Below are 144,179 nucleotides of genomic sequence, written 5' to 3' on the forward strand. Positions count from 1 at the left end.
TCCCAGGCTGGGGCTCAAATTGGAGCTGCAGCTACCAGCCTAACCCACAGCCACAACAATGCGGGATCCAAACCACGTCTGCAAACTACACCACAGCTCATGGCAACTCCGAATCCTTGACCCACTGAGCAAAGCCAGGGATTGAACCTGTGTCCTCATGGATACTAGTCAGATTCATTTCCCCTGAGCCACAACGGGAACTCCCTAGGTTCTTTTTAACAGCTGCCCGAATTGACAACTTTTCTTCTGCTATTTTATGCTCAAGTGATTGGGGGCTTGTGAATTAACTGACAGCAGATTAATAGGAGAAAAGGGAGTTGCTCTGTATTGAGTAACTCTCTGAATAGCCAGAGTAAAACTATATACACCAACTTAACCAAAGAAGAGGGGGTTAGGGCTCCAGGCTTCAAAGTATGAAAAGTTCTGTTGGGTTTTTCAATGCTAATAGGAACGAGCCAGATTCTTTTTTCAGGTTAAAGTTCAGTCATTTCCCATTCAGGCAACTCCCTCCTTGGGGTGGGAGGTAGGAGACAAAGGCAGCTATATTTTTCAGGAGGCTCTGCTTAAGTTTCTTTTTTAATGTTCTTTTTATGGCTACTGATCAGATATTTTTGGTTTAAAGTGATCTCCAACTTTGGTGGGCTATTCAAACCCTTTGGAACTCTAGTACGACCCTTCTATGACTCTTTATTCTATATGTTCTCTAGTACCACCAAGCCCCTCCTCATCTAGGCTTAAAATCTCTCCTCTGTTTCCCTCCCTAGTCTGTATAAATGGAATAACTCAGTACCATCTATTCCAGCTGCGGGACACTTTTAACATCTGTCCCCATCTGCAATGGTTTAGGAAGTTCCCCCCATACATACTCTCTACTGTAGCACCTTATATTATTTAGCACACATATCAGTACCTACAATTCTCTCCAGGAGAGCTTGGACTCTCTTTGTCACTGTACCCTCAAATCCCAGAACACTGACAAATGGTGGGTGCCCACATATTTGACTCTCTCCCTCTACTTCCATCACTCAAGTTCATGCCTCTTAGCTGAGGTCACTATTCTCACCATTGCCCAAACACCCTACAGAGTCCTCCTCGGAAAATCCTTGAGGCTCAGCTTGAATGCCAACTCCCTGACAATATTCTCTGTCCCAGAGAAGAGCTGAAATTCCACCCTCAGAAATTTCATAGCATAGGAGTTCCCGTCGTGGCTCAGTGGTTAACGAATCCGACTAGGAATGAAGAGGTTTCGGGTTCGATTCCTGGCCTTGCTCAGTGGGTTAAGTATCCAGCGTTGCCGTGAGCTGTAGTGTAGGCTGCAAACTCGGCTCGGATCCTGCGCTGCTGTGGCTGTGGTGTAGGCCAGTAGCTACAGCTCTGATTAGACCCCTAGCCTGGGACCCTCCATATGCCACGGGAGCAGCCCTAGAAAAGGCAAAAAGACAAGAACAACAACAACAAAAACTTTCATAGCATAAAGAGACATGACTTCTTTTAAAAGACATTACACATACCATTTAATATCTATTCATTCAATACAAATTTATTGGACCCTCCTTGTAACCAGGCACTGTGTTACATGAGAGCAAAACACCATCTGAGCTCTCAAAGAAGGGCTCTCCAGGAGAAAATGATTTTAAATGGGCAATTATAAATCAGAGGATTAAGTGAACCGTGGGAGGGGTAATGAACACCCTTGGTCTGATTTGGTTTTGGATCCTGCTTTTGACTACTTACTCTGTGACCTTGAGCACATGACTTAGCCTTACCAGTCTTGGTTGCTAATAACAGTACCTCACTCACTGCCTTGTGGGCAGGATTGAAGTGACACTTGTCAAGTGTTCCGCAGGATCTAGTATAATCATTCAGTAATATTAGTAAGTATTATACTGTCTAATTCAGCTTGGAGGTCTGGAAAGGCTTCCCCTGGAAAGCTGAAGAATGAGAAGACCTGAAGGGAGGGGGTGAGAGAGAAGGGCGAAAGGTCCCAAAGAGAAAGAGCAGTAGGTACAAAGGGCTCGAAGCTTGTTTTCTGTTTGGAACCTGAACAAAGAACAAAGTGTTCTGGTGTCCTTTGCAACCCCAGCCCTCCACTGACACTAAAACAGATTTCCCAGCTACATTTCATTTGGCCCTTGATGGCAGCCATTGGTCTGCTTTTACCTCTCTATCACTGAGCAAAGCCCCACATAAGAATCCCTCTGTCTTGTTGATGCAGGAAAGATAATACTGGAATCTGGGTTCTATTCACGGTGGTCGAAGAATGAACTCTGCGAACGCACAGGGAGCAAGCAAGCAAAGTTTTTATTAGAGGAAAGCAGATAGCTCCCAGGGTTCCTGGGAGGTGGGGAGAAGAGCCCCCTTTCTCTATTGTCCTATAGGGGTTTTTATTCCTTAAGGTTGGGGTACCAACGTGGGATCCGGAGAGATGTGGTCCTCTCCCATTGGCCTTATTCAGTTACCAATTGGCCTTAGTCCTTGTCCAGTAGGGTCCTGGGGTGGAATGTCCTGTAAATCTCATTGTTTCTTTGAACTTTTCCTCCCATAAACTGAGTCACAGGGGATTAGGATTAATAAACAAGGCCTGTGGGGATGTTACTCCCTGGAGCCCTTAAGCCACAAATGTTCATCAATGGCCCTATCAAAGAATGCATCCAAGCCCAGGCTCATACTCTGACTACCTGAGTTAATATTCCACCTCGCTGTTGTGGCGGTGGGGCGGTCGGGGGGCAGTGATGACCATGTGAGGGGCTCAGGCGCCTGCCTCCACACAAGGCTTTACTCTGACACCCCCTCCTCTGTTCCCTTCACTGCCTCCTTTCTACTGAACCCAGGAACCCTCCCCAACCCACCCCCGTTGCACAGTAAACAGACTCTGTGTTTTACCCTCCCAAGAACTCGGCCTTTGCTTCCTTACCCTAACTGAATCCTAGATTAATTATGTTAATTCTCCCAGCCTCGGGATGGAAGAGCAAGAAAGAAGGGACCACACCTTCCCAACTCCCTAATGCAGATTCAGAACCATTAACCCCCTGCTTTTGTGTAAAACATTCTTCCTCCCAATTTCATTCTATTCAAGGCTGCCTCTGAGACCTGACCCCAGCCTATTCATCTGACCCAAGTCACCCTGCCCCCTTGGCTCTGCACTTTTGGGCTACAGGGACATTCTTGCTCATCCTTTGACCCACAAGAAGGTTTCAGTTTAGGGCCTTTGATCTTGCTGTTCCTGTAAGCCTGGACGGCTCCTCTCTCAGAACTTGTTGCTGCAGCTCCTTCTCACCATTCAGGTCTTTGGCTCAAATATCAGTTTGCAGAGGCTTTCCTTGACACCCCTCTGTGCCTCCTGTCCCGTGATCCTGCATTCTTTTCTCCATAGCATTTACTAATCTGAAATTATTGACTTGACTGTTTTCCCAGCTAGAATTAAAAGCACTGAGAGTGACGAGATATTATCTGTCTTTATCAACAGCATGTAGAACAATGTTTTGCATATTAATTATCAACCATAAATAAAGGAATAAAATTTTTAAATGAAAGAGAGGCTCTAAAGTTTAGAGTCTAAAGTTGTGGTCAATGAGCTCAGCCCTTCAGAGGTAAAAGCAGCAGTCCCATAGGAAATCTTTGGGAATTTACATTTACCATGTCAGAGCCATAGCTGAAGGACCACGAGTAAGGGTTTCATAAGAATCTGGAAGATGTGTTTATTATTTACCAGGCTCCTGCTATGAGCCAAACACTGTACTCAGGAAAGGATCAAACAATGAGCAGAAATAGTCATGGTTCCTGCCTTCAAGAATTTGCAGTTTAGTCCTTTCTGAGTTCCCTTAGGTTTGTAGTAAACAGCGGTGTGCTAGAACCTGCTTTTAACCAGGTTGTTAAATTTTAAGGATTTTGCAACCAAATTATATAAACTTACAAGTTAAACACTGCCATCATCAAAAATGAAATTATTGGACAAAAACAAACAAAACAAAACAAAACAAATTATTGGAGTTCCCGTCGTGGCTCAGTGGTTAACAAATCCAACTAGGAACCATGAGGTTGTGGGTTTGATCCCTGGCCTCACTCAGTGGGTTAGGGATGTGGCATTGCCAGGAGCTGTGGTGTAGGTGGCAGACGTGGCTTGGATGGAGCATTGCTGTGGCTCTGGCATAGGCCGGCGGTTACAGTTCTGATTAGACCCCTAGCCTGGGACCCTCCATATGCCACAGGAGCAGCCTTAGAAAAGACCAAAAAAAAAAAAAAAAAAAAAAAAAAACCAAATTATATAAACTTACAAGTTAATTATATTAAAAACAAAGATGATATACACTCAAAACTTTATGCTTAATTATCTTACTATCACTTACTATTTTTTATGGTCTTGAAGTTGATTGTATATGTATGGTGGAAATACTATATAATGAGCACCTTTTCCCAACTCCATACTTAGTGACATCACAATGGTAACTTGAAATGGTAGTCATGGCCCTGACCCCATGTTCAGTGACATTGAAATTGTAGCTGTGGCAGAGTAGTTACAACATGGAAATCACTCAATGCAGTAATCAGGTCTTACCTACTCACCACCCCCCAGCCCCAGTACACACTCCCAGCAACCTATCAAGGGATAGAGTGTATGTCAGCAGCCACTGAATTAAAGAGACAGAATTTCTAGGTCCTCCTATGAAGGAAGAAGAAAAGCAGAACCAGCCGGTTTGGACCTGAGGAAGGGTCCTAGAGCCATGCTATAACTAGTACTAAAGTAAGTTTTAAAGTAAAATTCTAAAACAACTCATTCTTGGAGTTCCCATCGTGGCTCAGTGGAAGTGAGTCTGACTAGTATCCATGAGGATGAAGGTTCAATCCCTGGCCTTGCTCGGTGGGTTAAGGATCCGGCATTGCTGTGAGCTGTGGTGTAGGTGGCAGACATGGCTTGGACCCCAAGTTGCTGTGGCTGTGGTGAGTGGCTATAGCTCAGATTCAACCCCTAGCCTGGGAACCTCCATATACCGCAGGTGGGGCCCTAAAAAGACAAAAAATAAAAATAAACAACTAATTCTTTATGTAATTTCAGAATATTACCTTTAATGACTTATTTTGAAAATAAAAGCAGACCAGTGATTTGAACTTTGGGTTTTTATTTATTTATTTATTTATTTATTTTTGTCTTTTGTCTTTTTTGTCTTTTGCTGTTGTTGTTGTTGTTGCTATTTCTTGGGCCACTCCCGCGGCATATGGAGGTTCCCAGGCTAGGGGTTGAATCGGAGCTGTAGCCACGGCCTACGCCAGAGCCACAGCAACGCGGGATCCGAGCCGCGTCTGCAACCTACACCACAGCTCACGGCAACGCCGGATCGTTAACCCACTGAGCAAGGGCAGGGACCGAACCCGCAACCTCATGGTTCCTAGTCGGATTCGCTAACCACTGCGCCACGACGGGAACTCCTATTTATTTATTTTTTTTATTTTTTATTTTTGGTCGTCCCAGAAGCCTGTGGAAGTTCCCAGGCCAGGGTCTGAACCTGCATCACAGCAATGACCTGGGCCACTTCAAAGACAATGCCAGATCCTTAACCTGCTACAATCACAAGGCAACTTCTGAACTTTGTTTGTTTGTGTTTTTTTTGTTTGTTTTTTGGCCACCCCTCGTATATGGAGTTCCTGGGCCAGGGATCAGATCGGAGCCATCATTGTGACCTAAGCCACAACGCTGGATCCGTAACCCACTGTTAAGCTATGGCAACGCTGGATCCTTAACCCACTGTTTGGGCTGGGGATTGAACCTGTGTCCCAGTGCTCCCAAGAAGCCGTCAATTCTGTTGTGTCACAGCAGGAACTCCCTGAACTTCGGGTTTTTAAAAAATGAATTATAAGATCTTTCAAACATATGAAAGTAATACTAATTTTAATTTTTTTTTTTGTCTTTTTGCAATTTCTTTGGGCTGCTCCCGCAGCATATGGAGGTTCCCAGGCTAGGGGTCGAATCGGAGCTGTAGCCACTGGCCTATGCCAGAGCCACAGCAACTCAGGATCTGAGCTGCGTCTGCAACCTGCACCACAGCTCACGGCAACACTGGATCATTAACCCACTGAGCAAGGGCATGGACCAAACCCGCAACCTCATAGTTCCTAGTCGGATTCGTTAACCACTGCGCCAAGACGGGAACTCCTAATTTTAATTTTTAAATATAAGAGTAATGTAACAATCTACTATTCACTCCCCTGGTGCATAGCAATATGGAACAAGTAATTTACCTCTGAGTCAACTATAGGTGGTAAAAAAACCAGTCAAAGTGACATGCAGGATTAATATAATACTTTAGAAAAGTCAGTCTGGGGACCCCCAGGAGGTGCTCAAGAGCCAAGAAGTTTTTGCAGCAGTCCAGGAAAGCCTGAGGTACTCTGTGCCAGTATCAAAGTCAGAACACATTGTAAGGAAAAAAAGTTGGATGTGTGGATCAGCATGAAGAACATACCAAGATAATTCCTAGGATCTGCCCAAGTGTGACAGTCTCAGTAACAGTCAAGCTCTGGCCACACCTCTCACTGCTCTCTACACCCCCATCCTGGAGAGTCTGTTAAATCCTACGCTGCTGGTGCCCTACCCCCGGAGTTACTGAACCATTAAGTTTAGGGGTAGGGCTCAGAAATATGACAAGTATGCAAACGTTGACACTGCTGATCTAGAACCACACTTTCAGAACCACTGCCTTACAGTGATTCCCTGCTTCTTTTGCTAAGGCTTCAAAGACATCTCTTTGCTAAACCAGCAGGGGGAGACTGGTATAAAATTTATTCTCTAAAAATAAACAGCCTTATAATATCCTGAAGCTCCTTGGAGTTACGATGTTGCCATGGAGACTTCTGAAATATTTTGGAGAGCAGCATGTAAGTTGGCATCAGGTGAAAAAAAAATTTCAAGTGTTTATATAAGAATTTATTTTTGGGAGTTCTCGTCGTGGCGCAGTGGTTAACGAATCCGACTAGGAACCATGAGGTTGCTGGTTCGATCCCTGCCCTTGCTCAGTGGGTTAAGGATCCGGCGTTGCCGTGAGCTGTGGTGTAGGTTGCAGACGCGGCTCGGATCCTGCGTTGCTGTGGCTCTGGCGTAGGCTGGCGGCTACAGCTCTGATTAGACCCCTAGCCTGGGAACCTCCATATGCCATGGGAGCGGCCCAAGAAATGGCAAAAAAAAAAAAAAAAAAGAAAGAATTTATTTTTGGTAGGTATGCAGGTCCTCCTGCAAGACGCTAATCATGGTTAAGATCTTGGAATCTGAAGTCACATAGCTCTACCACTTACAAGCTACAGTGACTTTGGGCAGGTAAATTATCTTCTCCAATGCTGTTTCTGTCTACTTATTTATTTACTTATTTGCCATACAGAGCACATGGAAGTTCCCAGGGCAGAGATGGAACCCCTGCTGCAGTTGCAGCCTGCACTACAGCTGTGGCAAGGTTGGATCCTTAACCTTCTGCGCTGGAAGGGAACTTCCCGGCCACTTATTTTTTGCTTTTTAGGGCCGCACTTGTTGCATCTGGAAATTCCCAGGCTACAGGTCCAATTGGAGCTGCAGCTGCTGGCCTATGCCCCAGCCACAGCAATGCAAGATCCTTAGTCCACTGAGCGAGGCCTGGGATTGAACCCTCATCCTCAGGGATGCTAGTCCGGTTGGTAACCTGCTGAGCCACAACGGGAAACTCCCCTGCCACTTAAAAATAGTCCATACTTGGAGTTCCCATTGTAGCTCAGCCAGGGTTAAAAACCCTACATAGGGAGTTCCCATCGTGGCCCAGTGGTTAAGAGTCCAACTGGGACCATGAGGTTGTGGGTTCTGTCCCTGGCCTTGTTCAGTGGGTTAAGGATCCGACGTTGCCGTGAGCTGTGGTGTAGGTTGCAGACGTGGTTCGGATCTGGCGTTGCTGTGGCTCTGGTGTGGGCCGGCGGCTGCGGCTCCGGTTCGACCCCTGGCCTGGGAACCTCCATATGCCGCAGGAAGCGGCCCTAGAAAAGGCAAAAAAATGGAAAAAACAAAAAACAAAAAAACCCTACATAGTGTCCTTGAGGATGCAGGTTTGATCCCTGGCCTCGCTCAGTGGGTTAAGGATCTGTCATTGCCACAAGCTGTGATGTGGGTCACAGATGTGGCTGGGATCGTTGTTGGCCAGGCCTGTAGCTGCAGCTCCAACTGAATCCTAATCCAAGAACTTCCATATGCTGCAGGTGCAGCCATAAAAAGAAAAAAAAAATAGTCCATACTTTGTGGAATTGTTAAGAGGGCTAAAAGTTCTTTGAAATTTCGTTGGTTATTATTATTAAAATATCATTATTATTATTATTAAAACTTTAGTCACTTTTAGCTCTTTAGCCTCCCCCAATTTAGAAGTCGTCCAGATATGTTGCCGTGTTCGGTTTTTAATAACCAGTGTTCCCAGTATTCAGGTAAAGAATTGAAAATGTCTAGAAGGTAATTTGTACATCCTAAACTTCCCACCCAAAATACCTAAAATAGGTTATTATTAACATGCCTGACCCAGAGATGTCTAATTTACACTGGACCTCCTAGCTTTCGACGCCCAAAGAGGGGATAAGCACGTTTCCTGGACTCTGAGCTCCGAGATGAAACCGAGTCTACGGACGCGAGCTTGGTCTCGGCAGGGCACTCACGCCAGTTCGGGCAAGGTCAAGCTCAGCCCAGCCAGCCCTGCGTTAGAATCGGCATCTGCCAAGCGTGCATTTGTGTGGAGCCCGTGCGAGAGTCGTGAAGCCCGAGCCTGCGTGTCGGTTCACTTGTTCCTCAGAGCTCGAGAATTTGCGGGGGACAGCCGCTTGCCGCCAAGGGACACACCTCTCCGTGACTGCACTCTTATTGGCCAGGCCCTGATCTTGGCCCTGTTGCGTCAGCGGCAGGGGCTTTTCCCTATCTGGAGAGCCGGGGCCAGAGTCCAGCGACCAGCGAGGGCGTGCAGGGCCGGGAGGAGCAGTGGGCGGGGCCTGCGGGAAGGTGTGCTGGGGGCTGGTTGGGGGCGAGGCGGCGGGGCCTGGGCGGGATCAGGCGGCGGTGACGTCACGGGGCGGGGCGGCGAGCGAGCGAGCCTCTAGGTAACCGCGGCGGGCTGCGGCTCTCACTTAATGCGCGGAGCCGCACGCCGCTCGTCATCCTTCTTTACGTCCTGCCCTTCGTATCATGTCCCTGAGGAGCAGCCTCTCGCGTCTCCTCCGGACGCAAGTGCATTCCGCCCCGAAGAAGTCCGTCCACTCCGTGGCTGTCATTGGAGCCCCATTCTCACGGGGGCAGGTGAGAACTGAGAACCGGGACCCAGTACCTTGGGGCGAGATCTCTTTCCCCTCCCCCAGTCTGGAGAAATCGAGCTGGTGGGAAGGATGGGGAGGCGAGGCGAGGATGGAGGGAGGACGAGGGGTGGAGTCCCGCGATTAGGCACCAGAAGAGCACGTGGAATTTCCCTTTGTACAAGATGGAGAAGGAGGGAGGGGATGGAGGGCTCTCTGCGATGCGGGCAGGGGGCAGCAGGCTGGTGTATTTCTTTGGCCTCCCCCCGAGGAGCGTGAGGTGGTGGGTTCCGCTTGGGGTGATGGACGAGAAGAAAGGTGGGAGAGGATTTTATTGAGGGTCTGGAGGAGGAGAAACCGACCAGATTCCCCTGTAGAAAATCTAGGGAGAAGAAGTTAAATAGAACGGCCGAGGATTTAAGGCTTCACGGTCCATTCTCAGAAAGAGCATTAATTGGAAAGGAAATTGGCGCTTGCCTCTCTAGCGGCGGGAAGACGGAAGGGGCTGTTTTGTTCTCCTTTCAGTGAAAGAAACCTACAGTCGTGGAGGGCTCACTGGTACAGGAGCCTGGCCTCTGGCCAGGACACACATACCCCCACCCCCAACAATCAGCTCTGGCTTGGTTTAGCCCATTCCTTTGACTGGATTCAGCTTGCCGGCACTTCCTACAAGGAAGAGCATGAAAGGTTGATTTGATTTTAGTGATTGTTGTTTCTCCTGCTTCCCTGCAAATGTTTGAAATGGCCAAACCTTAGGAAGGGTTGATGCTATCACAAGTTCTCAGAGAGATCTGCTGGGAACTAGGTATAACATTGCAGAGTTCTGTATTGTGAACTAAAGTGGTCTTATTTTCAGTCATCTTTCCTTATATCTAACCGTGTAGTTTATCTTACAGAAAAGAAAAGGAGTGGAATATGGTCCAGCTGCTGTAAGGGAAGCTGGCTTGATGAAAAGGCTCTCTGATTTGGGTAAGTGGCTGCGTTTTAGATGTCTGAGGGCTGGTAACAGAACAGTGAGTTGAAAGTTCTATTCTCTTATATCCAGGGACTGCACAGTGTCAGCTGTGTCCTTGGAAAGCATCTCCCATCCTCCCTTGGATTCCACATGCAACTTAAGATCTATGGAGGAGTCTTCAGGCAAAGTCTTGGTGCAATATTGTGTGGAAGGCAAGGAGGTGGAGTGAGGCAGGGCCAGGAACAAGCTGCTAGTGACTGCAAAGTGGTGGTGAGAATGCTGGCTCTCCCGCTCTACACACCCAACCTTTCCCCAAAATTCTAGCTTTCTTAACTCAGTCATGAGGTGCTTTATGATTCATCTGTCTAACCAGTTTCCTGTCTTGAAATCATTCGTTTCCTCGCTAGGTTTATGAACTCTCTGTATGTAAACAGAGCCTTAGATTGGTGTTTTTCAAACTTCCCTGATTGTGAAAATCACTTGGGTATCTTATGAAAAAGAGATTCCTGGGGTTCCCATTGTGACTCAGTGGAAATGAACCTGACTAGTGCACAAGAGGTTGAGGGTTTGATCCCTGGCCCCGCTGCTCAGTGGGTTAAAAGGATCCAGCATTGCCATGAGCTGCGGTGTAGGTCATAGATGAGGTTTGGATCCCACATGGCTGTGGTTGTGGTGTAAGCTGGCAGCTGCAGCTCAGATTCAACACCTGGCCTGAGAACTTCATAGCTGCAGGTGTGGCCCTTAAAAAAAAAAAGAAAGAAAGAAAAAGAGATTGCTAGGCTTCTCCATGGAAGAATCTGGTTCATTGGCTCTGAGGTTTGACCCAGACACATGCATTTTCACTAGCACCCCAGGTAAACAAAAGTAATGCGGCAGTCTTGTCATCAGGATGATACTCTGAATGTACAGAACTAGAAGTAAATCCCACCCAAAGATAAATGCCATTTGCGTTGTAATAGAAAACCCTTTTAGTAACAGGGCACCAAATTCCAGAAGCTTTATGGTAGGAAGGTCCTTATATCTAAGCCAAATGTTTCCAGATGCTATTCAAGGCCATTTCCTCCATTATATTGGGACCATTCACATATCTCCTCTGGAGCTATAAAGTTCAAAAGGCATGGCAATAGGGAACTTTAGGTCCCGGAGATAGTAGTAAAGCCAGGTGAACTACTATTCCCCTCCCTGCACGTGCTTTGAAAACTTCTCTGCTGATCATTGAGTCCCTTCCAGGGTTGGGTGGGTCATCTTCCTCTCAAAACACAGAGTAACAATTTAGTCACCAAAATCACTCATCTTGAGTTGAGGTGTCCTTCACACATCTCTGGCTACATACGGATTTGGTGGATTTGGTGTCTCGGTTTGAATATTCTCTGTTAATTAATAAAGAGAGCCTACTGAAGAAGGAACTGTAATTAAGCACTTGAATCCCTTTCCAAGTTCACCAGCAAAGATGAAAGTCTTCATGTGTCACAAGTTACCTCATGGGAGGAGGTTTCTCCCCACCCTCCACCCCCTGCCTTCGAAATGAGGACACTGTCTCTTTAAATTAGCTGCACACATCCTTTTGAACAGCATAATTTTACACTGAGGAGAGCAATTTCTGCTAATCACTATTTTTAAATCCTGGATAAACCTGCAGTCCATCTGATAAACTGAGCCTGGCATTGCTCAAATTGCCTTCTCATTGTTTGATTCTGCCTTAAGGGACTCTTGACAAGAATCAAATGCAGCCTCTTACCCAGGAGGGGTTCACAATATCCAGCAGAGGGTGCTGAATGAGGAGGAGGGGCGCATTTGTAGCAGCCTCTCTTACTCGAGCTTGGTAGACTTCCTTTCCTATCACAGCTTCTGGTATTTTTCCACTCCAACCTGGGGAAGCCATTCTCCCTAAAATTCTACTCCTTCAAATACTTCCTGTGTAAGTCTCCAACCAAGATGTAATGATGAAGTGATGATGAAGCTTCTGTCTATTGGGTACCACCCCCTTTAATTTTGTTCAAATATTTTTAGTTTTACGGTTTATATCTTGACCCTGCAGCTGATTGGTGGCCCAGTGCCACCAGCAGCCTGAAATAGAATCTCATTGCATATTAATAAGATCATGGCACTCAGCAGATTTCCAGCATGTGGTTTTGGCTAATCTCCAGGAATATGTTGGAGAAAAGTACCAAGAGAAGTTTCTGAAGCGGTACCAAAATAACTTCTAAGTCCTTTGGGCACTTTCAAATAAGCAGCATGGGTCAAATTTCAAGGGAGAGAAGATTCACAGAAAGGTAACTTGCACAAGTCCCTTTGTTCATCGCCTTCTGCTGTGATGTCACAGGCTGCTGGTGTTGCCATGGCATCAGTTAAATGTCCTGTTCTCTTGAATGAATCTATTTGACTTTGAGTTTGTTTTTCCCTCTCCCTGGGCTTAGTGAGGACTAAGCCCGGTTCCTCACTGGTTCCTCTCTCAGGTAACCACTTATTTTAGTATAGAGAGAGAGCCTGAGAGAAATGAAGAAGTAATTGTTCTGGCAAGGCTCCGATGCAGTGCTTCTGCTCCTGATTGCGATTAGCTCTTTCTTACTAGCGGTAGTTATATGCTTGCTCTTCTTCCTTCAGAAGTAGGATGAGTGTTTTGTAGGAAAGCTAGCTAGAAACAGACTAACAGTCTGAGGAGTCTATCATTGTGCTAATGGTGATTTGACCGAGCCATGCTACTGAAGTGGCGAGAGCTCTGGCACAGCTGTCTAAATGAACAAGGGTCCGAGGGCTCAGGAAGCCATTTGGGAGCTATTCTGATTCTCCTCAACTAGGCTGGGCATTCTAGTTGAGGAGAATGTTCCATTTGGTGTCAGAGAAGGAACCTCTTTGGATGAGACCCAAGAATCTGGCTGGCTTCAGCAAGAGCCGATAGAGTGCCTGAGATAATTTAAACCTAAGGATCAGGGGTATGAGAGCTGTTCATCTGGAACAGATTTTTATGTGCATTCAGGGGTCTGTCTTTGCTCTCAGTGTTTGGTGGAGACTATTAGCCATCACAAGTTTAGCTGAATGATGGTAATGCTGCAGCCTGGCTTGCATCCTATCATGCCACTGAAACTACCTTGAGCAAGCTCACTGACTTCGTCTTTATTTTGGGGGACCTCGCTACTGCATAGCTGGCCACCTTCTTCCTGAAACATTGTACTAGCCAAGACACGACTCTCTCCTGAGCCTCCTTCTCCATTGCCTCGGTCTGCCTGGGCTCCTTTGTGGGCTTGTCTTCTTCTTCCCAACCCTCAAATGTTGATGTTCCTCCAACTTGGTTTTAAGTAGCCTCATCTCGCTCTTGGATGTCTCAAACACAACAGGTTTGAGTCAAAGTTCATCATCTTCTCCCTTAAGTTTGCTTGTTCTGTCTTCCCATTGTCTGTTTCAAACTATCAGTCAATTATCTTAATTACTCAAGTCAGACTCAGAGACCATCACAATTCTTTTCTCTTCCCTTTTGATCCTTTCCTCTGATCAGAGTCTTGTTGATTTTCCCCCCTCCTAAATGATTAGAGTCCTTTCCTGTAGTGGCCCTACTCTAATCCTATCCTTCTCACAAGTGGAGCTAACTTTCCAATAGTGTCTCTTGTCCCATTTTGCCTTCCTTTGCTCACATTCTTTATGGCTACCAGAGTGACCTTTTTAAGACTGTATTTCTCCTTTGTGTAGTCTTTCCATGGCTTTTTACATGCATCCATGTTTCTCAGTCATGTATCATCTTTGCTAACTTGCCATATTATTTATTTTGGTGTTTTGTCTTTAAATTGGCTTTAAAACGTTATACTTTTTTTTTCCTTTTAAAGGCTGCACCTGGGGCATATGGATGTTCCCAGGCTAGGGCTCAAATAAGAGCTGCAGCTGCTGGCTTATGCCACAGCTGCAGCAATGCCCAGATCTGAGCCACATCTGCAACCTATACCACAGCTTATGGCAATGCTGGATCCTTAACCCACTGAGTGAGGCCAGGGATTGAACCCACATCCTTATGGACACTGTGTTGGGTTCTTAACCTACTGAGCCGCAATGGAATCTCTGAAGCTTTATACTTTCAAAATATAGCCTGCTCCTGCAATACACAGTGAAATCTCAGGCTTGCACCAGATGCATTTTTCTAATACAGTTTCATTTTAACAGTTTTACATTTTGATTATTTGACATTGAACCTCTATAGTGTATGTGTTCCGTGCTTAGCAACTACTAAGATAGATTCTCTATAATTGGCCCCTCATCAACCTCTTTAGATTTCTATCTACATTCTGCCTCATTTTGTTGCATGGAGCTGGGGTTGTGGGCACTTTACCTAGGCTCCACCAGCAGGAGTACCCATGCTAAACCTTGTTTTGATAGTCTGGAAGAAGGGGCAGTAAAGAATTCATTCTGTGACGGGTGATGATAGCAACAGTTCTAGCATAAGCTTCTGTCCAGGGCAGTCAGTGGGGGCAGCAATGCAGGTTGCAGGGCTTCTGTTCCTTAGTAGTGGAGGTGGAAGAAGCCAGTAGTATCTTCATTGGACCATCCTGCAATGTGACTTTTGGGGCCAAATTCCTGGCAATGTGACCTTTAAAGATGATTTTGGTCCTCATAAGATGATTCTGGGAATTACCCAAATTGAAAAAAAAAATTGCTTTCTTGAAATGAGCCGGAATAGGTTTCTGTTGCTTACAGCTTAAAGATCCTGACCGGTAAATCATTTTACAAATTCCAGTGAGAAACAAATTGCCACATGAACTGGAATACACAAAGCCCTTTCTCCCCAGGCCATTGATGATAAAGTCTTTCCTTTGTTTGCTCTCCTCCCCCCTTCCCCGGACTTGACACAATCTTTTTGTAAGTTAATATAACTCATTAGGTTACAGTTGCTTTGGTCTTTAGTTAATCTAGGACTCTATCTTAGTCCCTTTGGATTTGAGCAACTCCTTGTTCTCCTGGTGTTCTGATTTTTGAATCATCATATTCCTTAATACAATTTCTGAATAGCAGCCTAAAATTTTTTTTTTTTTTTGTCTTTTTGCAATTTCTTGGGCCACTCCCACGGCATATGGAGGTTCCCAGGCTAGGGGTCTAATCGAAGCTGTAGCTGCCGGCCTACATCAGGGCCACAGCAACACGGGATTCGAGCCATGTCTGTGACCTACACCACAGCTCACAGCAATGCCGGATCCTTAACCCACTGAGCAAGGCCAGGGATCGAACCCGCAACCTCATGGTTCCTAGTCGGATTCGTTAACCACTGCGCCATGACGGGAACTCCGCAGCCTAAAATTTTAATTAAAGGCATCTTCAAGTTCTGGGCATACCTGGCTATAGTAAATAGACCTACCTTAATGTGTTACTGTGATTTAATCTCATTTCCAATGGTCTATATCTTGAGCATGGTGGTGGTTAGAGGATTATATCTGTTGGCCAAAACTCATTGCATTTAGAATGTCAATATCAAGTATGCAGACATTAGTAAAACATAGAGTACCTCAGATATAATGAGTGCTATAGAGTAAATCAAGGGATCGGGGGACAGGGTAGGCAGGGAGGCCTCACTGAGAAGGGGGCATATGAGCAGACTTTTGGGAGGTAAGGAAAAGAGGCATGTGCATACCTGGAAGAAAAGTATTTTAGGCAGAGGGTAAGTAGAGTCAGTAAAGTGCAAAGATCCTGAGACAGAAAGGTGCCTGGAATGTTCAGGGAACAAAAAGCTATTTATTACCGAAGTCTGGAGTGGCTACCATGTGGTAAGGGGAGGACTTTGCTGTCCTCTTACCTCTTTTTTTTTTTTTTTTTTTCCTAAGAAAAAACATAAATCTCAGTTCTTGTGAGAGATTTAAGAAAAATGTGATATATCTATTAAATGGAGTATTACTGAGCCATTAAGAAGGAATGAATTGCTAATTCATACTACAACATGGATGAATTTGAAAGCATTATACTGATGGAAAGAAAGCGGATACAAAAGACCACGTTGTATGAATCCATTGATATGAAGTGTCCAGAATAGGCAAATCCATAGAGAAAGTAGATTAGTGGGCCCCCGGGTCTGGGGAGAGAGGGAATGGGGAGTGACTGCTAATGGGTCCTGGCTTCAATTTGGAGTGTGATAAAGCTCTTTTGGAATTAGTGATTTGCTAATGCCTTGACAAAAGCATACATAACTGATGAACTGGAATATAGGTGAATCTACTATAGATATTATTGGGATTTGGCAAATTTCAATATAACCATATTGTTCCTGCTTAGAAAAAGGCAGTGATGTTCCCTGGTGGCCTAGAGCTTAAGGATTCTGCATTGTCGCTGCTGTGGCTTGGGTTTGATCCCTGGCCCTGGAACTCCTGCGTGCTGCAGTCACGGCCAAAAAAAAGAAAAAGGCAGCAAATAATTTTAACTTATATCCTATGTTTCAATGTTTTTTTTTGGCTGTGCCCATGGCATGTGGAAGTTCCCAGGCCAGCGATCAAATCCATGCCACAGCAGTAACCAGAGCCACAGCAGAGACAATGCCAGGTCCTTAAGCTGCTGAGCCACCAGGGAGCTCTTATTAATGGGATTCTTTTTTTTTTTTTTTTTTTTTTTTTTGTCTTTTTGCCATTTTTTGGGCCGCTCCCGCGGCATATGGAGGTTCCCAGGCTAGGGGTCCAATCGGAGCTGTAACCACCAGTCTATGCCAGAGCCACAGCAACGCAGGATCTGAGCTGTGTCTGCAACCTACACCACAGCTCACGGCAACGCCGGATCCTTAACCCACTGAGCAAGGCCAGGGATCGAACCTGCAACCTCATGGTTCCTAGTCGGATTTGTTAACCACTGAGCCACGACGGGAACTCCAGGGATTCTTAATCTTAAAAGCAAATTATGACATCCATTAGGATGGTTAGCATCAAAAAAAAAAAAAAAAAACCCTCAAAATAACAAGTGCGAAGTTTGCTGATGGTCTAGCAGGTTGAGGCTCCTGCGTTCTCAACGCTGTGGCTCTGGTTGCTGCTGTGTGACGTAGGTTCAATCCCTGGCCCAAGAATTCCCACATACTGCCTGTGTGGCGAAAAAGAAAAAAAAAAAAAAAACCAAACCAAACCAAAAAAAAAAAAATACCCAAGAGAGAATATGAAATAAACGTTGCAACTCTCATTAAAAAAAAAAATCAATAAATAACAAGTGTTGGTGAGAATGGGGAGATATTGGAACCCAGCGCACTGTTGGTGGGAATGTAAAATCATACAGGTACTGTGGAAAACAGTGTGGGATTTCCTCAAAGTTAATAATCATTAATATATGATCTAGAAATTCTACTCCTAGCATGTATCCAAAAGAACTGAAGTTCTCTTGTGGAGTGGGAGGTTAAGGATCCAACATTGTCACTGTAGCAGCTTAGGTCACTCATGTGGCTGGCACAGGTTTGATCCTTGGCCTGGGTACTTCTGCATGCCATGGGCAAGGCAAAACAAACACACAATTTTAAGGTAAGGTTTCAAAGAGGTATTTGTACACCCATATTCATATATTCATATTCATAGCAGCATTATTTACAATAGGCAAAAGGTCAAAGCAACTGAAGCATCCATTGGTGGGTGAATGGATAAGAAAAATGTGACGCATATGTAACAGTGGAATAATGGTCTTAAAAAGGAAATTGACATATGCTATAACATGATGAACCATGATCATTATGTTAAGTGATAGAAGCTAGTTACAAAAAGACACACTGTACGATTCAACTTATGAGGTACCTAGAAGAGTCAAACAAAGCTGGAGGAAGAGGAGCTGGAGAGAGTTGGATGGTGGTGAGGATTACACAACACTGTGAATGTACTTAATATCACTTAAAATGAATTAAGATGGTTATTTTTACGTATTCTTATTTTTACCACAATTTAAAATTTAAAAAAAGAGAAATTTAAAAATAAGTTAGAATAAAATATGCAGGAGTTGCTGTTGTGGCTTAGCGGTAATGAACCCAACTAATATCCTTGAGGTTGCAGGTTCTATCCCTGGCCCCACTCAGTGAGTTGAGGATCCAGTGTTGCCGTGAGCTGTGGCATAGGCTGGGGGCTACAGCTTTGATTCAACCCCTAGCCTGGGAACTGCCATATACCTCAAGTGTGGCCCTAAAGACAAAAAAAAAAAATAAAAACCATTAAGAACAAGGAAAGTCATCTGATGTAGCTTCTTAGGGACATAATCAAGCTATATGCTTGGAAAAAAAAATGTCAACTTGTTATTTAGCAGTTTGTTCTATAAATAAAAGCTGAGAATGGAAAAAAGTTGACCTGAAGGTCTACAGTCAGCAGTAGAAGTGGTAAGAAGACACTCATTTCTTGTAGACATGACCTAGCTCCTTAACTGGTGCAGTCAGCTGCCTTTCTCAGCTCTTACCATGGCTGAAGAATCTGAGTGACATCATCAAAAATGCACAGTCTCCAACTTCTGCTAAAAATCCTGTGTTTCTCATGACGGCCATTTCAAATCTGAACCCATAATTATCCAGGCCCTGTTTTTCCAACTTGAGTCTGAATTCCTTAGCTTCCAGCTCTTCTCCCCATCATCCTCCAATTAGTTGTACTACACTCTTCATCAGAGGATGAGGTAGCCAGCCCTTCCTCTATTAGGTAAGTACAATTGCATGTGATAAGAGCTCAGAATACACAGTGGTTTAAGAAAAATAGTTCACTCTCCAGGAAATAAGAGTCTAAAGAGAAGTCCAAACTGGTTTGGAGGCCCAGTTCCTTGAAGGTTAGACCTAGATTCTTAACTTGCTGCACTACCAGCCAGGCCTCTATCTAATGGTCCCAGATGGTGGCAGCCACACTGGGAAGCAAAGGGAGAGCTTGTGCTTTTTCTTAAGCAAAATTCCCGAGAAGTTGCTTCAGGATACCTCAGCATATCCTTTTGGCCCTAAGGGGTCACATGACCACAGCCAGTTAGAAGGGAAGATGGAAATTTAGTCTCTATTCTAAGGGATTTCGCTCCCCCTAAAATCCTCCATGGAAGAAGGGAAGAGCAAATATTGGATGAGTAACTTTGAGCCACACCACCTCCCTGTGCTCCAGGTCTCGTCCCCTCCTCCCTCCTGAGGGTCCTTGTTGCAGCACTTATCCCTTCTCTCCATTCGTTTATTCCCGTCTCTCTACTAACCTGTCCCTTCGGAAATTAAATGTGCAGGAATTTGCCAGTAGCCTACTGTGACACAGGTTCAATCCCTGGCCTGGGAATTGGGCGTGGCCCAAAATAAAAATAAGTGTGCACGCCTTGCCCATCTCCCATCCCCCTCTGCAGAATGTAGCCTTCTAGTTCTTGTCCAGCTATCTTCTCTTCAGAGCCTCCATCCTGGCTTCCCTACTGCTTTTTCACACTTGAGCTTGCTGTCTAGGGTCCTGGGCAATCATTGCAGTGAAACTGGTTTTGCTGAGGTCTCTTACCTTCTACTTTCTCATACAGTGGACCCTGCAACGTTCACATTCAATGCTATCAACCATTTCCTCCTCGCTGAAACTGACACCGCTCCCTCTGGTTTTAACTCTTCAGGTTCCTTTGCTAGACCTTCTGCTGCCTACCCCTTACGTGTTGCTGTTCCTCAGGGGTCTGTCCTTGAACCTCTTGCTTTGTGCTGTCTTGGCTGGTAGTTTGTCCATTTCCATGGCCTTCCTTTAACCCGTTTGCTGATGCCTCCAGAGCTTAATCTCCAAACACTTATTTTCCCTTCTCTCCCAGCTCCAAACCTAAATACCAGCTGGCTTCTATGTATCTTTTTTTTTTTTATTTTTTTTTAACAGCTGTGTCCCCGGCATATGGAAGTTCCTGGGCTAGGGGTTCAATCAGCTGCAGCTGCAGGCCTACACCACAGCTATGGGCAATGCCGGATACAACCCACATCTGCAACCTACATGGCAATGCCAGATCCTTAACCCACTAAGTGAGGCCAGGGATCGAACCCGCATTCTGAGGGACACTGTATCAGGTTCTTAACCTGTTGAGCTACAACAGGAACTCCTTCCATTACCTTTTTATTTTGGGAGGTTTCACTTTATGTGAAAACTAGAGATGGTAACATAACAAATTTGATACATCTGTCACCTAGCATCAACCATCCATACCTGGCAGTGTTTTTCATTTCACCTCCATGTCTTTTGAAGCAAATCAGACTTCATATTGTTGCATGTGCAAATATTTCATTATACATCTTCAAAATACAAGAACACTTTAAAACTTAACTGCAGTACCATTATCACACCTAAAATAAGTTAATATCAAATACCTGGTGTTGGGAAAATACAATAACTTTTAAAAAATTCCAACTGAGAATCTATCCATAAAGGTGGTTAAGAAGAAAAACAGTTTATTATTATTATTATTGTTATTATTTTGTCTTTTTAGGGCCACACCCGCAGCATATGGAGGTCCCCCAGGCTAGGGGTCCAGTCGGAGCTGTCGCCGCCAGCCTATGCCACAGCCGCGGCAACGCTGGATCCAAGCTGCGTCTGCAACCTACACCACAGCTCATGGCAAGGCAACACTGGATCCTTAACCCACCGAGTGACACCAGAGATTGAACCCACATCTTCCTGGATGCTAGTCTGGTTCCTTAACCGCTGAGCCACGAGGGGAACTCCAAAAACAGTTTATTGTTGAATAAACATTAAATTGGGCAATCTGCTAAAAGATCGCAAGTGTACGTAAAGATTAAGATAAATCTTGAAGATTTATCTTAATCTTTTTTCTGAGGCCAAGTGGGTGCAACACAGTCCTTGTTTTCAAGGTTTAATAGCTAGCCCTCCAGCTAGAGGACTTTGACCATTGACTTTTTGTTACATGTAGCTCATCTTAACCTTATCTTGGAAATTGAAGTGGCTACCTATTAGCTGATTGGCTTTATCTGGAGGAGAAACAAACATCTCATAACTTAACATGGGAGGTAGTTTTTTGGTAATTTGAAGCAAGGGGCCCACCACCCATGGCCATAGAACTGGGAGGTGTGTGTTTGGGGGGGGGGAGGCGAAATGTTTGCATTTCAAAAAGGTGTCTCCTAGGGCCTTGAGGCAACATTCCTGGGCTGTGAGGCCTAGAGAGTCATTATAAAGATTACGTACACTTGAAAAGGAACGGACAGAAATTCTGAAACACCAGGGATGGGAGAAGTCTTTACCCTTATTTTCAATACGGATAAGTAAATCTATTTTTTCTTTCCTTCCCTCCTTCCTTTCTCCCTCCCTCCCTTTTTTCCTTGGAACTTCCTTTCTTTCCCGAACTGGTGGCACATGGAGGTTCCCAGGTCAGGGGTCGAATTGGAGCTGTAGCCTACGCCAGAGCCACAGCAACACAGGATTGGAGCTGCATCTGCAACCTACACCACAGCTCATGGCAACGCCAGATCCTTAACTCACTGAGAGAGGCCAAGGATCGAACCTGCATCCTCATGGATGCTAATTGGCTTCGTTAACCACTGAGCCACGACAGGAACTCCAGTAAGTCTATTTTCAATTTGTATCTGCCCTTACACCAGCTAATGTTCACATTGCCTGATTAATTCACACGTTTTGTGTTTATATTTTACAGTCTGAATTTGGATCCAAATAAGGTCTGTATTAGTACCTTGTGAGTTCTTTACAAGGTCCCTCCTGTTTTTCCCCCTCTTCCTTGCTGTTGAGCTGTAGAGGAAACTAGGTCTGTAGAATCCCTCAGCTTGGATCTTGCAGCGCTCATCCCTGTGGCATCTTCTGACTTGTTCTTTTGTCTGTTTCCTGTCTACCGATTACTGGATCTAGATCCTTGGTCAGATTCAGGTCCAGTTATTTTCCTGGCAGTTCTGCTTCATAGCTGGTGGTGTACACTTCCGTCAGAAGTTGGTGTATTCAGCCCTGGATGCTGCCTGGAACTGAGCCATTGGCTTGTTCCCAAGTGTCATCAGTAGAAAAGTCTCTAACACCCGGATGCCACCGTATCCTGAACTGAACTTACATCAGCTCCACTCCCTTCCCCTATGCTTTCTCATTGCTGGTGGTAGCAGAGCCAGAAAGCTGGAGGGCAAAGCCTTTCCCTCTCCTCCACATCCCTTGAAGTATTGCTGGAATCTTGTCCGTTCTCTCCCACTGCCTTGTCTTTACAGCCTCCCTGGGAGCTGCTCTTCAGGCCAGGCCATTTTCTGCAGGCCACCAGATCACTAGATCTCCAGTGCCGATATGATCTGTCACCTTCTGACTTGCACCTTAGTAGCTCCCTACTGCATCTAGGCTCCTGCCCCCTCTGCTGCCTCTCTCCATAGTCCTTCCCGAGTGAACTCAGGGCAGAGGGAACTGGGCATTGTCCTGTAGGGCTGAAGGTACTGTGTGCCTCTTCTGCTTGGCAAGCTTTCCCCATTCCTTTTAGTCCTGGCTAAAACCTTCGCGATTCAGATAGTGACTCTTTGGAGAAGTCCTCTTGGCTTATCCTGGGTCTGAGTCAGCGCCTTCCTCTGGTCCCATCACACCCTGTGCTCGGCTTTGTCGGAGCAGTTTGCACCGGCCCGTGCTTTCCCTGCCTGTCTTCTGCCTGGGATGTGAATTCCAGGCACACAGTTGGCTTTTGTTGAAGGGAGAAAAGGGCAGAGCATCCTAGCTTTCTCCTGGAACTTCATTCATATCTTGACGGATTTTTCCAGATCGCTATTTCCTTTCTCTCAAAACAGTTTGCTCCTCAGAAGCTACTTGGTTTCCCATAGTTTCAACACGTGTGACTCAGAGTTCCCTTCTGGCAAGCGGGTTAAGGATCTGGCATTGTTACTTTAGTGGCTTGGGTTGTTGCTAGTGTGTGGGTTCAATCCCTGGCCCAGGAACTTTCATATGCTATGGGCGCAGCCAAAATGAAAATAAAACTTTAAAAATGTATGACTCAACAAATAACTGTCATAGATCAAATTGTTTAGCTCTTATAAGCTACCAGTTGATAGCTGTACAAGGTACCATTTGGCTACCAGTTGATAATCAGGTAAAAGTTGGTAAGTGATGATGGCCAGTTTTTGCCTCCTTCTTCAAAACTTGTTTTTGAACCAGGACCTGAGTAGCTAATGATGGCTACTTCAAGTAAGGCTGACAGAGGTGGCATTGTTCCTTTTTTTTTTTTTCTTCTTATGTACTCAGGAAACATTTAATTTTGTAAACATTCATTCATATCAAACAAAAACAAACCTGTACAATATCATGAGACTATTTATATACTTATGGCAATTACAGATTTGAAACCAAGTCTCTCTTTCAAAGATCAGTGCATCTAAATTGTTTAACTTGGAGTTCCCGTCATGGAGCAGTGGTTAATGAATCCGACTAGGAACCATGAGGTTGCAGGTTCGATCCCTGGCCTTGCCCAGTGGATTAAGGATCTGGCGTTGCCGTGAGCTGTGGTGTAGGTTGCAGACACAGCTCGGATCCCACATTGCTGTGGCTGTGGTGTAGTCTGGTGGCTGCAGCTCCAATTTGAGCCCTAGCCTGGGAACCTCCAAATGCCACAGGAAGCAGCCCTAGAAAAGGAAAAAAAAAAAAAAAAAAAAAAAAGACAAAAAAAATTCTTATAAGATAAATTGTTTAAAAAAAACCTTGGGTTTTCTAGAGAGTCTTGTAGGAATATGGAGCTATAAAGATATACAGAGCTGAAGTATCTGGACTCATTTGGCTGCCTGGAGTCTTCAGAAAGATCACAAAGTGCTCAAAATTCTTTCACCTTTTCAACCAGATGGCTGTGTTTGTCTTTAAAGTTTTCATTAACATCCAGTATTAAGATAGGCACTTCTTGTAGATAATCAAAGTTGGTTTTTAGTGTTCTATGCAGGAACCAGCTTTCATGCGTATAGTGAAGCTTCTCCAAGTATTCACGAGGAATGCCTTGTTCTTCATTTCTTCCCCATAAATATATTCTATTCAAACATTTCTCTGGAGTGGCTCAAAGATAAATGATTCCATCCAGTTCAAGACTTTGAACAAACTGGTTATTAATCCAGTCATGCCAGTCTTGATAAATGGTCCATTCTGTTTCATTCATGCAGTCAGATTCATACAGATGAGATGCAAAAATAATACCTCAAATTCATCCTGAGTATTCTGAACTTTGCACCACCTGGCAACAGGTTTAGGAAATACTTCTCAATCCTCGAAGACTTGTTTAAGGTAATTCACAAATGTTGACTTCCCTGCAGTGATGTTCCCTTCAGTGGAAATTTTCTTGATGCAGGTCACCTCAGAGCTGGTTGGGGGAGATAGGCAGCACCTCTTGGGGGTGGGGTGGCTATGCCTCGCTGGTGGCCCCGAGGGTGTCCAGCAGGAGGGGCTGGGAGGTGCCGCAGGTGCATCCCAGGGCTCACGCTACGGTGGAGGCTCGCATTAACCTGCACGCAGAACCCTTGTCTCTTGCAGGCTCTCTGGCCAATAGGCCAGTCTTGTTCCTTTAATATTCAAAAATTGGACCATTCAGAAGTCTAGAATCTAAGGGATTACAGACTGGTTTAAATAATTTGATTCTTGAGTAAAGGTACTCGTCCCTCTCTATTAATGACCAAGCTCTCTTGGTAGTGAGGCTGTATTCCTCTGGTAGGTGTGGTAATGCTAAGATTTGAAAAGAAGAAAGATAGCATCTCCTTGGCTCCCTCCTCCACCCCAAGAGGCCGGAACCACACAAAAGGAAAAGAAGTAGAAAGTATCTTCCTGTGTGGCCCAAGAACTGAGTCACAGCAGGGTGTGGCATTGTGGTTAGATCTCTTTTGAGAACTGGCATTCCAAGGGACATTGGTTGTGCCTTTATATTCTTTTACAGGGAAGGTAGAAAACTTGGCGAGAGCTGGACTCATTAGGAGCCATTTCAGTGACAAATCAGTGGGCCTATGTTTGTTTGCTACTTCTCACCAAAAAACTCTTTCTCTTATCAAAGTGACAGTCGTATTACACACAGGTTATGGGAAGTCCTAGATTACACCATCTGTTGCAAGGAAAAGGGTAGGGTGCGGAGAAGAACCACAAAGCTGCCTCATCCAGTTGCACTAATAACGTAACCCTTAGCATGTGTTGGCTTTTCCCTGTTATCTCTAATCTTAATCCTTGTAATGACAAATTTAGAGACCGAACTTGTTTGGAGATCTTGATGCTTCTGACACATTAGGGGCCAAAGGACAGAGATTGTTTCCTTTGCATCAGTTGTGGCCACTTGTCCCACTGTGGCCAGCTCATCTTTCGTGCATAGCCCAGAGTGGTGTGGAATGTGGTCTGTCTGGCTTGCTGAGGTTCTTCGGGAACCTCAGCAGGATGGTAGCCCAGGTCTGGGGCAGCGAGCTACACATCTGGACTGTACATTGGCAGAGCTGTAGTCACTAGCTTGATGTGTCTGTCTCCCTTTCAGTCCTTTCTGGACCAAAGTGGAGCATCAAGAACTTGAAAAAGGGGAGTTCCCATTGTGGCTCAGTGGTAACGAATCCAGCTAATATCTATGAGGACACAGGTTCGATCCCTGGCCTCGCTCAGTGGGTTAAGCATCTTGGTGTTGCCATGAGCTGTGCTGTAGGTCGCAGACGCAGCTCGGATCTGGCATTGCTATGGCTGCGGCACAAGTCAGCAGCTACAGCTCTGATTTGACCCCTAGCCTGGCAACTTCATGTGCCGTGGGTATGGCCCTAAAAAAGTGACCAAAAAAAAACTCAAACAAACAAAAAAAACAAACACCTGGAAAAAGGAAAAAAGATTACTTATTCAGAAGAGCAGTATTTTATCCCCAGGAATTTTCTGTCACTTTCTCTTCCTGTGGTTAGATAACCAGAGTAGCTTGAAGTTTTGTCAGCATGTTAACAGCGGGTCTCTTTCTCAGAGAAGCTTAACAGTCTTGTTCTGAATGAGGAAAAATGGCTGTGTTGCAGTGACTTAAGAAGTCAAAGGTACCTTCCTCTTCTCCCTGCCTGTGCTGGCACCAGGCTGCCAGGGTTCTGTCAACTGATAGTCTGCACGAGAAAGCCTGAGCTGGCTCACCCTGGTCTAGAGGCGCTTGGAGGGCTGACATGAGTTAGGTTCAGAGGAGCTTCCATTACCAAGCCTGCCTTCAGCAGATGATACACTCTTCTCCTTGGTAAGAAGTACAGATGGAGCTGAAGAACCAATTATCAGGAAACATAAATAGTACTGCAAATCATCTTGGCTGTATGTCTTGAGCCAAACTTTCGAGCTTGTTTTATTTATTTTATTCTAATTAATTAATTAATTAATTTATTTATTTTGTACTCAACGATCACATTCATGCAGAGGCATCAATTAACACCATGTCTGTATCAGCTGATCTTGAGGTTAACTCTGGTGTGTTAGATCGACATCTTGGAAGGACCGGCCTGGATGCCCAGGGTCACCTTCTGTCTTTGAGTCCCCACTGCCCATCTCCCTGGTTTTCCTCTGCTGTGGTCTTCAGTGCCTCTGAGAACGCCTCCTGGTGAACATGAGGACAGAGTGGGGAGGAAGGAGATGTCAAGAGGGCTGGTGGGGAGTTCCCGTCGTGGTGCAGTGGTTAACGAATCCGATTAGGAACCATGAAGTTTCAGGTTCAATCCCTGCCCTTGCTCAGTGGGTTAACGATCCGGCGTTGCCGTGAGCTGTGGTGTAGGTCACAGACTCGGTTCGGATCCCGCATTGCTGTGGCTCTGGCGTAGGCCGGTGGCTACAGTTCTGATTAGACCCCTAGCCTGGGAACCTCCCATATGCTGCGGGAGCGGCCCAAGAAATGGCAAAAAGACAAATAAATAAATAAATAAATAAAAATAAAATGAGAGTGGGGAAAAAATAAAATTAAATTTTAAAAAAAAAAAGAGGGCTGGTGGGAGCAGTCTTCTGAGAGACTGAAGAAATGAACAAATAGGCATCCTTGCATATGATTTTTTTTCTTACCCTAAAGCACCAAACGTATTTTGGAGGCTGGGTCTATGGAGGCAAAGAGGGGATTCTTAGGTTGTATGGCCTCTGGGAGTTAAATGCACTGAATAAAATTCAGACTCCTGCATTTTATTGGTGGTAGCCAAATGAGTTTACTTTATCTAACAGTCTCTTCAAAGATTATTACCCAAACCACATTTTGGGGAGAAGAGAAATTCTGCTTACTTCAAATGGCCTGAATTAAGTAACTCTGGCATTCTTTTCCTAATTTAGACTTATAGTAACATTATAACTCTGTTTTCACTTAGCTGGTTTTCCAGATACAACTTCAAGGTTCTAAGAATTTGCTACCCCAGAGTAGACTGAAAGATTCTTTTTAAGCCAGAGAACTTCTTTATTGCTTCCCTCTTCCAGTGAAGTTCTGGAAAGTTAAGCTTATCTGCATCTTTTTCTCTATTCCGTATTTTTTTGGTCTTCTTTGGACGCACCTGTGGCATATGGAATTTCCCAGGCTAGGGGTCAAATTGGAGCTACAGCTGCCAGCCTACACCACAGCCATAGCAACATGGGATCCGAGCTGCGTCTGTGATCTACACCACTGTTCACGGCAACACTGGATCCTTAACTCACTGAGTGAACCCACGTCCTCATGATACTAGTCGGGTTCATTACCACTGAGCTACAAAGGGAACTCCAGCCGGTGAAGTCCTTTTAAAATACCAGGAGGAGTGCCTGCTGTGGTCCAGTGGGTTAAGGACCTGGTGTTGCCGCAGCTGTAGCATAGGTCACAGCTGTGGCTCAGATTTGATCCCTGGCTCAGGAACTTCCATATTCCATGGGTGTGGCCAAAAAGAAAAAACAAAACAGGAATTCCATTTGTTGGGGGTGAAATCTGCTAAGTTCCATATTTGAGTCTAGAATTTTAAGAGCCACCAGGTGTTCTCTCAGCACCAAAGGAGAACTCAGAGTCTTTGTTTTTCTGCACGTTTCACTGACTTATTCCAGACAAACCATAAACATTCCAATCTATTCAGGGACAGTTCTAAAAACACTGTACACAAATAGACCCATAGCTTTTCTCCAAGTCTACTGTTGTGCCCGTGGGCTACCTGTGGCTTGGAAGTCTTGCCTGTGTGTAAGCCCACTTCAAAACCCACCTCTCTTGACTTGCTGGGAGCCTTGAGGGCAGCTGAAGCTGTCTGTAAGTGCAAGTGAGAGCAGGAGAGAGGATGGGGTGCCCTTATGCTATTGAGATGTCTGCTCACTCCTAACATTCTTCTGTGAGTCTCCAACCACAGGAGGACTCAGGCTTGCTGCTCTAAACACTGGGAGCTCTTTAACTTTGAATTTCTTCCTCTGAAGTGTATGGATATTGATACCAGCAGAGGAAATGAGGATTCACAGCTGTCTATAAAGTGTCTGGCTGGCCCTGTGTGGTATGTGGAGGCAGACCATTTTGTTCCTTTTCCTTCTTTGCTGTCACTGGCTTCGTTCAGGGATTCACTGGTGATGAGGGCCCTGAAATAGAAGTGCTGTTCATAGACATTGCTAAGGTCAGGTAGGGCTGTTTAGATTTCTTCCGGTTGCATCATTCTGTTGATGCACTGGTGTTCTCTTTCCACTCCAGTGGAACCTGAGAGGTTTATCAAGGCCAAAGGTAACATCTGGGCCTAAAAGATCAGAGTAGGAGTCAGTGTATTTTTATTTCCAGCACTGGGGAGAGAAGCAGCAAGGCTGTGCCAGTGTATATACTGAGCTTGGCTTTTTCCCACTGCAGGTGAAAAATGAGCTGGTTTCAAGTTGGTCATAAACCTGTTTGTCATGATAGCTTCCTTGAAGTTAGAGATTCATTTCATCCTACAGTGCCTTTTAAGAGAGGTAAGAGCAGCATTGAAATATTGTCTCATCTGATCTGAACTTGCAGATGAGCTGACCTGAAACACAAAGAGTTTGAGGAAGGGATGGCCCCCTCCAGCATGAGAGAGTCATTCCATATTATAATATCTGCTCTTTCCACTATTATTCCAAGAGTGTCTAAAAATTAGAGCGTTTCTTGTGTCTTTTGTAAAAGAATGATTAGCCATAGCACCCTGATAAAGTAATAGCTTTATCACTACTAAATTGTTCGACTGTTTCCAACAAGGAATATACATTTCTTCTTTCAGGCCCTTATTTTCTCTTTAGAAACCAGTCTTGGGCTCTACCCTACTAGCCTTTCAGGTGTGACAGTGCTATCAGTACAGTAGGCATTAGAGGAGAAAGCTGCTGTTAGAAGCTACGTCAGGGGACTTCCTGTCATGGCTCAACAGTAACGAACATGACTAGTATCCATGAGGACGTGGGTTCGATCCCTGGCCTTGCTCAGTGGGTTAAGGATCCTGTGTTGCTGTGAGCTGTGGTGTAGGCCTACAGCTTTGATTTGACCCCTATCCTGGGAACAAGAATGTCTATATGCCTCAGGTGTGGCCCTGAAAAGAAAAAAAAAAGAAAAAAAACCAGCTACGTCTGGTTGGCATGGTCTATTTGCTGATTCAGCTCTGTAATGAATTGGAACAGTTATGATTACCAATAGTTAGGAACAGCAACATAAGTATTCATTTTTTGTTTGTTTTGTCTTTTTAGGGCCTCACTTGAAGCATATGGAAGTTCCTAGGCTAGGCGTCCAATCAGAGCTACAGCTGCTGGCCTGAGCCACAGCCATAGCAACACCAGATCTCAGCTGCATCTGTGACCTACACCTCAGCTCACAGCAATGCTGAGTCCTGAACCCACTGAGTGAGGCCAGGGGTCGAACCCACATCCTCATGGATACCAGCTGGGTTCATTACTGCTGAGCCCCAATGGGAACTTCTGTGGTACTAGAATTTAAAATTACTCATGGCACAGATTTAGCGGTGTGCCAAAATCCATTCTCATCCTCTTCTGGACTTAACTTAGACCTGCATTTGTTGGCCAGTGTCACATGAGGAGGAATGATGTGCCACTTCGAGGCCAGGTAAAGGCGTGCCTTCTCAATGGTTTCCCCCTTTCCTGCTGCCATGAACCTGGGGAAACCTAACCTTAGTCACATAGATGGCAAAGTCCTAGATGAGGCCATGTGCCAGAAGGAGCCTGGTCTCTGAATCGTGTGAAGAAAAAATCTGCTGCTAACCTAGAATATCCACCCTGAATGTTAAATGAACAAAGAAACCGATCTCTTTTGTTGGGGCCATTGTTTGGGGGTGGGCCCATTACAGCAGTTTAGCCTGCTCTAACAATCTTATTTGAAACAGTTATTGTGGATCATATTTATGTATAAAGGTATGCAAAGAAAGAGTAGTCAGGCCTGGGGAGTGGGATGTGGACTCTCACCATTAGGCACTTCCTTGTCGATTTTACCAAAAATTTCTACTGCCAATAAGGAAAGAGAACAACAGAAAATAGCAAAACTGTAGAGTTCCTGCTGTGGTGCAGTGGGTTAAGAATCTGATTGCAGCGACTCGGGTCTCTTCAGAGGTAGGTTCAGTCCCTGGCCTGATGGGTTAAAGGATCTGCCGTCGCCGCATCTGCCGTGTCGGTCACAGCAGTGCCTGGGATTCAATCCCTGACCCAGGAATTTTCATATATCGTGGGTGCGGCCATTTAAAAAAACAAAAAGAAAAAATAGCAAAGCGGGGCTGGTACAAACTTTACCTGTTGTAGGAGTAATTCCTTGGCTATCCTGATCCTCACTGAATCTCCTTTGACTCATTTAGCACTCACTGTCCTCACCTGGAAATCATTGTGGCAAGAGCAGAGTTGGAAGTGATGTAGGGTGGGCAACTCAGGCAGGGCCTTTCAAGGTATTGATCCCTTCAAGAAGTCTGGCCCTTAGCTGTATGGATCCAGGAACAGAAGGACTTTTAATTAATTAATTTATTTTTTGCATTTTAGGGCCACACTCTCGGCATATGGAGGTTCCCAGGCTAGAGATCGAATCGGAGCTACAGCTGCTGACCTATGCCAGAGCCACAGCAATGCCAGATCTGAGCCGCATCTGTGACCTACACTACAGCTCATGGCAATGCCAAATCCTTAACCCACTGAGCAAGGCCAGGGATCAAACCTGCATCCTCATGGATGCTAGTTAGTTTCGTCAGCTGCTGAGCACGCACAATGGGATCTCCAGAAGTACTTTAAAAATTATTTTTAAAATTGTAGTTGATTTACAATGTTGTGCCAATTTCTGCTGTACAGCAAAGTGACCCAGCCATATGTATTTATTCCCTTTCTTTTATTATCTTTAAAATCCAGCGACTGGATTTAGTTCCCTGTTTCATACAGTAGGAACTCACTGCGTATCCATTCTAAATGTAGTAGTTTACTAACACCAAACTCCCAGTCCATCCTACTTCTTCTCCCCTCCCTCTTGGCAACCACACGTCTTCTCTATGTCTATGATATCTAGTTCTGTTTTGTAGGTCGGTTCATTTGTACCATATTTTAGATTCCACATATAAGTTGTATCATATGATATTTGTCTTTCTCTGACTTACTTCACTTAGTATGATAATTTCTAGGTCCATCCATGTTGCTGCAAATGGGAGTATTTTGTTCTTTTTTATGGCTGAATAGTATTCCATTGTGCATATGCACCACATCTTTTTTTTTTTTTTTTTTTTTACTTTTTAGTCCCGTACCTGCAGCATATGAGGGTTCCCAGGCTAGGGTACAGCTGCCAGCCTACACCACAGCCATAGCAATGCAGGATCTGAGCCACATCTGCAACCTACACCACAGATCATGGCAACACCAGATTCCTAACCCATTGAGTGAGGCCAGGGATCGAACCTGCATCCTCATGGTTCCTAGTGAGATTTGTTTCTGCTGCACCACAACGGGAACTCCTGCACCACATCTTCTTAATCCATTCATCTGTCAATGAACACTTAGGTTGTTTCCATGTCTTAGCTATTTCATGTCTTATGAATAGTGCTGCTATGAACATATGGGTGTGTGTATCCATAATAATTGAAGAATCCATAATCATAATTTTTTAAAATTTTATTTTATTTTCCCAATAATTTTTGAATTACAGCTTTCTCTGGATCTATGCCCAAGAGTGGGATTGCTGGATATATGGTAACTGTATCCTGAGTTTCCAGGAACCTCCATACTGTTTTCCATTGTGGTTGTTCCAGCTTACATTCCCACCAACAGTGTAGGAGGGTTCCTTTTTCTTCACATCCTCTCCAGCATTTGTTGTTTTTAGACTTAATGATGGCCATTCTGACTGATGTAAGGTGGTACCTCATTGTAGTTTTGATTTGCATTTCTCTAATAATTAGTGATGTTGAGCATCTTTTCATATGCCAGTTGGCCATCTGTATGTTTTCTTTGGAGAAATGTCTATTCAGGTCTTCTGCCCATTTAAAAAAAAAAAAAACACCTTTTTTTTGGTTTTGATATTGGGTTGTATGAATTGTTTGTATATTTTGGAGATTAAGCCCTTGTTGGTTGCATGGTTTGCAACTATTTTGTCCCATTCTGTATGTTGTCTTTTCATTTTTTTTTTTTTAATTTTTTTGTCTTTTGTCCAGCATATGGAGGTTCCCACGCTAGGGGTTCAATCTGAGCTGTAGTCACTGGCCTACACCACAGCCACAGCAATGCCAGATCCGAGCTGTGTCTGTGACCTACACCACAGCTCACGGCAATGCTGGATCCTTAACCCACTGAGCGAGGCCAGGGATTGAACCTACAACCTCAAGGTTCCTAGTCAGATTCGTTTCTGCTGTGCCACAACTGGAACTCCTGTTGTCTTTTCATTTTGTTTATGGTTTCCTTTGCTGTGCAAAAGCCTGTAAGTTTGGTTAGATCCCATTTGTTTATTTTCATTTCTGACCTAAGAAAGTATGTTTGGTTTATGTCAGAGAATGTTTTGCCTATGTTGTCTTCTAGGAGTTTAACTGCGTCATGTGTTATGTTTTAAGTCTTTAAGCCATTCTGAGTTTATTTTTGTGCATGGTGTGAGGGTGTTTTCTAGTTTCACTGATTTACATGCAGCTGTCCAGTTTTCCTAGCACTACTTGCTGAAGAGACTGTCTTTTCCCCATTTTATATTCTTGCCTCCTTGGTCAAAGATGAATTGACTGTAGGTGTCTGGGTTTCTTTCTGGGCTCTCAATTCTGTTCCATTGATCCATATATCTGTTTTGGCACCAGTACCACACTGTCTTGATTATTATAGCTTTGTAATATTGCCTGAATCTGGGAGAGTTATGCCTCCTGCTTGGTTATTGTATTTCCTCAGGATGGCTTTGTAATTCTGGGTCTTTTATGGTTCCATATAATTTTTTGGATTATTTGCTCTAGTTCTGTGAAAATGTCCTGGGTAATTTGATAGAGATTGCATTAAATCTGTAGATTGCTTTGGGTAGTATGGCCATTTTAACAATATTAATTCTTCCACTCCAGGAGCATGGGATATCTTTCCATTTCTTTGAATCCTCTTTGATTTCCTTGATTAATGTTTTATAGTTCTTAACATATAAGTCTTTCACCTCCTTGGTCACGTTTATTCCTTTATTTTTTTGGGGGGAAGCTCATGATTTTAAAAGTTTTTTTATCTTTTTGTCTTTTTTTTTGTTGTTGTTGTTGTTGCTATTTCTTGGGCCGCTCCCGCGGCATATGGAGGTTCCCAGGCTAGGGGTTTAATCGGAGCTGTAGCCACCGGCCTACGCCAGAGCCACAGCAACACGGATCCGAGCCGCGTCTGCAACCTACACCACAGCTCACGGCAACGCCGGATCGTTAACCCACTGAGCAAGGGCAGGGACCGAACCCGCAACCTCATGGTTCCTAGTCGGATTTGTTAACCACTGCGCCATGACGGGAACTCCTAAAAGTTTTTTAAAATTTATTATTATTATTTTTTTGTCTTTTGTCCTTTCATGGCCATACCCATGGCATATGGAGGTTCCCAGGCTAGGGGTCTAATCAGAGCTGTAGCTGCCGGCCTGTGCCAGAGCCACAGCAATGCCAGATCCAAGCTGTGTCTGTGACCTACACTACAGCTCATGGCAATGCTAGATCCTTAACCCACTGAGCAAGGCCAGGGATCGAACATGCAACCTCATGGTTCCTAATTGGATTCATTTCCTCTGCACCATGATGGGAACTCCCCTTTTTTAAAATTTATTTATTTTTTAAAGTTTTTTTTTTTTTTGGAGTTCCTATCGTTGCACAGTGGTTAACAAATCTGACTAGGAACCATGAGGTTGCAGGTCTGATCCCTGGCCTCGCTCAGTGGGTTAAGGATCCGGTGTTGCCGTGAGCTGTGGTGTAGGTTGCAGACGTGGCTCAGACCCCGTGTTGCTGTGGCTCTGGCGTAGGCTGGTGGCTGCAGCTCCGATTAGACCCCTAGCCTGGGAACCTCCATATGCTGTGGGAGTGGCCCTAGAAAAGGCAAAAAGACAAAAAAAAATTTTTTTTAATATTCCTTTTCTAATAGCTCATTGTTAGTGTACAGAAATGCAACTGATTTCTAAATGTTAATCTTGTATCCTGCTACTTTGCTGAATTTGTTGATCACTTCTAGTAGTTTTTGTGTGGAGTTCTTAGGGTTTTCTATATATAGTATCATGTTATCTGCATATAGTGACAATTTTACCTCTTTTCCAATTTGGATACCTTTTATTTCTTTTGTCTGATTGCTGTGGCTGGGACTTCCCATACATGTTAGATAAAAGTGGTGAGAGTGGGCATCCTTGTATTGTTTCAGAATTTTTTTATGTGGGGAGGCTTTCGGCTTTTCTCTGTTGAGTATATATATATATATTTATTTTTTGTCTTTTGTCTTTTTGTTGTTGTTGTTGTTGCTATTTCTTGGGCCGCTCCCGCGGCATATGGAGGTTCCCAGGCTAGGGGTTGAATCGGAGCTGTAGCCACCAGCCTACGCCAGAGCCACAGCAACGCGGGATCCGAGCCGTGTCTGCAACCTACACCACAGCTCACGGCAACGCCGGATCCTTAACCCACTGAGCAAGGGGCAGGGACCGAACCCGCAACCTCATGGTTCCTAGTCGGATTTGTTAACCACTGCGCCACGACGGGAACTCCTCTGTTGAGTATATTTGCTGTGAGTTTGTTTGACTTTTATTATGTTGAGATATGTTCCCTTTATACTCACTTTGGTAAGAGTTTTAATCATGAATGAATGTTAGATTTTGTTAAATGCTTTTTCGGGGAATTCCATTGTGGCTCTGTGGTAACGAATCCAACTAGTGTCTGTGAGGATCCCAGTTCAATCCCTGGCCCCGCTCAGTGGGTTAAGGATTCAGCATTGCTATGAGCTAGGTTGCAGACATGGCTCGGATCTGGTGTTGCTGTGGCTGTGGTGTAGCCTGGCAGCTGCAGGTCTGATTGGACCCCTAACCTGGGAACTTCCATCTGCCATAGATCCAGCCCTAATAAGAAAAAAGCAAAAAAAAAACAAAAAAAAACAAGCCTTTTCTGCATCTATTGAGATGATCATGTGGTTTGTTGACTTTTGTTAACATTGTTTGTGTATGATAATGATTTGTGTTTGTTGAACCATCCTTGTGAACTTGGGATGAATCCGACTTGGTCATGGTGTATGATCCTTTTAAATGTGTTTGTTATTGGATTTGTTTGGCTAAAATTTGTTACGAATTTTTAAATTAATATTCATTGGAGAGAAGTCTTTTTTTTTTTTGTCTTTTTTGCCATTTCTTGGGCCGCTCCCATGGCATATGGAGGTTCCCAGGCTAGGGGTTGAATTGGAACTGTAGCCACCAGCCTATGCCAGAGCCACAGCAACGCAGGATCCGAGCCATGTCTGCAACCTACACCACAGCTCATGGCAACGCCAGATCCCTAACCCACTGAGCAAGGCCAGGGATCGAACCCGCAACCTCATGGTTCCTAGTCGGATTCGTTAACCACTGAGCCACGACGGGAACTCCTAGAAGTCTTTTTTTAAAAAAAAATTATAGTTGATTTACAATGTTGTTTTTCTGCTGTACAGCAAAGTGATTCAGATACACACATATATACTTTTAAAAATACTCTTTTCTATTATGGTTTATCATAGGACACTGAATATAGTTCTCTATGCTACACAGTAGGACCTTGTTTTTCCCCTTCATCTATAATAAATTTACTAACCCCAATCTCCCAATCCATCCCTCTCCCAACCCCCTCCCCCTTGGCAACCACAAGTCTGTTCTCCTTATCCCTGAATCTGTTTGTTTCATAGATAGCTTCATTTGTACCATATTTTAGATTCCACATATGGGTGATATCATATGGTATTTGGCTTTCTCTTTCTGACTTCACTTAGTATGAGAATCTCCATTTGCATTCATGTTGCTGTGAATGGCATTATTTTTTATGGCTGAATAATATTCCATTGCATATATGTACAGTATCTTCTTAATCTATATTCATCTGTTACTGGTCATTTAGGTTCTTTCCATGTCCTAGTGTGGAATGTGCTGCTATGAATGTGGGGTGTATGTACCTTTTTGAATTATAGTTTTGTCTGGATATATGCCCAGGAGTGGGATTGCAGGATCATATGGTAATTCTATGCTTAGTTTTCTGAGGAACCTCCATACTGTTCTCCATGGTGGCTGTTCCACTTTAATTTCCACCAACAATGTAGGAGGGTTCCCTTTTCTCCACACCCTCTCTAGCATTTTCAGGAACAGAAGTCGTGATGTGTGCAGAGCTTATCTGACTTTTAGACCCAGAAACTCATGCAAACCATGATGTATAAACCCAAATGTCCATGCATAGTTATGGCAAGCAACACTTCTTCTGGCATTCACTGTCAGGAAGCCCTCTTGGTGGTATGAAGGCAACTGGGCAACTAAGTGAATAACCAGTATGCTGTTTGGTGAGCAAGGAATCAGAACCCACCATCCAGGTTGTGAATTAATCTGGTGATTCACTCCAGAGTTACAGGTTTAATGACCAAAATCTTTTTATGAAATTCATTCTCTTCCACGGAGAATGTTGCTGTAAGACCAGCAAATTCTCTTAAGTTTCCCTTAGATGTTCTGCAGGTTTATTCTGATAAGTACATAATAGCCTAATTAATACTATTTTCTGTCACACTCATCTAAGTCTATATCCTAGATTCCATGATTGGACTTGAGTGTTCTCCAGGTTCTGTCACCCTAACCACCCTTTAATTCCAATGTGAGGATTAAATGAGTTAGTCTTCAAAATTTAAATTAACATTATTTAATTAGATTATAAACCTTTTCTATTTATACACCTAATATAAAACACCACTCAAGCCCTTATACCTAGAAATAGCCCATACACTTGAGGCTGTTCAAGGAGATGCTGAGGTAAACATGGATGTGGAATTAAAACATCAAAACATAGTTCTCTTGTCGCTCAGCAGGTTAAGGATCAGCATTGCCACTGCAGTAGCTAAAGTCCCTGCTGTGGCATGGGTTTGATGCCTGGCCTGGGAACTTCTGCAAGCCATGGGTGCAACCAAAAAAGAAAAGAAGAGGAAAAAAAAAAGCCCAACTATTGGCATTGCCATTCAGATCTATCCAGCCCGAGACTGTGTTGCAATAAGACCTAATACTGACTTGAAAGTTAAAGCTTCAGTTCCCTTAAATCTAAAGTATCCTTCTATAGTTTGAGATTTAGTAAAGTACATAATGATTTTTCTTTTTAAAAGATTTTTAAATGACTTTATAGATGTTTTATTTGGTTATTTTTCTTCTCTTGGTTCCCAGTGTCTTTGGCCTATTTTCATGTTCTTCTACCTTCTACACCTTTCCTTCTTAGTCATCCAGATCTTCTCTGGTTATGGGCCTTATGGTTATTTGTCTTTTTTAGGGCCACACCCGCAGCATATGGAGGTTACCAGGCTAGGGGTCTAATCAGAGCTATAGCACCACAGCTCACAACCACGCCGGATCCTTAACCCACTAAGCAAGGCCAGGGATCGAACCCACAACCTCATGGTTCCTAGTTGGATTTGTTTCTGCTGCGCCACAACAGGAACTCCACTTATGGTTATTTTTGCAAAATGCAATGAGGAGTTCCTGTCATGGTGCAGCAGAAACGAATCTGACTAGGAACCACAAGGCTGCGGGTTCAATTCCTGGCCTGACTCAGTGGGATAAGGATCAGGCCTTGCCATGAGCTGCAGGTACATCACAGATGCAGCCTGGATCCAGCGTTGCTGTGGCTGTGGTGTAGGCCAGCAGCAACAGCTCCGATTAGCCTCCTAGCTGGGAACCTCCATATGCTGTGGGTGTGGCCCTAAAAAGACAAAAGGCCAAAAAAAAAAAAAAAGCAATGATCAAAAGATGCATCTGCAGCTGGAATTCTCTATGTATCCCGCCTTTGAGAATAGGATAAGCTTTTCTGTTTTGCTTCTAGTATCCCTTTGGTGGTGGGCTTAGTTACAGGCCACTGTTGGACTTTTGTTCTAGGCCATTGCTTCTCAAATTTTTACATTTGCTCAGAAGTTTGGCTTTAGATTGAGTTTGGGTTCAAGAAGTAGAGCTCAAACTATACAATTTAATTTCAAGATTGGTCCATGCTAGTCCTAATGCAAATCTTTAACACAAATTTCTGCAAACATAAAGATGCCTATTCTGTGACCACTTGCCCCTCCCCTCAACATGCCTGGATTCCAGTTTGAGAAGCAGGCTCTAAAGAATACAATCTATGGTTAATTTTCCGTTCTGATTAGCTCATTTCCCCTGATTGGATTAGTCAGTCCTCACCCTAGGTCCAACCAATTTATTGATATAGATGGTTAACAATGAAACATTGGGTACTTAAAAGTTTAACATGTAGTGACTAGTGTCTGTTATAATTCACTGGTAGGTGAACCCTGGGTAGGAAAGTATTATTAGTGTCAGAATATATCACTAGTTCTTTTTTGTTCTTGTTTTTTTAAAGAGAAATCTGTGCCTTTACTGTCTGAACAGGGTACCCTGAACAGGGGGCTTAAAGAGGAGTGGGTGGCTCAGTGCTTCAGGGGCTTGTAGGTGACAGAGAACTTGCTCAGGCAGTGGTCAGTAATCTCGGGCTTGGTTTGCACTTGGGTTCTTGCCTGGCTGTAGCTGCCCACTATATGAGCAGGATAATCTCCAGCAGCCTGGCCTCTCTGTAGGCGGAGCCCCTCAGGTAGGCTGTGCGTAGGTGCTTTCGCCATGTGCAGGCAGCACATCCAGGGGCTGGTCTGTGTTCATCTCGGTGGGTGATCTTGCAGAAGGTCCGCTTCTGTTTCTGCTCTGCTTCTGCCATCTTGTCAGCTTGGTGGAGGACAGTGTCAGAATCAAGAGGGAGTCTTTGAGATACAAACTACATAGTCAAGAATGTACACTTTTGGGGGATTTCCTGGTGGCCTAGCAGTTAAGGATCTGGCGTTGTCACCGCTGTGGCTCAGGTCTGCTGTGGCATGGGAACTTTTGCATGCCACGGATGAGGACAGAAACATACACACACGCACGCACGCACGCACTCTGGGGAGGTGGCCTGAATTGGGATCCTGATTCAGGCACTTAGCAACTGTGTGACCTTAGGACCTTGTTTCAGTTAGTTCCTTCATCTATAGAATGGAGTACTTTATTTTTTTTAAATTTTTATTTATTTATTTTTTATTTTCCCACTGTACAGCAAGGGGGTCAGGTTATCCTTACATATATACATTACAATTACATTTTTTCCCCCACCCTTTCTTCTGTTGCAACATGAGTATCTAGACAAAGTTCTCATGCTATTCAGCAGGATCTCCTTGTAAGAATGGAGTACTTTAGTTGCCTAATAGGATTGCTTTGAGTCTTAAAATAAGAATTTCTGTTGAGCAGTTAGAACAGTGTTTGGGATTTTGTAATTACTGTTAAAGCATCCTAAAAGAAGTATTTAGGTTCTCAGGCTGGCTTTTTATTAAAAAACGTTTGTAAGGAGTTCCTTGTGGGGCAGCAGGTTAAGGAATCAACATTGTCACTGCAGTGGTGTGGGTCACTGCTGTGAAGCAGGTTTGATCTCTGGCCGTGGAACTTATATATGCTGTGGGCACAGGAAAAACAAAATACATTTATAATTTGAAGATTTCTATGTATGTTTCTTTGTCCTAAATTAACAGTACTTTAATTCCTGCCAATTCCTCTTGGTATTTTACTTCCACTCTTATAACTCAAATATCCGAGGTCTAATTGTTACCAATTTTGTGTTAGGTTAGTGAACATTTCTGGGCTTTACTTTTTTTCCCCTTAAGACTTACATTTTATTTATTTATTTATGCTTTTTAGGGCCACACCTGCGGCATTTGGAGGTTCCCAAACTAGGAGTCCAAGCAGAGCTACAGCTGCCCGCCTACACCACAGTCACAGCAACATCAGATCCGAGCTGCGTCTGGGACGTACAGCACAGCTCACAGCAATGTTGGATCCTTAACCCACTGCGCGAGGCTAGGGATCAACCCGCAACCTCGTGGGTCCTAGTTGGATTTGTTTCTGCTATGCCACAAAGGGAACTCCTTCTGGGCTTTCCTTTTAAAGCCCAGCTTCTTTTTTTCTTTCTTTTCAGTCTTTTTAGGGCCAAACCCATGGCATATAAAAGTTTCCAGGCCAGGGGTCAAATCGGAGCTGGAGCTGCTAGGCCTATGCCACAGCAATGCATCATCTAAGTCCCATCTGTGACCTACACAGATCCAGCAATGGTATATCTTTAACCCACTGAGTGAGGCCAGGGACTGAACCTGTGTTCTCATGGATACTGGTTGGGTTCGTTACTGCCAAGTCACAATGGGAACTCCAAGCCCAGCTTCTTTATCTGCAAGTGTTCCTAATAGGATATGCCCCACAGTTATTTTATCAGTGTACTTTATCATAGTTATTATTTACAGCCCAGGCCATTAAGAGTTGGGATAACATACAATTAATCTTGTCATCCCTCATTTGTTTCTAGGCTGCCACCTTAAAGACTTCGGAGATTTGAGTTTTACTCCAGTTCCCAAAGATGATCTCTACAACAACCTGATAGTGAATCCTCGCTCAGTGGGCCTCGCCAACCAGGAACTAGCAGAGGTCGTCAGTAGAGCGGTGTCAGGTGGCTATAGCTGTGTCACGGTGGGAGGAGACCACAGGTAAGCTGGGAGCCAGAGGTGGTGGAGGGGCTGGATTGCATGGTGCTTTGCGCTAATCAATGGGCCTCTTTGTCTGGTTTCCTCATTTAGAGTAAAATACCCTTCAGAATTTTTAGGGTACGATGTGCATACTTGGGTCATGAGCCACGGGAGGCATGTAGTTTCCTTTGTAGGTCATATAGTGTAAGGACAAGGTCAGAGGTAGACTAAGCAAAGTTTTTAGACAGTAGATGTTTCATACTAATTCCCTGGAAAACTTTCTTGAAGCTGTCTTTCATGTCAGTTATTCGGGAGAATTGGGAAGGATCCAGCGATAGGGTGAATTTGGTGCTTTTTTTAAAAAAAGCATTTCTGTTGATAGGTTTCTTAGAGATTCCCCACTTGCCATGTGAATACCTTCTGTCCCTTCACAGTAGGGACTGAGCATTGTTCTGATGTGTTCTCAAACAGTGTCAAGGATTAAGGGAAATGTGCCATCTATTAGGATTAGATGAAATAAATACACATGGAGTGAAGAAAATACTGAATTCTACATCTCAGAAGGAAGAGCTAGAGTCTGGGCTAGAGTCATCAGATTTCACAGGGGAGTGTGATTTGAGGTAAGTAAAGATTTTTGGTAGAAGAAAAAATGGCATGGAATATCAAGTACTTCCTTACAGAGTCTCAGTTAATCCTAAAAATAATGCCATGATGCAGATACAGTTTTATCTAATGTACCGCCGGGTACACTGAGGGACAGAGATTAGATAACTTACTCTGCATGGAGAGCCAGGAAGTAGCAGAGCTGGGATTCAAGTCCATTGTGACTGTTATGGGCAATTAAACTTTAAGATCCTATATAGCAGCTTTGCCTGAGGTGCATAGAGAACTTTTCAGATCATTTAACAGAACAGGAAAGGCAAATAGAATCTTCCTTAGGAAGAAAATTTTAGGGTGAAATAAAGTCCCAGCTGGAGTTCCCGTCGTGGCTCAGTGGTTAATGAATCTGACTAGGAACCATGAGCTTGCGGGTTTGATCCCTGCCCTTGCTCAGTGGGTTAAGGATCTGTCCTTGCCGTGAGCTGTCCTGTAGGTCACAGGTGTGGCTCGGATCTGGTGATATTGTGGCTGTGGTGTAGGCTGGTGGCTACAGCTCCGATTAGACCCCTAGCCTGGGGACCTCCATATGCCATGGGATCGGCCCTAGAAAAAGGCAAAAAGACAAAAAAAGAAAGAAAGTCCCAGCTGGAGAGAGGTGGGGGAGGGCTGTAGGAGAAGAAGGATGGAGGGAGGGGGAGGAAGAGTGAGGAAAGGGGTCTTTTAGGAGGCAACTTTCAAAGAGTTAGTTCTCTTGTTGCAAGTGGGTTAAGGATCCCTCGTCAATGCAGTGGCTTGGGTTCCATCCCTGGCCTAGGAACTTACACATACCTCAAGGCCAAGAAAAGAGAGGGGGTTTCTGTGTCCTGCCCTACAGGCTCCTGGGCTAACTTGTGCTGGGGTAGGTCTTGGGACCTGAGGTGACTCTAGTGTGGGTTCTTGGGCACAGAATCCCTTGAAAAATAAAAAATCAGCATCACTCAGGAGTGGTGAAATAAATTATGGCTCACCTGACCTAACATTAAGACATTTCACCAAGCCATTCATTCACTACACATTTCTGGTGCACTTGTTATGTGCCAGTCACTGGTTTAGATATTTGGGATAAATCAGTGAACAAAACAACATTACCTTTAAAAAAAAAAAAAAAAAAAAAAAAAAAAGTTAGTCCCAGGTTCTCTACTGAAATTGATTAAATAATCTGAGGTTGGGTCTCAGTGCTCTCTCAAAGTTCATTTGTTATCTTTCTTCTGGTTGGCGGCTTACTATTTGGGAACCATTGATTGATTACTATAATCCTCAAAATAGACTACAGCCCTATCACTGCTCCCTACTTCCTATTCAGTGCTAAAACCTAGGCTATCTGGAAGATTCTAGGAAGGAAAGGGGGATGTGTGTATAACCTGAACAGCTATGGAGTATTTTATTTTATTTTATTTTTATTTTCCCACTGTACAGCAAGGGGGTCAGGTTATCCTTACATGTATACATTACAATTACATTTTTTCCCCCACCGCTATGGAGTATTTTAAAGGAAGAGGTGTTTTTAGGGCACTCAACTCTTTTCACTAGTACAACCATATATGTATACTATTGTTTTAATCATCAAACCAACTCAGACTTAAATAGGTCAAGACTATTAGCCTTATGTTATAGAAAGGGAGACTGAAGTCTAGAGAAGTTAGATGACTTGTCCCATTTCACACAGCTCTTCCTGGAAAGACCCTCAGTATTCTGACTTAATCCAGTGCTTTTAGCACCAGACCATGCTATCCTTGAAAAGGTCCTGTTTAGGACATGGAGCTTAAAACACTGTCTCAGGCTGTATTGACTGTAGTTAGTTCCTAGGATTGCATAAGCTGCATTTCCCATCCATGTCAAATTCTTAGGTTCCTGGAAAACTTGGGCAGCTTTCCAACCACAGTTTCATCAGCTATATTCCTACATTTGAGACAAGACAACTGGCTAATGTAAACAGACCAAAGACAAAGAAGGTGAAAACCAGAAACACTTAATGATATTTGAATACTGTGCTAATATATATTCAAATATCATTAAGATAACATGCAGTTAAACTTGTGTTTTATTCAGCGATCTAATCAGATCTTTAATTGGGTTGTCCTGTTACTTACCATGTTTTTCTTGGAGTTCCCCATTGTGGCTCAGCAGTAATGAACCTAACTAGTATCCATGAGGACGTGGATTTGATCCCTGGCATCGCTCAGTGGGTTAAGGATCCTGCGATGCCATGAACTGTGGCATAAGTTGCAGACATGGCTTGGATCCTGCACTGCTGTGGCTGTGGTGTAGGCCAGCAGCTGCAGTTCCGATTTGACTTTTAGCCTGGGAACTTCCATATGCTACTGGTGCGGCCCTAAAAAAGAAAAGACCAAATCAAAAAAAATCTTTGACTTTCTGCTTTAGGAGTATCACCTAATCTTTTCAAAAAGTTCTAATACTAATTTTATCATTAAAAATTTAATAAAGTTATATAATTAGATCTCCTTGGTCTCTCAAGAAGTATTAAGTAGTAAGTATTAGAGTTGTTAAATATAGATCACATCATTTAGTAGGAGTTCATCTGTTGAACAAACATTTTAGGTCCTTTCCCAGGCCAAGGCTAATGGATCAAATTAAAGGGATTTGGGGGCAGCAATGACACCACACTATAGGGATAACCGGTCATCACTTTGGAATCTTTAGAACCTTCCATTTCTCTGTCTCTCTCACTCAAGGTTCTTCTTTGGGAGCAACAGCCCCAGGGACTCTGTCTCTTCCAAATCCAGGCTCAGTCTGGGGCCCTGACTTTGCCCTAAGGATAAAGTATGAGCTGTGTTGGCTGAGGATTTTTGTTAGTGGTGACATCTGCCAAGTGGAAGGCCTTTAAGATTATTTTATGTGTTCTTTGCAGCCTGGCAATTGGTACCATTAGTGGCCACGCCCGGCACTGCCCAGACCTTTGTGTGATCTGGGTTGATGCCCATGCTGACATCAATACACCCCTCACCACTTCATCTGGAAATCTCCATGGACAACCAGTTTCATTTCTCCTCAGAGAACTACAGGACAAGGTCAGTGGGCTGAAAGGAAGAGAAAATTGAACAGCTTGCAGAGGTTCTCCTGGGGCTCTGAGGGTCTAGTGCAATGAGACTTCTGTGAAGGATGGATTTGGGGTAGTGGTAGAAATGCTTACCATGCTCTCATTCGTTCATCAGGCAATATTTTGGACCAGGCAGTCTAGATGCCAGGGCTATAAAGATGACCAGGACATGGTCCCTGCTCTCAGTAGGGGTTCACATCCTCATAATAAAGGAACGTGGCCGTGGGTAGTTAACTAGTGATTTGATACATCTACAGCCTGAAGACCTCTTGGTTAGAAGCTCCCAGGCCTCACTCGGTTCCGTTGGTCCAGAAGACAAGCAAAACCATGATTACCTCTAGGTAGTATTTTCCCAGGCTGTTGAGAAGACATAGGAGACCACGTTAGGCACAGACTAGAGTCCGTATAGCCTTCCCCTCAGTGAGGGACCAAGTTAAACTAGGACAGCACAAAGGTTATTCCTTTAGGTAGAATGCATGTTTTGGCTCTTGGTGACCTGAGATGGCAACTGGGTTGTTTCAGGAACCAATCTGTAAACAATGCCATAATGTGCAATGAGGTGGAAAAGGGCTAATCAGCAGTATTTCTGCTATTTAGGTAAGTTAATGAGAAACCAAGGCCACCCTAAGAGAAGGTATTTTATTCTTCTTGAGCAATCTACATTGTGTTCTTCATCCGTCCTTCTGAGTCACTTCTATCAGTTCGCATTCCCAGGTCAAGTGTGTGTGTTGCTTTAAGCATATACAGTGCATGGGAGGAGAAAGTAGACTGCCTATGCTGGGGAGTACATGGTGATTGTCTTGGTGAGAACAAGAATCCTTGACCAATCTGGTTCATTTCCTCTCTTCGTAGGTACCACAACTCCCAGGATTTTCCTGGATCAAGCCTTGTATCTCTTCCCCAAGTATTGTGTATATTGGACTAAGAGACGTGGACCCTCCTGAACAGTAAGTTGCTACATTAGGGTTGAGCTTTGGGCCTGTCCTTGCCACTTGATGTTCTGTTTGATAGGTTGTTTCTTGCCTTAACCTGCTGTAGGTCACTATAAGGACAACACCCTCCCCCCGCCCCCCCCCCCCCACATTCACATTTGATTTAAAATAAGGCTCCCTTCCTTTATATCTCACCAGTTTTATTTTAAAGAATTACGATATCCAGTATTTCTCTATGAGAGACATAGATCGACTTGGTATCCAGAAGGTCATGGAACAGACGTTTGATCTGCTGATTGGCAAGTAAGTAACTACAATGGATGTGTACTTCCAGGTCCTAAAGGGAACAGGGCAGACTCTCAAAGGGCAGGACACTTCAGCCTGTCTCTTGAGGATAATGACCTTTCTTTTAAAATAAAAGCAAAACATATACCTATAAAAAAAAATTCAGAAAGGGAGAATATGAAACAGGTCATATTCTCCTGGGGTTGGGAGGGAAAAATCTCTCATGAATTTCTCCTTAGCTCCATTTTTAATGCTTATCTTTAGAGATGAGAAGCATTCATTGTTCCAACTGTCCTCTTTTTTTTTTGGTCTTTTTGACTTTTCTAGGGCCGCTCCTGTGGCATATGGAGGTTCCCAGGCTAAGGGTCTAATTGGAGCTGTAGCTGCCAGCCTACACCAAAGCCACAGCAATGCAGGATCCGAGCCACATCTGCGACCTACACCACAGCTCACAGCAACGCCAGATCCTTAACCCACTGAGCAAGGCCAGGGATTGAACCCGCAACCTCATGGTTCCTAGTCGGATTCGTTAACTACCGCGCCACAATGAGAACTCCTCAACTGTCCTCTTCTGGTTCCCAGCCTCATTACTACTACATCTGAAAGTTTTTTTTTTAGGGCTGCATCCAAGGTATATGGAGATTTCCAGGCTACAGGTCTAACTGGAGCTGCAGTTGCTGGCCTAAACCAATCCAAGTTGCATCTGTGCCCTATAGTACAGCTCACAGCAATGCTGGATCCTTAACCCACTGAGTGAGGCCAGGGATTGAACCCATGTCCTCATGGATACTAGTTAGGTTCGTTAACCACTGAGCCAAGACGGAAACTCCCTGAAAATTTTACATTAAGCAAATCTTGGTAGTATAGAGATATGGCAGATGAATACTCATCAAATGCTAGTTAAGAATATTTTCCCAGTGCAGAGTCTTCATTTCTGGGTGATTAACTGCCACCTTGGTAGTATGCTGGGGTTTTTTTGTTTTTGTCTTTTTAGGGCCACACCCAAGGCATATGGGGCTTCCCAGGCTAGGGATCCAATCAGAGCTGCAGCTGCCGGCCTATAACAGCAACGCCAGATCCTTAACCACTGGGCAAGGCCAGGGATCAAACCTGCATCCTCGTGGTTGCTAGTCAGATTTATTTCCACTGAGCCAGGACAGGAACTCTGGTAGTATGCCATTTCTTAAGCGCTTAAGAAATTTACGTAATTTAGCATACAGGTGTTTGGTGTATGTTGGCTTCTTCAGCCATTGAACTCTTGGGCTAAAGTGATTTTAGAATTGGCAGATGGTAAGACTGCAGACATAAAGTCAGTTAAATTCAGCTGCTGTTAGAGAATAACAGCAACTGTAACTTAGATCAGTCTCACTTAAACTAGAATCTGTCAGAACCAGTGTTGCATGGAAGTGAAGAATTCCTCCCTTTACTGATAGTTCTTAAAATTTAAGAGGCTAAAGGGTAAGTCAGAAATATACATTGCAGTTAGTCTGAGGCACTCAGAATAAAAAGCAAAATTATGAAAAGGTACATAAGAAGCTAATGTATTCAGTAACTTCCAGAACAGGAAATCTAGAAATATGCTGTATTAACAAAGGACTACGATTAACAAAATCAAGAAGTTGTAACTGTAGGAAGGATGAATGTCCAAACAACCCAAATGATTGTTTTCTTATTCTCCTTTTAAGAAGACAAAGGCCAATCCATCTGAGTTTTGATATTGATGCATTTGACCCTACCCTGGCTCCAGCCACAGGAACTCCTGTTGTAGGGGGACTAACCTATCGAGAAGGCATGTATATTACTGAGGAAATACACAATACAGGTAAGCAGTGATCAACCTGTTAACCACGTAAGTAAACATGCTGAAGCCTCTTGCCTACCAGGGGATCACCTCTACTATTATGTGTTACTGCAGACATTGCTTTTGTTTAAACGTCTATAGCTAAAAGTCATGTGGTCAAGATAAGGGTAGACATTTAGAGGCATTTTTGGACCTAGCTTATAACAAAATATGCCAAAGTAACACTGAATAAAAATCTTCTACTTAAACACTTAATAAGTACAAGAAAAAACTGCCAAAACAATGCAGTTCTTTGAATTTGGATTGTATAAAGTCAGATTAAGGTTAAAAGACAAGGCCAAATAGTTACAATTTTTATCCTGACACTAAGAGGCTGGTTCACTGGGAGTTGGGAATGTACAGTTAAAGCCTCTCTTGAAGCTATTTCAAAGCTGGACAATACCTTGAGTCCTTCCATGTAATATGAGTCTTATACTAGAGCTTGTTTGATAGGAACTGTTATATGGGGATATTACAAGATGAATGGCTGACAGAAACATTAATAAATGGAATGCTAGATCACCAGAAGTAGCTGTAAGAGGTTATTCTTCCGAAACTTATACCTCTTTGCAAATAGTTTCCATTTCTGTCAGAAAGCTATTGGTTTTTTGCTCTTTTGACTGCACCCATGGCATATAAAAGTTTCCAAGCCAAGGATCAAACCTGCATCACAGCAGTGACCTAAGTCAACAGGGAACTCCAGAAAGCTCTTGGTTTTAAAGGTACTTTAAATGCCCTTTCAAAATTTAAACAGCTACCATATGGTATTTCAATACCATCCTGTGGGGTCTAAATAGCCTAAAGACCCCAGACCAAAAGGTCCAGAACTATAGGAAACCCTTCACTAGCTGGGATAAATATGGAAATTGAGAGGGTCTGTCTCCCTGGCTCTGGAACCTTCTAGAACCTTAGGCACTACAGAAAGGGGAAGAATGCTTATCTTGCCCCTGCCAAATCTGACAGACAAGTCTTATTCTCAGACCCACAATTTCAAATGTTGTCAACTCTCATTAGCCAGTGAACCTGGAAGTTCAGTTCTCCACTCTGGTTCCCTGGAGATACCACTTAGAACAGGGGTTAGTAGCCTCTGGCACTTAGATGGGGCAGCAGTCATACCCTGTCCCTCCCCTGTTGCAATGTTACTCTGTTCCAAAAGGCTGGCTGTCTTGACACTGTCAACCAGAGATAAAGCAGTATGCTTGAACTGATTCATATGGTGGCAATAGCCTGGAACCATGGGTAATAGATATTTTTAACAGACTGAACCCTCTATTTACTTCTGGGCTTTGCAGAAGGTCCAAGGTTTAGTTGGTGGGAATCAGACACAAATCATGGGGCGCAGATACATGCACAGGAATTGGTGGAAATGCTACAGTAACATACCTGCTCACTGCAGTTTTGCACAGACACTGAACTATGCATAAGGGAAGGCACTCGGAGTGTACGCAATAGTACTGAACATAGTATATACTATTAAACACTGAACCAATTACTACATTATTATACTGTAATATCCATTAGATATATTCACCCATGTTCCCAGGCTTCATGGCCACCTTCAATATTTGCATACTTGTATTCTCTGATACTAGTTTCTTCAGATGACTCTTGAAGAGGTAGATTAACTTTACCCAGAATAATCAACTACAAGTAATTCTTCAGAAGTAGGTTGTATATATGTACTGTAGGGAGGAGCAGAGGATGGCTCTGGATAGGTTCTTTTCTACCTCAAATCTTTGGCCTAACTTCCCAAACCCCCACAGAAGGTATGACCAAGTCTTCCCTTGACCAAATGCAAGATACTGAGTCAGTCTGATGAGAGATCTAAAAGCTGTATCAGACAGGGAGCATGCCTTCAGACCTCTGACTTGCAGGGGTGAGAGGCGCATGTGGTGCCTTAAGAAAGAGCACCAAGTTCAAAAATGGGAACAGAGCTCTGGCTGGTGAGAGGAGAGCTCTCTTCACACAACTTGAGGCAGGTACCCGGGAGTTTCCTAGAAATGATACATTTTCCAAGTAGGTTGGAAACTCCTAGTACCACCTCCACCTGCTTCTCACCCTGATCCAGCTCTTATCCTATCCAGAAAGCTTGTCATGTTCATTCAACAGGGATAACTGATTTTATTACCTTAAAGGTTTCTTTCGATCCTATGCTGGTATACCACTGCTTTTAACTTAAATTCATGCCTGAGAGGATGCAGTATAAGGGGCTTCCCTGATAGTGGATAAATTGTACAGCAGAAAAATGACTTGAGGGAGTTCCCGTTGTGGCACAGCAGAAACAAACCCGACTAGGAACCATGAGGTTGCAGGTTTGATCTCTGGCCTTGCTCAGTGGGTGAAGATCCAGTGTTGCTGTGGCTGTGGTGTAGGCTGGCGGCTGCAGCTCCAATTAGACCCCTAGCCTGGGAACCTCCCTATGCTGCAGGTGTGGCCCTAGAAAAGGCAAAAAGACAAAAAAAAAAAAAGACTTGATTTTTACCTTGGCTTGCTCTACCCCGGTGAAACGACACTCACTGAAAGTAGCAGCTGGGAAGTTTTCTGAGGTTCTGTCATAAAACTTTTCTTTCAGGGTTGCTCTCAGCATTGGATCTTGTTGAAGTCAATCCTCGGCTGGCCGCTTCAGAGGAAGAGGCCAAGGCTACGGCCAGCCTGGCAGTGGATGTGATTGCTTCAAGTTTTGGGCAGACAAGGGAGGGAGGGCACATTGTCTATGACCACCTTCCTACTCCCAGTTCACCAGAGGAATCGGACAGTGAAGAACGTGTACGGATTTAGGAAACACTGGCTGCTGACACAATGAGCCTCCTCGAGTTGGGAGGCATGTGAGGTGACAGACCCTAAATGTTCGTCTGGGTCAGTACTGCCTTAATGAGAACATTTGTGCATTCTCACAACTGCAAAGTTTCCTTCCCCTTCACTTTGGTGACTGATAATACTGCTGTAAATGTATTTGGGGTTTTTTTTGAAGCTCACAGAGTATTAATATGGGGGAGTACTCTGTAAAAACGTAAAGAAGTCATAAACAGCATTTATTACCTTGGTATATCACACTTGTCTTATTGCTGTTCCTTCACATTTAAGTGGTTTTCCGTCGTGCCCCTTTCTCCCACAGTCTGGCTACACAGTGCCTTCTTGAACCATTAGCTCATAGCAGCGATATGATTTCTCCACACCTCTAACACCATTCATTCACAGAGTCCAAGTTCTGGTCCACAAAACCTTCCCTGTAGGAGGTTCACAGCCTGCGAAAGAATTTGTAATAAACCAGGCCTCCAAGGATGGCTAGCTCCAGTAAGATGACAATGGAAAGCAGCAGCTTGTTGGTTGTCACTCTACAAAGAGGAGCAAAGTGGGATGCAGTCAGAAGTCCAGACAACCTTCTTTCTTTTTTTTTTTTTTTTTTTTTTGGTCTTTTTAGGGCTGCAAAATCGTGGCATATGGAAGTTCCAGGCTAGGGGGCCAAGCAGAGCTATATAGCCCTCTGGCCTATGCCACAGCCATAGCCATGCCAGATCCGGTGAGCTGTGTCTGTGACCTATACCACAGGTCTTGGCAATGCTGGATCCTTAATCCATGAGTGAGGCCAGGGATTAAACCCATGTCCTCATGGATGCTAGTCGAGTTTGTTAACCACTGAGCCACAACAGCAACTCCCCATGCTATCTTTTGTTAACAAAAGATTCCAATCTCCGGGTCTCAGGTTTACTCTATTTATTTATTTATTTTTGGCTGTGCTCACCGCCATGTGGAAGTTCCCGGGCCAGGGACTGAACCCGCATCACAGCAGTGATAATCCTTAACTGCTAAGCCACCAGGGAATTCCTCATGTTCGCCCTAAACAATGTTTTCCCCTATTCCACAAGGAATTTACATTGTTTAGGAAAAGCTCACTATCCTGCTAGCTCCATGGCTCAGCTGCAGTTTTGTTTCATGCATACTACCTACACCCCCTTGCTCCAAATTCAGCCTCAGATGCAATATTTCGGTCCCTGGTTTTGTTGCTGTCAGCACTTACTTCAAGGGTTTTTTTAAAATTAAAAGTCATCTTCTTTCTTATTAATAAGAGAGAACTCTCAAATAAGGGGCTGATTCCCATGAAGGGCAAACAAAGCCAAAAGCAAGTACTAAGCAGTAGCAGTAAAAAGTTCTAATCAAGTTTTTACACATTTATTTCAAGGAATATGAAGTTCTGTTCCCAGTGCTACCTTCTCTAAGGAATGTAAATTGAGACGAAAAATCCTTCCAGTGGACAAATTTTCCACTGCTCCAAATCAGAGCAGTATATGTTTTAACAAAGGATTGTGTCCTGGTATATTTATAAATATATGATATTCTTTATTTCTTCTGCTTTATTAGGACCTTTTCAAGTTACTGTTTTAAAGATTTGACATTCTTAGTTGAAAGACATCAGAATTACAAGAAATTTATTTTTGACACTTACTTTCTGGGGGGGTTCCTGTTGTGGCGCAGAGGAAATGAATCTGACTAGTATCCATGAGGATGTGGGTTCAATCCCTGGCCTCGCTCAGCGGGTTAAGGATCTGGTGTTACCGTGAGCTGTGGTGTAGGTCACAGACGCATCTTGGCTCCCAAGTGGCTGTGGCTCTGGTGTAGGCCAGCAGCTGTGGCTCCAATCCAACCCCTAGTCTGGGAACTTCCACATGCCATGGGTTCAGCCCTAAAAAGCAAACAAACAAACAAACAAAGAAAAAGAAAAAAAACTTACTTTCTGGACATTGAACGGAGAATCTTCCGACTTTTGCTCAAGTTTTCACTGGTGTTTACCAGCTGAGAAGAGAAAAGAGCAATTATTTTCCCCTTCTTTCAAAAGTACACACTGTAGAAGTGAACACTCCTAAACTGACAGTGGGCATTAAGGTGTATAAGGTTGAAAAACTCCCAGAACTCAAACCAATTTAAACGACGGCCTCTGCATATAAGTGGAAGAAACTGGAAAGGACAAGATACTTGAGTACTCCTCATTATATCCCAAGGTTGCTGTGGGGAGGCTTCTGGGACTGAGCTAATCCTTCACCTTGCTACTCCAAACATAGTCTTCAAGTGCACCTTGCCAGTAACTCTGAGCAACTTAAGATCTGAATTTCATCAGCCAAACTCCAGGACAGCCTCTTGAGTTAATGTTTGTTTTTGTAGGCTGGCAGATTACCACTTTGGGGATCTGGTTATCCTCCCCCGCTCCCCTTTTTTAACCCCTTTAAGAGATACTTACATTGAATTGTGAAAGGAATTAAATCTTTTTATGCCTTTTTAAAATTCCCTTTTGGTTGCCTGTTACTAATCTATACAGCTACAGAATATTTCAACACATGGCACTTGCCATCTGTTCCTCTTCCCCACTGGCCTTGGTAAGTTGATCTCTCAGCTCATTCCTTAGCTTTTAAATTCAACTAATTCACCTGGTATATTCAAAAGTAAAAAAAAAAAAAACCCACACAATCCATAAATAAGTGGCCTTTTCTACAGCTTACCCTGAATTTAGGACTTTACTGGGAATTTTCATTGCAGAGGGAAGGGCATCATTCTGACTTAATTTTAAGATGGAGAATTATAGCCTCTAAGATGTATCAGAAAATCATCTAAAATCTCCACACTGAGCTATGACCTTCCCATCTAAGTCTTGCCAATGTATCTACTTTCCAGTTTGCCTTTGCCCCATGCTCTTAAGAATGCAGCATTCCATTGGCAAGTTGTACTACTTTTAAAATTCCTTTGCAGATGTATATGGGAAGGAAAAAATGAGTTATTTTCCAGAGCCTCTTAGAGCGCTAGCAGATTAGAGGCCCCAGTATAGTCATTATGTGGCCTAAGTATTTGTTTTCTTCTTACAATGACCCCCCCCCCCCCCGCCCCTTACCTCAGGTAACAGTAAAGAGTTAAGAGTCTGGGATCGAACCTTATCAGTACAACTATTTTATGACATGTGGAAAATAGCCCTAGCTTACCTAAAGGACAGGAAAGCTAGGGTCTTTTTATTTTTTTTTTTAATCTTTAATTTTTTTTTTTGGTCTTTTGTCTTTTTGTTGTTGTTGTTGCTATTTCTTGGGCCGCTCCCGCGGCATATGGAGGTTCCTAGGCTAGGGGTTGAATCAGAGCTGTAGCCACCAGCCTACGCCAGAGCCACAGCAACGCGGGATCCGAGCCGCGTCTGCAACCTACACCACAGCTCACGGCAACGCCGGATCCTTAACCCACTGAGCAAGGGCAGGGACCGAACCCGCAACCTCATGGTTCCTAGTCGGATTCGTTAACCACTGCGCCACGAGGGGAACTCCGCTAGGGTCTTTTTAAGTAGATGATGCTTTCATAAGAATAGCAGATATTCTACTAGATGTATGAGAAATAAAAATCTAATTCCTGCTGTTCCCATCGTGGCTCAGTGGTTAATGAATCTGATTAGGAACCATGAGGTTGTGGGTCTGATCCCTGGCCTCGCTCAGGGGGTTAAGGATCCGGCGTTGCCATGAGCTGTGGTCGCAGACAAGGCTTGGATCTGGCGTTGCTGTGGCTGTGGCGTAGGCTAGTGGCTACAGCGCCAATTAGACCCCTAGCCTGGGAACCTCCATATGCCATGGGTGCAGCCCTAGAAAAGACAAAAAAATAAATCTAATTCCTAATACAAGACCTAATAAAAGGACAATCTTTTTTGACAATCTTCAATAAATGTAGAAATTGGATTTCTGCAGTCTGCCCCACCCCCTCAATGACCTCTAAATCTTAGGATAAAATTACTTCCAAGGAATATCTTTCAGCCAAGCAAACTACAAACTGAGAAAAGCACAAAAACCTAAAAGGTCATAAGTCATACCCTGTGTCTAGAACTGCTGTGGCTCTGGCAGTAGCAAGGTATCAGGTGCAATACGCCCACCTATACTCTCTCCACTCTGGCCCCCTTGCCCTGTCCGCCCAGACTTACTCTACTCTTGGTACGTTCCAACTGGTCACGCTGCTCTCCCAGCTCTTCTATGATTTCTGAGCCAATCTGGTCAGTCTCCGCGGCAATCCGATGAGAACGCTCAATGCTCTGGGTGGCCCGGTTCAGGCTGTCAGTGCCTTGCAGAAGCAATACTCTTTGAGACTGTAGCCGATTCTGTCAGGAGAGTGGAAGGGAAGTATTAGACTTCTTTCATTATAAGTGAGTTTATAAAATGAAATATAATGTGCAATAATTTTCACTGCTTTTTAAGACAACCAAAGATGCTAATGAATCAGACTAAAAGAGAATCTGGGATTCAATCCAGACTCACAATACCTCCTAATCCACTGCTTGTTACACTAAAGTGAGGCAAGAAAAGCAGGAATAAACACAGGGCATTTTCCCTGTGCTCCTAATGAATTTGAACTAGTTCATGTGCTTTTTGGACAAGCAACTTCTGAGAGGCAATGGCCTAGATCTGGGATGCAGGAACTACCTGAAAATGACAGTGCAAGCCAACTAAACTCTACAGCCCTAGAAAGAGTTTAATTCACAAAAATTCCCACTTGCTGGTACTGAGAATTGAGGAACCATGAATAAGCTATTTGTTTTTAACACATATAGAAATCATTTAAAAGTGTGAGACACTATCAGATTCTGGGGAGGAAAAAAAAAAGTGGCTACACTCTTGGGAAGCCCCAAAGGAATTTCACCTCAGGCCGAACATAGAAAACAAAAACTGAAGCTGTTATACTGGTGATTTGCTTTCAGGGAAGGTAGTATCTGGGGCTAAATAAGCCACCCTCGCTGCCCTAATTTCCAAGTGCCCTATTTCTAAATCACCACCAAAGTTTTATTCCACCTATAATCCTAAGCACAGTAGGCATGAGGACAGAAGTAGCCTTTGTCAGGCTAGAAATAACCACAGACAGAAATGGATGCAGCGCTAAGTTCTCAGCTATTCAAAGCATGCGTGCACACACTCTCAGAAGACACCTGCTTCTATCAAGAAGCTAAAGGATGTGTTCCTGGATCAGAAGTAACAAGAAGGCTTTTTACTTCATATATGGATGAGGGGATGTGGAAACCACTGAATGAAGCTGAAATAAATCCCAGTCACACTGGCTTAAAGGCAGCAGAAAAAGGCTTAAAAAAAAAAAAAAAAAAATGAGGATTTTCAACTTGTTAGGCTTAAAAAAAGCAGGAAAAGACAGTAAGGTCACACAAATCAACCCCAGATGTGGGACAATAATTCTATTGAAGGTGGAAGGTGTATTTAAGTTGTTTTTATAAATTTCCAAAACTGATAATTTTAAAGCAACATTATCTAGAATAATCTCTCCACTTTTTGGTTTTTTTTTGGGCTTTTTGGGGTTGCAAATGACCAAAGTCACTCTACACTTGTCATCTCACTTTAATAAGCTCCCTTGCCTGCCTTTTCCCACTCTCCTTTCACAAGTAAATTTTGAAATTTTTACATCATCTCAAATACTCTAGTTTTGACATCAGGAATGTCAGTCCAGTATCATCTGAATATCTCTTAAACCATATTCAGGATACATCATGAAGTAGGATTTGCTTAAAACTGTACCATCAGCCTTTCCATGTCTGTGCAGTCAGCACTTGTGGGCTCCCTCCCACTTCTCTCCCATATTACTTGTCAGGTCATTTCTACCTTGTGCTGTGGAATAAAACCCCAAATGTAACACATGAAATTTAATCTTTATGACATTTTATCCTTTAACTATCTAGTTTCTCTAGATAGTTTGAAAACATTCGATTTAGTCTAATTTTATAAATCAGAATTTTGGCAGCTAGAGAGGCAGTCTGGCTCACTTTCCATCACAACAAAGTAAGATGTTAGCCCCCCGCTTTGAGAAGCATCTTGCCTTCTCTATCTGAGCTATTGGGCCATCTTGATATAAATGTAAGGGAAAGCATGGGTTAATTTTGTAAAAATACTGATATATTAAAAACCGAACTGAACTCTGGGGGCATGTGAGAAAGAAACTGGATCAATGGGTGAGACTACAGAGTCCCGGTGTAATGCAACGAGGCATTTGTATAACACCACTACACACCAAGCACTGTTTTATATATAAAGGATACATAGAAATCTAAAATGGTTTGGAACAATCTGCATTAAACACAGTGGTGGTGGGCACCCAAGGGGAGAAGGCGAATTGGATGCAGCACAGAGGATAAGGTGGGGAAAAAAAAGAGTCAAGTATGCACTGCTAACATGAACTGTAGTCTACAGTATGGTTCGTCACTGTACCAGAGACCCTAAGGGAAAAAACAGCTGGAGCTTACCATATGCTCATCCTCTACAGCGTATGTACCATATTTCATGTCTCCTCGGCCCCCAGGTGCGGCTGTCAAAGGTGTGCTTCTCACTTCCCGATGGAGCTTGGCAAGGTCCTTACGGTAGGTTCGAAGCTTAGACATCATAGGGTTACGAAAGGACAGGGGTGCATAACGTAGTTCCTCTTCCATCTCTGCCAGCTAGAAAGGCAGAAAGTGAGTAGGTGGCCTGGTTCTACTGTCTCTCATATGGGTATATGCCTAGTTTGGACTAATCAAAAGACAACCCCAAATAAATACTCAACCATATGGTCCAGGAGGACAGGGACCACATACGACATGTTTAGGTCATTACTCTGAGTGCCTGGTACAGTGACTAGCAACACACAGAACAGGCATTCAAAAAATACGTGACACATACCTTATAGCTTATCAAGCATTTTTATCTGCATTCTATCATTTAATCCTCACGACAAACAATAAAGTGGGAAATATGACTTCAACTTCATATATAACACTTGAAGAAACCTGCTCAAAACTTCAGGATTTAAAATCTTCAAATTCTCTTTGCAGTATACCAAGTTTTTAGCCTGTTATGGTTCAAGTACATCATGAAGTACTTTTGAGATCTACTGCACTAAAAATGACAGGGGTCTGGCCTACAGGTTCTTCCCTTTCTCCTTTTTCTGAAAGTCAATTGTTTGTCTCCACGTCAAAATAACCAGGGGTCCAAATCATCTCCATTTTTTTGGGATAAATAAACTGACACCTAGACCTGTTCATAAGGGGTCATAAATTATGTTTACCTACCTAGGATGGCCAGAGTAGGATTAATTTTTTTTTAAGTTCAGAGAATGTAAGTACCAAACAAATAAATTGGTATTAATTTAAAAAAATCTTTTTTTTTTTTGTTTTTGTCTTTTTTGCTATTTCTTGGGCCGCTTCTGCGGCATATGGAGGGTTCCCAGGCTAGGGGTCAAATCGGAGTTGTAGCTGCCAGCCTATGCCAGAGCCACAGCAACGCAGGATCCGAGCCGCGTCTGCAACCTACACCACAGCTCACGGCAACGCTGAGTGAGGCCAGGGATTGAACCTGCAACCTAATGGTTCCTAGTCGGATTTGTTTCCGCTGCACCACGACAGGAACTCCTAAAACTGTGATTTAAAAATTTCCCACAAACAGAAGTTCAGGACCAGATGGTTTCATAGGTGAATTCTATCAAACAACAGTCAAAGAAAAGTTAACACCTATTCTTCTGAAAATATTCCAAAAAACTGCAGAGGAAGGAATACTCCCAAATATTTTATGAGGTCATCATCACCCTGATAACAAAACCAGAAAAAGGTACCACAAGCAAAAATTATAGGCCAATATCACTGATGAATATAGATGCAAAAATTCTCAATAAAATACTAGCAAACTGAATCCAACAATACATTAAAAGGATCACAGAACATGATCAAATGCAATTTATCCCACGGCTGCAAGGATTTTTCAGTATCTGCAAATCAATCAGTGTAATATACTACATTAACAAATTGAAGAATTAAAAAACATGATCATCTCAATCAATGAAGAAAAATCTCTGGGCAAAATTCAATACCCATTTATGATAAAAAGGAACTCCAGAAAGCAGGCATAGAAGGAACCTACCTCAACATAACTAAGGCCATATATGACAAACCCATAGCTAACATACTCAATGGTGAAAAACTAAAAGATCAGGAATAAGACAAGGATGTCCACTCTCACCACTTTTATTCAACACAGTCTTGGAAGTCCTAGCCACAGCCATCCGAAAAAAAGAAATAAAAGGAATCCAAAATGGAAAAGCAAAACTATCAGTGTTTGCAAATGACACAACACTCTACCTAGAAAATGCTGAAGATGCTACCAGAAAACCTCAATGTTGCAGGATACAAAATTAATTCACAGAAATCTCTTTTATACCTATACACTAACAATGAAAGATCAGAAAGGGAAATTAGGGAAACAATCCCATTTAACAATACATCACAAAGGATAAAATACCTAGGAATAAACCTAAGGAGACAAAATTCCTGTACTCTAAAAACCGTAAGACACTGATGAAAGAAATCAAGGATGACACAGATAGAAAGATATACTACGTTCTTGGATTGCAGGAATCAGTACTGTCAAGATCACTATACTACCCAAGGCAAGTACAGATTCAATGTAATCCCTATCAAATTATCAAGGGCATTTTTCACAGAACTAAAACAAAAAATTTTAATATTTGTATGGAAACACATAAGATCCTAAATAGCCAAAGGAATCCTGATAAAGAAAAACAGAGCTGGAAGAATCAGGCTCCCTAACTTCAGACTGTATCAAGTATGGTACTGGCACGAAAAATGGAAATATAGATCAATGAAACAGGATAGAAAGCCCAGATATAAACACCGGCACCTATGGTCAATTAATCTATGACAAAGAGGCTAAAATATACAATGAAGAAAAGATAGTCTCTTAATTAAGTGATGCTAGGAAAACTGAACAGCTACATGTAAAAGAATGAAATCAACACCACAAAAATAAACTCAAATGGATTAAAGACCTAAACATAAGACTGAATATTACAAAACTCTTAAGAGGAAAACACAGGCAGAACACTCTTTGACATAAATCACAGCAAGAAATGAAAATAAAATAAAAAACAAACCAATGGGACCTAACTAAACTTAAAAGCTTTTGCACAGCAGAGGAAACCATAAAAATGAAAAGACAACCCACAGAATAGGAGAAAATATCTGCAAATGAGGCGAATGACAAGGGATTAATCTCCAAAATATACAAACAGCTCATACAGCTCTATATTAAAAAAATAAATGACCCAATCAAAAAATGATCAGAAGATTTAAATAGAAGACATACAGATGGCAAAAAAGCACATATAAAGATATTCAACATCACTAATTAATAGAAAAATGCAAATCAGAGTTCCTGTTTTACAGCTCAGTGGTAATGAACCTGACTAATATCCATGAGGAGGATGTGGGTTTGATCCCTAGCCTTGCTCAGTGGATTAAGGATCCAGTGCTGCCATGAGCTGTGGTGTAGGTTAGATGCGGCTCAGCTCTGGTGTTGCTGTGGCTGTGGCGCAGGCTGGCAGCTACAGCTCCAACTCGACCCCTAGCCTGGGAACCTCCATATACCATGGGTGTGGCCCTAAAAAGACAAAAAAGACAAAACAAAGATAAAAAAAAAAAAAAAAGGGATGGCCATCATCAAAAAGTCTACAAAAAATAAATGGAGGGTACAGAGAAAAGGGAACCCTCCTACACTGTTGGTAGGAATGTAAATTAGTATGGTCAGCAATATGGAAGTTCCTTCAAAGACTAAAAATAGAACTACCATATGATCCAGTAATCCCACTCCTGAGCATATATCCAGAGAAAACCACAATTCAAAAAGATACACACACTCCAATGATCACTATTGCACTATTTACAATAGCCAAGACATGGAAGCAACCTAAATGTCCATCAATAGAGGAATGGATAAAGAAAATGTGGTACACATACACAATGGAATATTACTCAGCCATAAAAAAGAATGAAATAATGCTATTTTCAGCAACATGGATGAAGCTAGAGATTATACTAAGTGAGGTAAAACAGAGAAAGATAAATGTTACACGACAGCACTTATAGGTGGAAGCTAATTTTAAAAAATGATACAAATGGGAGTTCCCGCCATGGTGCAGCAGAAACAAATCTGACTAGGAGCTGTGAGGCTGCGGGTTCGATCCCTGACCTCACGCAGTGGGTTAGGGATCTGGTGTTGCTGTGGTGTAGGCCGGCAGCTAAGCTCCAATTTGAACCCTAGCCTGGGACTCTCCATATGCCACAAGTGTGGCCCTAAAAAGCAAAAAAAAAAAAAAAAAAAAAAAAAGAAAAAAGAAAACAGACACAAATGAACTTATTTACAAAACAGAAACAGACTTACACACACACACACACACACACACACGTACTTTTTTTTTTTTTTTTTTTTAGGGCCATACCTCAGGCGAGGGGTCGAATCAGAGCTACAGCTATTGGCCTAGACCACAGCCACAGCAAAGCCAGATCCGTGCCACGTCTGCGACCTAGACCACAGCTATGGTAACGCTGGATCCTTAACCCATTGAACAAGGCCAGGGATCAAACTCGCAATCTCATGGTTCCTAATCGGATTTGTTCCCCCTGTGCCACAACAGGAACTCCCAGACTCACAGATTTTGAAAACAAACTTAATGTTTACCAAAGGGGAAGCATGGGGAGGAGGGATAAATTAGGAGTTTGGGATTAACACTATATATACCACTACATACAAAGTAGATAACCAATTGTATATATAGCACAGGGAACTCTAGTTAACATTCTGTAATAACCCATGTGGGAAAAGAATTTGAAAGGAAGGGGTATCATATATGTGTAACTGAATCACTGTGGTGTACACCTGATACTATCACAATATTATAAATCAATTGTAAGCCAACAGAATTTTAAAAATATATATATACATAAACCTTTATAAAGCAAAAAAAAATCAATAGTTTTATCTAGCAATAATTTTTTTTTTAATATTAGCAGTAACCACTCATTGGCGGGATTTTTTTATTTTTATTTATTTATTTATTTTTGTCTTTTTGCTATTTCTTTGGGCCGCACCCGTGGCATATGGAGGTTCCCAGGCTAGGGGTCGAATCAGAGCTGTAGCCACTGGCAGAGCCACAGCAACGCGGGATCCGAGCCGTGTCTGCAACCTACACCACAGCTCACGGCAACGCCAGATCGTTAACCCACGCCAGAGCCACAGCAACTCAGAATCTGAGCCGCGTCTGCAACCTACACCACAGCTCACGGCAACGCCGGATCCTTAACCCACTGAGCAAGGGCAGGGACCGAACCCGCAACCTCATGGTTCCTAGTCGGATTCGTTAACCACTGCGCCACGATGGGAACTCCAGCAAAATAATTTTTTAATATGAATTAGGTTGTTAACTTGCTGATATTTTGCACACAAAAATAAACATCATAATGAAAAAAAAACCCAGAAGGGCATCATTCTTTGTGATAGTAAGTTTAACAAAGGAGAATAACTGATCTTAACAGCCAGCTCTTAAAATGAGACTTTATTTTTTTGCTTTTTAGGGCCAAATCCGCAGCATATGGAGGTTCTCAGGCTAGGGGCAGAGTAACAGCTGCTGGCCTACACGACGGCCACAGCAAGGCAGGATCTGAGCCACATCTGTGACCTACACCATGGCTCACGGCAATGCCAGATCCTTAATCCACTGAGTGAGGCCAGGGATCGAACCCGCCACCTTTTAAAACAGTTACTAGTCTGATTTGTTTCCGCTGAGCCACAATGACAACTCCTAAAATGAGACTTAAAAAGATCACCCAGGTAAAGGCATGAGAATGTCCTTATTACATCAGCAATGTATTATAAATACTCATTTCAGGAGAGTCAAGTTTTACCCATTTGTGTTTGTCAAACCCCTTCAACACCCATCACCCATCCGCATAAACTGGCCTCATTCACACTTAATTAGAAATAATCAAAGGACAGAAACAGTTAATCTGTGAACAGGTCATAAACATTATCTGGAAAGACCAACAAGAAGAAAGAAGAAATAAAGACTCGTTCCTTGTTCTCACCGTTTCATTTGCTTCTTGTTGCTTTTCATCAAAATCTCTGATCAATTTCTTCTTCTCTTCTGGAAAAGACAGACAAGTTTTAAATGTTCAGTCCTGCTTCCATATATTTGTAGAGGCCACACCCCCTGCATAGAACACCCCATTCCTCTCCTGGGTGGATACTACTACAGTACTTAATCACCCCTAAAAGGCATTTAGAAATGTAGGGGAAATAGTTATCACAATCACTGGGGGGAGAGGAAGGAAGAGTATTACCACTGGCATCGAAGTGTGCAGAGAACAAGAATATCCATGCTAGGGACAGTCCTGCATAACAATAATGTGGCCCCAAAGGCAACAACATCCCTACTAAGAAACATTACAGGTCCAAGTTGATCACTGTTGATCTTTTCTCACCCATCCTAACAGAGGCACCAGGCTCACTTTCATCAATAAGAATGTTTAACAATACTAGTTCTGTAAAATCTGCCCCACTTTACTCCTATTGTAAATCACTTCTCTATCATTAACACTTTTTCACTGCTTTCTACAAAACAAATTCAAAACGCACCTGTTCTGCTCACTGGAGACACTGCAAGGTATACATGGCGATACCCTCTGGGAGTGATATGGGAAATGATATAAATACCACTGACTCACACAGGGAAAAAGTTGTTCTTTGTATGTATAATTCTTTGCATCATGTCATTTTAGTGCTAGTATGTCTATACTACCTAAAAATTACTAATCTCTCCCTTTAACAAAAACAAAACAGGCTTCAGCTTTAAATCAATAACATCTAACTAAAATAGCATTATTTTGCTTTCAATGTATTTTTTTCTAATCATTGAGATAGGTTCTACAGATTTTCCATTTAAGGTAGTGACACAAAATTTCCTTTTTGGGAGCTTCCTGATGGCTTAGTGATTAAGGATTTGGTTTTGTCACTGCTATGGCATGGGTTCAGTCTCTGGCCCAGGAATTTCTGCATTGCACAGGTGCAGCCCCCCCCCAAAATCTTTTTAAAGAAAAATATTTAAGTAAATGTATTTTTAAAGAAAAATATTTAAGTAAATGTATTTTACATGAAACATGGAGATAAAGAAAATGACAAATGGTAAAAATGGTGTTTAATCACAGCAAAAACAGTGGAGTATTGGCATGCTGTCACCAAGTAAACATCGGTATGGGGGGAACTGCCAGTAAGTAAAGGGACTAAGGTTCTGGTCCTAGCTTGGGCCTGACTCAACATGTAAGCTTGGATAATTCTCTTCATCTCTTTGGGACCTAACTTTTCCGTGTCCTCCACTTCTTGTTTGTAGGAAAGAGGCCTCATTCAGCCTCCATGACCTTCCCCAAGTTCCAAAGGGCAGTTCAAACAGTTGCTAATCAGGGAAGGGAAAGGATGCAGAGAAAAGGGTGGAACAGTCGAAAAATGACAGTGCAGACTTGGGACAGGGTCCTGGTTCCACCTCAAGGAATACACATGACCATATCTTTGAGTTCTGCAGAACTAAAATCCAACAAACTACTTGACGAAGCATTCTTCATTCCAGAAAGTCATGGAATGATAATCTCGAGGACCACCAGAACCAGTCCCGGGGCCACTAAACACCAGCTCTGAAGAAGAATGCAAGCTTATGTCTACGGTGATCCTTACCTGTGGCCCTATTTGCCACTTCCAAACTAAAAGACCACCTACTATTCTCTCCCAAAGGAGGGTATAGTCTTTAGGACATTAGCCTGCTGTGAAATCCTTTGCCTGGCAAAGCAATAGAAGTTACTCAGTTCTTTATCTCTTCATTTCTATTCAGCAGTGGTGGATAGAGGCTGAGTTCTGGCAACAGAGATAGGTCATACCTTCATACCTAAAATTTATGAGAAATTTATAGCCCTATTTATGAGGAGTGATTTTTTTTTTAAATGCATGCATGCAAATGTGTATACTTCCTGGAAATATACACATAATCTACTTATTGCTACAAAGTTATCATTATTTAAAATATTTTTTGAGCTCATCTTTTGGAATTACCTTCACAAGATAAGGATAGAGCTGTTTTTTTGAATCTGAGCCCCAGCTATGTCAACTTCCTTTAACCTACTGCGTGGGGCTGGGGATTGAACCAGTGCCTCCACAGCGACCCAAGTTGCTGCAGTCAGATTCGTAACCCATTGCACCACAGTGGGAACTCCAAGGTTTTTTTTTTTTTTTTTTTTTTTTTTTTTAATTGTGGTGAAATAGGAGTTCCCGTCGTGGCTCAGTGGTTAACAAATCCGACTGGAACCATGAGGTTGTGGGTTTGATTCCTGGCCTTGCTCAGTAAGTAAAGGATCCGGCGTTGCCACAAGCTGTGGTATAGGTCACAGACACAGCTCCGATCTCACGTTGCTGTGGCTGTGGTACAGGCCAGCGGCTACAGCTCTGCTTCGACCCCTAGCCTGGGAACCTCCATATGCTGCGGGTGCAGCCCTAGAAAAGGCAAAATGACCAAAAAAAAAAAAAAAATTTGTGGTGAAATACATATAACTGGAAATTTAGCAATTTGACTATTTCTAAGTATACAGTTAAGCGGCATTAACTACATTCACAATGTTGTGTAACCATCACTACTATTCATCTCCAGAAGCATTCCGTCATCCCAAACTGAAACTCCATACCATTCAACACGAACTCCATTTCTCCTCCCCCAGACTCTGGTAACCACCATTCCACTTTTTGTGTCTATGAGTCTAACTGCTCTAGGCACCTCATACAAAAAGAATCATACAATTGTCCTTTTGTGTTTCACTCATTTCACTTAGCATAATGTCTGCAAGCTTCATCCATATTGTAGCATATATAAATTACGACATGGTCTTTGAAAGCTATGTATTTTTTGGAACTCCTATTGTGGCTCAGTGGGCTAAGGACCTGACTTTGTCTCTGTGAGGATGTGGGTTCCATCCCTGGCATCACTCAGTGGGTTAAATCAGGTGCTGCCACAAGCTACAGCACAGAATGCAGATGTGGCTCGGATCCAGTATTGCCATGGCCATGGCATAGGCCCCAGCTGCAGCTTTGATTCGATTCCCAGCCCAAGAACTTCCAAATGCCACCGGTGCAGCCATAAGAAATATATATATAACAGTAAATAAATAAGTAGAGCTATGAAAATTTCACTTAATGTGACTTCTAAATACAAGCCAGGATTCCCATCAACTGAAGAAAGAGCAATCCTTTCCAATGCCAAGAAAACAGCTGAATTGGGCTTATGAAGGGATGGCACATGGATATTCAATAGATGTCCTAACATTTTCTTGAATAATTTTGTTTACCCTGATTTTCATCTCACACCTTGACTTCAAAACCCAATCTCAGGAGTTCCCGTCGTGGCGCAGTGGTTAACGAATCCGACCAGGAACCATGAGGTTGCGGGTTCGGTCCCTGCCCTTGCTCAGTGGGTTAACGATCCGATCCGGCGTTGCCGTGAGCTGTGGTGTAGGTTGCAGATGCAGCTCGGATCCCGCGTTGCTGTGGCTCTGGTGTAGGCTGGTGGCTACAGCTCCGACTGGACCCCTAGCCTGGGAACCTCCATATGCCACGGGAGCGGCCCAAGAAATAGCTAAAAAAAAAAACAAAAACAAAAAAACAAAACCCAATCTCATGTAAGATGTAACACCACTGTAATGCTTTATATTGATTTATATTTTGTTAATCACAACAGCATCTAGTATGTCAGCTGTCTTCTTTGTTTTTTGTCTTTTTGCCATTTGTTGGGCCGCTCCCATGGCATATGGAGGTTTCCAAGCTAGGGGTCCAATTGGAGCTGTTGCCGCCAGCCTATGCCAGAGCCACAGCAACTCAGGATCCGAGCCGCCTCTGTGACCCACACCACAGCTCATGGCAACATCGGATCCTTAACCCACTGAGCAAAGCCAGGGATCGAACCCGCAACCTCATGGTTCCTAGTCGGATCTGTTAACCACTGAGCCACAACAGGAACTCGTCAGCTGTCTTCTTAATAGATCATAAATCATTCTGGTTGTATTTTATATTTTCAACTTGACATCAAGCTCCTTCTGAATAAGGAAATTTACTTTTTCTTTTATACATCCCACAGCTTTTAGAACTCTACATCTGGTAGGGTGCTCCTTAGACCCTGCTATAGCCTACAAGAGCAAAGCCCTTTACTAAGCTGCATTTATTGTTATACAACATTCCCTGTTCCATCTGAACTATTTCTCACTACATACTGCTCACAAAGCCTAGGGTTGTTTAAAAAAAAAAAAAAAAAGAGAGAGAGAAGAAAGTTCAGCCATGGCAAATGGTCTGCATCTTGACTAGCTTAGTCTGTAACTGAAATAAGCCTCAAAGCAGCTGTTGTTATCCTTGAATGGTCTGTGTTTTCAGCTGCCAGCAGTAAAATAACATCTGTAGTCAAGAATGGCTACTTCCATGGACAGGTATCATGGGGTTTTGTAAGAAGCATTCACAAAGGTGCTGAGCATCATCACTCCTCTAAACAGGCACATCTCCAAACTCAAGCGCACTCACTTCTGATCCAAGCCAACAGTACAAAGTATTCTACATATAAGTGCATTCCCTTTCTGGATTTTCCTACATCTCTATTAATCATAAAGTGTCCTCCTTTATTCTTTCTTTGTTAAATGATATGCAAATCTGCATTCCTAAGAGGCAAATTTGGAGTTCCCATTGTGGCACAGTGGAAACCAATCCGACTGGGAACCAGGAGGTTGCGGGTTTGATCCGTGGCCTCGATTGGTGGGTTAAGGATCCGGTGTTGCCGTGAGCTGTGGTATAGGTCACAGATGCGGCTTGGATCTGGCCATTGCTGTGGCTATAGTGAAGGCCGGTGGCTGTAGCTCCAATTTGACCCCTAGCCTGGGAACCTCCATATGCCGTGGTTTCAGCCCTAAAAAGACAAAAGACAAAAAAAGAGGCAAATTCTACAATGATTCAAAAAAAGTGGCTCCACAAATAAGGGTACGTAGAAAAGAGGTAGCCCACAGAATCTTGATCCTTTTACTAACTTCCCTGCCTAATTCTGTTATTCTCTGGCTTTTTGGAATACTCTACTTTCTGCCTGATTTCTTAAGACATACATTCTCTTAGGAGTGCTCTACAGCTTACATACTTTTAAAGGTTCAAAGGATACTGAATCCCTACCCAACTAAAGCTTCTTTACACTTTAGACTCAGAATTGTAAAATCAATGAATGTTATACAGTTTATTTATTTATTTATTTATTTGTCTTTTTGCTTTTTCTAGGGCCACTCCTGCGGCATACGGAGGTTCCCAGGCTAGGGGTCTAATCGGAGCTACAGCTGCCGGCCTACGCCAGAGCCACAGCAACATGGGATGCAAGCTGTGACTGGAACCTACACCACAGCTCATGGCAACAACGGATCCTTAACCCACTGAGCAAGGCCAGGGATCGAACCCGCAACCTCACGGTTCCTAGTCAGATTTGTTAACCACTGCGCCACGACGGGAACTTCTGTTATATATAGTTTAGATGGACCTCACAGAGCATGTAATTTAACCTTCTCATTTTACAGTTGAGGAAACTAGGGCCTGGAGAAACTGCCTTCCCCAAGGCCGTAAGAGTAGATCTGTAGCAACCCTAGTTCCAGAATGCAGTCTCTGATTCCCAACCCAGTGCTTCTGTACATTACAGAACTGAGGGGGCACTTTTTGTGTTCCAGGGTATGCAAGTAAAATCTGTTCAGACCTCTTAAATGTTTAGGGAGTTAGAATTAACACTATAATCAACTACGAAACAGGACTGATATTGGGTAGAATGGACTCCAGAAACAAGGGTGAGCTACACTGAACATTATCCCTGACCCCACATGCCTTTTGAAACCATTCACATGTGACTGACTCACTATGAAGCTGAATGTTTGGTAAACTGGGTGGATAGCCATAGCAGGGCAATGTCCTGGATGTGGAATGAAATGAGAGCAGCTAGCTCTGAAAGTGCTAGAGGAAGCCTAGCTTCCTGTTCAACCAAGGTGGCAGCCTCTCTAATAGGTGGTGTGAACGACTAACCTTGGTCCACCAGAAGTGTGGAAATAGCTTCAGTTTCATCAGGAGCTTTAAAATTTGTGGTTAATACTTTTGGCGCCCCACTGTGGTATTTCCAGGACCTACATCCTCTTTGTAGACCACACATTTACCTATCTCATACCATATAGGAAATAAAAGCATCAGATCCTTCTAAGCCTCTTTCCTCTACTATAAATAAGAAACATAACATGGAGTTCCTGTCATGGCTCAGTGGAAATGAACCTGACTAGCATCCATGAGGACGCAAGTTCGATCCCTGGCCTCACTTAGTGGGTTAAGGATCCGGCATTGCCGTGAGCTGTGGTGTAGGTTGTGGACTTGGCTCAGATCTGGCATTGTTATGGCTGTGGTGTAGGCCAGTGGCTACAGCTCTGATTCGACCCCTAGCCTGGAAGCCTCCATATGCTGCAGGTGTGGCCCTAAAAAGACAAAAAAAAAAAAAAAAAAAAAAAAAAAAAAAAAAAAGGAAGAAAAAGAAATTTAACAGTACTGACCTTAAATAACTGTCTGGAAGAGTTAAAAGAGATAATACATATAACAAGCACTTCGCAAATTCCAGGCATATTACAGGTTCAATGAATAGTAACTACCACTGGTTTTTAAAGTAAATCCTTAGGTAAAGCAAAAACAAAACTCACCAAAAAACAAGGAAGGGTGTTGGAAAAACTAAAATTCTGTAGTCAGTGAATAATTAGCAATCTGCTACCTATGGTCCTTCACCGTGATTTTTTTTTTCCTAGTTTCCAAAACAATGCATGCAGGGGTGGGGGGGGTGGGGGGTATCTCATGTATTTGAAATTTAAGTGAAGTAAAATGAAAAACTTTCAATAATTTTACAAAGCTCATTAAGACATGCGGAGAGATGGCCTCAGGTCCCACAAAATAAAAACTAGAAATCATGACCATAGGTAACATTAACTAAAAATCTTTTTCTTTTTTTTTCCTTTTCTAGGGCTGCACCCATGGCATATGGAGGTTCCCAGGTTAGGGGTCTAATCGGAGCTGTAGCCACTGGCCTATGCCAGAGCCATAGCAACTGGGGATCTGAGCCGACTGCAACCTACACCACAGGTCACAGCAATGCTGGATCCTTGACCCACTGAGCAAGGCCAAGGATGGAACCCGAAACCTCATGGTTCCTAATCGGATTCGCTAACCACTGAGCAACAACGGGAACTCTGCTAATAATTATTATATATGCTAAGGGAGTGTCACTGCCATACAAACTTCCTCAAATGAGACACACTGTGTCTGGGGAGTTCTCATCGTGGCCCAGCAGAAACGAATCTGACTAGTGTCCAAGAGAATGCAGGTTCGATCCCTGGCCTTGCTCGGTGGGTTAAGGATCTGGCATTGCTGTGGCTGTTGCACAGGCCAGCAACTATACAGCTCCAATTCAACCCCTAGCCTGGGAACCTCCATGTGCTGTGGATGCGGCCCTAAAAAGACACAGTCTCTGTTAGCTTATCCTTGTTTTAACAGGTATATATAGGGACTTTAAAGGTGATGAAAATGTGGAAAACATGGTAGAATAGAAATAAAATCACTGTTTCAACACCCAGTCATATTACTATTTTCTTCCCAACAATTCACAGTATATAATAATCATTCAACAAATACTTATGCAGCACCTAGTAGTACTAGGCACTGTTCTAGGTGCTTAGGATACATAACAAAACAGACAAAATATAGAGCTTATGACAGAAAAGGAGGGAATACTTCCAAAGTCTTTCAAGAGGCCAGTACTACACTGACACCAAAACCAGGGAACATCACAAGAAAAGGAAAGTACAGGCCAATATCCCTGATGAACACATATGTAAAAATCCTCAACAAAGTATTAGCAAAATGAATGGCATTTTCCACAGAAATAGCACAAACGATCCAAAAATTTAGCCCAAGCAAAAGACCCCAATTAGCCCAAGCAATCTTGAAAATGAAGAACAAAGCTAGAGGCATCAGACTTTCTGATTTCAAACTACAGCTGACCACTGAACAAGGTTTGAATTGGACAGGTCCACTTCAACACAGATTTTTTTTTTTTTCCTGTGTAAATATTACAGTGTCATGACAACCTGTGGCTGGCTGAATCCACATATGCTAAGGAACCCCGGACGGGAGGACCAATAACTTACACTCAGATTTTCAGCTGCACAAAGGGTCAGTCAGTGCCCCAAGCTCCACGTTGCTCAAGTGTCAACTGTACATTACAAAGCTATAGCAATGAAGGCAGTAAGGAACTGGCATAAAAACAGACATGAAACTCAATGGAATGGAAAAGAGCCCAGAAATAAATCCACACATATACGGTCAATTAACTTACAGCAAAGGAGCCTGGAATACACAAGAGGGAATATATCAGGAGAACCCGGTCTTTCCCTCCATGTCTTTCTATCCTGTATAGGAAAAAACCCAGTCCTTTCTTCTGGGTGTTTCTTTCCCTGTGTCTCCTTTGCTACTCACTCCAAACACTTTACTTTTGTCCACCACATGTATGGCAGTTTCCCCACACTAAGCAATTCTAAGACAATACCTGGGTGTCCTATCATTCAACTCAATTCTGATGCTTTCTACATAGAGACAGCATCCAGTAAGGGCTCAGTCCCACAAGACTGGCTCCCCCCGCCCCCACCACCTCAGATGCCAACTACAAGCAGCAGGTCCCCAGGTTACCCAGAACTTCTGTCCAATTTGGCTATAAACTGGAGGTTCCCATGATCCCCTCCTCAGACTGAATTAACATGCTAGAGAGGCTCATACAAATCAGAGGAACACTTACTTAGGTTTACCAGTTTATTGAAGGACCTGATGGAGGATACAGCTGAACAGCCAGATGAAGAGATACACAGATAAGGGATGGGAGAGCCTCCTTCCTCTCCCCTTCTCTCCCACAGGACTGTCTGTCCCCGTGGGGTTGGGATGCATCACCCTCCCAGTGTGGATCTGTTCGACCACCTGGAAGCTCTCTGAATGAACCCCACACTATTGGGATTTTAGGGGGGCCTCCTCACATAGACGTAGTCAATTATTAATTCTATTTCCAGCCCCTCTCCCCTCTCCAGCAAAGTGGAGAGCAAGGGTGAAGCGTCTAATCATGGGTTGGTCTTTCTGGTGATCAGTTTCCAACCAGTAGTCCACCAATAGCAGCCTCAATGAATAAAAGATGTTCCCAAAATGTATGGATGGATGGATGGATGGAAGGGAGGAAGGAAGGGAGGGAGGGGAAAAGAAAGAATCCTCCCCCACTTTCTCTCTAGAAAAGGACAGTCTCTTCAATAAATGGTGCTAGGAAAATTTGACAGCCACATGTAAGAATGAAACAGGACCACTATCTTTACAATACAGACAAGAATTAACTCAAAAAGGATTAAAAACTTGAACTGTAAGACCTGAAGCCACAAAACTTCTAGAAAAAATATAGGGGTAATCTTGCCATAATCCTGATGAAGTTTTTTGGGCCTGGTACCCAAAGTAAAGGCAACAAAAGTGAAAACAAACAAGTGGGACTACATCAAACTAAAAAGCTTCTGGATGGCAAAGGAAATTATCAATAAAATGGAAAAAAAAAGCATTAAATGGAAAAAAATATTTGTAAATCACATATCCGATAAGGGGCTGAGATACAAAATATTTATAAAGAACTCACACAACTGAATAGCAAAAAAACCCACAAAAAATCCAATTAAAAAATGAGCAGACGGGAGTTCCTGTCTTGGCTCTGTGGTTAATGAATCCGATTAGGATCCACGAAGACTCGGGTTTGATCCCTGGCCTTGCTCAGTGGGTTAAGGATCCAGCATTGCCGTGAGCTATGGTGCAAGTGGCAGACGTGGCTTGGATCTGGTGTTGCTGTGGCTGTGGTATAGGCTGGCAGCTGTAGCTCCGATTCAACCCCTAGCCTGGGAACTTCCATAGGCCACGGGTGGGCCCTAAAAAGACAAAAGACCAAAAAAATAAATAAATAATGATCAGAAAGTCTGAATAAATGCTTTTCTAAAGCATAATATACAGATGGCCATGAAAAGGCGCTCAACTTGACTAATCATCAGGGAATGCCACAATGTACTATCATCAAAGCCACAATATAATATCACCTCACACCTGTTAGGATGGCTATTATCAAAAAGACAAGCGATATCAAGTGATGGCGAAAATGTGAAGAAAATACAGAGCTTACGTCCTAGCTCTGTGGCCTTCAAACCTGACATGCAGCAATCCCCCGGAAGGTTGTTCAAATAGACTATTAAAACAGTTAATGATTGGAGTTCCCGTGGTGGTGCAGTGGCAATGAATCTGACTAGCACCCATGAGGTTGCAGGTTCGATCCCTGACCTTGCTCAGTGGGTTAAGGATCCGGCGTTGCCGGGCTCTGGTGTAGGCTGGCAGCTACAGGTCCAATTAGACCCCTAGCTTAGGGACCTCCACAGGCCATGGGTGTGACCCTAAGAAACACACACAGTTAATGATTCAGTAAATCTTGTGTGGGAACCATGACTGTATTTCTTTTTTTTTTCCCCCCAAGACAGCATTTCTAATGAGATCCCAGATGATGCTGATGCTACTGTTCAGGGATCATACTTTCAAAACCACTGTTCTAGTGAAAGGGAGACAAATAATACACAAACATCACAAATTTAAAAATAAAAAAGAGGAGTTCCCGTCGTGGCGCAGTGGTTAACGAATCTGACTAGGAACCATGAGGTTGCGGGTTTGGTCCCTGCCCTTGCTCAGTGGGTTAACGATCCAGCGTTGCCGTGAGCTGTGGTGTAGGTTGCAGACGAGGCTCGGATCCTGCGTTGCTGTGGCTCTGGCGTAGGCCAGTGGCTACAGCTCCAATTCAACCCCTAGCCTGGGAACCTCCATATGCCGCGGGAGCGGCCCAAGAAATAGCAGCAACAACAACAACAACAACAACAAAAGACAAAAAGACAAAAGACAAAAAAAAAAAAATAATAAAAAAGAGAGGAAAGAGGAGTTCCCGTCGTGGCGCAGTGGTTAACGAATCCGACTAGGAACCATGAGGTTGCGGGTTCGGTTCCTGCCCTTGCTCAGTGGGTTAACCATCCAGCGTTGCCGTGAGCTGTGGTGTAGGTTGCAGACGCGGCTCGGATCCCGCGTTGCTGTGGCTCTGGCATAGGCCGGTGGCTACAGCTCCGATTCAACCCCTAGCCTGGGAACCTCCATATGCCGCGGGAGTGGCCCAAGAAATAGCAACAACAACAACAACAACAACAAAAAAGACAAAAGAAAATAAATAAATAAATAAATAAAAATAAAAAAAAAAAAGAGGAAAGAAAACATCGGATTTCTCATGTAGCAGTAACAATGGCTAACTGCTCTTACTCTAATTAGGCATTATGGTTAGTATTTTATGGGCTTTACATATGTTAACTCATTTTTTACCCTCACAAAATCCCTATGAAGTAAATACAATGACTGAGTCCCATCTTGCAGGGGAAACTAATTAAAGTAAGTTGTCCCAGGTCACACAGCTATCAGAGGTGGATCTAGGATTTGAATTCAAGCAGTCTGGCTCTAGAATCCTTGCTGTTAAATTATTACACCATACTGCCTCTCAATTCACATATCTACTTCATAAATTTTATTTTTAATGGTAGGAAAAGAAATATTTGTCAGGCTAGAAATGGACATACATTATGTTCTCTATTCTAAAAGCACCCTCGATGTTTTCCTCCATAACCCAAACAGACCTGCTTCTCCTCTTGCATTTCCTATTTAAATTCATCATTCATTCAATTGACCAAGTGAGAAAATGTAGACCTTTAATGAATCTTTCTCCCTCACTCCTCATATCCAATCAGTCTGGCTAATTTCTGTCTTAGAATCACCTCTTGGATTTGGGACTCTATAGATTCCCAGGCTACCTAGATGGCTGCCACAAAAGCTAACATGGTCTCCGGTAAGAAATAAAATATTGTCTGGAATTACCAGTAAGCAAAAGACATTGCAGCCATGAGCCGTGAGTGACTGCAGCCATCCCCCGACCAGAAGCCCTGAGCAAACTCAAGGAAGCAAACAAAGAATTCTTGCCACCTAGCACTCATTAGACTGCAGCCACCGCAAGGCTGCAACTTGAGGGAACTCAGTGTGGATGAGAAAACACAGGATACTGGCTCCGAATAGTTGAGGTGCATATCAAAGGAATGATTTCAGTGAGCCCAGACTCCTGCATCTTCCCATAGAAAAGCGATAAATTCCTTACCTTGAGCTATCCGAGTTTTTTTTTTTTTTTTGGACTTTTGTCTTTTTTAGGGCCAAAACTGCGGCATATGGAGGTTCCCAGGCTTGGGGTCTAATCGGAGCTGGAGCCGCCGGCCTACACCAAGCGACTCGGGATCCTTAACCCACTGAGCAAGGCCAGGGGTCGAACCTGAAACCTCATGGTTCTTAGTCGGATTTGTTTCCACTGCGCCATGATGGGAGTTATTTTTTTTTTTAAATTAACAAGTTATCTTTTGTCTACATGCCCTTTGCTGCAAACCTTCTATTTATCCTAGTTTCCCAGCCCCTTCACCTCCTCTGGGCAGTTTTCTCAGGGTTACTTGAGATGCCGCTTCCCAGGCTTGAAGTCCTAAGAATGTCTGCAGAATATGACATAACTCTCAACTTTTAGGTTGTGCATATTTTTTTTTAGTCAACACCGGTATCCAGATTACTGTGCTTTCATCCTCTACTCAGCCACCAGTATTATTCTTCTAAAATAAAATCTGACTATAATAGTCAGCTATTTAAAATCCTTTACTGATTCTCCATTATCAAGTCTAGCCATCTTTTTTTTTTTTTTTTTTTTTTTTTTTTGCTTTTAGGTCTGTACTCACGGCATATGGAGGTTCCTAGGCTAGGGGTCGAATTGGAGCTGCAGCTGCCAGCCTACACCACAGCCACACCAATGCCAGATCTGAACCACGTCTGCGACCTACACCACAGCTCACAGAAATGCCGGATCCTTAACCCACTGAGCGAGGCCAGGGATCGAACCCACAACCTCATGGTTCCTAGTTGGATTTGTTTCTGCTGCGCCAGGACGGGAACTAAGTCTAGGCATCTTAATGTGACACTTAGGTTCCTTAACAGTCTTACTTTCCTCATCTACTGCTACTCTCCCACACATATCTTAAGCTCATAGCACAGTTGCAAATATTTGATTTTTTTTCTTCCTTTGTTGTCTCTTCCCATTTCCCCTGTCTGGTAAACTCCTGTTCAACATTTTATACACTCAGTTCAAAGTTCTCCTTTCTGTGAAGCTCCCTTCTCGGTCGTCCACGCCAATGTTAGTTTTGAGACCATGACAAAAAAGCTATCTCAGGGCTCATCAAATACTTGGCTGTAAATTCGCTCCCGTTTAAGGCAAGAACTCCTGGAACCCCTCAGGGGCCCGACACTGATTGATACATAAATCTCAATAAATGTTTATTTTTAAATGATTATTGAAAAATGACTGAATTCAATTACAGAGCATAAGCTAAATGCAATGGATGTGCTATATACATTATTCAGTGCTTAATCACCCAAGTTCTTGGAGCTAGGGGTTGAATCGGAGCTGCAGCTACCAGCTAGAAGCCTAGGCCACAGCCACATCTGTGAGCTATGCTGCAGCTTGTTTCAACACCTGATCCTTAACCCACTGAGTAAGGCCAGGTATCAAACCTGAGTCTCATGGATCCTAGTCTGGTAACCCGCTGAATCACAATAGGAACTCCAAAATGGTCTATTCTTCAACCACGTACATCAGATTCCATTGCTCTTCTGTTAAAAACCCTTTAGGGAGCTCCCGGAATGGCTTGGTGGTAGCAAACTGACTAGGATCCAAGAGGACACAAGTTTGATCCCTGGCCTCGGCTCAGTGGGTTAAGGATCCGGTGTTGCTGTGAACTGTGATGTAGGTCGCAGATGTGGTTAGGATCTGGCATTGGTGTGGCTGTGGCGTAGGCTGGCAGCTGCAGCTCCAATTCAACCCCTAGCCTGGGAAGTTTCATATGCCACGAATGCAGCCCTCAAAAGACAGGAGGAAAATCAAACAAACAAAAAAAAACAAACTTTCAATTGCCAGCCACTGCATTTAGAAAAAGATGGGAATCTTTTCCACAAGGCCCCAGGTGATCTGGCCCTGCCTACCTCTTTAAAGCTTCATCTATTATCACAATCTCCTCCTTCCACCCCAAACACTGACCTTCTTGTTCTTCCTAGAATATACCAAGCTCATTTCTGCTCAAGGATCTCTGCAGTACCGTTCTGTCTTCCTGACTCTCACTTTCCCCAGATTTGAATGGTTCACCCCCTTACTTCAAATCTCTGCTCAACTTAACTTCAAATCACCTCCTCAAAGAGGCCTTTCACAGCTACTCAAGTTAAAGCTAGAGCCCCCTCCCTATTTCTTTGCCCTGTTTTATTTTCTCACATTGCTTTAACACCACCTCTTTTTTTTGTCTTTTTGCCATTTCTTGGGCTGCTCGCACAGCATATGGAGGTTCCCAGGCTAGGGGTTGAATCGGAGCTGTAGCCACTCACCTACGCCAGAGCCACAGCAATGCGGGATCCCAGCCGAGTCTGCGACCTACACCACACCTTACAGCAACGCCAGATCAACCCACTGAGCAAGGTCAAGGATCGAACCCGCAACCCCATGGTTCCTAGTTGGATTCGTTAACCACTGAGCCATGACGGGAACTCCGCACCACCTCTTGATATTTATATTATCATCAACCTATAGAAGAGACTTTAAGCGTTTTCACTGTAGTTTGTAATATTACCAGCATCTAGGACAGTGCCTAGCACACAGCAGACTCCTCCAATAAATATGTTAAACAAAGATATAATTCTCACCAGTGTGTCAATTCATATGACCTTGAGGAACTCACAGAGCAAACACTCAAGCTTTGACACTTAAGTAAAAACAACAAAAATCTTACCTGCTTTGCCATGGAGAGCTATTTGTCTTAGGACAAAAAACTATGGCAAACTTCCCTATGTGAATTCGAACTCTTTATTTCCTCCAAGCAAAACCTGCAGCAATCCGAACTTTAAAATCAAGGAGCAAGAAACAGTCTAGGCGGAGTTCAGAGGACGACCATACCTAATGATCACAATCCTGATTTTAAAGAACCCCCCCTCCAAGACTGGTTACTTACCAACCCCCAGAGTTATGACTCCTTTGGGTTCTGAACTTTTTTTGTGCTACGGCTCTTCTGCCAGTCTGGGTCTCTTTTGAAAATAGTTTTGGATATATAAAACAAAAATACAGAAAGCTACAAAAGAAACCCATTCTACTGAAACACAGCATCTCAGATTTAAGGTCTGTACTCTTCTTGCCACGCTGAAGACGAAACGAGAAAAATCTGAACGCTATAGGATCAAAAGGGAACACCTGGCAGTAGGGAGCTCCCGGGTGCCTGGACCCAGCCAACCTTAGGGGGCGTGTCTGAGAATGAGAAGCGAGAGAAGAGGGTGGGGGCCCTTCCTCGCAGAGCTGGCGGAGCCGGGTTCCCCTAGGCTCAGCCCGCCCCCGCCTTACCTGTCCCTGCTATCCCCAGGAGCCGCTCCGGCACCCCTCGTAGGTCTTCATGGAGGCCGCGGAAGATCTCGTGCAGTTTCTCGAAATGCTCCGAGGAGGCGGCGGAGGTGGCCATGGCGGAGGCCGCTCTACAACAGCGGCCGCCGAGACTCAGGGCTCGGGGCCCACTTCTACGCCACCGTCAGCCGCCCAGCCCCGCAGGCATCACGGCGACCGCCGCCACCACCTCCCAGGACGAGGCGCTTCCGGCGCCGCGGCGGGGTCCTGCCGAACCGGAACGCCCACCCCCTGCATGGCGTCACTGACGGCGCGCCAGGCGCCAAAGCCTGACGGAAAGTTTGGCAGCGTGCGCTGCCCGGGCGACTCCTGCGGGGGTGGCAGCGATCTGACGCTAGCCGGCAGTCTCGGAACCCGGGAAATACCCAGCTCGGCGTCGGGGAGAGCGCCACAGCGGAAGGGACTTTGGGGACCCGCAGGCCGGGCGGCACGGCCCCCTCCCTCTCGGGATCCGCCTTCCGTCGAGGGGCTGTAGTGCATGCTGGGGGCTGTAGTTCGGCGCGGAAAACGCCCCTACTCGGAAGTCACGCATCGTTGGGGGCGGTGGCCCTGTGGTCGCCGCGGCCGCGGACGTGACGCTAACATATCGGTAGCGCGTGGTCGTCGTCTTCACTCTGGTGGTAATGTTTGGCCACTCTGATTCAGTCCACATTATGACTGTTAGCTTTCAGTTTTCGGAAAATAGCTGGGTCAGGTTCCTGCCTGCTCTCAAGCAGTAAAGCACTTTGACTGGGAGTCAAGTGATCAGTCATATGCTTTCAGGAGTGGCCCTCGGGCAGGGTGGCCCCTAAAATACTCACCCTCTAGCCGCCGCAGCTGCGGTGCACTCGTTCACTTAGCCGGTGTTTGTCAATTTAAGGGTAGTCACTGTGGTGGGATCTGGGAAAGTGTTGGTGAATAAGTTTCTCTCTGCGCTTGGGTAATTTATAATGAAGGCAGACCTGGCTTTTATCAGCTCTCTCTCAAGTGTAATGTGTTAACAATTACAAGATCTTTTTCTGCACTTCGTGGGTTTTCGTGATTTAATGGAGGAAAATTCCTATTTTCACTGATGAGTTTGCCTATGGAGCCCATTCTGGAATACTTAAAACTGCCCGCACATGTTAAAAATATATGACTGACCAGGGGTAAATGATTTGGTAATTTTTATCTCCTGGACCCTAGTTTTTTATTAGACCGAATTCATTGATCATTGATTCAACAAATTTTTGTTGAGCTCCTAATATTGAACATAGAGATAGATAGCAAAGTCTGAGGTCATCAGTGGCAGTGTACTGTGGTAAGTCCCATAGCATTGTGTTATAAATAAAAGGGACAGGTACAAAAAGAAGTAACAAATAGCCTGGGATGGAAAAAGTGATCTTTTCTTCATGAAAGATTAGTAGAAAATGGGTGAATGACTAATCAAATTATCGCATAACCAGAGTTAATGGCATTTGAATTGAGACTGTACTGTACTAGACTCTGGGACAAATTATTCTCAGAATGAGAAATGACTGCATAACTATAATAATGAAATGTTTTCTTCCTTTGACTCTAATTAAACTTTAATTATTTTCTTCTTTTGGTTCAAATTAAATTTGTTTAATGCTGACAGTTTTCATTCTGGTAAATAAAAACATGATACATAATCAAAAGTTTTTATTTGTGATTGACAGTTCAATATACATTAAATATTAATTCAGTTCCACACTATTATCAAAAGTTTCCCAATTTTTCCGTAAAATAACTATGTCTAGTTTAATGGTCAAAACAAGTTCAACAAAAGATTATTTACAAATATGAGAAGACTGTGGTCCTACACTCTTTTCTCCACCTAAGTGAATATATGTTAGTCCAAGAAAATCACAAACTCTAGTAGAAGTATGTACTCAAAACAGGGGATGAACTATTACCAATTCCTCAGCCTTCCTTCAGCAGCATTCCTTTTGATAAAAGTTCTCCAAATGTAGATTTCTAGCAAGTACAGTAGACATTAATATCAAGATAATGTAAGGAAATGCCCTAAAAGATTTTTTAAATTGACTGTAATTACCAACACCAGTCCTTAAAATATTTTGTTGAAGAAGTTCGTGCTGTGGCGCAGTGGGTTAAGAACCTGACTGCAGTAGTTTAGGTTGCTGTGGAAGCTCAGGTTCTATCCCCAGCCAGGCGCAGTGGGTTAAAGGATCCAGTGTTGCCACAGCTGTAGTTCGGATTCAATCCCTGGCCCGGGACTGAAAAACAAACCCTTAACTAGTCCCTTCATTGCCTTTGCATGCAGTATCTTCTAGGATTCTTTTTTGGATTTCTTCCATGCTACCCATGTGCTTCTTGATTGGTAGTTCTGAGCAGATACAAAGTTCACTTCTATTTGTAGCTCTACCCATTTGTATCAAAGACTGAATGACACTGATTTGATCGGTCTCTGATCATTTACCTGCACTAGGATCCAGTATAATACTGTTCCTTTGTGGCTATTTTGAATGCTCCCAACTGCATAAATATAAAAGAACACACACAAAGATACACTCAGGGACAATCATCAAAAAGCCTTTCCTGTCTTCTGGTTCTCTAAGAGAAACTAAGGCACAAAAATGAGGCCTCCTTCAGTAATTGAAGTCAGGTGGCATATCTTTGCAAACTGCTTCTTCCACTACCCTCTTGCTGGTTTGAGAAATAGAAAAATGAATGACAGTTTCAATTTGATTTTTATCTCTGCCTTCCCCCAAATTCCTACCATCCCCTAAACCCTACTACCTTCTTAGAAAAGGAAGCTCTTTTGTGGTCTAGGCATGGGAAAGTGTCTTAAAAGCGGTGTCAGAGATGAAGCCATGCCACAACCCAGATTCAGTTAAGAGTTTCTTTCAAGACTCCAGATGTTGGTGCCATGATGGTTTTCTTAAGAGATAAGGGAGAAATCTTGCTCTTGAGCCAAGCCACTGTGACTCCTGGAGCTTAGCTGAGGCTGCAGCGTGGCCCCTTTGAAGGTTGTTTGGTCGAGAGGAACTACATTGTGGACAAGAAGGACAGAAACAAATCTAAAGTGCTGTAAATCAACCCTGCCATAGCTTAGGCTCTCCTAGGTAGTAGGTTTCAGAGGGAAAATACAAGCGGTCATATGGTGGCAGGCATATGAGGGTCCACCTATCCTACATTATCTCTGGTAACTCTGGCAGTAATAGGAACAAAATAAATCTAGACAAATGCAAGGCGTTTAGATGAGTCTGGCAGTGTACACTGGGCTTTTATCCAACATCAAGCAGGCAAGGATGGAAGGTTTGCAGTCTTTGTGCTCAAGGTTTTGGCCATCCTGAAGGAGAATCATTTTGGCAGGGAGTACTGAGTAGTGTGCTGCAGGCTTCTCTTGGTCCAACTGCCATCACCCGTCAATCCATAGGGATGCCCAGCAGGTCACAGCTGACATCCCATAGCCGCCTTGCTACTGTCTCGTTACGAGCCTGGGCAGAGACCCATGCCACATGGCAGTCACTGCAAGGAAAGAGAGAGGCTTTAAGCACAGGGTTGAGAATGAAGTTGGCTCTCTGCCTGGGATAAGGAACACAGAAAAAGAAACCCAGCGATGACTTGTGCTCTGGGTGCTTCACAGGACCAGTGTTTGTCCTACCTCTTCATTCTCCAGTCTTTCCCCCAGACAAAATATAATTCCCATTTTAGAGCTCACTAGAGCATCTCTGACCAGAATGCTTTGATATATAACATATATCATTTAATCTTTATAGTCCCCTTTGTATGTACGTACTTAACTGTAATATCAGTGCCTGATTAACACTTTTGTATGTACATCTTGTTCAAATACGTCTCTAAGGTCAGCTCTATAGGATGCTGTACAGTGTCATGTCGCTGAGGTACTGCTATTTACGTTGGTCATAGATGCTTGGAGGGGTTAAAAAAATTGCTTTTTTTCTGGTCTACCTGCAGTTATAACTTTTTAAACTCAAAGAACAAGTAAAGCCAGCTTCATAACCCACAAAAAAAGGAAAAGATGACAGCAGAAAAGAAATGCTAACAAGGTACTAGGTGTTTCATACATCTTCTCTTCATTGCCAGAATTCCAATTATTTTAAGTCCCCATTAAATACAGAGGGGTATCTCAACTCTTTACCACCCAGAAAAGTTTCTCAAGGATCTTTTTTTTTTTTTTTTCATTTTTTGCTTTTTAGGGCCACACTCTCAGCATATGGAGGTTCAGGGTCAAATCGGAGCTACAGCTGCCAGCCTACACCACAGCCCCAATGTCCAATCCTTAACAAGGATAATTCTTTTACTCAGTTTTTTATTCTCTACAACTAGTACATAGCAGGGATTCAGTGAAGGTTCTTGTTTGTTTGTTTAATGATTGAGTAAATGGATCACAATATTTGAAGTCATGTGAGAAGGAATTTTTTAAACTATACTATTTCAAGAAAACTGGTTCCTGGACAATCTAAGCAAATTCTGAAGGTGAAAAAAAAGAGTTGACAAGTCTGAAATAACCACATGAAGCAAACACCTAACACTATGCCTATTAAAACAGTGCTTCTCAAACTATGGGCTGTAGGAACATCTTCTGGGAACTCGTTAGAAATGCCAGTTCTCAGGCCCCACCCGGAATGTTTTCAACCAGTTCTCCAGATAGTTTTTGGTTTTTTTTTACAGCCATGCCTATGGCATATGGAAGTTCCCAGGCTAGTGGTCGTATTGGAGCCATAGCTGCAGACCTATGCCACAGTCACAGCAATGCCGTATCTGAGCCACATCTGTGACCTAAACCGCAGCTTGCGGCAATGCAGGATCCTTAACCCATTGAGCAAGGCCAGAAACCTAACCCATGTCCTCACAGGTGCCGTTTTGGGTTCTTAACTCATTGAGCCACAACAGGAACTCCCCAGATAGTTCTTAAACGCATGAAAGTTTGAGGAAAAAATAAAGATATCTTTGTATTTAAAAAGTAAGCCTTATAAGTATAGTACTTCTGTTTAAGGGAACCCATCACAACCTGCCATTTCTGAGTGAAAAGAAGGTCACTGAGGACCAAGAGGCTCTGTATGACTTTCTGGAAATGACTTGGCCTCTGTAAGCTTCAGCAGCCTCCACTACACTAAGCCTTAAATTTTCCATAAGTTTATGGTGAACAGCAAAGGACATAAAGGACATGAAAATGCCCTGTAAGCTAAGGCACACTGTAAACATTATTCAAAATACAAGTGCCGTACAATGAGAGCTACTTAGGCGTGGTTATGGCATCAGCACAGGCATGGTATTGATATTTCCAGTGGGATTTTATTAGTTATTAATCACTATAGGTAAAAAATCATCTCACCAGAGTTCCTGTCGTGGCGAAGTGGTTAACGAATCCGACTAGGAACCATGAGGTTGTGGGTTCGGTCCCTGCCCTTGCTCAGTGGGTTAACGATCCGGCGTTGCTGTGAGCTGTGGTGTAGGTTGCAGACATGGCTCGGATCCCGCATTGCTGTGGCTCTGGTGTAGGCTGGTGGCTACAGCTCCAATTGGATCCCTAGCCTGGGAACCTCCATATGCCACGGGAGCGGCCCAAGAAATGGCAAAAAGACAAAAAAAAAAAAAAAAAAAAAATCGACCAATTTCAAAACTTACTACAAAGCTATAGTAATCAAGATAGTATTATACCAGCATCAGGATAGACATATAAATGGATGGGATAGAATTAAAAGTGCAGAAGTAAGAGTTCCTGCTGTAGCACAGTGGCTTAAAAATTTGACTGCAGTGACTTGGGTCATTGCAGAGGCACAGATTCAATGCAGTGCATTAAAGTATCAGGCACTGTGGCAGCTGCAGCATAGGTTGCAGCTGTGGCTTGGATTCAGTCCCTGGCCCAGGAATTTCCATACGCCATGGTTGCAGCCAAAACAAACAAATGAGCAAACAAAAAAAAACAACGACTGCAGAACTAAACCTTAATATTTACGATCAATTGTTAAGACAAATATTTTAGACTGATTCATGTCTCCCCAAATGCATGTGAAGTTCTGAAGCTCTAACTTCCATGTGACTATATTTGGAGATAGGGCCTTTAAGGAGGTATTAAAGTTAAGCAAGTTCAGGAGGGTAAGGCTCTAATTCAGTAGGAGTAGTGTCCTTACTAAGAAGAGGAGGAGACATCAGGAATATACAGAAACAAAGGTAAAGTCATGTGAAGACACAGCAAGAAGGAAACCATCTGCAAGATAGGAACAGAGGCCTGGGCAGAAACTAACCCTGCCAGCAACTTGATCTTGAACTTTCAGCCTACAAAACTTATGAGAAAATAGGAGTTCCCGTCGTGGTGCAGTGGTTAATGAATCCGACTAGGAACCATGAGGTTGCTGGTTCGATCCCTGCCTTTGCTCAGTGGGTTAAGGATCCGGTGTTGCCGTGAGCTGTGGTGTAGGTTGCAGACGCGGCTCGGTGTAGGCTGTGGCTCTGGGGTAGGCTGGCAGCTACAGCTCTGATTCAACCCCTAGCCTGGGAACCTCCATATGCCACAGGAGCAGCCCAAGAAATGGCAAAAAATAAATAAATAAATAAATAAATTTCTGTTGTTTAAGCCATCTAGTTCGTGATATTCTGTTATAGCAGCCTGAGATGGACTAATACAGCTATCAAAACAATTCAGCAAAAACAAATAATCTTTTCAATAAACAGTTGTGGGACAATTGTATATTCATATGAAAAAGAATAAAATTGAACCCCTATCTTGTACCACATACAAAAATTAACAAAAATGGGAGTTCCTGCTGTGGAATAGTGGGTTAAGGGTCCAACATTGCTGCAGCTGTGGCATAGGTCACAGATGCTGCTTGGATTTAATCCCCCACCTTGGAACTTTCATATGCCGTGAGTGCAGCCAAAGAAGGGAAAAAAAGTAACTAAAGTGAATCAAAGACATAAAACGATGTTAAAACTATAAAACTGTTAGAAGAAAAAAGTAATAAATTTCTATGACTTTGGCTTTCCTTTGGATTAGGAAATAGTTTCTTGGATATGACACCAAAAGCACAAGTGATGAAAAAAATAGATAAATTAGACTTCATGAAAATTAAAAACTTCTGTGCTTCAAAGAATACCAAGAAGAGAGTGAAAAGACAAATCAACAGAATGGGAGAAAATATTTGCAAATCATATATCTTAAAAGGACTTTTATCTAGATTACATAAAGAACAGTTTAAACAACAAAAAGGACAATCTAATTTAAAAATGGGCAAAGGATTTGAACAGACATTTCTCCAACAAAGACATAAAAATGGACAGCACATGAAGTGATTCTCAAACTCATTAGCTGGAAAATGCAAATGAGAATCACAATGAGATTTGACTTCGTATTTACTCAGATAGCTAATAAAGAAGGACAGACAGGTAATAACAAGTGTTAACAAGGATGTGGAGAAACTGGAACTCAAATATACTGCTTGTGGCAATGTAAATGGTGCAACCACTTTGGAAAACAGTCTGGTAGTTTCTCAAGTCTAAAATAGAATTAACGCTTACCAGTAAAGGTAAAGATACGAAATCATACAGTAAAGATACGAAATCATCCATGCACAATTATACCACCAAAATCAGAAATCATGAGAGAGGTGGGTACAAATGCAGGACACTGGATATGAACTTGCAATTAAGAGAACAACAACTTAAAACAACCTCATATACATATAGACTCATATCAAAACTTCAGAACCAAAAATCTACAATTGATAAACAAGGAATCTCTGGAGAAGAAATATATCTCATAGTAAATAAGTGCATAATCCACCATGAAGGGGGTCATTTGACATCATTCTTGGAATGCTGAAGTCTCCTTAGATCTGATTCTGATTTCCTCTCCATCAAAGAATTTATGATAATTATAATTAAATAATGCAACTGTGCAATTAAATAATACAGTTCTACAATTGTATTATTAATAACCATTTCTCTCCATGCTACAATGCAAGGTCTATAATGTCTTGTTTATCACATCACCTAGAATGGTGTAATGCCTATATTGAAGAATCAATAAGATGTAACAAATTGTGAGGACATACTTATATAGTTACACTGTTTTTTAACCAATTTATGCATTTTATATTTCACTTATTTTCAGAGGGTGTATTATTTTTGTTATTCTTACCAGTTAAGTTATTCTTTTTATTATGCTGTATAAAATATTTAATGGTATATAAGGCTTTCTTCTTTATAAATTTTAGTTGCACAATATACACAATTTTAATATAATGCTAATATTTAAAGAAAAATTGAAATGTAATAGATAATACTAAATAGTAAAGATGAAAGCCATACAAAATGGGATAAAGTATAGAATAAATTTCCTACTTGTCTCAGCATGTTTTCCATTCCACTTCTCCAGATGGAGTCACTTAATCTATTTCTTAAGATCCATGATATAATAATATGTGTGAATGTAATTGTGTTTAAATATATGTATTTTATTCTGTAAATAAATAAATCATGAAAAAAAAATAAAATAGAGTTAACATATGACCCACAGAGATGGGATTAAGGTGGCGGAACAGAAGGACTGGAGCTCACCTTTTCTCATAAAAACAACAAAATTACAACCAAAAGCTAAACAACCTTCAACCAAATGGACTGGAAACTTTCAAAAAGATATCCTACTCCAGAAGACAAAGAGAAGGCCACATCAAGAGGTAGGAGGGGCGATTACATGATATAAGCAACCCCATACCTGCCGGGTGGGAAGCCCCACAGACTGGAAAGTAACTGTATCACAGAGAGTCACCTACAGGAGTGAGTGTTTTGAGCCCCACATCAGGTCCCCACACCTAGGGATCTGACTTTGGAAGAAAGAGCCCCCGGAGCATCTGGCATTGAAGGCCAGTTGGGCTTGTGTGCAGAAGCTCCACAGGAATGGGGGAAACAGAGACCCCATTCTTGAAAGGTGCACACAGGCTTTCATGTGCACTGGGTCACAGAGCAAAGCAGAGGCTCCATAGGAATCTGGGTTGGACCTGATGCGACTTTATATTTACTCATATAGCTAATACAGAAGGACAGACAGGCAATTCTGTCTGCAGTTCTTGGAGGATCTCCTGGGAAAACAGGGGGTGACTGTGGCTTGTTGTAGGGGAAGGACATTGGAGGCAAAGCTCTTGAGAATGAGCATATGTTCTTCTAGAGGTGGTCATTTTGGGAAAATCTGGCCCCACATATCAGTGGTGAGAATCCCCAGGCCAAACAGGTGGGATCACAGCCCCACCCATCAGTAAACAGGCTGCCTAAAGGCCACCGGCAGGAACACAGCTGCTTCTAATCTCACCCAGAGACAAAGCCCCACCCACCAGAGGGATAGGAATCAGCCCCACCTACTAGTGGGCAGGCACTAGTCCCTCCCATCAGGAAACCTGCAGCAAGCTCCCATACCAACTTTAGCAACTAGGGGGGGCAGACATCAGAAGCAAGAGAGGCTGCAACTCTATTGTCTGCAAAAAGGAGACTATACCAAAAACGTATAAAATATGAAAAGGTAGAGAACTGGAGTTCCTGTCGTGGCATTGTAGAAACGAATCCAACTAGGAATCATGAGGTTGCGGGTTCAATCTCTGGCCTCGCTCAGTGGGTTAAGGATCCAGCATTGCCATGAGATGTGGTGTAGGTTGCAGACATGGTTCGTTTCTGGCATTGCTGTGGCTCTGGTGTAGGCCGGCAGCAACAGCTCTGATTAGACCCCTAGCCTGGGAACCTCCATATGCCATGGGTGTGGCCCTAAGAAGACAAAAAAAAAAAAAAAAAGGCAGAGAACTGTAACTCAGATAAGGGAGCAAGAAAAAACCCCAGAAAAACAGCTAAGTGATCTGGAGATTATCAGCAATGCTGATAGATGGGCAATGCTGAAGATGATGCAAGACATTGGTAATAAACTGGAGGCAAAGATTGATAATTTACAGCAAACATTGAGCAAAGAAATATGAGATTAAAAACTTAAGCAAGCAGAGATGCAAAATACAATAACCAAAATAAAAAATTCATTAGAAGCAACCAACAGCAGAATACAGGAGCCAGAAGAATGAATAAGTGGGGTGGAGGAGACTAGTAGAAATCACTGATGTGGAACAGTAAAGAGAAAAAGATTGAAAAGAAATGAAGACAGTCTAAGACAACTCTGGGACAACACACAAACATCTGTGTGATAGGGTGCCAGAAGGAGAAGAGAGAGAGAAAGGGACAGAAAAAAGATTCGAAGAGATAATAGCCGAAAACTTCCGTAATATGGGAAAGGAACCACTCACTCTAATCCAGGAAGCACAATGAGTACCATACAAAATAAGCCCAAGAGGGAACACCCCAAGACACATACTAATCAAACTGACCAAAATTAAAGACAAAGAGAAAATATTGAAAGCAGCTAGGGGAAAGAAACCAATAGCATACAAGGGAACCCCGATAAGGTTATTGGCAGATTTTTCAGCAGAAACTCTGCAGGCCAGAAGGGAGTGGCACAATATACTTAAAGTGATAAAAGGAAAAAAACCACCAACCAAGATTACTTCACCCAGCAAGACTCTCACTGAGATTTGAAGGAGAAATCAAAAGCTTTATGGACAAGCAGAAGCTAAGAGAATTCAGCACCACAAAAACAGCTTTACAACAAATACTAAAGGAACATCTCTAGGCAGAAAAGGCCACAACTAGAAGCAAAAATACCACAAATGTCAAGGCTCACCAGTAAAGACATATATACAGTAAAGGTAGGAAATCATCCATTCACAAATATGCTACCAAAATCAGAAATTGTGAGAAGAGGAGGGTGTAAATGCAGGACACTGGAGATGCACTTGCAATTAAAAGAACAACAACTTAAAACAATCGTGTGTGTGTGTGTGTGTGTGTGTGTGTGTGTGTGTGTGGAGAGAGAGAGACTCCTATATCAAAACCTCAGGGTACTGCAAACCAAAAATCTACAATTGATACACACACAAATAATAAAAATCAATCTGAATACAACACTAAAGGTAGTCATCAAACCACAAGAAGAGAGAACAAGAGAAGAAGGGAAGAAAAAAGTGCAACAAAAACAAATCCAAAACAGTTAATAAAATGACAATAAGAACATACATATCCATAATTACCTTGAATGTAAATGGACTAAATGCCCCAACCAAAAGACATAGACTGGCTGAATGGATACAAAAACAAGATCCAGATATATGCCGTCTTCAAGAGGCCCACTTCACTTCTAGGGACACATACAAATTGAAAGTGAGAGGATGGAAGAAAAAATATTCCATGAAAATGGGAATCAAAAGAAAGCTGGAGAAACAATACTCATATCAGACAAAATAGACCTTAAAGAATATTATGAGACAAGGAAGGACATTACATAATGATCAATCAAAGAAGAAGATATAACAATTGTAAATATATATGCACCCAATAAATATATATGCACAATTGTAAATATATATGCACCCAACATAGGATCACCTCAATATATAAGGCAACTGGTAACAGCTGTAAAAGGATGCTAACAGTCTTAAAAGGAGAAATTGAAAATAACATGATAATAGTAGGGGACATTAATACTCCACTTGCAGCAATAGACAGATCATCCAGACAGAAAATCAACATGGAAACACAAGCCCTGAATGAAGCATTAGATGAGATGGAATTAATAGATATTTATAGGACATTCATCCAAAAGCAGCAGAATACAGATTCCTCTCAAGTGCACATGGAACATTCTCTAGGATTGATCACATTCTGGCTCACAAATCAAGACTTGGTAACTTTAAGAAAATTGAAATCATATCAAGCATCTTTTCCAACCACAATGCTATATGACTGGAAATCAAGAAAAAAACTGAAAAAAAAAACACAAACACATGGAGACTAAACAACATGCTACTAAACAACCAATGGATCACTGAAGAAATCAAAGAGAAAATTAAAAAGTACCTAGAAGCAAATGACAACAAGGATATAATACTCCAAAACCTATGGGATGCAGCAAAAGCAGTTCTAAGAGGCAAGTTTACAGCAATACAAGCCTACCTTAGGAAACAAGAGAAACAACCTAACTTTACATCTAAAGCAGCTAGAGAGAGAAGAACAGACAAGACTAAAGTTAGCAGAAGGAAAGAAATCATAAAGATCAGAGCAGAAAGCAATGAAATAGAAACAAAGAAAACCATAAAAGATAGCAATAAAACTAAAAGCTAGTTCTTTGATAAGATCAACAAAATTCATAAACTCTTAGCCAGACTTATCAAGAAAAAAAGAGAGAGGACTCAAATCAATAAAATCAGAAATGAAAAAGGAGAAGTAACAACAGACATCACAGAAATACAATGGATCATAAGAGACTACTACATGCAACTATATGCCAACAAAACAGTAAACCTAGAAGAAATGGACAAATTCTTAGAAAAGTACAATCTGGAGTTCCTGTCATGGCACAGTGGAAACAAATCCAACTAGGAATCATGAGGTTGCAGGCCTCACTCAGTGGGTTAAGGATCTGGTGTTGCCATGAGCTATGGTATAGGTTGCAGATGTGGCTCGGATCTGGCCTTGCTGTGGCTGGCAGCTGTAGCTCCAATTGGACCCCTAGCCTGGGAACCTCCATATGCTGTGGGTGTGGCCCTAAAAAGCAAAAAAAAAAAAAAAAAGGAAAAGAAAAGAAAGAAAAGGGCAATCTTCCAAGACTAAACCAGGACAAACTAGAAAAGATGAATGGACCAATTGCAAGTACTGAAATTGAAACTGTCGTTAAAAAACTTCCAACAAACATTGGACTTTCCGCCGTGGCTCAGTGGTTAATGAATCCGACTAGGAACCATGAGGTTTTGGGTTCAATCCCTGGACTTGCTCTGTGGGTTAAGTATCCAGTGTTGCCGTGAGCTGTGGTGTAGGTCGCAGATGCGACTCGGGATCCTGCGTTGCTGTGGCTGTGGTGTAGGCCAGTGGCTACAGCTCTGATTAGACCCCCAGCCTGGGAACCTCCATATGCCGGGGAGCAGCCCTAGAAAAAGCAAACAGACAAAACCAACCAACAAACAAAAAAACCCCCAAAACTTCCAACAAAGTCCAGGACCAGATGGCTTCACAGGTGAATTCTATCAAATATTTAGAGATGAGCTAACACCTATCCTTATGAAACTATTCCAAAAAATTGCAGAGGAAGGAACACTCCCAAACTCATTCTATAAGGCCACCATTACCCTGATACCAAAACCAGACAAAGATACCACAAAAAAAGAAAATTACAGGCCCATTTCACTGATGAACATAGATGCAAAAATCCTCAACAGCAAACCAAATCCAACAGTACATTAAAAGGATTGTACATCATGATCAAGTGGGATTTACTCCAGGGATGCAAGGATTCTTCGATATCTGCAAATCAATCAGTGTGATACACCACATTAACAAACTGAAGAATAAAAACCATATGATCCTCTCAATAGATGCAGAAAAAGCCTTTGGCAAAACCCAATACCCATTTCTGATAAAAAACCCTTCAGAAAGTGTGCATAGAGGGAACCTACCTCAACATAATAAAGGCCATATATGACAAACCCAGAGCTAACATCATTCTCAATGGTGAAAAGCTGAAAGAATTCCTGCTGAGATCAGGAACAAGACAAAGATGTCCACTCTCACCACTTGCTCTGTGGCTCAGGGATCCGGCATTGCCATGAGCTGTGGTGTAGGTTGCAGATGTGGCTTGGATCCCTGCATTGCTGTGGCTATGACTATGGCAGCTACAGCTCTGTGTTTGACCCCTAGCCTGGCAACTTCCATGTGCTGCGGGTGCACTGCAGAGGCTTGGGTCGCTGCAGAAGCGTGGGTTTCATCCCTTGCCTGGTGGTACAGTGGGCTAAAGGATCTGGCATTGCTGCAGCTGTGTCATAAGTTGCAGCTGTGGCTGGGATTCACTCCCCGATCCTGGAAACTCCATATGCCTTGGGTGTTGCCATTAAAAAAAAAATCTTTGGCACTGGAAAGGCTCTTCAAAGCTGATTTTCTTTAAATTACTTGGTCAAAACCAAGATAGAGGGTTATTCCTTTTCTTAAAATCTCTAGGAAAGAAGAATCCAGTCATCCTTGGAAAATCATTCCAGTCTGCAAAACTAAATAATCTTCTTGCACTTGAGACCCACATTTCCAACTATCTGCTACACAGTTCTGCTCACATTGTCTATGAACGACACACTCAACATGCACCGAACCAGGTTTATTACACAGTGGGCAATGGTTACTCTTTGGATGAACACCCATTCCACATACTTTTGGCAAAAGCAAGCTCATTTGCTTCTGTGGAATTAACCCTTCCTCTTGGATGGAGTCTGAAGAGCCCATTAATCCAATGCCTGCCTGTCTTCCCATAAACAAGCAAGTAGGGGTGAGGGGATGGAAATGGGCAAGAAGGAGATCCAGTGCTTCCTCCCCAGAGTGTGGACGGTGAATAAAACAGGTGGAAGACAGCTGGCATTTACTCACATTTGCACCAGTGTCCTGGCCAGCCGACTGGCCATTCTGACTGTTCTAAGCCTGGCTTTTCAGTCTTCCCTTTGGACCTGGGAGTACCCCCATATTTTAGTAAATTCTCTTCTTGCTTAACTTAGCCAGAGTCCATTTCCACTGCTTTGGAATCAAAGAACCCTAAGCTATACATTGGTCTTTTTTTGTTTGTTTTATTATAGTTAATTTATAAGGCTGTGATAATTTCTGCCATACAACAAAGTGACCCAGTCATACATATACACATATCCATTCTCTGATTCTTTTCCCACACAGGTTATCACAGAATACTGGGGAGAGTTCCTTGCGCTATACAGCAGGTCCCTGTTGGCCAAGTGGTCCATATACTTGAGTGTACATATGCCAATCCCAAACCCGCAGTCCATTCCTCCCACCCCCTGACCTGTCCCCTATGGTAACCATAAGTTTTTCAAAGGCTGTGTGTCTGTTTCTGTTCTGCAAATAAGTTCATTTGTATCCTTTTTTATACACATTGTTTATCCACATCTGCTGTCTAAATTAATGTCACCGTCAATCTCCTAATAACTAAGGCTTGTACCCAGGTCACTGAATCTTGCACAATCCCCTCACTTGTTAGTTATTAGTGGTAAAAATTCTGCCCCTTCAGGGTCTCTCTCACTTAAACCATTCTCCTCATTCCAACTGTTATTATGCTATATCTTAAGCTCGTTATCTCTCATTTGGGGGTACTTGTTTATTCATTGAAAAAAGTTACCAAGGATGTTTTTCTAAAGCACAGACCAGATTTTGTCTCTCTACTGAAATAACTTCTGTGGCTCCTTACTAAGTTTGGCATTATAGATTTTTCGTGATCTAACTATCTACCTTTCATTCCAATTTTAATTTACTTACGGCCCTTTCTCTAAAGTTTTGGAGAGATTCCTTCACAAAATGAAGGAAGAGATAAAAACATATTAAAGTTTTGATCTTATGTGGTATCTTCGATTTGCTTCAGAATAATATGGGATAAACAGAAATACCTAGGAATAAACCTGATCAAGGAGGTGAAAGATGCATATGCTGAGAACTATAAAACATTAATAAAGGAAATTAAAGAATATGCAAAGGAATGGAAAGATATTCCATGCTTTTGGATTAGAAAAATTACTATTAGAATAGCTATACCACCTAAAGCAATCTACAGATTTAATGTGATCCCTATCAAATTATCCATGACATTTTTCACAGAACTAGAACAAACAATCCAAAAAATATAAATGATACCATAAAAGACCCAGAATTGCCAAAGCAATCCTGAGGGAAAAAAAAGTAAGAGCCATAACTCTCCCAGACTTCAGACAATACTGCAAAACTACAATAATCAAACCAGTGTAGTACTGGTACAAAAACAGACATATGGATGAATGGAACAGAATAGAGAGCCCAGAAATAAACCCAGACACCTATGGTCAATTAATACTCAACAAAAGAAACAAGAATATAAAATGGGAAAAAGTCTCTTCAGCAAGTAGTGTTGGAAAGTTGGACAGCAGCATATATACCAATGAAATTAGAACACACCATCACACCATGCACAAAAATAAACTCAAAATGGCTTAAAGACTTACATGTAAGACACGACACCATAAAATTCCTAGAAGTGAACATAGACAAAACATTCTCTGACATAAACCATACACGTTTTCTTAGGTCAGTCTCCAAGGCAATAGAAATAAAAATAAAAATAAACAAATGGTACCTAACCAAACTCTTAAGCTTTTGCACAGCAAAGGAAACCATAAACAAAATGAAAAGACAACCTACAGTATGGGAGAAAATAGTTGCAAACAATGCAACTGACAAGGGCTTAATCTCAAAAATACACAAACAGCTCATATAATTTAACAACAAAAAAAAACCAAACAACAACAAAAAAACCCAAACAACCCAATCAAAAAAATGGGCAGAAGACTTAAATAGACATTTCTCCAAAGACTTACAGATGGCCAAAAAGCACATGAAAAGATGCTCAACATCACTAATTGTTTAGAGAAATGCAAATCAAAACTACAATGAGGTACCACCTCACACTGGTCAGACCGACTATTATTAAAAAGTCTACAAATAACAAATGTTGGAGAGGGTGTGAAGAAAAAGGAACCCTCCTACACTATTGGTGGGAATGTAAGTTAGTGCAACCACAATAGAAAAAGATATGGAGGCTCCTCAGAAAACTAAAAATAGAATTACCATATAATCCAGCAATATCACTCCTGGGAATATACCCAGACAAAAAAAATGATTCAAAGGGATACATGCAGAATTCCCATTGTGGCACAGCAGAAATGAATCCAACTAGTATCCACGAGGATGCAGGTTTGATCCCTGGCCTTGCTCAGTGGGTCAGGGATCTGGCTTTGCTGTGAGCTGTGGTGTAGGTTGCAGATGTGGCTCAGTTCCCGAGATGCTGTGGTTATGGTGTAGGCTGGCATCTGTAGCTCCAATTTGACCCCAAGCCTGGGAATTTCCATATGCCACGTGTGTGGCCCCAAAAGTTAAAACCAACAAAAACAACAACAAAAACAAAGGGATACATGCACTTCAGTGTTCATGGCAGCACTATTCACAATAGCCAAGAAATAGAAAACAACCTCAATCTCCATCAACAGAAGAAGATGTTGTACATATGTACAATGGACTACTTCTCAGGCATAAAAAAGAATGAAATAATACCATTTGCAGCAACATGGATGCAAGTAGATATGAGTGAAGTCAGACAGAGAAAGACAAGTACAATATGATAATACTTATATGTGGAATCTAAAATATGGCACAAATGAACCTATCTACAAAACAGAAACAAGACTTATAGAGAACAGATTTGTGGTTGCCAAGGAGGAGGGAGGGCGAGGAATGGACTGGGAGTTTGGGGGTAGTAGATGCAAACTATTACATTTAGAAATGGATAGACAACAAAGTCCTATTGCATAGAATAAGGAATTATATCCAATCTCCTGTGATAAACCATAATGGAAAGGAATATTTTAAAAAGGAATATGTATATATTAAATCACTTTGCTATACAGCAGAAATTAGCACAAAATTGTAAATCAACTATACTTTAATAAAAAAAAATAATATGGGATGTGAAAAATATGAGAAGCGGTAGTAGATAGGAATGGGGCAGGACTGACCATGGGTTAATGGCTGTTGAGGCAGATTATGGGTATATGGGGACTCAACATGTTATTCTGTCTCCTCCTGTATACTATAAAAATTTTATACAACAAAAGGCTTAAAAAGTCTTCACCTGAAGTTCCTGTAATGGCTCAGTGGTTAATGAATCCGACTAGGAACCATGAGGTTGCAGGTTCAATCCCTGGCCTCACTTGGTGGGTTAAGGATCCAGTGTTGCCATGAGCTGTGGTGTAGGTCACAGATGCGGCTCGGATCTGGTGCTGCTGTAGCTCTGGTGTAGGCCGGCAGCTACGGCTCCGATTAGAACCCTAGCCTGGGAACCTCCACATGCCTCAGATTTGGCCCTAGAAAAGACAGAAAGACAAAAAAAAAAAAAAAAGTCTTCACTTATTCAAGAAGGGAGTTCACTCATGCTGAAGTTCCTGGGCCAGGGATCAAACCCATGCCACAGTGAAAACACTGGTCCCTTAACCGGCCGAGACACTGGGGAACTCCTCAAATTCGTTTCAATGTGAAAAAATAGAACAAGAAGTCCAAAATGGAACAAAGAAAACTAGACTGACATAACAAAATGTAGGAAGAAAAGAAACAGACAGAAAGTATAATCATCCATACAAAAGATGGCATGGATAAAATCAAACCTAGCAGTTACCAAAAAAATGTGAATGGGTCAAATTCTGCTATTAAAAAGTAAAACCTTTAGAGTCAAGATACAGAAGCTATGTTGGAGAATATTCTTTTTAAAAACAGTACATAGATAACTGAAACGGACAGCACAGGAAACTATATTCAATATTTTGTAATAACCTTTAAGAGAAAAGAATCCGAAAGAAGAACACATATGTACAAACTGAACCATGTTGCTGTACACCTGAAACTAACACAACACTGCAAATCAATTATACTTCACTTTAAAAAAATTTAAAAAAAAATTTTTAAAGGGTACAGTATACTAGACAAATCCAAATTATTTCCTATGGGCAATAAAATTCCATTTTCAAAAACAAGATACAGGAGTTCCCGTCATGGCGCAGTGGTTAATGAATCCGACTAGGAACCATGAGGTTGCTGGTTCGATCCCTGCCTTTGCTCAGTGGGTTAACGATCCAGCGTTGCCGTGAGCTGTGGTGTAGGTTGCAGATGCGGCTCGGATCCCGAGTTGCTGTGGCTCTGGTGTAGGCCGGCAGCTACAGCTCCGATTCGACCCCTAGCCTGGGAACCTCCATATGCTGCAGGAGCAGCCCAAGAAATAGCAAAAAGACAAAAAACAAACAAACAAAAAACCAAAATACATTCATACCTGAAATGGTTTCCACTTAGAACCTCAAGACCTTCTGTTAAGGCACAGTACAGGCTGGTCTGGGCTCCCTGCTGAGGGGTCTTGATGAAGAAGGAGAAAAGCCACCAAATCCATCTCAGGAGGGATGAGTGCCGAACCAATTCAGAGTCAACTGTGCCAGGGTGTACTGAGTATGTTGTAACGCCAGAGCCTGTTGTGGGGGTACCATGTAGAGAAAGGAAGACAGGACTTGATGTTGCCAAACGGCCAAAGAGAACAAATGACATGAATAAACATTTGCCCTACGTGGACTCCCTTCCCATGATGTTATCTCAAGCACTCCTCCCAGTAATTTATATCTCCATTTCAAAGATTAGGATTAAGGCTCAGAGAGGTTATTAACTGTTAGGAAGCAGCAGAGTCAGGACCTCTCAGAAGCACTTGACATTGTTGACCATTCTCTTCCTAAAGTTTCCTTTCCATTGGCTTCCATGACTCCATACTTCTGATTTTTCTAAACTTTCTGGGTGCTCCCTCCAGTTTCCTGGACCAGTTAATTAGTTTCTACCCAAACTTTAAATGTTAAGAGTTCTCATGGCTCACTAAACTCCCTCTTTGTAACTTTAGAACACTCACTTTTGCCGTCAGACTGCCCAGTTTCAAATCTCAGCTTTATCGCTGTGTGACCGTGGGCAAGTTCCTGATGTTGTGACTTAGTTTCTGCATCTGTAAAATGGGGATAATTACAATATCTGCACCTCGCAGAATTGTTCTGAGGATTAAATGAGTTCCTATGTAAAAGAGCTTAGAATAGTGTCTGGCGCATAGTAAGTGCTAAATGATATCTATTTCAGGACCAATTTTTCTTTTCTAGAAACTTTGGGATCAGAAATGATTCCAATTTTTTTCCCTGAGTTTATAAAGATAATTCAATTATATATATATATATATATAATATACATGTATATATGTATATACATATATAATATACATATAAATGTCTATTACCTACTCTCCCTAGTACAGGTGAAGTTTTTATCAAGCTTATGAAAAAACTGAATTTTCAGGTCTTTATGGATTTCACAATCGCAGATAAAGGACTGTGAACTTGCATTATTTTCCACTTGATGTCTATTCTAGATGACCCATAGTAATGCAGACTCAGAGGTCCAAATTGACTTCATATATTTAAGGCCAAACCTGGTTCTAACAGTGTTTGCCTGACTTGTTGAAAGAACCAGTGAAAGAAACCTGGTTCTTTTAAGGAGGCAGGCATAAAGGACCAGTTTTTAAGAATTCCCCATCTCACCATGCACCTCCAGCCAACGAGCACTCTGGTTTTCACATCCTAAATATCTCTCAGCAGTGTCCACTACCCTCCATCTCCACCACCACGGTCTAAGCTAACCTTATTTCTTACCCCAACCACCGAAATCATGTGCTGCATGCACTCTTGCCCCTATCTTTAAAAAGGCTTTCATTTTAAAGGTTTTGCAATGTTCTTAGAATAAACACTGATCCTTACCGTGGCCCCTATGGAGTTCACCTCTGCCTCACCAATCTCAGCTCAGACCTCCATTCCTCTTGCTTTCTACATTCTAACTATGAAGGTCTTGTCTCACTTTCTCAAGTGGAGCCCAGACTCTTCCTTTCACCTGGAATGTTCCTCCGCCCCCTCTGCTGCCTCACCCAACTCCCACTATAACCCATTTAATTTCTAATCATCCTGCAAGGCCTCAGCCCGGAACGCACTCCCTCAGAAAAGTCTTCCCTGAGCCCTCAGACTGAATAAGGGTCCCGCCACTGCCCCCCAACCCACTATAGGTCCTTGTAATTCCCCTTTAGAGCATTTGTCACCATTTAAATTAAACAACAACAAAAAGCAAACCAGATATTGCCAAGGAAAGGAATAAACTAAGGCATATCTATACTATGAAACACAATGCAGCCAACAAAAGGAATGCGGAAAATGTACCATATGGAAAGATCTCCAAGACATCGTGTTGGAATTTCAGTTCCTTACGTACAGTGTATACATTAAGTGCACAAGGAAATGATTGGAAAGGTGTCTATCAAGTTGTTGACAGTGGTTTCTTGAAGGGATCAAAGTAGGAGGGGGAGAGAGGAGAATAGGTGAAGGGGATTTTTCACCTCTATATACTTCCATATTATTTGAACTTTTTACAGTGAGAATGATTCATGCATTTCTAGATTTATTCTGCCATTGTATACATACTTGTGAACTACCTCTCCCCCCTGCCGAATGTGAACCACTCCACCTCGGAGCCCCTAATCCAGTGTGTAGAACAGCACGGACACTGAATACATGGCTGTTGAATAGATGACTCTTGCATCATGCCCAGGTTTCTTTCATTGCATCACAGCTATTTAACCTTCACACCTGTTAGGTTTCCTCACTCAAGTATCCTCTGCTTCCATCTCATCCTCGCAGCTGGGCCCATCTCTCTACCTCTGGGCCATCCTTGCTCCGTGATCAACCTGTGGGTAGTTTTCACCTTCCAGTTACCCTGGTCCTTCCCAAGCTGATAAAGGATGTTATGCCCTGGGCATAGACTTTCCTCCCCATCTCACAGCTGTCCATGTGGTTTGATGAGCCTGTTCCAACAGGGGGGCACCTGTGTCTGATTCCTTCAGACTGAACTCTGCCTGCCTCAATCCTAAGCAACTCTAATTGTCCACCTTGGATTTCCTTTCTCTTTATTGGAAATCCAGAGTAGACCATGCTAAGGACCTCTGTTTATTTATAACTCCCCTCCCCAAACATACATTTCCCTCTTATTTGACCCTTTGCTGTTAGGCAGACCCCTTCCAGATCCCAGCACCTCTTTTATCCCAATGGCTATAGTTAGTGCCAACTCTCAGCCTTCCCTTCTGTCTAGTTTCACTATGAGTCAAAAACCATGACTTGCTCATGAAGCTTGCATTAATCATGATAATAACCTATGAAGCAGCCCCATTTTACATTTGAGGAAATAAGTCTTGACAAGTTAAGCAACTTGCTGCAGGTCATGCAGCTAGAGTGCTAAAGCCAAGCCTTCAGACTCAAAGTCAGAATTTCCCCATCACCTGCCAGCTATCTCCAATATTCAGGTGTGAGCTCTTTAACTAAAACCAAACCCAGGTGGAAGCAGGTCCCGCCCAGGGGATGGGCTCCAGGAAACAGTTCCCATTCCCATGCCTTTTATATCTCCATTGATTTGTATCTCAACACTCATTTTTTCCTTTTTTTAAATTTTATGTAATGATTTTTATTTTTTTTTTCATTATAGCTGGTTTACAGTGTTCTGTCAATTTTCCACTGTACAACATGATGACCCAGTTACACATACATGTATACTTCTTTTTTCTCACATTATCATGTTCCAAGCACTCATTCTTCTAAGCCTACCTTTTAGCCTCCGGGCCAGTTCCTGGGTGAAGAGAACATTGGCTAACTTGCTGTTACAGTAGGCCAGACCCGCATGGTAGAACTTCTCACCCTGCAGGTTATGGAAGTGGATCCTTCCCATGTGATGTGCTAAGGAAGACACATTCACTACCCTTGATGGGGCTGATTCCTTCAGCTTCTCTAGTAACAGATGGGTCAGGAGGAAGTGACCTATGAGAAAAACTAGAATTAACAGAGGTCAGGGCCAATGTGAGGGTGAAGGGAGCAGTGGTGAGCAAGGCTCAGCTATATATAGCAGGGAGAGAATTAAAGAATAAGGCTTTTTGGAGTTCCCTGGTGGCCTAGCAGGCTAAGGAGCTGGCATTGTCACTGCTGTGGCTCAGGTCACTTCTATGGCTCAGGTTGAATTACCTGGCCCAGGAACTTTTGTATGCCATGGGTGCAGCCAAAAAAAAAAAAAAAAACAAAACAAAACGGAATAAGGCTTTTTGCCTCATTATTTCATTATCAACGACAGAACAAGTTCAGGGAGTGTTTAGGAAAATAGAAACAATCAAAGACTTAAGACATCCTTCCTATAACATAGGACTGGATTATGTGAATGTGAATATCAATATGAAGTCTTGTCTTGTTCCAACTTTAGCATCACTCTTTAAGGACAGGTGGCCTCTCTACCTGAAGCTGACCACAGGGATCACTACAAATAAAGCAACACAGCCCCTAATCCAGTCAGCTTCTTCAAAAACATTCTAGGGGAAATTAAATCTTAACCACAGATTAAAAAGTAGGAAGACCCTCCAGGGAGCCTCAAGTTAATCCCTGAGCTTTTAGGCAGGACCACACTTTTATTATACATCTATGGTCCATTATGGCCCAGGGGTCCAATCACACCACAAAAAAGGTTCAATATGACTCCTAAGTTTTCCAAGGAGAACTTCAGTTTCCCTGTAGCTTTGTGACGAGACAAGATTTCTCACCTAAGTGGTTGACTCCCATGTGCGTCTCAAAGCCGTCTGCTGTCTTGGAGTAAGGACACATCATCACTCCTGCATTGTTGATCAAAATGTGGAGATGCTTTTCTTCTGCAGGAAGAGGAGATGGAGTGTGGAGGTGGGCAGCCACAGCAGTTACACCTTCCAAATCCACCCCACACCCAGGCTTTGAAATGGGGATCCATGGCTTCCATCTTTCCGCTATTTTCCCTTCGTACTTATTTTGTATTGTTTTTCATTTTAGGACTTTAGTTGAATCCTATATACTTTCACTACAGGGCAAAATTCCACTTGACACTACCAAAAGGCCTTTCCAACCTTTCCAATTCAGGAGCTACTACCTGCTTTGGGGAAGGGTTCTGTCTATCTCTCCCAACAGCAAGACTTCCCAAGCTGAGCAGGAAATGCCAAAGCAAAAGAAAAAAGGATTTTTTGTGTGCCTCCCTGCCACTGGGATTCAGGTCCCCGAAGAAACAGTGGTTTCACCTCTGTGTTGCATCTGCCAACTCTCTCTTATGGCTTATTTTCTCACATGCTTTGTAGTTTCTGACTAAAAGTGTTTATCAGTGGCAGCTGTTTTTCCTGGGAGGCTTAGATCCCTGGGTTATGAGGGAGGAAGCCTACAGAGTACTCTTGTACTTGCTTTTGATGAGATTCTATAGGGCTTTATGTTAACTTCTCAGCTCAAGTTTCTTACACCATTTGATAGAGTGAATGAAATCCCCCCCACAGGAAGTTCCTGTTGTGGCTCGGCGGTAATGAGCCCGAGTAGTATCCACAAGGTCACAGGTTCGATCCCTGGCCTCCCTCAGTGAGTTAAGGATCCAGCATTGCCGTGAGCTGCATTGTAGGTTGCAGAGGGGCTTGAATCTGGCATTGCTGTGGCTGTGGTGTAAGCCAGTGGCTACAGTCCGATTCAACCCCTACCTGGGAACCTCCATATGCCGCCAGTGCAACCCTAAAAAGACAAAAATAAATAAAAACCAAAAAAAAAAAATCCCCCCCCCCCAACAAATGATGCCAGCCTGAAGTTCTAATTTCTTGCAGATGACCCTTTATCCATTCATGTTCTAAAGAGAGGATAAGCTTCTATGTCATATCCCTGAGCTGGTGGCCTGGATTTTTTTTTAAAAGCCTGGTACTATGGACCAGGTAGCTTTTTGTGAATCACAATCTCGTGTGGAGCCTCAGACAGAGCAACACAGCCCTCAGCACCCTGAGGTCTCATCTCCTATCCCTGTATGGGTATTTGGCCACCAGACCTTAAAGCCCATACTGAGTTCTTGTACATCTAAGAGATTTTTGGCTTTAGCTCTTTTGCACTGCTATGACTTTCTGAATTCACTTTTTGTTTCTGCCTCTTGAGGATTTCCCTTCATTACTAATGAGTTCAGCTCTGAATCAGAAGTCTGGGGTTATATCTTGTCTAGCATTTCTATGTGTCAGCGAGGGAAAGGTATCTTTTCCTTTTGGCTAAGTCTACCATGTTGACTGCAAGACCCTCAGCATAGTCTTCAGTTCTAAATTTACCTGCTGGAGTTTCCATTGTGGTGCAGCGGAAACAAATCCAACTAGGAACCATGAGGTTGCGAGTTCAATCCCTGGCCTCGCTCAGCGGGTTAAGGATCTAGCGTTGCCATGAGCTGTGGTGTAGGTCACAGACATGGCTTGGATCTGGCGATGCTGTGGCTCTGGCGTAGGCCAGCAGCAACAACTCCGATTAGACCCCTAGCCTGGGAACCTCCATATGCCACGAGTGCGGCCCTAAAAGGACAAAAGACAAATATAAATAAATAAATAAAAACAAAAAACAAAAAACAAAAACTTACCTGCTAAGAAGCCCTTAGCAAAAGCTCGAATAGATTTAGTATCAGCCAGGTCCAGTTTCCGCACCAATACCTGTTGGTTTCCTGTCATGTTCTGGATTTCTCTGGCTACCGATTCCCCCTTTTGCACATCCCGGCAGGCTAAATATACACGGGCTCCTGTCAACCAACATGTGAAAGAGAAGAGATGAGTTGTCAGCTCTGATTTTTTTTTTTTTTTTTTTTTGGCTGTACCCATGACATATGGAAGTTCCTGGGCCAGGGATCAAACCTGTACCACAGCAGTGACTGGAGACACTACAGTAACAAGGCTGGATCCTTAACCCACTGCACCTCAAGGCAACTCCTGTCAGCTCTGTTTTTGAATGAGCATTATAGACTTAATACTAATGTTAAATGTTATTTTCTACTGTTTTTTTTTTAAATAATTGAAGTATAGTAGATTTACAATGTTGTGTTGATTGCATCTGTACAGCAAAGTGATTCAGTTATATACACACACCCATTCTTTTTAATTAATTAATTTATCTTTTTAGGGCCGTGTCCTTAGCATATGGAGGTTTCCAGGCTAGGGGTCAAATTGGGCCTGTAGCTGCTGGCCTACACCACAGCCATAGCAACTCAGGATCTGAGCTGCATCTGCAACCTATACCACAGCTCACAGCAACACCAGATCCTTAACCTACACGCTTTTTAAAAAAAATGTTCTTTTCCATTATGGTTTATTATAGGATATTGAACATAGTTCTCTCTGCTGTACGGGAGGATCCTGTTTTTCTTCCATGTGTAATAGCTTATATCTGCTAACTCCAATCTACTACTTTTTTTAAAAAAGGAATTACCCCTACTTCACACAGATGAACAAATCAGTAAAGAAAAATAAATTAACAATATTTGTCATGCATCCATTATACGGAAAACATTGTAACATTGTACTAGTATCAAACCAGCAAATCAGTAGGGCACTTGGAATGTTTTTTTTTTTTTTTTTTTTTGGTGTTTTTGCCATTTCTTGGGCTGCTCCCACAGCATATGGAGGTTCCCAGGCTAGGGGTCTAATTGGAGCTGCAGCCACCGGCCTACGCCAGAGCCACAGCAACGCGGGATCCGAGCCTCCTCTGTGACCTACACCACAGCTCATGGCAACGCCAGATCCTTAACCCACTGAGCAAGGCCAGGGATCGAACTCGCAACCTCATGGTTCCTAGTCGGATTCGTTAACCACTGAGCCATGACGGGAACTCCTGGAATGTTCTTGAACTGCAAGGGCTAAAAGAGCAGTAAGCAGGAAGGAAACAAGCAGATGATCTTGCCTCTTTTAGCCAGCTCTTTGGCCGTCTCCTTCCCAATGCCTGTGTTGGCTCCAGTGACCACAGCGACCTTCCCAGGAAGCTGGACGGTTGATGTACACACCCCGCTGGACAGCATTTTCCTGCAGACAGAAGAGAGCTTGTCAGTTCTTCATTCTCTTTGTCTCAGTCAGAGGTCCTATAACACCCTCATGTCAGCAGGTCCCAAGGTGGAGGGCTGCTTTGGTTCCGTCTATTGTTATCCTTTCATAGATTGAAGGAAGGTTGGAGGAAAGAAAACAAAAGTTTTCTGCTCTTAAGATTTTCTTGCTCAAAATTATCTGCTCTTGCTTAAGGACAGATGTGATTTAATCATAAGGGCGAATATTAGCTTTGTTCCCTGCAGCATGAGACCTAGATGAATTTTTTTTTTTTTTTGGTCTTTTTGTTTTTTTAGGGCTACGACCATGACATATGGAGGTTCCCAAGCTAGGGGTCTAATCAGAGTTGTAGCGGCAGGCCTACACCACAGGCACAGCAATGTCAGATCCGAGCTGCATCTGTGACCTACACCACAGCTCACAGCAATGCCAGATCCTTAACCCACTGAATGAGGCCAGGATCGAACCCGCAACCTCATGGTTCCTGGTTGGATTCATTTCGGCTGCACCATGATGGGAACTCCTCGGAGAACTAGATGAATATTTGTTTAACCAGGTTCCTCATTTAGGGTGTAGCTCTTTCTTAGACTTAAGAAATCACAAAACCTAGCCAAAAAAAGAAAGAACTGGCCCACTTATGTTAATCTGTCCCTTACTGTCACTTTTTGGCCTTGATAAAATAGCTTTCACAACACAGAAGTTAAAATTATGAAAACTTGCCAACCCGGGGCAAAAAGAACAGGAAAAAAAAAAAAAAAAAAAACCCCACTTACACACACTTAAAAATAAGATAGGAGTTCCCTGGCTCAATGGGTTAAGGATCTGACATTGTCACACTGTGGCTCAGGTCGCTGCTCTGCTGTGGCACATGTGTGATCCCTGGCCTGGGAATTTTATATGGCATGAGTGCAGCCAAAAAAAAATTCAGTATAAATAAACAAATAAAAATAAGATAAGACAAAGAAAAGACATAAGTATAAAGGAGATTGTTCCCTAATGGGCTCGTGGTTGGGATTCACTAGTGAATCTATTACTGAAATAGAGTTTTAACTAAAGAACAACCCCCCCTCGGCTAAGAAGGCAGCTGCAAGCCTTTCCAGCTATGCTCGTCACTACACCACCCTTCGGGTAGTAATGTAACAACTGTGTGCCCTTTGTCCAAGCCAGCAGCCCTACTAATCATGTACCCAGCATTGCTTATCAGTTCCGCTTCTGTAACCTTGCTTGCTCAGTTTCTTAGGGAGGAACACTGTCTGCTTGGGGATGGGGGGAGGTCCGGGATGCTTACATGGGAAAATCAAGACCCTGTAGTGTATAAAAGTTACTGAGAACAAAGACCTGGTGCTCAGACTCTGGAGGGGACTCCTCTGAGCCCGCACCAGTGCTGAATAAACCTTGCTTTTCCCTATCTCCGAGTGCTGTTTGTCTCCTTCCATTGCCACGGTTTTTGCGGTTTCTGCAACATTTGTGGTGCATTGGCCGGGAAGCCGACAACCGAGCTGGCCTCTTGTGCCACTGTTGTCAGGGAACCGGGGGAAGCCATGGTCGCCGGCCCGGTGACAGGTGGATAGCATGCACTGGCCATTTTGCCGGATCCAGACCCTCACTTGGGCTGTGCTGGCCTTGGCTCACACCACTTCCCGAACGGACTCAGAAGGAGAGTGCAAACAGGTTCTAGGACAGGATGTCAGACTGGCGAGTTCCCTGGGGACATCTGCCTGAGTCAGGACCTGCCATACAGTGGAAGGAGAGACTGATCACCTCTCAGTGACCAAAGGGTCACTCAGGTCAGGATTTGCTCCCTTGGGTTTGGGAGGCTTGTCAATTCTGGTGTGTGTGTGTGTGTGTGTGTGTGTGAGTGACTGGAGAGAACGAGAGCCCGTGCTCCACCGTCCTTGGACTACGGAGCCAGAGTGAGTCCTAACCTGCAGTTCCGCGACGACCCTCATATGGCTTCTGGTGGCCCTCTTCGGGGGGATCCTGACGTTGGGGTTTATACAGTCCCACCTATGCTAAGAGGTGACTGAAATATCTCCTCTGGGGGAGCGGTCAGGCGGACGAAGTGATTGTTACCTGAGGCCTTGTCCTCGCTGTTTGTCTTGCGTCACCATCACAGGGTGGGACTTCACACAATGGGTAAATTGGCTTCCAAGCCCACCGTCTTAGAGTGTATGGTTAAGAATTTTAAGAAAGGATTTTCTAGAGATTATGGTGTTAAACTGAGTCCCGGAAAACTGTGTACCCTCTGTACCCTAGAGTGGCCCTCCTTTGGTGTTGGCTGGCCTCTGGAAGGGACCTTAGATGTGTTCACAGTTGCAGCAGTATATAATGTTACAACAGGAGACCCTGGACACCCAGACCCATTTCCGTATATTGATCAATGGTTGGAAATTGCCTATTTGAGGCCCCATGGGTTCGGTTCTGCCCCACAGACCAGGGACAGTGTAGGGTGCTAGTAGCCCAGTCCAAGAAGAAAACCTTGTCTCAAAAAAAGGTGCCACCTATTTTTCAAGGGGAACCTGAGGACTCGCCCCCTATGCCACCACCTTATGTGCTGCCGGCCCCACCTCTGGGAGCAGAGGGTCCCCAGGTGCCAGATAGCCCACCGCCTTCTGTTTCTCCTCCTCCTTCTGCTTCTGAAGTTCCCGAGGCAATATCACCCCCGCAGCCACACTCTCCAGAACCCCCGCAGCCACACTCTCCAGGTGTCTCAGGTCAGCTCAGGGAGCAGCCACTCCAGCATTGTAAATGCCCTTACAGGAGACATGGGGACCACGGCAAGTCGCCACCGATGGGACCATACAAGAGGGGGGATGGTTTTTTTATTACCAGCCCTTTTCCACTGCCGATCTCCTCAACTGAAAACACCATACTCCCTCATATTCTGAAAAGCCTCAGGCGCTGACTGATCTCTTAGAATTCATTTTCCAGACACACTGTCCCACCTGGATAGACTGCTGGCAACTCCTTTTTACTCAGTTTGACCCTAAAGAGTACTGGCAAATTGTAACAGAAGCCCCAAAATGGCTTCAGGCCAATGTGGGGGGTCGAGCAGACTTGGCAAACTGGGTACGGGAAGCCGTCCCAGAAGAAAACCCCCACTGGGACTATGACACTGAAGAAGGGAAACGTAACCTAGAGAGGTACCGGCAGGCCTTCTGACAGGGGGCAAAAGCTGGGGCAAAAAGCCTACTAATATAGCTAAGACCAGTGAGATACTACAAGAGCCAAATGAAAGCCCAGCCAAATTCTATGAGAGACTATGTGAGCCTTTCCAAATCTACACCCCTTTTGATCCCGAGGCCCCTGAGAACCAACGGATGATAAATGCTGCCTTTGTGGGACAAGCCCAATCAGACATCCATAAAAAGCTACAGAAATTAAAAGATTTGCAGGAGAAAATGCCACTAAACTGTTGGAAATAGCCAACAAGTTTTTTATTAACTGAGACCAGGTGGCCCGCCGTGATGCAGAAAAGAGAATGAAACAAAAGGTGACTCTTCTGGTGGCCGCCCTGTCAAAACCGGTGCCCCCAGTGGGACCACCCCATAGGGGACAAGGCCCAAGGCCAGGAAAAAGGAGTCCCCTGGAACATGACCAATGCGCTTACTGCAAAGAAAAGGGACATTGAAAAAATGAATACCCCCACCATCCTGAGAAAAAGACCAAAGCCCCACCTAGCCGGTACCGATCTGAGCCATTCAGCACCAACCTGATCAGCCTAGCTGAGTCTGATTGGGGGGACCAGGCTCTTTCCAGCTGGGCCCCCGAGAGCCTATGGTCAGAATTCAAGTAAGGGGCCACCCCATAAACTTTATGGTTGACACAGGTGCTGAACTTTCTGTGGTTACACAACCTGTAGCTTCCCACTCAGGGAAAGAAACCACCATCGTTGGGGCCACAGGTAACCAAACCCACAGGCCCTTCTACGGTCCTTGATGATGTCGGCTAGGAGGCCATGAAGTAATACATGAATTTCTTTACCTGCCTGACTGCCCAATCCCCCTGATGGGAAGAGACCTGCTAGCTAAAATGGGGGCACAAATTTCCTTTTCTACTGACGTATCAGCCCAACTCAAATTGACAGAACCCCCCCTCTCCTTTAATCATGGCTCTTGCTGTAAAAAGGGAAGAGAAATGGCACTTGTACTCTTCCCCTTCAGAAATGGGGACCATTCCCCCAGAACTAGAGACTAAATACTCATTGGTTTGGGCTGAAGCAAATCCACCAGGACTGGCAAAATGCCATGCTCCTGTCTTGATTGATCTAAAACCCGGAGCTCAACCGGTAAAGCTATGGCAATACTCAATTCCCAGAGAAGCTCGACTGGGAATCCAGGTTCACCTGGATAGGCTGCTTCAGCACGGACTGTTAATAAAATGTCAGTCCCCTTGGAACACCCCTTTACTGCCCGTGAAAAAACCGGGAACACAGGACTACCACCCAGTTCAGGACTTGCGAGCCATAAATGAAGCAACTGTCACATTACACCCATCCGTCCCTAACCCGTATACCCTGCTAGGGCTGATCCCCTCCACTGCTGAGTGGTTTACTTGCCTGGACTTAAAAGACGCCTTCTTCGGAGTTCCCGTCGTGGTGCAGTGGTTAACGAATCCGACTAAGAACCATGAGGTTTCGGGTTCGGTCCCTGGCCTTGCTCAGTGGGTTAAAGGATCCAGCGTTGCCGTGAGCTGTGTGGTGTAGGTTGCAGACGCGGCTCGGATCCCCCATTGCTGTGGCTCTGGCATAGGCTGGTGGCTACAGCTCTGACTGGACCCCTAGCCTGGGAACCTCCATATGCCGCAGGAGCGGCCCAAAAAATGGCAAAAAGACAAAAAAAAAAAAAAAAGACGCCTTTTTCTGCCTCCGGGTGGCACCTGCCAGTCAGCCCTTGTTTGCTCTTAAATGGGAAAATCCACATACAGGGACAAAGGAACAGCTCACCTGGACTAAACTCCCACGAGGATTCAAAAACTCTCCCACTCTTTTTAGCGGCGCCCTAGCCACTGACCTGGCTGAATTTCTTGGACAAAAACTGGGCTGTGTTTTACTACAATATGTTGACAACCTCTTACTAGCTGGCACCACGGAGTTGTTTCCTCTAGGCTCAGTGTCTAGAGGAAACAAGAGCACTCCTTTCCCTACTGATGGAGGCAGGGTATCAGGTATCAAAGAAAAAGGCACAAATCTGTAAAAAACTAGTCAAGTATCTGGGTTTTAACATCATGCAGGGCTGACTAAGACTAGGGACTAAAAGAAAGCAGGCAGTTTGTGTCATTTCTGTCCCTACCACCCACCAGAAGGTTTGTGAGTTCCTAGGGGGCAGCAGGATTCTGCTGGATATGGATCCCCGGGTTTTCAGACTTGGCCAGGCCTCAGTATGAGGCTCTAAAAGGAGAAAAAAAGGCTCCCCTTGAATGGGGACCAAGCCAGGAGACAACATTTCAGACAATCAAAACCAAACTCACTGAGGCTCCAGCCTTGGGACTTCCTGATGTAACCAGAAAATTTAACCTTTTTGTTCATGAAAAAAACGGGATGGCTTTGGGAGTCTTAACTCAAAAATTTGGGCCTTGGCAGAGGCCAGTGGCATATCTGCCTAAACAAATTGACTCAGTTGCAGCCAGATGGCCTCCCTGCCTCCTAGCACTGGCAGCTACCACCTTGTTGGTGAGAGAGGCTGCCAAGTTGACTCTGGGACAAAACCTCAGTGTTAAAATCCTGCACTCAGTTGTAACCCTAATGGATACCAGGGGCCGCCATTGGCTCACACATGCACAAATGACTCAATATCAAGGGTTACTATGTGAAAATCCACGGGTAAAACTGGAGGTTGTACGAACTCTGAATCCAGCCACTTTTCTGCCAGATGAAGCGGGGCCCCCCAGACCATAACTGCTTGGAGGTACTAGATGAGGTGTTTTCCAGCAGGCCTGACTTGACTGATAAACCACTCCAAAATCCTGACCTGGTTTTATATACTGATGGCAGCAGCTTTATGGAGGATGGGAAAAGGATGATATCTGACTTAAAAGTGATAAAAACAGAAGTGCTTCCTCAAGGATGGTCAACACAGAGAGCAGAATTATGGGCCTTAATCAGAGCACTGGAGCTTAGCCGAGACCGGCGAGTTAATATCTATACCAACTCATGGTATGCCTTTGCAACTTTACATGTTCATGGAGCCTTATATAAAAAAAGAGGACTCCTCACTGCTAAAGAAAAAGGGATTAAAAAACCAGGCTGAAATCTTAAAGCTCCTAGATGCAGTATGGGAACCTAAAGAAGTTGCAGTTATCCACTGTAAAGGCCACCAAAAGGGAGACGACCCAGTGACAAAAGGAAACCGTAGTGCTGATGCAGCTGCCAGACAGGCAGCCCGGGGACAACAGCCAGACAAACCTAAGGTCTTGCTGGCTCCAGAAGTGCCAGCTGTCCCCAGATATTCTCCAGAAAAAAAAATAAATAAATAAATAAGAAAAAAAGGAGAAACTAAAACTAAGATGGGATGGTGGGTCACACAGGACCACCAAGCTTATGTTCCAGAACAGCTGGCCTACAAACTAGTCCACCAATAACACGAGCTAACCCACATGGGCAAAACTGCCTTAGAGACCCTACTGGGCTGGTACTATCTCATTGCTCGTCTTCCTGCACTCTGCTCCTCTGTCTCCCAAAGATGTATAACCTGTTTGCAGAATAATGCCCGCTGGGACACAACACTGTGGACTGTCCCCATTGAGGATATGGAAGTGGACTTCACTAAGGTCACCCTTAGTAAGGGGTACAAATATTTACTAGTTTTTATCTGTACTTTTTCAGGATGGGTAAAAGCCTTCCTTACCCGAACTGAAAAGGCAAGGAAAGTAACCAAGGCACTCCTGAGAGACATTATTCCCAGATATGGAATGCCTCTGACCATCTGGTCAGATAACGGACTGGCATTTGTGGCCAAAACAGTAAAACAGGTGGCAAAAGCTTTACAGATCCGATGGAAACTATCGCCCTCAAAGTTCGGGGAAAGTAGAACACATGAACCGGACCCTTAAACAGACACTGGCAAAGTTATGTCAGGACACTGGCTTGCCCTGGGTAGACATGTTGCCAGTGGCCCTCCTAAAAGTGAGATGTTCACCCCGAGCAGGAATAGGATTCTCACCATTTGAAATCTTATATGGGAGGCCACCTCCACTAATCAGTTTAAAAGCAAACACCCGGGAGTTGGGAGACTTGGAATTACATAAACAATTACAAGGACTGGGGCTCACTATTTCTCAGATACATAAATGGGTCGCAGACAGAATACCTGTGTCCTTAGGTATAACAGTACACCCCCAAAAGCCGGGGGACCAGGTGTAGATAAAGGACTGGAAAAAGAAGCCTTTGAGGCCAGTATGGAAGGGCCCCTATACTGTAATTCTAACCACCCCCACTGCTCTTAAAGTAACAGGAATAGATGCTTGGATCCATCTTTCCAGAGTTAAACCGTCTGGCCCAGCTGATGACTGTGGAGAGTGGGAGACTGCCTTTGATCCGGAGAGACCTCTTCGCCTGACAATACAGAGAAGGAGACGACGATCTCAAAGCCCTGCCCTGACCACACTGGAAGCTGGTCAGTCAATGCACAGCTGAAGCTTGAGGAAACGGTTGCCTGGTAAAATAAACTGCCTTACCTCCCTTCCACAAGAGACTTTCTTACTGTTATATACTGTTATCTTATGAGCAACATGTATGTTTGCTGCCTGTTGCTGTTAATCTGGTCCCCTTTGGTTCTGCCAGGATCCATTTCCTCATGTGACCCATGCATTCGAGTGACCCAATCAGATCAAGGGGTTACATGGACTTTGCTTTACTCCACTCATTTCTCCTGTTCCGGAGAAATTCATGGAAGTTGTACTCACAACAGGACCACTTATTCTGTCAACAGGGGGACCAATATACTTGCTTTGATCCACAATACTCCCCAACTGAGAAATGGTTAAAAGTCTGGCACTCTTATAAATCAGGGAAGCTAATTAATCTGACCCAAATTACCAACCCCAAGTTGCCAGTATCAATACTTTTTGATACCTGTGAAGCTATGAATGGGTCATGGACTTCTACTAGACCATGTGAAAGCCCGTCATGGGAAAGAGAATACAGGCTCCAGCATAAATATATGTGCTGGGGGGCCACCTGGAGTGATTGCCAGAAATACACTTACTGGAGCTGCATGGCCTGGACAACCTAAAATAAGGGAGACAAAACAGCTGCCCTTCAAAAGGGTACAGCCCCTCCAGACTGTCAGACTAAAGCTTGTAACCCAGTTAATGTCACTATTTTCTTTTTTTTTGTCTTTTGTCTTTTTGTCTTTTTATCGTTGTTGTTGTTGCTATTTCTTGGGCCGCTCCCGCAGCATATGGAGGTTCCCAGGCTAGGGGTTGAATCGGAGCTGTAGCCACCGGCCTATGCCAGAGCCACAGCAACGCGGGATCCGAGCCGCGTCTGCAACCTACACCACGGCTCACGGCAACGCCGGATCATTAACCCACTGAGCAAGGGCAGGGACCGAACCCGCAACCTCATGGTTCCTAGTCGGATTCGTTAACCACTGCGCCACGACGGGAACTCCAATGTCACTATTTTCAATTCCAGTGAGCCCAAATGGAAGGAGCGTTTCAAAATAAGCATTCGCATTGACGGAAGAGGCCTTGACCCTGGAGCTGTGCTACATTTCCAGAGAATCACGTTTGCACTCCAAGCTGCCTCTTACAGGGGCTTTCATTCCTTTTATGAAGAGATAAAAAACACCCCACCTCCCATTCTGGCCACAACTAAGAACTTGTTCTTAGCCCTGGCAGAAACTATTGCACAAACTCTCAAGGTCTCCTCTTGCTACATATGCGGGGGAATAAACACAGGAGACCACTGTCCTTGGCAAGCCAGAGAACTGGACCCATTAGAGCCTCATAATGAGACTGCATACCCCCAACTCACCGATGGGGTATGGCTCCTCAGAACTGCTATTATAGGGAGAAATTGTCTTGCGAGGCGGGGAGGACGATTTAATGTTTCAGTTGGAAGCCTAACATGTTTAGGCCTAAGGTATTATAATCTGACTGCCCAAAAGACTCAATGGTGGTCATCCTCCAATCGCTCAGAGCCCAAGCCTAATCCCTTGTCTAACTTTTCCCTCCTTCGACAAGCATGGGAAGACATCAGTACTAATATCCAAAGGCGGGCACCAAAGGGATTATATTGGATTTGTGAAAAAATGGCCTATTCCATACTCCCCCCCAATTGGGCTGGGGCATATGTACTGGGAACAATCAGACCTTCCTTCTTCCTGCTCCCACTATCACTAGGGGAAAAACTGGGAGTTCCTATATATAGGGCACAGGGTGCCCAGAGAGACCGGAGGGCTCTCCAAATTGGAGACTGGAAAGATGATAAAATGGCCCCCAGAAAAAATAATTCAATATTATGGGCCTGCCACCTGAGCAGAGGATGGCTCTTGGGGATCTCACACCCCTGCCTATATGCTGAAGTGCATTATCAGACTACAGGAGGTTTTGGAACTTATAACAAATGACACTGCAAGGCCTTGACTATATTGGCCCAACAACAAACTAAAATGTGCAGTGCAATCTACCAAAATCGCTTGGCCTTGGATTATTTACTTGCTTCTAAAGGAGGGGTTTGTGGAAAATTTAACTTAAGTAATTGCTGTCTACAAATAGATGACAACGGAAAGGTGGTAGAAGAAATTGCTGACCTCATGACTAAACTTGCCCATGTACCTGTACAAACTTGGAAAGGATGGGATGCAGACAGTCTCTTTGGTAAATGGTTCTCTTGGTTGGGAGGAATTAAGATAATGGTCGGAATAATCATGGTTATACTCGCAGGGTGCCTACTTGTTCCCTGCCTTGTACCTCTCCTGATAAATATTATAAAAGGTTTTATAAAAACCATGGTTAAAAAAAAACAAACCTCCCACCTGCTACTTATCAGAGGCTACCAAAGGGTTATGACTGATAATGATCTTTAAAGGGTGCAGATGCACCCTAAACATCAAGAGGGGGTAATGAAATGGAGTTTTAACTAAAGAACAACCCCCCCTTGGCTAAGAAGGCAGCTGCAAGCCTTTCCAGCTATGCTCGTCACTACACCACCCTTCTGGTAATAATGTAACAACGGTGTGACCTCTGTCCAAGCCAGCAGCCCTGCTAATCATGTACCCAGCATTGCTTATCAGTTCCGCTTCTGTAACCTTGCTTGCTCAGTTCCTTAGGGAGGAACACTGTCTGCTCGGGGATGGGGGAGGTCCGGGATGCTTACATAGGAAAATCAAGACCTTGTAGTGTATAAAAGTTACTGAGAACAAAGACCTGGTGCTCAGACTCTGGAGGGGACTTCTGAGCCCGCACCGGTGCTGAATAAACCTTGCTTTTCCCTATCTCCGAGTGCTGTTTGTCTCCTTCCATTGCCACGGTTTTTGCGGTTTCCGCAACACTACTAGTGGCTGTAGTCAAGGTTTAATCCTTGGTCTGGGAACTGTGATCCCACATCAGGCCATTGCATGTTGTGACAAAAAAAAAAAAAAAAAAAAAGGAAAAAAAGAAACAGTTCAAAAGGGAGCTGAGATTCAAGTCCTGGTTTAATGAGAGTCCTTCTTTATACTTTCCTGCTTCTCCAAAGGAGTGAATGCACAAACAGGTATCAGCCGGCCTCAGATTGTTTTCTCTGCAAGTCTTGGGGACTCAATTTAACAGAATCTGTTGACTGGGAGATGTATTTTTAAGGAGCATTTCAACCGTTTTCACTGAACTTAGAATGGCAAAGTACACACTTCTAGCCACCAAAGTTCCTGCTTAGAAGAAACAGGTCAATAAGGAAGTAAACTAACTCACGGTGCTTACCAAGGGATATATATCCTCCCCCTCAGGACAAGCCCTGCTGCTCAGTTTCCCACATCCCTTTCAGCTTTAGCTCCAGGAGCCACAACATATCAGGACCCAGGTAGAGACCTAGCTCTCCCTTCTAACCAGCAGAAAGGAAAGAAACAACCAACCATAAAAGTCCATGAAAGTCCAGCACTGGTCTAGTCCCTATGACCTAGCTAGGGGGCTGGGATCACAACCCTTTGAGTATAACTTTCCTTAGAAAAATCTCTTTAAGAGATGAGCACTGCTTTTAGTTCTGGTGCAACTTTTCACTGAGATTCTAAGTGGCTAAGAGGACTTTGTGATGCAAAGAGATAAAAGGCAGCCTTTTCATCCCAGTACCTGCACCCGTGTGTGTCTAAGAGGTGGGAGCACTGCGTGTTCAGAGGGAAGGAAAAGTACAACTGCAAGAGGGGCTCGAGAAAGGTGGGGAAGGAGGAGAGAAGAGGTGGAGGTATTAAGAAACGGTAGAGTGATCTAGCGGGCCTTCCAGTTCCATTCAGTTAACAAGTCCCCCCACCCCCACTCCCATCTCCACCAAGGGAAAGAGTGTGTCTCTTCAGTCACTGGTCTGCCGTCACTACTGGTGACTTACTCAGAACCAATCGTCAGGCTGCCTGTTGTGCAGCTTCCTGCCACCCTCTGGGGCTCTCAGCCAGCCATTGGCTGATGTACCACCTAGTTAAGAGACCAAGACCCTCAATCCTCTCCTCCCCAGCCCTAAACCCCGGGGCAGGACTTGGACCCTGCCCCTTCCCCTCCTCCCCGTGCTCCCGCTGCGAACGCAGGGTAGAATAATGAAACCCTTTGTTTCTCTTACACCTGCCCAGAGAAAAAGCGAATCTAACAGCAACAGGATCAAGCAATGAGGCTGCAGTTGTCACGACTCCCATCGAGGGGCAGTTTTAGAGAGCAAAAAGTCGAATCGCCCCATTGTACTTCAAAGGCTGGAAGGAAGAAGCTAAACAGGGCAGGTTCAAGGTGCGGGAGCTAAGGGAAAAACAATCTTGAGGGCTACATCCCACTTCATAGTCTGAAAGCCCCAGAGCTGTAAATTTAAGTGTCTGAGGTAGCCTTGCCCTCGCGGTTCCCTGGAGCCGGAAACGAGGGCGGCTTAGACGAAAAAGGGGGTCAGGAGAAACAAAGCAAGGTTCTGTGGACTGCAGCCTCTTCCCACCGCCTGGGGTCTCCGATCTCGCCCTCCCGCATCCAGGGCAGCAGGATCGCCTCCGACCAATCGAACTCCCCTACTTGGAGCCCCGCAGGGAGTTTTCCCTTCCTACTTTTGAAGACCAGAGCTTCGATGAGAATGAAGGTTTCCCCCCAACACACCACCAAAGACTCCGCAAGAGAAGGGAATACAATTGCACAGACCTGATTTGGGGTACAGCGATGTACAGGAGCAAAGGGAGAAGAAGGAGCAGGAGCAGGACCCCAATCATCTTGCCTAGAGGCAGCTGCGGCTGCTGAAGCGCAGCGAGAGGTCCCAGCGTAGCTAGGGGATTGGGCTTCTCTTCCAAGACACGCCCTGATAAAGTAGCACAGGCCGGGAAGCAAAGCCATCTGGGAAATGTAGTCCAAAGCCCGGTTTAGGGCAAAAAGGCAGAGAGCAGGCCGTTCCCAGACACGGAGAGAAGCTGAATCTTCCATCAGTTACGCAACAAATCCCCAACCAGCTAGGATCTAGGGCCTTTGGAATCATCAAAACAGCTCTCCCACAGCCTCTCTCCCCACGGTGAAATCTTTCCCGTTCCCTCTCTTCTGGTACCCAAGTCCAGACCCTGGTTCAGGTTTCCCCAGTTATGGTTGGGTAGTTGCCGCGTTGCTTCTCCTGGAGGTCAAATATTGGCGTCAGGGAAATGTTCTAAGGCTGATTACACAGGAGTGGAGAGATTGGAGCCTGACAGTTGGCGGGGAGGGGGAGTGCAAAATCTTTCCTCCTTAGGGATTCCTTCACCCGAAGGAGCAGAAGCTACTGGTCCCTAAATATATTACCAGGAGAATCGCTTTATTGTGTCTTTTTGGAATTATAGTGAAATAAATATATATAATGAAATACAAAGTATAATATAATTTTCCTGCTGTTTGAGTGTTAATTGATGATAGAATAGTTTTTTTGGGGGGAGGGGATTGTTTGTTTTGTCTTTTTAGGGCCACACCAGTGGCATATGGAGATTCCCAGGCTAGGAGTTTACAGGTTGAATCCGAGCTGTAGCTTGTGGCCTACGCCACAGCCACAGCAACCGTGGGATCCGAGCCGTGTCTAGCACCTACACCACAGCTCATGGCAATGACAGATCCGTAACCCACTGAGCAAAGCCAGGGATCGAGCCCGTGTCCTCATGGATCTAGTCCTGTTCGTTAACTGCTGAGCCACGACGGGAACTCCAGAATACAGTTTTCTTGATGATTTAGTTATATTAAATCCCAGGGTAGTAATGAATTTCTCATATTAGCACAGTTGGTTTTGCCTACTCATGAAAGTATTTAATCCTGTCTTGGATTAAGGCCATGGAAATTCTCTGGGAACAAGTAGGTTCCCTGGTCAGTCACTCCTTTCCGCTCTGCCATCTGAGGACTATATCTGGATTCTTGGGGGTGAAGGTGGGGAATGTTTTAAGTAATTCTCTGTGCCTCCTGACTGCGCACAGTAATGTATTCTGGTTCTTCTGCATAATTCACTTCCATTTGAATGAAAGACACATGTTCCAAGCTCAATTTGAAGCAATATATTTTATAGCAATTGGAAAGGAGTTTCCTTCACACAATACAAATTTCTACTGATTTAACATTAGATTATCTAATAATCATCATATTTTGCCACACACTCATTACTGGGTTACCTAATATTTGAATAGGGTTTTACATCTGTATTAAAAGCCTTTCATGGAGTTTCCATTGTGGTTCAGTGTAATGACCCAACTAATATACATGAGGTTGTGGGTTTGATCCCTGGCCTCGCTCAGTGGGTTAAGGATCTGGCATTTCCATGACCTGTGGTGTAGGTCGCAGACACGTCTCGGATCCTGTCCAGCTACAGCTCGGATTCGACCCGTAGCCTGGGAACATCCATATGCCACAAGTGCAGGTTCAGTCCTAAAAAACAGAAAAAAGAAGAAAAAAAGGCTTTTACATGTTTTGTTCCTTATTCATTTACTTAACGAATGCTTATTCCCGCAATGTGATAGGCACTGTGCTGAGGTCCAGCAAGGAGCCAGGGAGAAATTACCTCTACAACAAGTGATCACTGTGAATAAATCATGATAAGGGTCATGAAGGGAACTAGAGAAGTCTTTGAAAGAGCATAGCAGGAGGCCTGTCCTGGTCTAGAGATCAGGAATTAATTATTGATATTAACATTATTAATATTATTGAGGAAATAATATTTGAGCTGAAGCCCGAGGAAGATCAGGAGTTAGTGGGCAAGCAACATATGGGCAAGAGTACTCTGAGCAGAGGATTTAGTGAATGCACTTAAGGGCTCAGAGTTAGAACAGGGGACCCTAGAACAATGGAAAACACTGGTCTAGCTGGGCCTAAGGGCTGGGGGCAGTGCCAGAAATAGCAATGATAGCCAATGCTTACATAGTGTTTATTATGTGCCAGGTCCTGCCCCAGTGCTTTATATATATTAACTACCTTAACTCCCAAAGCAACCCTATGAGGCAGGTGCTATAATTCTTCCTTTTTTACAGACAAGAAAACTGAGACGACAGCAAGGTTAAATAAACTAGCCCAGGCCATCGTGGCAGAGTTGGGATTCAAACTTGAGTGGGTTTTATCCAGCGTCCGTGCCCTTAACTACTGATTTTACCAAAAGATGAAGCTGGAGAATTTCTTACACATATGCGCATTTATATAATCACACAAAATTTGCATGCAATTTCATCTATAGAACCCAGAGTAAAAACCATGGGTCAAACCCATCAATTTTAATAAGGAAATAGGAAGTTATGTACCAGCAAAAGTGAGTTCATCTGGAAATAGCCAGAGGCACAGTGATTTGGGATATGCAAATTATGGTGGACAATGGGCAGATTCTGAGAACAGGGGAAGGGAACTTGCTTTTATGGGAAAAAGCGGGGTGGGTGTTGAGAGGGGCTGTGATGATCAAAGTCCATTGGAGGAAGCTGGAAGTCCAAAGTATGGAGGCTTCTTTTTTTTGTTGTTTTGTTTTGTTTTTTGTTTGTTTGTTTGTTTTTGCTTTTAAGGGCCACACCCAAGGCATATGGAGGTTCCCAGGCTAGGGGTCGAATCGGAGCTGCAGCTGTCGGCCTACACCACAGTTATAGCAATGCAGGATCCAAGCCACGTCTGCGACCTACACCACAGCTCACAACAATACAAGGTCCTTAGCCCACTGAGCGAGGCCAGGGATCGAACCTGCAACCTCATGGTTCCTATTCAGATTCGTTTCCACTGAGCCATGATGGGAACTCCTGGAGGCTTCTTATTGGTGGGCTGCTAAAGCCTCTGGGGGCTATCTGCAGCTGAGAATTTTCTTCTTTCTGCTGGATAGAGAAGTAGGCAACACTTCCCTGTGAGAGATACAGGCAAACATCTCTTCCTATTTGGAATAACTGATGATGCATGGACAGGTGGGAGAGCTCCCCTTACTGGCCTATCCCACTCCAATTTTGCTTGAGGTTTCTCTCTTTTCAATTAAAAAAAAATATTTTTTTGTTTTTTTTTTTTAGGGCCATACCCGCAGCATATGGAAGTTCCCAGGCTAGGGGTTGAATCGGAGCTGTAGCTGCTGGCCTACCCCACAGCCACAGCAACACCAGATCTGAGCCATATCTGCAACCTATGCCACAGCTCATGGCAATGCTGGATCTTACCCACGGAGCAGGGTCAAGGATCGAACCCCAGCCCTCACGGATACTCATCAGGTTTGTTACCGCTGAGCCATAATGGGAACTCCTAGTTGAGGTTTCTTTAGTTACTTCCACAAACCTGATAATTGAAGATGGGTAAGCAAATGAGTCCTTGGAGAGGCTGTTACAGGAAGTGGAAAGGAGGGTCTTCAGGAGCATTCGCATCGTGGGATAGGGAGAGGAAGGTAAGCCTGGAAATGGACTGTGCAAAGTGGACGGGGAGGTTGAAGATGTGTCAGACCCGGAGCAGGTTAGGGAAACCACACAGTCATCTGAACCAGGAAAGTTTAATGTAAAGAAATATGAACCATAACGGGGGATTGGAATAACGAGGAACTGACTTGTACAGAGGTATTAAACTTTTCTGGTAAAGAAAAATAAATATTTTAGGCTTTGGGAGCCAGATGGTCTCTGTGGCAGCTACTCAACTTTGCTCTTATAGCACAAGAACAGTCACAGACTCTACGTCTAGGAATGAGCATGGCTGTGTTCCAATAAAACTTTATTTACACGAATAGGCAGTGGGCTGAATTTGGCCCCTGGGTCAAATTTGGCCTGTTTGCCAACATCTGAGCTAGTAAAAAGTAAGAGGAGCTCTAAAGAAAATTACAAGGGGAGTTCTCATCATGGCTCAGTGGTTAACAAACCTGACTAGCATCCATGAGGACGCAGGTTCAATCCCTGGCCTTGTTCAGTGGGTTAAAATAAAAAAGACTGATCTTATCAAGTATTGATGAGAATGTGGAGCAACTGGAACTCCCACACACTGCTTTTGAGAATATAAAAATCATACCACTAACTTAGAAAACAGTTTGGCAGTTTCTCAAAAAGTTAAATATAAGTTAAACTTACATCTATCATATGACTCAGGTAATTTCCCAAGAGAAACAGAAGTTCATTCATGCAAAGATGTGTAGATAAATGATCATAGAAACTTTCTGTGTTAAAAAATAGGAAACAACCCAAATGTCCATCAACAGGTGAATGGATAGCAAACTGTAACATATCCACACAATGAATATTACTCAGCAATAAGAAGGAGTAGACTTTCAATGCACTCTATGCATGAATCTCTGAATCTCTAAGTAACTACCTTGAGTGAAAGAAGCCAGACCAAACTGATTCTATTTACTTTTTGTTTTTTGTCTTTTTTTTTTGCCTTTTCCAGGGCTGCTCCTGTGGCATATGGAGGTTCCCAGGCTAGGGGTCTAATAGGACCTGTAGCCGCCGGCCTACACCAGAGCCACAGCAATGCGGGATCCCAGCCACGTCTGTGACCTACATCACAGCTCATGGCAACCCTGGATCCTTAACCCACTGAGCGAGGCCAGGGTTCGAACCCACAACCTCATGGTTCCTAGTCAGGTTCGTTAACCACTGTGCCACGGCGAGAACTCTGAAAATGATTCTATTTATATAAAATCCTAGAAAATGCAAACGCAGATTATAGATTGTGGTAGAAAACAGACCAGTGGCTTCCTGGGGATAATGGAAAGTTGAGAGGGACTAGAGGGTTTTACCAAGGGGAGCAAGGAAACTCTGGGGGGTGATGGACGTATTCATTGTCTTGATAGTGGTGAGAGACTGTGTGGAGTGTTTACTAATGTCAAAACTCATCAAATTGTATACTTTTAACATGAAGACTGTTGTGCATAAATTATATGCAATAACACTTTGAAAAATAGAAGCAGGTACTGATCAAGTACCATGCTACTGAGAAGTCAGGCAACCTGAGTTGCCTGAGAACTGAGACGTGTCTACTAGATGCAGCATCATGTTAGTTACTGGCAACAGTGGGGAGAACAGCTTCAGAGGAGGGGTGGGATGGGAGCCTGACTGGAGGGGGCTGTGATGAGTGGAAAGTAAGAAAGAGTAGCCAATTTTTTCCAGCTGGAAAGGAGAAAGAGTTTAGTGGTGGGATGGTAGGAGCATTTTTAAACTTTTTTTTTTTTTTGTCTTTTTGCCATTTCTTGGGCCGATCCCACGGCATATGGGAGGTTCCCAGGCTAGGGGTTAAATCAGAGCTGTAACCACCAGTCTATGCCAGAGCCACAGCAACGCGGGATCCGAGCCGCGTCTGCGACCTACACTACAGCCCACGGCAACGCCGGATCCTTAACCCACTGAGCAAGGCCAGGGATCGAACCCGCAACCTCATGGTTCTTAGTCAGATTCGTTAACCACTGTGCCACGACGGGAAGTCTGGTAGGAGCATTTTTAAGTAACACAGAGGGAGAGGTTGAAGATAAAGGGGGAGATAGGAGATGAATGATAGAATCAGGTCCCTAAGAAAGCAGGAGAGGATGGGCTAGAGAGAAATTCATTTTAGGAGGAAAGGAGGACATGAATTCAAATAGACTTTTAAACTTGGTGGCAGAATGTTGAAGAATATTCCTTCTGATGGTCCCTATTTATGTGAGTGTGAGTGTGTGGTCAGCATACATGCTGAAACTGAGGCAAGAAATTTAAGAGGAACTTATTTGCAGAAGAGAAACAGATTCACAGACTTTGAAAAATCTATGGTTACTAAAGGGGATGGGTTGGGGAGGAGCGGGGTGGTGGATGGGGGTTTGGGATTGGCATATGCACAACTGTGGTATATGGAATGACTGGCCAATGGGGATCTGCTACGTGACGCAGAGAACTCTACCCAATATTCTGTGATAATCTATGTGGAAAAAGAATCTGAAAGAGAATGGATGTGTGTTCATGAATAACAGAATCACTTTGTTGTACAGCAGAAATGATCACAGCCTGGTGAGTCAACTTCAACAAAGCTTTTTAAAAAAGAAGTTTAAGAGGGATAGTCACGGTTTGAAAAATCTTTGTGGAGATTGGGTTGGTGGCAATTACGAAAAAAAAAAAAAAAAACCCACAACAAAACAGCTTGACTGTTTAATTGGAAGCCCTGGGTGATGTTGGTGGCTAGTACTTATTTATTTATTTATTTTATCTTTTTGCCTTTTCTAGGGCCGCTTTCATGGAATATGGAGGTTCCCAGGCTAGGGGTCGAATCGGAGCTGTAGCCGCCGGCCTACACCACAGCCACAGTAATGCAGGATCCGAGCTATGTCTGCAGCCTACACTACAGCTCATGGCAACGCCAGATCCTTAACCTACTGAGCAAGGCCAGAGATCGAACCCACAACCTCATGGTTCCTAGTTGGATTCATTAACCACTGAGCCAAGACAGGAACTCCTGGTAGCTAGTATTTATAATGGGATCAACATATAAGGTGATGTGATTTTTCTCTAGCAGGTCCCATCAGCCAGCTGCACAAAGAGGAAAGATCCTTAGGTTCATCCGGAGTTGGGGGTCTTAGGGCGGAAAGACCAGGGGGTCAGGGGGCAGAAGATATTGGCGAAAGAATGACTGAAGTGATGAGTGTGAAATCTCAGTTGGATAAAAAAGGAAGTGATGACAGCAGGGGCTTATGCTGTGGTCTGGAGATCCTCCTGGAGTTAAATACCTGCTATATCGGGATTCATGCCACAAGAGAGCTACATGAATAGGAGGTGTCCTAGGAGGGTGGGAAGTCTGAATTTAGCACTTCAGAGGTGGATGGTTCCAGGTGCTGACAGACTGAGGGGCAGGGAGGAGGGAGAGGAGAAGGTTTCTGGTGATAAGGATGTCGAGGGCCCGAGAGTCCAGGGAGTTAGTTGCTGGCTCATCTGTGAAGATAATGAAGTCACCTGGATGGTGGCAATATCAGGATGGGAAGTCTGAGAACCAGGCACCGAAGCTGTCTGTGAAAGAAGAGACACAAGAGGGAAGTAAATCCAGGACAGAGACAGAGAAGAGCAGCCTCCTGACCTGAGCCTTAAAGGAAGAGGATCTTCAAGTCAGGATGGAGGAAAGTTCTGGAAGCGGGAGTAGGGTGTGGACAGGACAGCGAGACCCTCCCCCTGGAAACTGAGGCAAGTGGGATGTGGGAGAATAAACAGCCTCCCTTTCAGAAGTTGTAGCCAAAGACGTGTCCACAGGACAAAGCCAGCTTTCAGTTGAGGCCAGAAACTGAGGGGAGCATTAAAGACACAAAGGTTGATATGAGGGTGTTTATTATTCATGAAAAGGGAATTCCAGGGAGAAGTGTGGGAGAGGGAGGCTTGTAGGCTTGGGGTGGGGAGAAGACCAATGGGTTTATGTTTGGGAAATGGTCACACAGCAACCCTGCATGGAGTGTGGCATCTCTGCTCTTTAACAACCAAGAAAACTGTCAGTGTGGATGCATTGTGTTACTACAGCTGTGGCACAAAGAGCACAGGGCATTTGAGAGGACTGAAGTGGAGCAAACAAAACTAACTGATGAAGGAAAGAGGCCCGGAGGAGGGGCTGTTGAACCAAGTTAGCCTGTGGAGGGGGTGGAGGGCTGAGCAGAGCAGACCAGGCATGGATCTGAAGGCACAGGATGTGATGCAGCCCACAGTGTTCCAAGAACACGGATGAGTCTAAATCAAAGGGGAGGGGGGTATGGGCGAGGGCTGGCAGAAAAGGTCAGAGACACAGCTAACATCCAGATCACGAAGGGCCTTGTGCCTCAAGGTAGAGTTAGACCTTTATCCTGAAAATCAAGCCAGTGAAAGGTTTAGGCAGAATGAGATCATTGGAGTTATGCCTGGCTGCAGTTCTCCAAACAAATTGTAATGATCAACACACCAATTTCTCCTGCCTAGATTTCTCTGAGCTCCAGACCTATATTTCCTCTGCTTCTGGGTATCCTGGCCTCTCCCTGTGTGTGCCTTGAATTCAGTGAATGGCACCACCCTTTTTTATGTCTACACCAACATCATGGGTACTGTTAGAGAAAACCATACTTTTGGGTAAGCTGGTGTCAGGACAAATTCATGGTTAACAACAAAATTGTCTAACATGCATATTCATTAATTCACTCCATTAACATAATCAATGTTAGGAGATGACCTAGTCAACACACGAGGTTCAGGATAGAACTGATCTACGGTATATCATTTTCTTTTTCTCTTCTAAGCTTCCATTTAAAAGATAAATCCAGAGTTCTTGTTGTGGCCCAGCAGGTTAGGAACCTGACAGAGTGTCTGTCAAGATATGGATTTGATCCCTGGCCTTGCTCAGTGGGTTAAGGATCTGGTGTTGCTGCAAGCTACGGTGTAGGTCACAGATGTGGCTTGGATCTGATGTTGCTGTGGCTGTGGTGTTGGCTGGCAATTGCAGCTCCAATTCAACTCGTAGTCTGGGAACTTCCATATGCCCTGGGTGTGGCCATAAAAAGAAAAAAAAGATAAATCCACAGAGGGTAAGATTTCATTAGTAAGCCTACCTATTCCTTAAGAAAATAATTTTGCAAATATTGTCTTAGCAAGAGTTCTCCAGGACTGTTCTCTTAAGTTGTTGTTTCAGCTGTCTGTAGTTGTGTAACAATCCACCCACACAGAGGGATTAAACAGCCTTTATTTTGTAATATTTAGGATCTGTGGGTTGGGAATTCAGGCAGGATTCAGCAAGGTGACTCTTGCCCTCCCTGTGGAGTTGACTGGGATTACTCCATGGGGTTATCCATGGGGTAATGCAGATGGTGTCTGGGTTGGTCTGGAGGGTCCAGGAAGGCTCCCCCTTACATGTCTTGAATCTTTGGAGGGATTGCTAGATGCTAGACTCAGCTGGACTGCTCTCTCTTTCAGTATAGTCTCAAGGCCTTTCCGTGGTCTTTCCAACAGGCTTGTTCAACTTTTTCCATAGTGACAGAACTCAAAGAGTGATACTTAAGAGATAGAGCGTTCCCAGGGTTCCCGTTATGGCACAGTGGTTAACGAATCTGACTAGGAGCCATGAGGTTGCAGGTTCAGTCCCTGGCCTTGCTCAGTGGGTTAAGGATCCGGCATTGCCGTGAGCTGTGGTGTAGGTTGCAGACACGGCTTGGATCCTGTGTTGCTGTGGCTCTGGTGTGGGCCGGCAGCTACAGCTCCAGTTAGACCCCTAGCCTGGGAACCTCCATATTCCATGGAAGCGGCCTTAGAAAAGGCAAAAAGACCAAAAAAAAAAAAAAAAAAAGAGAGAGAGAGAGAGAGAGAAAGTTTCCTAATTTGGGCCTAGGAACTGGCCAGTGTCACTTCTGTGTAGTCTGTTGGTCTGAGAAGGCACAGAGAGCCCATCATGATTCATTCAAGGGGAGGAGTTCCCATTGTGGTTCAGTGGAAACAAATCTGACTAGGATCTTTGAGGATGCAGGTTCAATCCCTGGCCTCGCTCAGTGGGTTAAGGATCCGGTGTTGCTGTAGCTGTGGCGAGGCCAGCGGTTCAACCCTTAACCTGGGAACCTCCATATGCCATGTGTTCAGCCCTAAAGAGTCAAAAAACAAAACAAACAAAAAGATTCAAGAGGAGGAAGGCACATAGACCTACCTCTCCATCATCAAGAGACAAACAGCATGTATGCCATCTTTAAACTGTACTCTTGCTAGGAATCTAGAAGGATATTCTATTAGTGAAATTATTCTTTTGGTATTTCTATGAAATTATTGAAATTGTTGTCATTCAAAATATGTGTGAGAGTATAGTTTAAAAGTTTTTAAATATCAATTAAGTTGTTATTGATCTAATTAACATACCACAAAATCAATCCTCTTAAAGTATATAAATCAGTGGTTTATATTATATTCACAAGGCTGTACAATCATTACCACTATCTAATTTCATAACATTTCCATCATCCCCCAACTCCCCCCAAAAAACCTTATACCCTTCACCAGTCACTCCCTATTCCCTCCTCACCCCAGCTACTGCCAACCACTAGTCTACTTTCTCTCTCTGTGCACCTGCCTTTAGAGATTTCATAAAAATGGGATCATACAATATACAGCCTTTTGTGCCTGGCTTCTTTACTGAGCATAATGCCTTAAAGATTCATTCATATTGTAGTACATTTTTGGGCTCTATTCATTTTATGGCTGAGTAACATTTTACTGCATGGACATACTATTTTTTATTCATTCATTAGCTGATGCACAGTTTGGGTTGTTTCTACTTTTTGGCCATTATAGATAACACTTCTATAAATATTTGTGTACAAGTCTCTGTACACAAACAGAGATAGATTATGTGTTAACGATATGTTTAACTGTTTGAGGAACTACCAGACTGTTTTCCAAAGAGGCTATTTTACAGTCCTATCAGCAGTGTATGCTGCCGATTTCTCTATATCCTTGCCAATACTTGTTATCAACTATCTATTGATTATAGTCATCAATGTGGGCATGAAGTAGTGTCTCTTTGTGGTTTTAATTTGCATTTCTCTCATGACTAATGGTCCTGACCATCTTTCCATGTACTTATTGGCCATTTTATTTGGGGGAACATATTCTTGCAGAAATAGCTACTCTGATCCTTATCCCATTTTTAATTGTTATTTATCTTTTTATTGTTGAGCAAAACCAGGATTTTGAACCTAGGAAATCTGGCCCCACAACCTGTGGGCTTAACTCTCATGCTCTCTGGCCTCTTGCTGGATGTCATCGTTACAAAGTGGTACAAATTTTGTTTCATTACTATTTACTCTCGGTCAGAAGTAGGATGAAAAGAGATTTTAAATCTGGAAAACAGTTTCTTTAGTGGTGATAACTCTCTTTGTTTGGAAAAGAACATTTATAACATCTTTAGGAAGGGGACAGGTAACCAAGGAGACAGTTAAATAAAGAAATATCTAAACTGTCTTGCCTGAGAAGATAAAAGGACTGAGGGGCTTGGGTGAAGAGTCAAAAAAGATCAAAGCTAAGACTCTGTAAAGAAGAGAGTTAACGAATCATTATGTAGTGTAGTTTAAATATCTTACACATTTTGTCAGTTATGCCTCAAGAAAACAAAAAGGAGGAGGAGGAGTGAGAGGAAGGGGAGGGAGGGAAGAAGGAAGAAAAGAAGAGGAAAAGGAGAAGGAAATAAGAACAATGTCAGGAACTAGAGTTTATAGATAAAAGTGACCAGTGGGAAATGGTCAGTGTCAAGGTAACCGAAGGAATTTAAGAAGAGGGCTGTTTAAAATTTAGGATTAAGTCATTTATGGTGTTGAATTATTATTATTATTATTAATATTATTATTATCATTATTATTTTCTTTTTGTCTTTTCTAGGGTTACAACCATGGCATATGGAGGTTCCCAGGCTAGGGGTCTAATCGGAGCTATAGCCATTGGCCTAACCGGAGCCACAGCAAGGCTGGATCCAAGCCGCATCTGCGACCTACACCACAGCTCACGGCAACGCCGGATCCTTAACCCACTGAGCAAGGCCAGGGATCGAACCCACAACCTTATGGTTCCTAGTCGGATTCATTAACCATGGAGCCACAACGGGAACTCCATGATGCTAAATTATAAACTCCCTCCATTTTCCCAAACCTTCTTGAAAAGTCACACAACGTGTGAATTCACAGAAATCTTAGGTGTTGATTATTGGTCCTCCCAATAGATACAGGAAAGGGATCTAAGCCAACCATATGCAAAATCAAAAGATGGGATGACTTCACTGATATTAGATTACATCTTTGTCATTAAAATATAATACAATGATAAAGGATTGTTAAAATAAATGTGGCAGAGTGACTTGCTGAGACGTTAAACTTACGTTTTGCTTTTCACTGCTCTGGAAAGAAATCTCCACTTTAGTTGTTAGGAGTGGGTGTAGGGGAGCCACAACATGAATGGATCCAATGGTCCTATATGGATAAGACATGAGTTAGTAGTAAGATGTGAATTGCATGGAGCTAGAAGCCAATCAGTGCAAAATTCTTCCAATCATCAGAAAAGTGGAATGTTTTGTTCTCATCAATGCCTAATCAAAATGGGAATTATTCAAAAACACAGCTCATACAATTACAAATGTGCCATTGTTTTCTCGTTTTTTTGATATGAATTCATGAAAAAGAATTGACCAGAATTTGGTTTTATGGCGGCGATACTGCAAACCACAAGTGTGTGCAACTGTGTATGAAATCTTATAATTTGTGCAGCCATCAATAATTAAAAACAAATTTGAATGAAACCTGAATCTAAGTATGAGAAAACACCAGAAAACCCCAATTTAGAGACATACTGCAAAATAACTGACCAGTACTCTCCAAATGGTGCCACTGTACATAACAACTAAATGCAATGTGGGTTCTGGATTTAGATCCTGGACCAGAAATAGAACATTAGTAGGAAAACTGGTAAAAATAGAATAAGGCCTGCAGTTTACTTATTATTACAGCAATGCTAATTTCCTAGTTTTGGTCATTGTATTAAGGTTTAAATAAGATGTTTAAGTAAGACGTTAACCTTAGGGGAAGCTGTGTGAAGGGTACATGTGATTGTTTGGTACTATTTTTGCAACTTTTCTGTGATCTTTAAAAATAAAATCTTGAGGTTTTTGTTTTTTGTTTTTTTTGCTTTTTGCTTTTTAGGGCTGCACTGGTGGCATATAATAGTTCCCAGGCTAGGGTCTAATCGGAGCTGCAGCTGCCAGCCACAGCCACAGCCATAGCAATGCCAGATCCGAGCCATGTCTGTGACCTACATACACCACAGCTCACAGCAGCGCCGGATCCTTAACCCACCGAGCAAGGTCAGGGATCGAACCCGCAACCTCATGGTTCCTAGTCAGATTCATTTCCACTGCACCATGATGGGAACTCCTGTTTTTTTTTTTTTTAAACAAATTTGATCACCTATGATAGAGGAAAGACTGAATCATCTTTTAATTCTCTCTATGGAAAATGATATTTACAAAATCATTGTCACAGCAAAAAGCCATAAAAAATAGGCAACCAAATAATGAGAAAAAATATCATTAATTATGTCAGGTAGTTAATAAAAAGTTTTTTTTTTTGATTTTGTGATTTTTATGGTAATTAGATTTTTCTGTCAGTGCCCATGGCAGCTGAAAGTTCCCTAGCTAGGGATTAAACCTGAGCCACAGCATTGACAATGCTGGATCCTTCATCCACTGTGCCACCAGAAAACTCTGGCAACTAGATTTTTTAAAGCTTTATTGAAGTATAGTTGATGTATGATATTATATAAGTTACAAGGTACAATATAGTGATTCAAAATTTTAAAGATTATACTACATTTATAGTTATTATAAAATATTGGCTACATTTCCCATGGTGTACAATATATCCTTGTAGCTTATTTTATTATTTATTTATTTATTTATTTTCTTTTTGTCTTTTTAGGGCTGCACCTGTGGCCTATGGAAGTTCCCAGGCTAGGGGTGGAATTGGAGCTGTAGCCGCCAGCCTATGGCCACAGCCACAGCAATGCACGATCTGAGCTGTGTCTTTGACCTATACCACAGCTCACGGCAGCACTGGATCCTTAACCCACTGAGCAAGGCCAGGGATCGAACATGCGTCCTCATGGATGCTCATCGGTTTCATTAACCACTCAGCCACGACGGGAACTTCAGCTTATTTTATATCTAATAGTTTGTACCATGAGGACACAGGTTCAGTCCCTGGCCTCACTCATTGGGTTAAGGATCCAGTGTTGCTGGGAGCTATGGTATAGGTTGCAGATGCAGTTCGGATCCCATGTTGCTGTGGCTGTAGTGTAGGCCAGCAGCTACAGCTCCGATTAGACCCCTGGCCTGGGAACCTCCATGTGCCAAGGGTATGGCCCAAAAAGCAAAAAAAAAAAAAAAAAAAGCAAAAAAAAAAAAAGAAGAAGCCTAACTAAGCTACAAGCCAAACTATTATATAAGGAGAGGTAAAAACTGTGTATGGGAACCAGAGAAGGAGATTTTGATGATTAGGGCAGGTGAAACTTCAGGGCAGAGATGATATTTTAGTTACACCTTAATAAGAATCAAAAATTTCTTCAGGAGTTCCCATCGTGGTGCAGTGGTTAACAAATCCGACTAGGAACCATGAGGTTGCGGGTTCGGTCCCTGCCCTTGCTCAGTGGGTTAACGATCCGGCGTTGCCGTGAGCTGTGGTGTAGGTGGCAGACGTGGCTCGGATCCCGCGTTGCTGTGGCTCTGGCGTAGGCCAGTGGCTACAGCTCCGATTCAACCCCTAGCCTGGGAACCTCCATATGCCGCGGGAGCGGCCCAAGAAATAGCAACAACAACAACAACAACAAAAGACAAAAAAAAAAAAAAAAAAAAAATTTCTTCAGCTTGGAGTTCCCATCGTGGCCCAGTGGAAACGAATCTGACTAGGAACCATGAGGTTGCGGGTTCGATCCCTGGCCTTGCTCAGTGGGTTAAGGATCCAGCATTGTGGTGAGCTGTGGTGTAGGATGCAGATGCGGCTAGGATCCTGTGTTGCTGTAGCTGTGGTGTAGGCTGGAAGCTACAGCTCTGATTCTACTCATAGCCTGGGAACTTCCCATACTTCAGGTACAGCCCTAAAAAGCAAAAAAACAAAAACAAAAGCAAAAAACAACAACAACCAAGAAAACAAACAAACAAAAAAGCAAGAAAAGGAACAATCATTATCATTGGATAAAAAAATACAAAAAATGTGCTTGCATTTGGTGAGGTCTGTGGTGGGGACATGGGAAGAGGCAGCAAGTTCCTTGTGGCTGGAAACAGAAACATCCATGTGGTATAGCATAAGCCCTTTTAGGGAGGTGGGGGAGCAGCTTGTGGTAGGAAGATCAGATCTGGGACTTTCTACATGTCTGCCTAGCTTCCAGAACCTGTGATTTTAAGACCAGGTAAAGGGCGGGAGGGGAAAGAGAAATGTATAGTCCTTTTCCTGCTCTAATTTGTAAGAGGCTCCTTTCGAGAGTACCCAAGGCAGGGATAACCAGGTGGCCAGGACAATAAGACCCCATTTTTTCCCCCTACTGTACAGCACGGGGACCAAGTTACACATACATGTATACATACTTTTTCCTCCTATTGTTGTGTTGCGATGTAAGTATCTAGACATAGTTCTCAATGCTACTCAGAAGGATCTCATTGTAAATCCATTCCAAGAGCAATAGTTTGCATCTGTTAACCCCAAGCCCCGATCCATTTCACTCCCTCCCTCTCCCCTGGGCAGCCACAAGGCTATTCTCCAAGTCTATGATTTTCTTTTCTGTGGAAATGTTTATTTGTGCTGTATATTAGATTCCAGTTATAAGTGATATCATATGGTATTTATCTTTCTCTTTCTGACTTATTTCACTCAGTATGAGAGTCTCTAGTTCCATCCATGTTGCTGCAAATGGCATTATGTTGTTCTTTTTTTATGGCTGAGTAGTATTCCATTGTGTATATATACCACATCTTCCTAATCCAATTGTCTGTCGATGGACATTTGGGTTGTTTCCAGCTCTTGGCTATTGTGAAAAGAGTTGCAATGAACATGTGGGTGTGTGTGTCTTTTTTAAGGAAAGTTTTGTCTGGAAGACCCCATTTGAATGATGACCCAAAGTCAAATCGTGGAGCAGCTTTTCAGCTTCATATCACGTGATCTCCTGACCTGTGACTTACCAGTATCAGGAAGAGGGCCCTTCTCAGTGGTGTTGCAAGTGAAGTGTGTTTCCTCATACCTGAATTATAGGTCTGTCCCTGCACTGGTTTTCCTGAGGTTTTCATTGCTTTCTCTCTATCACACAGAAGACTGAAGTCTCTAGGCGTTCCCATCATGGCGCAGTGGTTAACGAATCTGACTAGGAACCATGAGGTTTCAGGTTTGATTCCTGGCCTCACTGTGGGTTAAGGATCTGGCGTTGCCGTGAGCTGTGGTGTAGGTTGCAGATGCGGCTTGGATTCCGAGTTGCTGTGGCTCTGGTGTAGGCTGGCAGCTATAGCTCCGATTGGACCCCTAGCCTGGGAACCTCCATATGCCGCGGGAGCAGCCCTAGAAAAGGCAAAAAGACACACACACACAAAAGACTGAAGTCTCTAAAAAGCAAGTATCAGATTCATCTGTGGTCCTTTTTGTGTCAGTTACAGTGATGAAGTAGGTCAAGGTGATGGTTTTGCTTATATAGCAATACACATTTCAGAATGTGCTAAGACTGGTTTGTCAAATAGCTTTGTTTTGTGATATTTCAATGGTTAATTTAACAAAAATAAACAAGTAAGCTGTTCCAAAGTGATCTGGGTCTTTTTGCACAAAACTTGGATTTAATTTTTAATACGCCATACGTTATAAGCTCACAAAGTATGAAAGTACCTTCAGTGAAAAGCCTCCTCCTATTCCTGTCCCCTGTCTTTCTGGAGGCAACCATTGCCATCCATTCTTGTCTTTTCTGAGATAGTCTGTGTATATCAAGTAAATATGTCCATATATTCTCTCCTTTTATTTTATTTTATTATTTTGCCTTTTAGGGCCACACCTGCAGCGTATGGAGTTTCCCAGGCTAGGGGTCCAATCAGAGCAACAACTGCCAGCCTACACCACAGCCACAGCCACAGCAATGAGGGATCTGAGACGAGTCTGCAACCTACACCACAGCCCATGGCAAGGCCAGATTCCTAACCCACTAAGCAAGGCTAGGGATTGAACCCGAAACCTCATGGTTCCTAGTTGGATTCGCTTCCACTGCACCGCAATGGAAACTCCACACTTACTGATTTTATTTATTTATTTATTTAATTACTGAATGAATTTTATTACATTTATAGGTGTACGACAATCATCACAATCAAATTTGAAAGCATGTCCTCCCTCCATTTTTTTAAACAAATGGTAGTACATTATAAACACTGTTGTGCTCCTTCCTTTTTTTTTTCACCTAATATTCTGAGATTGCTCCACATCCATATGTTAAAAAAAAAAAAAATTGGGGGCGTTCCTGCTATGGCACAGTGGGTTAAGTATCTGACTGCAATGGCTTGGGTCACTTCCCGCCCAGTGAGGGGAGTTAAAGGATCCAGAGCAGGTTGCAGCTGCATCTCAGATTTAACCTCTGGCCTGGAAACTTCCATATGCCACGGGTGAGGCCATTTAAAAAAAAAAGGTGTTTTTTTTTTGTTTGTTTTTTACAGTATCCATTGTACGACTGCTCTATTGATGGACATCTCAGACTTTTGCTATTACACACAGTGCTGCAATGACCACCTTACAAACACAGAGAATTGGAATGTCTAGGTCAACAGTCCATGCCTTGATTAATTAGGTGCCGCCACACTCCTCTGTGGAGGCTGTAACAATCGGCTGTCACTAGCAGCACATTATTATCTCTTCACACACTTGACAGTGGCCCGTGTTACAATCTTTTTGATCTCTGCCAATCTGACAAGTGAGAGGTGGCCGTTAGTGTAATTTTAATTTGCCTCTCTCTCTCTCTCTTTTTTTTTTTTTTTTTTCGTCTTTTTTGCCTTTTCTAGGGCCGCTCCCATGGCATATGGAGGTTCCCAGGCTAGGGGTCCAATCGGAGCTATAGCCGCTGGCCTACGCCACAGCCACAGCAACTCGGGATCAGAACCGCATCTGTCACCTCCACCACAGCTCATGGCAACGCCGGATCGTTAACCCACTGAGTGGGGGCAGGGATCGAACCTGCATCCTCATGGATACTAGTTGGGGTTTGTTAACCACAGAGCCACAAAGGGAACTCCTAATTTGTTTGTTTGTTTGTTTGTTTTTTGTCTTTTTGCCATTTCTTGGACCGCTCCCGTGGCATATGGGAGGTTCCCAGGCTAGGGGTCAAATCGGAGCTGTAACCACCAGCCTATGCCAGAGCCACAGCAACTCGGGATCCGAGCCACGTCTGCGACCTACACCACAGCTCATGGCAACGCTGGATCGTTAACCCACTGAGCAAAGCCAGGGATCGAACCCGCAACCTCATGGTTCCTAGTCGGACTTGTTAACCGCTGAGCCCGACAGGAACTCCCAGGAACTCCTAATTTGTCTTTCTCTTATTGTGAGTGAGGCTAAAGAGCCAATTGAATTTTCTTTCTGTAAACTGTTAATTAGTTTTTTTTTTTAGTGATTTGTAAGAGTTCTTTATATATAAAACCAATTAAACTCTTGCCTACAATACATGTGTTTCCTATCTTATTATTAGAAAGGACTTGTCACCTAAAAATCATTAAAAAATTTGTTTTAATAGTTTTTCTTAATACTTTAATGATTTCATTTTTCATATTTATATATTTGATCTATTTGAAATTTTGACAGAAAGAATAAAGATCAAGTTTGCTTTTTTTCCAAAGGGATACCTAGGATGGGTATCCAGTTTAATACTTTATGAAATACTCCATTTCCCACCCTACACCCCACTGATTTGAAATGGTGCTTTTATCATATCTATAGTTCCATGCATATTTGGTTCTATTTCTTGGCTTTCTATTCTGTTCTATTGATTTGTGTGACTATTCACCTGCTTATACCACACTATTTAAATTATTACAGCTTTCTAATATAGTTTAACATTTGGTAGGACTAATTAATCACCTAATGGTGATTTTTGGATTATAATATTTAACATGTGTTTTCAGCAAACTATTTGTGTATTTCTACAATTCTAGATGACTTCTTCTTCTTCTTCTTTTTTTTTTTTTTTTGTGTTTTGTCCTTTTAGGGCCACTCATGCAGCATATGGATGTTCCCAGGCAGGTGTCTAATCGGGGCTATAGCTGCTGGCCTATGCCACCAGCCACAGCAACACGGGATCCAAGCTGTGTCTACAACCTACACCACAGCTCATGGCAACACTGGATCGTTAACCCACTGAGCAAGGCCAGGGATCAAACCTACAACCTTATGGTTCCCAGTCGGGTTCATTTCCACTGAGCCATGATGGAAACTCCATAGATGCCTTATCTTCTTTCTAATATCTTCTCTCTGCTGCTCCAGAGCCCCACATGATATTTTTTAGGGCTCTCTGCCTTCCAGACAAACTCAAGACAAATTGAGTATCATCTTCATGGGTGCAGGGGATCTTGAATTTGATTCAGTGGTGATGGAGCACCTACAAGACCTTAGTACAAAGGTACTCAGATTTGAGGTTATCAGATATACTTTCCTTCTCATGGTATGATATTATGTCTGTTTCACTGGTTGACCCCACCACTGATTACATAGGGTAGGGAAGACTCAAATGAAACACCAACAGATCTTGGAGTTCCCTGGTGTCCTTCTGGTTAAGGATCTGGCACTGTCACTGATATGGCTCAGGTCATTGCTATGGCATGGATTTGATCCCTGGCCTGGGAACTTCCACTTTGGTTTAGTTTAGCCAAAAACTAAACCAAACCAAATCAAACAAACAAACTTATGGTTTCCAAAGGGGAAATGTCAGGGGGAGGGGTAAATTAAGAGGTTGGGATTGACATATACACACTACTATATATAAAATAGATAGGTAACAAGGACCTACTCTATAGCACAGGAAAATCTATTCAATATGGTATAATAACCCATATAGGAAAAGTGTCTGAAAAGGAACCGATATATGTGTATGTGTAACTGATTTATTTTGCTATACTAACACAACTTTGTAAGTCAAGTATACTACAATAAATTTTTTTAAAAAAATTATGTTTGGTTAATCTAAAAAAAAATAACAGAACCTCCCCCCAAGCTCCCCTAAAAACACCAACAGGTTTTGTTTTCATGTATTATCTATGAGGTATTGCAAACCCAGTGTCACCAGGTACTGGGGAAAAGGACTCTGTCCAATCAGCAGAAACAGCAGGCATTGGGCATCTGTCCAGTCAACCTCTAGGAGGCAGGCATTGGGTATCAATCACCAGAAGCAGGATATCCTCAGGGGCTTCTGGGATTTTGTGGTTCCTAGGGCAGATACTGCTGGATGAATTGGAACCAGAGCAGGAGAAGTGGGAAGAGATGGGAGAGGCAACTTGGAAGTCAAGAGGGATTCCCCCTGGGGGACTAAAATGGTGGAGCAGAAACACTGGAGTTTGCCTTCTCTCATAAAAGCAACAAAATTACAATCAACTGCTGAACAACCTTCAATCAAATAGACTGAAAACTATCAAAAAAGATACTCTACTCCAGAAGACAAAGAGAAGGCTACACTGAGATGGTAGGAGGGACAATTATGCAGTATAAGCAACCCAATCCTGCCAGGTGGACAGCCCACAGACTGAAAAGTCACTATATCTCAAGGGAGTGAGAGTTCCCAGCCCCACGTCACGCCCCCACACCTGGGGATCTAGTGTTGGGAGGAGAATCCCCCAACGTTAAATGCACCAACATCCATATCATAGGGGTGCCAGAAGGAGAAGAGAGGGAGAAAGGGCCAGAAAAAATATGAAGAGATAATAGCCAAAAACTTCCCTAACATGGGAAAGGAATCACTTACCCAAATCCAGGAAGCACAACGAGTACCATATAAAATAAACCCAAGAGGGAACACCCCGAGACACATATTAATCAAAGTGACCAAAATTAAAGATGAAGAGAAAATACTGAAATAACTAGGGAAAAGAAATAAATAACACACAAGGGAGCCTTGATAAGGTTGCAGATTTTTCAGCAGAAACTCTGCAGGCCAGAAGGGAGTGGCACAATATACTTAAAGTGATAAAAGGAAAAAAACCACCAACCAAGATTACCCAGCAAGGCTCTCATTCAGATTTGAAAGAGAAATCAAAAGCTTTACTGATAAGCAAAAGCTAAGAGAATTCAGCACCACTAACCCAGCTTAAAAAAAAAAATACTAAAAGGAGTTCCCGTTGTGGCGCAGTGATCTGATAAGATAAGCAAAAGCTAAGAGAATTCAGCACCACTAACCCAGCTTAAAAAAAAAAATACTAAAAGGAGTTCCCGTTGTGGCGCAACGATCTGGCGTTGCCGTGAGCTGTGGTGTAGGTTGCAGACGCGGCTCGGATCCCGTGTTGCTGTGGCTCTGGCGTAGGCTGGTGGCTACAGCTCCGATTCAACCCCTAGCCTGGGAACCTCCATATGCCGCAGGAGCGGCCCAAGAAATAGCAACAACAACAACAACAAAAAGACAAAAGACAAAAAAAAAAAAGAAGAAAAAAAATTAAAAAAAAAATACTAAAGGTACTCCTCTAGATGGAAAAGAAAAGGCCACAACTGGAAGTAAAAATACCACAAATGACAAGGCTCACCAATAAAGGCATACATATATTAAAGGTAGGAAATCACAAATATGCTACTACCAAAATCAGAAATTGTGAGAAGAGGAGGGTACAAATACAGGACACTGGAGATGCACTTGCAATTAAGAGACCAACAACTTAAAACAATCTTGTATATATATAGCCTCCTATATCAAAACCTCAGGGTAAGTGCAAACCAAAACCTACAATAGATACACACACAAATAAGAAAAAGCAATCTAAATACAACTCTAAAGATAGTCATCAAACCACAAGAGAAGAGAACAAGAGAAGAAGGGACGAAAAAAGAACAACATAAATAAATCCAAAAGAGTTAATAAAATGGCAATAAGAACATACATATCAATAATTAGCTTAAATGTAAATGGACTAAATGCCCCAACCAAAAGATGTACACTGACTGATTGGGTACAAAAATAAGACCCATATATATGCTGTCTTCAAGACATCCGCTTCATTTCTAGGGACACATATAAATTGAAAGTGAGAGAGCAGGAGAAAATATTCCATGAAAATGGGAATCAAAAGAAAGCTGGAGAAGCAATACTCATATCAGACAAAACAGACCTTAAAATAAAGAATATCATAAGAGACAAAGAAGGACATTACATAATGATCACAGGATCAATCCAAGAAAAAGATATAACAATTGTAAACATAGGAGTTCCCATCACGGCTTAGTGGTTAATGATTCTGACTAGCATCCATGAGGATGCAGGTTCAATCCCTGGCCTTGCTCAGTGGGTTGGAGGATCTGGCATTGCCATGAGCTGTGGTGTAGGTCACAGACATGGCTTGGATCTCATGTTGCTGTGGCTGTGGTATAGGCTGGCAGCTGCAGCTCTGTTTCAACCCCTAGCCTGGGACTCTCTGTATGCTGTGGGTACAGCCCTAAAAAGCAAAAAAAAAAAAAAGTAAATATATAGGCACCTAACATAGGATCACCTCAATATATAAGGCAACTGCTAATAGCCTTAAAAGGAGAAATTGACAATAACACAATAATAGCAGGAGACTTTAACACCCCTGATATGGACAGCAATGGACAGATTATCCAGAAAGAAAATTAACAAGGAAACACAGGCCTTAAATGACATATTAGACCAGGTGGGTTTAATAGATATTTATAAAACATTCCATCCAAAAGCAGCAGAATACACTTTCTTCTCAAGTGCACACAGAACATTCTCTAGGATTGATCATATTCTGAGCCACAAATCAAGCCTTGGTAAATTTAAGAAGATTGAAATCATATTAAGCATCTTTTCCAACCATAATGCCATACAACTGGAAATCAACAAGAAAAAAAATGCAAAAAAACCCACAGACACATGGAGACTAAACAACATATTACTTAAAAAAACCAATGGATCACCGAAGAAATCAAAGAGGAAATTAATACTTAGAAGCAAATGACAACAAAGACACAATAATCCAAAACCTGTGGAATGCAGGAAAAGCAGTTCTAAGAGGGAAGTTTATAGCAATACAAGCGTAACTCAGGAAACAAGAAAAAGCTCAAATAAACAACCTAACTTTACACCTAAAGCAACTAGAGCAAGAAGAACAGACAAGACCTAAAATTAGCAGAAGGAAAGAAATCATAAAGATCAGAGCAGAAATCAATGCAATAGAAACAAAGAAAACCATAGAAAAGATCAATGAAATGAAAACGTGGTTCTTTGAAAAGAACAACAAAATTGATAAGCCCTTATCCAGACTCATCAAGAAAAAAGAGGACTAAAATCAATAAAATTAGAAATGAAAAAGAAGTTACAAGAGACATCACAGAAATACAAAAGACCATAAGAAACTACAAAAGCAACTATATGCCAATAAAATGGATAACCTAGAAGAAATGGAAAATTCTTAGAAAAGTACAATCTTCCTAGGCTAAACCAAGATGAAATAGAAAAGATGAATGGACAAATCTCAAGTACTGAAATTGAAACTGTGATTGAAAAACTTCCAACAAACATCTGGTCCAGGACCAGATGGCTTCACAGATGAATTCTAGCAAACATTTAGAGAAGAACTAACACTTATCCTTATGAAACTATTCCAAAAAATTGCAGAGGAAGGAACACTCCCAAACACATTCTATGAGGCCACAATCACCCTGATACCAAAACCAGACAAAGATATCACAAAAAAAGAAAATTATAGGCCAATATCACCGATGAAGATAGATGCAAAAATCCTCAACAAAATACTAGCAAACCAAATCCAACAATACATTAAAAGGATTTTACACCATAATCAAGTGGTATTTATCCCAGGGATGCAAGGATTTTTCAATATCTGCAAATCAGTGTGATACACCACATTAACAAACTGAAGAATAAAAACCATGTGATCCTCTCAATAGATGCAGAAGAAGCTTTTGACAAAATCCAACAATGATTTCTGACAATAAAACCCTCCAAAAAGTGTGCAAAGAGGGAACCTACCTCAGCATAATAAAGGCCATATATGACAAACCCACAGCTAACATCATTCTTTAAAAATTTTTTTTTTTGGTCTTTTCTAGACCCGCTCCCATGGCATATGGAAGTTCCCAGGCTAGGGGTCTAATCGGAGCTGTAGCCACCAGCCTATACCACAGCCACAGCAACGCCAGATCCTTAAGCCACTGAGCAATGCCAGGGATCAAACCCACAACCTCATGGTTCCTAGTCAGATTCATTAACAACTGAGCCACAACGGGAACTCCCTGACATCATTCTTAATGGTGAAAAGCTGAAAGAATTCCAACTAAGATCAGGAACAAGACAAGGATGTTCACTTGCTACTACTATTTAATATAATTTTGGAAGTCCTTGCCATGGCAATCAGAGAAGAAAAAGAAGTAAAAGGGATCCAAATTGGAAAGGAAGAAGTAAAACAATCAGCATTTGTAGATGACATGATACTATACCTATAGAATCCTAAAGATGCTATCAGAAAACTGTAAGAGCTCATCAATGAATTTGGTGAAGTTGCAGGATACAAAATTAATACACAGAAACCAATTGCATTTCTATATGCTAACAATGAAAGATCAGAAAGAGAAACTAGGGAAACAATCCCATTACCATTGCTTCAAAAAGGATATAATACCTAGGAACAAACCTACCTAAGGCACAAAAGACCTATACTCTGAAAACTCTAAGATGCTGATGAAAGAAATCAAAGATACACAAACAAATGGAAAGACACACCATGCTCTTGGATTGGACGAATGAATATTGTCAAAATGACTATAATACCCAAGGCAATCTACACATTCAATACAATCTCTATCAAATTACCAAGGTCATTTTCACAGTACTAGAACAAAACATTTAAAAGTTTGTTTTGGAGGCGCAAAAGACCCAGAATAGCCGGAGCTGTCTTGAAAAATGAAAATGGAGCTAGTAGAATCAGGCTCCCTGACTTTAGACTATACTACAAAGCTACAGTCATCAAAACCATATGATACTGGCATAGAAACAGAAATATAGATCAGTGGAACAGGATAGAAAGCCCAGAATTAAACCCATGCGCCTACAATTAACTAATTTATGACAAAGGAGGCAAGACTATACAATGGAGAAAAGACAGTCCCTTCAATAAGTGGTGTTGGGACAACTGGACAGCTAAAGTTAAAGAATGAAATTAGAACACTTCCTAACACCATACACAAAAATAAACTAGACATGGATTAAAGACCTAAATATAAGACCAGATACTATAAAACTCTTAGAGGAAAACATAGACTGAATACTCTCTGGCATAAACCACAGCAATATCTTCTCAGATCCACCTCCTAGAGTAATGACAATAAAAACAAAAATAAACAAATGAGACCTAATTAAACTTAAAAGTTTCTGCACAGCAAAGGAAACCCTAAACAAAATTAAAAGACACCCATAGAATGGGAGAAAAAAATTTGCAAATGAAGTGACTGACAAGGGATTAATCTCCAAAATTTATAAACACTTCATGCAGCTCAATGCCAAAAAACCCCAAAAGAACCCATCAAAAAATGTGCAGATGATCTAAGCAGACAATTCTCCAAAAAGACATACAGATGGCCAAAGAACACATGAAAAGACGTGCAACATCACTAATTATTATAGAAAGGCAAATCAAAACTACTATGAGGTACTGCCTTACACCAGCCAGAATGGCCGTCGTCAAAAAGTCTACAAACAATAAATGCTGGAGAGAGTGTGGCGAAAAGGGAACCCTCTTACACTGTTGGTGGGAATGTAAATTGGTGCAATCACCATGAAAGACAGTATGGAGATTTCTCAAAAATCTAAAAATGGAATTACCATTTGATTCAGCAATCCCACTCTTGGGCATCTATCCAGAGAAAACCATGACTCAAAAAGAAACATGTGGAGTTCCCGTCGTGGTGCAGTGACTAGGAACCATGAGGTTTCAGGTTAAATCCCCGGCCTTGCTCAGTGGGTCAAGGATCTGGCGTTGCTGTGAGCTGTGATGTAGGTTGCAGAGTGGCTTGGATCCCATGTTGCTGTGGTTCTGGTGTAGGCTGGTGGCTACAGCTCCAATTAGACCCCTAGCCTGGGAACCTCCATATGCCATGGGAGCAGCCCTAGAAAAGGTAAAAAGACAAAAAAAAAAAAAAAAAGAAACGTACTCTGATGTTCATTGCAGCACTATATGCAATAGCCAAGACATGGAAGCAACCTAAATGTCCATCGATGGAGGAGTGACTAAAGATGTGGTACATACACACAATGGAATATTACTTAGCCATAAAAAGGAATGAAATAATGGCATTTGCAGCAACATGGTTGGACCTAGAAATTATCATACTAAGTGAAATTAGTCAGACAGTGAGACACCATCGTCATATACTATCAATTATATGTGGACTCTTAAAAAAGGACACAATGAACTTCTTTGCAGAACAGATACTGACTCACAGGCTTTGAAAAACTTATGGTTTCCAAAGGAGAATGATTGGGGGTGGGGGGGATAGGTGGGGTCGGGGGGATAGGCTGGGGGTTTGGGATGGAAATGCTATAAATTTGGGTTGTGATGATCCTTGTATAACTATAAATGTAATAAAATTAATTGAGTTAAAAAAAAAGAGGGATTCCCTCTGGGAATTATCTGACAACCCCTTGTTCTGTTCTTTGGGTTCTTGGGATTCACGAGGGGCAGGAATAGCACCAAGAAGGGCTCAGTGTGTGTTAAAGGGAAGGATGAATAAATGAATGAGGGAGGGAGTACCTGCCTGACACAGGAGTCTTCTTTCTTCAGGTGTGTCTTCTGGGAGCCTCCTCTAACTTCGAAGGAAGG

At 43.1% G+C, this 144,179-nt stretch overlaps 3 protein-coding genes and 1 pseudogene across 7 annotated transcripts; 1 reads left to right on the forward strand and 3 right to left on the reverse strand.

Moving 5' to 3' along the window:
- ARG2 (arginase 2) lies at nucleotides 9,051-50,975 on the forward strand. Of its 2 annotated transcripts, XM_001928679.5 has the most exons (8): nucleotides 9,051-9,277; nucleotides 10,167-10,239; nucleotides 41,019-41,196; nucleotides 44,684-44,843; nucleotides 45,725-45,819; nucleotides 46,003-46,107; nucleotides 47,775-47,911; nucleotides 50,502-50,975. In XM_001928679.5, the coding sequence occupies exons 1-8, from the start codon at nucleotides 9,167-9,169 to the stop codon at nucleotides 50,705-50,707; spliced, it is 1,065 nt and encodes a 354-aa protein (XP_001928714.1). In that variant the 5' UTR covers nucleotides 9,051-9,166; the 3' UTR covers nucleotides 50,708-50,975. The 2 variants fall into 2 exon arrangements, with proteins under 2 accessions (XP_001928714.1, XP_013844565.1); XM_013989111.2 differs by lacking the exons at nucleotides 9,051-9,277; nucleotides 10,167-10,239 and adding an exon at nucleotides 28,854-28,962.
- LOC110261694 lies at nucleotides 23,722-25,031 on the reverse strand (annotated as a pseudogene).
- VTI1B (vesicle transport through interaction with t-SNAREs 1B) lies at nucleotides 51,084-78,544 on the reverse strand. The gene is given in 6 exon segments (NM_214437.1): nucleotides 51,084-51,264; nucleotides 52,659-52,720; nucleotides 54,867-55,040; nucleotides 57,180-57,371; nucleotides 62,841-62,899; nucleotides 78,422-78,544. Coding segments are annotated over 6 exon segments (699 nt in total). The 5' UTR covers nucleotides 78,537-78,544; the 3' UTR covers nucleotides 51,084-51,167.
- RDH11 (retinol dehydrogenase 11 (all-trans/9-cis/11-cis)) lies at nucleotides 80,105-117,594 on the reverse strand. Of its 4 annotated transcripts, none has more exons than XM_005656347.1 (8): nucleotides 117,372-117,594; nucleotides 104,935-105,053; nucleotides 103,625-103,780; nucleotides 101,781-101,885; nucleotides 100,804-101,013; nucleotides 98,031-98,120; nucleotides 97,416-97,605; nucleotides 80,105-81,949 (listed from the first exon to the last, which is right to left on the reverse strand). In XM_005656347.1, exons 1-8 carry the CDS (start codon nucleotides 117,437-117,439, stop codon nucleotides 81,847-81,849), a joined length of 1,041 nt encoding a protein of 346 aa, XP_005656404.1. In that variant the 5' UTR covers nucleotides 117,440-117,594; the 3' UTR covers nucleotides 80,105-81,846. The 4 variants fall into 4 exon arrangements, with proteins under 4 accessions (XP_005656404.1, XP_020955053.1, XP_001928802.1 ...); XM_021099394.1 differs by having other exon boundaries at nucleotides 100,804-101,025; nucleotides 117,372-117,528; XM_001928767.2 differs by lacking the exon at nucleotides 98,031-98,120.

Source organism: Sus scrofa, chromosome 7 (genome assembly GCF_000003025.6).
Source record: "Sus scrofa isolate TJ Tabasco breed Duroc chromosome 7, Sscrofa11.1, whole genome shotgun sequence".
Taxonomy (NCBI): domain Eukaryota; kingdom Metazoa; phylum Chordata; class Mammalia; order Artiodactyla; family Suidae; genus Sus; species Sus scrofa.

What these genes read in the sequence shown, in the direction of transcription:
- ARG2 (XM_001928679.5), top strand. Translation starts at nt 9,167, where the DNA reads ATGTCCCTGAGGAGCAGCCTCTCGCGTCTCCTCCGGACGCAAGTGCAT. An exon ending in CCCCATTCTCACGGGGGCAG is followed by an intron (nt 9,278 to 10,166) that starts GTGAGAACTGAG and finishes TTTATCTTACAG; the next exon opens with AAAAGAAAAGGAGTGGAATA. An exon ending in GAAAAGGCTCTCTGATTTGG is followed by an intron (nt 10,240 to 41,018) that starts GTAAGTGGCTGC and finishes ATTTGTTTCTAG; the next exon opens with GCTGCCACCTTAAAGACTTC.
- RDH11 (XM_021099394.1), bottom strand. Translation starts at nt 117,439, where the DNA reads ATGATTGGGGTCCTGCTCCTGCTCCTTCTTCTCCCTTTGCTCCTGTAC. An exon ending in TGCTAAGGGCTTCTTAGCAG is followed by an intron (nt 101,886 to 103,624) that starts GTAAGTTTTTGT and finishes CTCTTCCTGCAG; the next exon opens with AAGAAAAGCATCTCCACATT. An exon ending in ACTGGCCCGGAGGCTAAAAG is followed by an intron (nt 98,121 to 100,803) that starts GTAGGCTTAGAA and finishes CCCATTTTACAG; the next exon opens with ATGCAGAAACTAAGTCACAA.